Source organism: Pseudophryne corroboree, chromosome 8 (assembly GCF_028390025.1).
Source record: "Pseudophryne corroboree isolate aPseCor3 chromosome 8, aPseCor3.hap2, whole genome shotgun sequence".
NCBI lineage: Eukaryota > Metazoa > Chordata > Amphibia > Anura > Myobatrachidae > Pseudophryne > Pseudophryne corroboree.
This window is the reverse complement of record NC_086451.1, coordinates 405,465,538-405,597,042: the sequence shown is the minus strand read 5'-3', so window position 1 is coordinate 405,597,042 and position 131,505 is coordinate 405,465,538. Positions and strand designations below refer to the sequence as shown.

The 131,505-nt window shown below is 45.4% G+C and overlaps 1 protein-coding gene and 1 pseudogene across 1 annotated transcript; one reads left to right on the top strand and one right to left on the bottom strand.

The window, feature by feature from the left end:
- The first annotated feature begins 9,838 nt into the window (after positions 1–9,838).
- LOC134949888 (cytochrome P450 2A11-like) lies at positions 9,839–99,994 on the top strand. The gene is made up of 9 exons (XM_063938585.1): positions 9,839–9,868; positions 10,896–11,058; positions 23,088–23,240; positions 36,648–36,808; positions 38,774–38,950; positions 41,285–41,426; positions 41,788–41,975; positions 98,101–98,242; positions 99,363–99,994. Exons 1-9 carry the CDS (start codon positions 9,839–9,841, stop codon positions 99,542–99,544), a joined length of 1,338 nt encoding a protein of 445 aa, XP_063794655.1. The 3' UTR covers positions 99,545–99,994.
- Positions 14,021–14,139, bottom strand: LOC134950132 (5S ribosomal RNA; annotated as a pseudogene).
- Positions 99,995–131,505: the final 31,511 nt, after the last annotated feature.

Here is a 131,505-nt window from a genome sequence, read left to right as displayed (position 1 = left end):
ACTGCCGTATATGTTCAGCGTTACTGCCATATAAATCCAGTGATCCTGCTGTATAATTCCAGTGGTACTGGCGTATCAGTCCAGTGATACTGTTGTATATATCCAGTTATCCTGACGTATATGTCTATTGATACTGCCGTATATGTCCAGCGGTACTGCCGTATAAATCCAGTGATCTTGCCATATAATTCCAGTGATCTTGCCGTATATTTCCAGTGGTACTGGCATATAAATCCAGTGATCCTGCTGTATAATTCCAGTGGTACTGGCATATAATCCAGTCCAGTGATACTGCCGTATATGTCCAGTGATACTGTCGTATAATTCCAGTGATCCTGCCGTATAATTCCAGTGGTACTGGCGTATAAGTCCAGTCCAGTGATACTGCCGTATATGTCCAGTGATACTGCCACATATGTCCATTGATACTGCCGTATATGTTAAGTGGTATTGCCGTATATGTCCAGCGGTACTGCCGTATAAATCCAGTGATCCTGCCGTATAATTCCAGTGGTACTGGCATATAAATCCAGTCCAGTGATCCTGCCGTATATGTCCAGTGGTACTGCCATATAATTCCAGTGATACTGCCGTATATATATATACCCTGTTGCAAAGCGGATTACTGAGGCCATAACAACTATGCTGGTGTTAGACATGCATGTGGTATCCGCCATTAGTGTAGTGGTAATGTAGTGCCAACCCTAGGTGGGCCAGGTGTTTGTGCCGCACACTTGTGTCGCTTAGCTTAGTCATACAGCTACCTCATTGCCCTCTTTTACTTCTTGGCATGATGTGCTGTTTGGGTACTATTTTTTTTTAAGTGCCATCCGTCTGACACTGCAATGCCACTCCTAGATGGGTCAATTGTTTGTGTCGCTCAACTTAGTCATACAGCTACCTCATTGCACCTCTTTTTCATCTTTGCATGATGTGCTGTTTGGGGCCTTTTTTATATCTGCCCTCCTGTCTGACACTGCAGTGCCACTCCTAGTTGGGCCAATTGCTTGTGTCGCTTAGCTTAGTCATACAGCTACCTCATTGCACCTCTTTTTCTTCTTTGCATGATGTGCTGTTTGGGGCCTAGTTTTTTTAAGTGCCATCCTGTCTGAACCTGCAGTGCCACTCCTAGATGGGCCAGGTATTTGTGCCGCACACTTGTGTCGCTCAGCTTAGTCATACAGCAACCTTGGTGCACCTCTTTTTCATCTTTGCATCATGTGCTGTTTGGGGCATGGTTTTTTAAAGTGCCATCCTGTCTGACACTGCCGTATAAGTCCAGGGGTACTGCTGTATTAGTCCAGGGGTACTGCCGTATAAGTCCACCAATTGCAGAATTTTTTAAAAATGACAGGGGTGTGCAGGAGATGCTGTCAGTGGACTGAAAAATTGCGGGCCACGTTCGACATTCAGCCACTGCATGCCACTACTAGATGGGCCAGGTGGTTGTGTCACTTAGCTTAGTCATACAGCAACCTCGGTCTTCTTTGCATCATGTGCTATTTGGGGACTAGTTTTGTAAAGTGCCATCCTGTCTAACACTGCAATTCCACTCCTAGATGGGCAAATTGTTTGTGTCGCTTAGCTTAGTCATACAGCTACCTCATTGCACCTCTTTTATATCTTTGCATGATGTGCTGTTTGGGGCCTTTTTTATATCTGCCATCCTGTCTGCCATTGCAGTGCCACTCCTAGATGGGCCAGGTGTTTGTGCCACACACTTGTGTCGCTTAGCTTAGTCATACAGCAACCTCTTTGCAATTCTTTTTCTTCTCTGCATGATGTGCTGTTTGGGGCCTATTTTTTAAATCTGCCATCCTGTCTGCCACTGCAGTGCCACTCCTAGATGGGCCAGGTGTTTGTGCCGCACACTTGTGTCGCTTAGCTTAGTCACACAGCTACCTCATTGCACCTCTTTTTTTCTTTGCATCATGTGCTGTTTGGGGACAATTTTTTTGAAGTGCCATCCTGCCTGACACTGCAGTGCATCTCCTAGATGAGCCAGGTGTTTGTGCCGCACACTTGTGTCGTTTAGCTTAGTCATACAGCCAACTCGGTGCAACCTTTTGGCCTAAAAACAATATTGTGAGGTGTGAGGTGTTCAGAATAGACTGGAAATGAGTGGAAATGAATGTTATTGAGGTTAATAATACTGTAGGATCAAAATTACCCCCAAATTCTGTGATTTTAGCCGTTTTTATTTTTATTTTTAAAAATCATCCAAAACCAAAACACGAAAGGGTGGTTTTGGCAAAACCAAACCAAAACACGAGCGGGGAATTAGAACCAAAACCAAAACACGAAAAGTGCCCGCCGCACATCTCTAACATACATACATACATACATACATACATACATACATACATACATATATACGTACACAGTATATATAGCTGTGGTTCTTTCACAGTGTAACCATGTAAAATCCAATGTCCCCTTACATGATGTGTAAATGGAAAGGGCACTCACCAATATTCAATATGAATAATAAGAAAAGAAAAGTAGAAAAGATTATCTCTTTGTCAGTGCACTAAATTAGAAGTAAAATGTAACTTTTATTATATATCATTAAAATCACCTTGCCAGTGACATTATCTGATAGTGAAATAAAATTAGTAATGGGATTAAATTACACACCTTGTTGCCTGTATTCTATACACTGTTATTGAAATATTGTTTCGCTATTTTCAATGTGATTGAACATATATTTATTCCAATTAAATATGGAGGAGAAAATCAAGACTCATGGGTGAATGTGAATATATAGTCAAGAGAAATATTGATATTAATTTATGTTCCTTCATTGTCACACAATCCAGATTCTTAATGATGAAACTTGATATCTTAATTGAATCCAGTAAATAAATAATTTCCCGGTTCATCCTCCAGGATATGTAGTATATAAATCCCTGTATACATCTCTATATTATAATGTACCAGCCATCAGGTTATACATTTATCTAGTCTATAATTTAGGAATTAATGGTGCGATCACCGGCTGCGAATAATCGCAGCCTGGCATGTCATGCAGCAAGCCGTGTTGCAGCATGCTGCATCGCAGTAAGGTGAGCATGGCTACATCTGTATAAACATGCAGCAGACAATAGAGATTACATTGACTAGTCAGATTCAGTGGCGTCACTTGGGGGGTGCGGGGGGTGCAACCCCCCCTATTGTCTCCTTCAATGGGGTGACACCAAATAGAGTCGCTCTCACGTCCGCAAACCCTCCTCCTGTAGCGGGCCGCAGTCACGCACGTCGCCCCGCTATGTTTAAACACTAAACATACGCCCCTGCGGTGTGGACTGCGTGCTTCGGGTGCGCCGCCACCGCCGGGGTTATTGTCACTGGTGTCCGTCCAGTCCGGCACTGCGTCTCGTCTCACTCATAGCCGCCGCTGCGGAGCTACGGACGGAGAACAGACTCGCGAGATGAAGACATCATCATCTCGCGAGTCTCTCTCTCTGCGCTGCAGCGGCTGTGGTTTCAGGCAGGGAGGCTGGGCGGAGCGGGCGGGGACTCTGTGGGACGAGCTGAGAGACTGTCCTGTGGCGCAGCTTGCACCTTCAGAAAGCAGCAGGAGCTGAGTAAGTTAATGTTGATGTAGCTGTAAGCTCCTTTGCAGTCAATGTGACTGCTGTACTGTGTACATTAATAGTGATATACTAAATGCAGTGCAATAAATCTTTATCTGATTATTCAAAGGTAAATTAGATCAGATTTAATAAGTGTGTATGGCATGGCATGACAAATACCGGGGGTCAAGACGCCATGGCGACTAGGTAGTGGTGCCTGGCGACCAGGGCCAGGAACACTATGGGGATGGGGCGGGGCATGCGGTCAGGCAGGGTACTGTCTAGTTACCCTTCGTGGAGAGGACCTTTCCCATAACCCCCTGGGTCCATGTCACAAACGATTTGTAATAGTAACCTGTGGCGAGCGAAGCGGCGCGTGACACCGAGCCCGAAGCGTGGCGAGCGTAGTGAGGCCGCGAGGGTCCGATCATGCATATATAAAACAAAATAACCTCAAATGAACGGAGAATGGATAAAACATTTAGGTGCTGTAAGGGCGGAAATGATCTCCTGCCCTCTCGTGCTGTCACTTCCTGGTCCTGATCACGAAGGTAACATAGACACAACCGGTCAGGCAGGGGCTGGGCAGCTATGGATGATAGCTATGACAACACTTCAAATGAGGCGTCGACCTCCAGCCATTCTTAGCTCGCGGACTGGCAGCCAAGCAGGAGCTTTGCCGGACTGCGAGCTCCTATTGGTTCGTAGATAGGCGCCACATTAAAAATGGCTCCTGGCCGCCCACCGCTCTGCCTGGTTATCCCCATAGCCTGATGCATTGCAGTTTCGCATTGCTGTTGCTTGGTCATCCGCAGCCTGCCCGTCTGTGAGCTCCATGGTGAGGGACCCGCAAAACAATAATTCTTCAGCCAATGGTGAGTACAGTACTGTAACTGTTCATTTTTTTTTAAGTGTATCTGGCTTTTACAGGGTTTTTTTTTGTTCACGTGGATCTGGCTTTTTAAGTATTTTTTTGTTAATGTGGATCTACCTTTTGCAATGTATTTTATGTGGATTTGTCTTTTTCAGTGTTTTTTATTTTTAATGTGGATCTGGCTTTTGCAATGTATTTTATGTGGATTTGGCTTTTTCAGTGTTTTTTTTTTTATGTGGATCTGGCTTTTTCAATGTAGCTGATGTGGATCTTTGCTTTTTTTAGAGTTTTATGTAGATATGCGGGTTACCTGCTCTGTAATGTGTGTGCGTGTGGAGGGGTTGTTGTGCCCACAGCGTGGTTAGATGAGGTTTATTGCAAATAAAGGAAATGAAACGTTGACATCTTCTTAAGGCGTCCATCGACGTTTTTACTTAACTAAAAAGGCCTCAGAGTGCCACATCCATATTGCTGCTATACATTAACCCCGCTGTGGGTTAGATAACGGCGCAACAACCCCTCCACACGCACACACATTGTCTGCTATCAGTGTATATCTATCTATCTCTCTCTCTCTCGCTATACACACATATATATATATCAATACATATATATTTATACATCTAGATCTCTATATAGTGACATGCAGGAATTATGATTTACAAGTAAAACTAGTACTAGTACATTACTAAGGGTTCCGTGTGGTGTGATACAGGAGGAGGACCAAGGGGGGGGGGGGGGTGACACCATGAGTTACCACACCGGGTGACACCAACCCTAGTGACGCCTCTGGTCAGATTCATAAGTATATTCATTCATTAACTCCTTCATATACATTGGGATTGAAATTCAATTAAATTGATCTTCCAGCGTGTATATACATGTTTATACATGACAGCGGGTGCTATGCTGTACACGTGTTTCACAAACTGCTTTTTGCAAAGGCAAACCCAATTGTGCCATTCTGAGAGGCTTTATTTTTACTGTAGAGCCAATCACATATTTGTTTCTTTATCATGTGATTGTTGCAGCCAATCATATGTGCCCTACATTATGTCCTAAACATGGAAGTTCAGTGTATGCTAGTCTTGGTGTAGATGCTAGATCCAAGTGGGCTAAATGACCTCTGATGTCACAATCATGTGACCTGCTATGGCAGGGGGAGGGGCAAGCTCGGTGGGCTAGCACTTTTACTATCCATGTGGACATCTATTTGGAATAGCAACCTGTGGCAAGCAGGGCGGAGAAAGCCACCATAAGCATGGCAAGCGAAGCGAGCCTACGAGAGTACAACTTTAAGCCGACCTTGCTCCCCCGCTGACATCGCGGGTCACATGTTTGTGATGTCAGAGGTCCTTTAGATCACTTGTATTTAGCCACAACCTTGTGTCCAGATCTCTCCATCTGTGTGAGAAAAGCGCTGTTACCTTATCGTTATTTGTGGTCAGTATGACATCACTTAGACAAGAAGTAATATGTACAAAAGGACATGAAACTCTTATCGAGTGCACTAAGTAAATGCATTAATTGAATGATGTTACAACTTAATAAACTTTAGATATGGTGTAATGGCTCTCGTTGTTAATAAGAGTAAGTACAGTGTATTGATATTCCAACTTGATATTCCAACTGTTACATACATATAAATATATTTATATATTATAAAGGTGGCAATAGTAATCCTTAAAGATAGAATTAATTTCACATGGGTTGTAATAAAGAGAATCGGTAGGGTCCTTAAGTGTGGTTATAGCCGAGACAGCATTGCAAGCTTTCAAATGGGTGGCAAGCAGGGTTTTGGCTTTGTTACTTTTCTCATAGAAACACTGATTCAACCATTGCAGTAATTTTTCAACTTTTTCAAAGAGAATTGCATTATGGGCAGATTTCACGGAGATGAGCTGCTTGCAGATGGTATCAGTGAGAGTACATTTATGGAGAGACTCCAGATGGTGGATCTGGTCCATGAGAGAGTGCAAGAGCTGTTTCTGTCCCTTGTTCCCATGTGAGGCATAGCTCATAATATGGCCACAGAGGACAGATTTATGGGCTTCCCACACAAGGGGAAAGCAACCCGATTCTGGAACATTAAAGGAAAAGTATCTTCAAGAGAGTTTTGTTAAGACGTCAAGAGAGCCGGGGGGTCAGGGTATCCAAGAACTCAAAATTGGAGGTGACAGTAGAGTGGTAAAACCAGGGATAAGAGGTAATCGCTGAATTGGTGAGATGGTGAGAGGCTGAAAGACCTCAGCAAAGGAGGTCAATCCTGGAGTATGAACGGAGAGAGGCAGAGCAGAAGGTAAACTCCCAGGAGGATGGATAGAGGATGCACCACATGTCGAAAAAGCTAGCTTCCTTAACATGTCTGTTAAGGAATCTGGAATGAGGGCAGGCACTGGATTGGGTCTCCAAGGGAATTTTGTCCAAAGCCGGATACAAAATACAGTTGAAATCCCCACCAAGGAACACATGCTGCTTATGTAGTGTGGCAAAAAAAGTATGTAAAAAAAGTTGGCCTACATTAAGGGTATATACATTAGCAATAGTAACATCCAGGCATCCCAGCCTGCCAGTCAAGATAATATAATGACCATCCAAGTCAATGTGAGTAAAGGGAAATCTCTTGCTAAACAGCATGGTGACTCCATTGTGTTTTGCTTTGCTAGAGGAGTACAGCACAATGAAGAAGTGGTTGGATTACAGAGTGGGATGGCCAGGATCACAAAAATGAGTTTCTTGCAGAACAATGATATCTGGCTTCAAGCTATGAATAGAATGAAATAGGTGCGACTGCTTGTGGGTGTGGGGGAAGGGTGTTGAGGCCCTAAACATTCATTCCTGGAGGCAATAGTTAGATGCACTGTGTTGAGGAGCCCAGAGAGGGTGGGGAGCATTGGGAAAGAAGGTAAGAGATCCTAACTCACCAAAAGGGGGAGAGGGGAGCAAAAGGAAATTGGGAGGAAAAGTCAATAGGAAGAGGAACTCAGGGAAAGAGGTAAAGAGGACTGGGTACATAACCCCTAACATTAGCGAGAAAAAGAAAAAAAAAACAGGCTGCGGGGCCAAGAACACCTCAAGAAAAAATAGTAGGTTAAGAAAAGAATTACATTTACCATCAACAATCAATAGCAAGAAGAGGACTATTCAAAGTAAACAAAAGGGGGAAAAAGGAGTCAGGAGAGAGCAGGTATATCCCCTGGGTGAGAGGGGAAAAAAGGAAGTATAGTAAAAGAAGGGAGGAAGGAGCCTAAAAGAGAGAAAGCAGCATTGGGGAGAGGAAAAAAAAAAAGAGAACAGTTGAAGAGAAAACAACATAAAATAGTACCACAGTTATATAGAATAAGAAATCAATGGAGAAATTTTGCCAGGGGGGTGCCTGGTGCAAGCATCAAGGGGTGGGGGCCACCAATACAGTGTACAATGCCAAAGAAAAGGCAAATCGTAGTGAGCTAGTCACACCAGGATACCCCGTGATGACCCAATAGGATCTAAATGTAGCAATAACTATATGTAGTATGGAAAACTGCTGTAAAAGTGAGCAAGTACAAAACCCTCCTGACACTTGGATAACTTTGTGGGGTATCATCATACAACCCATTAAGAACCTAGCAATCTGGTGGACCATTATGCAATAGGTAGCATCTATCCTTGTGTATCTATCTATGCCTATTTCCCTATAGATTGTAAGCTTGCGAGCAGGGCCTTCCTACCTCTATTACTGTTGTTCTAATTGTAAAGCGCAACGGAATATGCTGCGCTATATAAGAAACTGTTAATAAATAATAAATAAATAATAAATAAAACATGTGAAACAGAGATTGATACCATATAAAATTACCAACAAATGAAGGATGAATCACGACAGAGCAATTATACATATAACAAGAAACAGTACTAAGACCTGAAATGGAGAATATTGTACTCATCAACAAGATTATGAGTCAGAGTCCAGTGGCACTGGGCATTGCCCAAACAAAAAACATTAAACAGAATACAAGACCATGAGAATGCAATAAGGAAGATGATCACTCATGGCATGGTAGCATCCCCTCCAGGGGATGGATCAGATTCTTCTACAAAGTGAGTAACCAAGTCCTTGCACTCTCAAAGATCATGAATGAGGACGGTATTACCATTAAGATCAACAATTAGTTTAAATGGGAAGCACCAGCAACACCAGATTCTTCTATCACGTAGGGCCTTGGTCAAATCCCAAAAGTCCCTCCATTTAGCAATTATCTGGGGAGCGAGGTCTTAATAGAATTGAAGCTTGATGGAGTCAAAGAGAATGTGGAGTTTTCACCCTCAGTGGGGGGCAAAGACAAGTACTTTGTCCTAGTTTTGGGTCGAAGGGCTTGGATAACTTGTTCCAACAGAAGCGTTCAGTGACCTAAGACGGGGATCAGGAAGTAAAAGAGCGAGTGAAGATAAGGATCCAAGGCCTCTGAGGTGACAGATTTCAGAACGATACCGGGCCTAATTCAGACCTGTTCGCTGTCGTGTGAAATCGCACAGGGCCAATTATCGAATGACTGCACATGCGTACAGATTCTGATGCGCAGGCGCGAGGCCAAACTGTGTAAAATCCTGCGTCTTTTTTTATCGCTAGGCGAACACAGGCTGATTGACAGGAAGTAGACGTTTGGGGGTGGTAACTATCCGTTTTCTGGGAGTGTCAGGAACAATGCAGGCATTCCCAAGTGTTTTCAGGGAGGGTTTGTGATGTCAGCTCCGGCCCGATCAGCCTGTTTGTATCACACTGTAGGAGTAAGCTCTAGGCTATGCACAGACTGCACAGACTGGAAAAAATATTTCATGGTGAGTGAGTTGCAAATGGATTTGCAGCTGACCGGCGTTTGCAAAGCTTTTTGCACGGTGTACGCAGACTTGCATGGGGCGGGTATTCACTTCTTCTTGGCGGCGACTATACGATAGCAAACCTCTGCAAATTTGCAGAGGAGTGATCAGTCCTGAATTAGGCCCCCAATGCGGATGTTGCTCCTGTGATCCAGATTTTCATATCCTTGTTCTTCATGTGAAGGTCCGAAAGTTGAGAAATTATATGATCCAAGTCTCTGCCATCATTAAAAGCTTTCTGGAGACAGTCTTGGCTAGACTCTAGTTTGGAGGTTCTTGCGGCTGGAGTCAAGATATTAGATTTAACGGAGGCAATTTGTTTATCCAGAGAGTCCTTAAACGCCATCATAAGGGAATGGAGAGTCAGAATATCCTCATTGATAGACGGAGCAGGAATGGGGAGCCATCTTTATTCAAGATGTCCAGGGAAAGTGAGGTAGGATCCCTGAGTTGAGCAGACTTGGCATCCCTGGTAAAATGTTGGGAACTATCACCACTCCCTTCTTTAGGAGTTTTAGCAGTGGACTCCTGCATGGAGAGAAGACCAGAACAAGATCCACAGGTAAGAACAATACCTGTAGGGGTATGATGTGGTCAAAATGGCATCTGGTAGTGGATCTGCCAGAGGCAACGGGCGCAGATCTGCCAATGGCCACAGCATCCAGGGGCTGGCCAAGACATACTGACCTAGAAGGAGATGGTTCATGAGGCTTGCTGGAAGAGGTAAGGGAAGCTGGAGGGTATCCTGATACTGGCCAAGAAGTTCTGTGAGAGAGCTGGACGGAGATTCAAGAGCCGTGGCACTCAGGGCATCTGGGTGCAGGGTGTTTTGGTCAATGGTAGGCAGCACAGATGGCTGGCAGGCAGATGGCAGCAGGTAGGGTAAGAGTGCCTAACCACAGTCACAGGCTAGAGACAAAGCAAACTGAACTGGTGGGCCACATCCAAAATCAAGCCCTTGTCTTCAGTAGATCAGGGAGGCCACAACCTGCAGGGACACAGGAGGTTACCCCCTGGCTCTGAGTAACAGTTCGCTGGGTAGCTCCAGGTGTCAGCAAGTAAGCTAACAGTGATCAAGAGTCTAGGTGAACCCCAGAGAATGAGATAGCTCGGATTTAAGCAGACACCAGCCAGGAGCACAAGGAACCCATGTCTTTCTCGGACACCCCCTAAGCTGCACCTCCCTATGGAGGAACTTTTTGAACTCACTGTAGTTCTACTGTATACAGTACAGTATATGTAAGATTTAGAATTTTCTGCTATATAGTTATACTGTAGATTACATTTTATGTTTATATAGTAATATAATGCTATGAATAATTCTACTGTATATGTTTCTAATAGTTATACTGTGCATACTGTATGTTAAATATAAAATTGTTTTGACAATTTTTAATTACTGTAAACCCAGATACAAAACATGTGGCTTTTTTTGCAAAACCCAACCCAATACCAAAACATGAAGATGGTTTTAGAACCAAAAGTAAATGACAGCTGTCCATGCAAATGTCTACTCTAAATCAAACAAGTATTTTGGGTGGGATAATCAGTGCAAAATTGACCTAACAAAATTCACAACTTAATTTCAGTTAAGAGAGAAATACGGTGAGGTGTTCACCATTTACCTGGGGACCCGTCCGGTCATTGTGGTCAGTGGATACAGATCTGTGAGAGAAATCCTTGTAGACAGAGGTGATGATTTTTTAGGTCGAGGAGACATGCCTTGCTTCAATTATTACAACAAGGAGTATGGTGAGTAATCTGTCCAAATAATGCTAATTAATACATTGAATACTCTGTATCCAGGAGGTTCCCAAAACCATAGCGAAAAAGTAAAAACTAACTAGTTTTCCTTTTTTAAGATGGACAAATCACAATGACAGTACATATCTAGTAAAATAAATATTTCTGCATAGTTTTGTGTAGTTTAATTTTCATAAATATCCCGTAGGAGACTAGTGGGTACTGTTGGGTTGTGGCCAAATCCTTGGAAGCATGGCCGGGTCAAAAAAAATGATCTAAAAACTTATTCAAAACCAAGATGGTTTAACATTTAAATGATTTCTACTTTAAAACATCGGTCAGACTCACCGGGAAATCACCAATGAAAGAGAATATAGTGCCGATGCAGATGCCACAAAACCAAGTACTGCTAGTCAGAATAATTATAATAAACTCTGCAATCCAACATAGAGCAAATTCACAGGTCTTGGTATACTTTTTGGCCCCCAAAAAAACCTAGCCCACCAACCTGCGTTTAGGTGACCTCATTTCTGGTGAGTGCCTAACACTAAGTTTTAGGCTATGGCGCTGGACCCCAACAAGAAAGTGAGTGCCAGTCAACCCAAGGCATAACACCAGTGAAAAGCTACAGTGTTAGTGAGTGTTAATAAGAAAGAAGCAAAAATCTATGTATTAAAGTTGAACAGGTGAAAGGTGTTAATAAAATAAAAGTGTAGTATTAGTAGAAAAAAATTGAGTGTTAAAAAAATGCTAAATTAAATGTCACCAATGCCTGCACTTCATAGGCTTTTACATTTACTGCATTAACTTTCATTGAAATGGTGAAGAGTATTGACTCCAGTTGGGAACATATGTATGGGTGTAGGAGTAAACTACTCTAAATGAAAAATAGCATAAGAAAAACAGTCACTGACATATTATTAGAGTCCACTCCAATTGGGATCAATATAATCCTATGAAATATGAGTGTATACAAGGGGCAGGATGCATCAAGGATTATTGTGCCATCATCCGAAATGCCTTTTTCAGAGTTTTGCCTGCTTTTCTTATATGTCCTAAACTCTGGCATGCAATACATTCTGGAGCATGGATGAGGAATTAATCTATAGAAGCCTATGGGCTTTTTTCCACGTTTTCCCCTGTGAGGGATCCAATCAGATCCCTCTCAGCACCCGACGTGGCACATGCATCACTCAACGCATGCGCAGAAGGGCTCCAGGGTCCTAATCCCTGACGTCCTACCATTGCAAAGGACAGCTATTACCTGGAGAGCTGTCCTTTGCTAAAATCTTCATCCAATCCAATCCAATTTAATTGTCATCAACATCTCACTTACATGAATAGTCAATGAAAAAAATTACATGTGCAATCATCAGAGCCATATAAAACTTAGAAAAAAAAAGTCACCTTAGGCTTATTTAAGAACAAACATACAATTTAACATATTTACCGCTTTTGGAAAAAACTACATGTAAATCTGCTAGTACGACATAAAAAAGATCTGTATCTTTTATGTGATGGCAACATAACAAAGATTTCATGATTTCGATGAGCCACATCTCCTAGTATGGAATGTGCCTTGTAAAGAATCTTTTTTAATATACCTCTTGAATACTCGGTAAGCATAAGCCAATCACTTTACCCATCATTTTAAACACCCTTTCAAGAGATTTGCGCTTGCCAAAATAATCTACTACCTCCACATTCTGTCCATTCAGGACCAGTAGGCAATATTCCTCTATACTTGATTTCTTGAAATCCACTATAATTTCCTTGTTTTTTTCACATTCAAAATCAAGTTACTTTCATGGCTCCATTTTTCCAACTTAGCGACCTCAGATCTATATTCAGTTTCATTGTTATTTTTAATATTGTGAATAATAGCAATGTCGTCTTCGAGTTTAACTATGCAGACTAAATCAACGCCAGATACACAATTACGAGTAAACAATGGTACAACAATGGGCTCAACACACACCCTTATGGTACCTATCAAGATTTCACTCGATAAAGATGGGTCTATTCTAGCAGTCTGTGGCCTATTTGTTAAAAAATCTAATATCCATCTACATACAAAATTGTCAAGGCCTAATTCTGACAATTTAATCACTAAGGATATCGGTATGACAGTGCTAAATGCCGAGCTGTAATCCACAAATAGGATTCTTGCGAAGGAATCTTTTGTTTCCAAGTGGCTTAGTACATGATGTAACAATGGGGGTAATTCAGAGCTGATCGCTAGCAGACGATTTTTGCACTGCTGCGATCAGATAGTCACCGCCTACAGGGGGAGGGTAATTTAGCTGTGCAAGTGTGCGAACACATGTGTAGCAGAGCTATACAAACAGATCTTGTGAAGTCTCTGCCCTGCCCAGGACTTACTCAGCCGCTGCGATCACTTCAGCCTGTCCGGGACGGTATTTGACATCAGGAACCCTCCCTGCAAACGCTTGGACACATGCTAGAAAAAAGGGGAGAAAAAGAAGGCTCTTGTGTGGGCGCACTCTTAGAAAGAAAGGAAAATTCCTATACCATATAAAGAGAAAAACTTAAAACATAACTTTTAATGTTGACATTTATAATGTAAGTACCCATATAGCTGATCCATATAAGAGAAAAGAAGTGTGTAGATAACAATTTTAAAAATGTTCTGGTCTGTTTAATCACAAATGTGAATGGAATGGTTGTAGACATTGGTTCGTCTTACCCCCATTTCCCCTGACCAGTACAGAATATCTGTATTGATGGAACCAAGGAGTGGTCATAAGAATTATTTGATAAGTACGTCCCACTAGGGCTACTTAATTCAAAGATGGATGGTCTCCTGCATTAAACAGGACCTGTCTTCCTAACGTAAGCCACAAAGAATTACACAAATTGGTCGTAAGTCTCAAATGAAGAGAGGGAAATAAGAGTTAGTGGTGATACTGCTGTTGGCGTCGCAACTCACATGGGGAGGGAAATAATCCCTGCTTTACAACACCGGGTATTCGCAGGAAGTCTCCTATCCCGGTACTAACCCGGCCCAACGCTGTTTGGCTTCCAAGATCGGACGAGATCGGGCATTGGCAGCGTGGTATGATAGTAGAGAATTTACATGCCAGTGCACCAATGAGAGTGCACCTAATAAGAAAATAGAAGAAAGAGAAAAGAGAGAGAGAGGAATGAAAGAAACTGAAAACAGTATACACAAGGAAAGAGATGAATTAGTACAGTACAAATGGGTGGGTCTGCTTTCTGCGTTAGACACAGCTCATCAAATCCCACATCTGTGGTATTGTGCTCCGCGAATCGCAGATGAGAGTCCACGAAAAAAATAGTAAAGTGTGAACAAGGGGTATGAAATATATGATTCAATTATCAGTGAAATCCTCATGATATTTTGAACATAAATTTGAAAAGTCACATCAATAATCATCATACATCCTAGGATAAATGTAGTAATTCAAAAACACGTGCTGAGGATCACAGTAAATGAAATAATTTTGTGACAATATACTGGCCTCTGCTGGTAAAAGCTCAGCATACCAATATAAACTAATTACCAGATATTTGTTTTAGAAAATCAAGAAAGAAGAAAAGGGATGAGAGGAAGATTGTATACAGTATAAGTTTAGCTTATAGGTAGTAGCACTATAACAAATGAACTGTAAGTGTGCTACACAGGTCTGATCACATATAGTAGAAAAAAGCAAATTAATAAATGCACATCAAGTGTTGCTGTCTGTGCACAATGTCCACAGAACCGCAGTGAGCTTGCGGTCACCAGCGCTATGACAGAGATCTGTATGTGTGCTATACAGGTCTAATACAATGGTCTAACAAAGCATGTTAATAAATGCAAATAAGGTGTTGCTGTCTGTGCAGCAAACGCGTTAGGACTCCTCCTCATTGTTCCCACCTGGGACACCTGATACATGCAAAACCTCTTGTCTGACATCCAGAGGTCTGAACCGATACGTAAGCTCAGATCGGTGCTTATGAGACACAGCAAGCCGATCTCCGCTGCAGCACATCGGCCTCATCGTTTCCATCTGACCCGGTGGGTCGACGTGAGGTGTCTAATTCCAGCTTGACTCCTCCTCGCCTCAGGACGGGTCCGCCGGTGAGAGCGGTGTGAGGCGATCCTTCGGGCCAGCGCGGTCTGGCGGCCATCATCAGCACTATCTATGGGACGGAATCTCCGGTGAGAACGTCATAAGGTGATCTCTCAGGCCAGCGCAGTCTGGCGTTCAGTATTCGCACCTTTCCCTTTGTTAATTAACCAGGGATCAGCGGTCTCGATATTTTCTATCTATTCAGCAGCCACACGAGGTGTGGTTAATCTGACCATCGGTTCCATTTTTATTACTCACCAGGTAACAATACGGTGGGACGCCACACGTATATGTTTCAGAGAACAAGTATTCATATTTATTTTTCCTCTGCATGAACATCATTTAACAAGAACATTACTCATTATTATTATTTATATATATGGACTTGATGAACTGAGATATCTGTCCGAACTTACTTATTACTATACATTGTTGAGGACTATACACTGTTCTCATAGTCATTGTTTCAAGTTAAATTGCGCAACAGTGTTTCTTAATGATCACATTTTCTAACTGAGACAGGTCTGTGATATTATACATGCTATACTACTGTGTTCAATAGTGGACACATTTTTATGTTTATGTTTTATATGCTCTCTCTTTTGGCTTTTTCAAAGCATCTTTCCAATTTAATACTGTGCACAGTATATTTTAAATACAATTCTATTGTGTTATATTAAAACATTTTATGTGCATTATTGATTGGGTTGGATTGATTTGACACTCGGTGACTTATATTTGCATGTGTAATTAATTGACTAATTGTGCTATATTGTATGCTCTGTTGATCCCAGGCGCTGCTGTATCTTTTTCCTATGTCTGTGCACGTTGTACACAGAACAGCAGTGGGCTTACGGTCACCAAAATTGGAAATAGAGAGGCAGGTCAGGGCATCGTCAGGTGCCCGTGCAGGAGCTGAAGGTTCACTCCGTGTGTGGTCCCCCCCGTGGAAAACGCGTTTCGCCCTGAACGGGCTTGTTCACTTCCGGGTCACCCCTCTAACCCGGAAGTGAACAAGCCCGTTCAGGGCACAAAATTATTTAATTGGTTGCCGCGGGTGGGAGGGGGGGCGATTTGTGCCGAAAACGGGAGTCGGGACGCGAAGCCACGCCCCTTCTGTGAAGCCACGCCCCCTTTTCACCCGCGACCGCGGGTAAGTGACGGGTGGATGCCGCGGGTGGGGGGCAGATGCGGGTGGTTGCCGCGGGTGGGAGGGGGGCGAGTTGTGCCGAAAACGGGGGTCAGGACGCGAAACCACGCCCCTTCCACGAAGCCACGCCCCCTTCCGCGAAGCCACGCCCCCTTTCACTCGCGACCGCGGGTAAGTGACGGGTGGATGCCGCGGGTGGGAGGGGGGGCGAGAGCAGCTGCCAGTGCTCAGCATGTCCCCCTGAACTCTGCAGCAGACGCTAGTCTGTGAGGCGGGTAGTGTGAGTTCCGCTCACAGTCAGCGGCTGCTGTGTCACCAGAGAGAGTGTACGGGGAGAAGTGAGACAGGGGACTGGGCGGAGATGGGGAGGGGACTGGGCGGAGAGAGGGAGGGGACTGTTCCTGGCCAGATCTGTGCCTGTGACTTCGCCCAGCGTTACGGGCACAGAGTCACAGACTTGGGCAAATATTATTACATCAAATTGTCACATCACTTTCTTCCCATTTTCCTTCATCCCTTCTTTCTCCATCCTTTACCATCTTCACCCTTTCTCTCACATTCCTTCTCTCCCACAAGTGCGCTGACCTCACCATTGCTTAACATTAGTACGGAGGTAGGACACCTCTAGGCCTAGCAGCACTAACCCCCCATCCCAGTGAGCGCAGTCTCTCTCCAATTATCTGCTTTGTAGTGTGCCTGTACAAAATGAATTTATTATTTATTATTACCAGTTATTTATATAGCGCACACATATTCCGCAGCGCTTTACAGAGAATATTTGTCCATTCACATCAGTCCCTGCCCCAGTGGAGCTTACAATCTATATTCCCTACCACATGTACACACCCTAGGGTTAATTTTTGTTGGGAGACAATTAACCTACTAGTATATATATTTTTGGATTGTGGAAGGAAACCAGAGTACCCGGAGGAAACCCACGCAAGTACGGGGAGAATATACAAACTCCACACAGTTAGGGCCATGGAGGGAATCGAACCCATGACCTCAGTGCTGTGAGGCAGTAATGCTAACCATTATACCATCAGTACTGCCCCAAAAAAGAGTTTAGCCACGGCTTAAAGAGCTCTCTCTTAGCTCTACTGTCAGTGGTATTCCCTGCGTATGTACAGGTCTGGCAATTGTCATACTTTACTGGATCAATTATTAATGACCAGACGGGGGACACAATAATCACTGTTATCATAGCAGAACACATTATACATCCCCAAAGATCCTTGTCAGATCTTGAGCCTATTAAACTGCATCTATGCATGGTACAGTACAACGATTGGATAATATTTCCTTTGAAACCTTCTTGTATCCCAGTGTCCTTATTTGCCACTTTGCTGAGAGATGCAATCAATAGAACTTGCCACAGACTTGTGAATCAGGGTTCAAGAACTTTTTCTGAAGTATTTCCTGTATAACTACTTAGTCTCCAAATTGCAGCTTGTTCTCATATCTGCATTGGGATCTGGAATGGAGGGGTAAAACTTGATAATAGATTTCAATCAATCAGTTGTTGCAGTTGGATTACACATTCAGTTAAGTATCATGTATCATTACTGCAAATCAAAATTGCATTTTTGGCTGTAAGGTAATTTAACTTTTACCTTATAATTTTTCAACTAGTATTTCACTTATTAAATGTGTTTCTATTACTCTTAGTTAACGGTTGTAACAATGAAATCCAGGGCCGGCGCTACCACTAGGCAGCTTTAGGCAGCTGCCTATGGGCGGCGACCACTGGAGGGCGGCACCGCACACTGAATAAATTACCAGCTGGCAGCTCCCCCCGCGATTGGCTCCCACGTCATGTTGCCCGCTCCCCCCCTGCGATTGGGCTCCACTGAATGTTACCCGCTCCCCCCCGTGATTGTATTGCCGAATGTTACCCACCGCGCCCCCCCCCTCCTGCATCTTGTTACCCACTCCCACCCCCTGCGATCGGCTCCTGCATATTGTTATCCGCTTCCCCCCTCCTTCCTTCGCACGATCCCACAAATGGCTCCTGGCCTCCTGCATGTTGTCACCAGCTCCCCCCTCCTCCCCCCGCAATTGGATTCCCGCTCCCATTTGTTACCCGCTGCCTCCCCCTCCCTCGTGCATCTTGTTACCACTACCAGCTCCTTCCTGTTCCCACTCCGCTGCAATATAAGTGGGTGTCCCAGAGAACCCAGCCCCCGCCTGCCAGAAGGACCAACACCTGGGCATGGAAGAGGAGGCTGCCCTGAGAAGATGACAGCCGGGTCCGTGGATGGCAAAGAGGGCTGACATCACCTTGAGTCAGCAATTGGTGTCTGTTTAGTATGTTTGTGTCAGTAAGTGGTGTCTGTGTGCATTTGTGTTAGTAAGTGGTGTCTGTTTGTGTCAGTAAGTGGTGTCTGTGTGCATTTGTGTCAGTAAGTGGTGTTTGTGTAAGTAATGGTGTCTGTGTGTCAGTAAGTGGTGTCTGCATTCTTGTCAGTAGGTGGTGTCTATGTAGGGTGTGTGTGTCAGTAAGTGGTGTCTATGTAGGGTGTGTGTGTGTGCGTGTGTGCGTGCGTGCGTGTGTGTGTGTGTGTGTGTGTGTCAGTAAGTGGTGTCTATGTGCATTTGTGTCAGTAAGTGGTGTGTGTGTGTTTGCATCAGTAAGTGGTGTCTGTGTAGTTAGTGTGTGTGCCAGTAAGTGGTGTCTGTGTGCATTTATGTCAGTGAGTGGTGTGTGTGTGTGTGTGTGTGTGTCAGTAAGTGGTGTCTGTGTAGTATGTGCATTTGTGTCAGTAAGTGCTGTCTGTGTGTGTTTGTGTCAGTAAGTGGTGTGTGTGTGTGTGTGTGTGTGTGTGTGTGTGTGTGTTAGTAATTAGTGTGGTGTGTGTGTGTGTGTGTGTGTGTGTGTGTGTGTGTGTCAATAAGTAGTGTGTGAGTAAGTAGTGTGTGTGTGTGTGTGTGTGTGTGTGTGTGTGTGTGTGTGTGTGTGTCAGTAAGCGTTTGTGTTGGTAAGTGGTGTCTGTGTAGTGTGTGTCAGTAAGTTGTATCTTTGTCAGCAAGGTGTGTCTATGTACATGCCAGTAAGTGGTGTCAGTACTGGGTGTACTGTATATCTTTAAGTAGTGTGTGTGTGTCAGTAAAGCGTATATATGTCAGTAAGTATCGGTGTCAGTAAATTTGTGTCAGTAAGGTATGTCTGGGTATGTATGTGCCAATAACTGTTGTCTATGTCAGGGGTATTTGTCAGTAAGGGGCATCTGTGTCAGTAAGAGGTATCTGCCAGTAACTAGTGTATATGTCAGTTAGGGGGTGTTTGTCAGTAAGTATGTATGTGCCAACAAGTGATCTCTGTGTCAGTAAGTAGTGGTAGAGTATCTGTGTCAGTGTGTTTGTGTCAGCGGAATCTGTGTCAGTAAGTGTGCTTTTTTTTTTACATATTTTTTCTTTAGGGGACGGTCTCTTTTTGACAGCTGTGGAACTTCTAAGAAGCCACTGCCACACTTTTACCTGAGGGGCGGGTGGGTGTGGGTAGTGTGAGGGGTGGGGGGGGAGGCCAGCAGGCAGAAGTTTTGCCTAGGGTGCCGAGAAGCCTTGCACCGGCCCTGATCAAATCACATATTCAGTTAAATTATCAAATGAATATCACAATGACAGATAAACATGATATCCTAACCTGTAATGAGAATCAAATTATGTCTCATATGGTATCAGCTAATATTTTACCCGTGAACTGTGTGCCTCCATGACTCTTAATTTCTCATGGCACACCATGGCCCTCATTCCGAGTTGTTCGCTCGCTAGCCGCTTTTCGCAGCATTACACACGCTAAGCCGCCGCCCTCTGGGAGTGTATCTTAGCTTAGCAGAATTGCGAACGAAGTATTCGCAATATTGCAAAAAGATTTTTCTGTGCAGTTTCTGAGTAGCTCGACACTTACTCTGCCACTGCGATCAGTTCAGTGCTTGTCGTTCCTGGTTTGACGTCACAAACACACCCAGCGTTCGCCCAGACACTCCCCCGTTTCTTCAGCCACTCCCGCGTTTTTCCCAGAAACGGCAGCGTTTTTTCACACACTCCCATAAAACGGCCAGTTTCCGCCCAGAAACACCCACTTCCTGTCAATCACACTCCGATCACCAGAACGAAGAAAAAACCTTGTAATGCCGTGAGTAAAATACCAAACTTCTTAGCAAATTTACTTGGCGCAATCGCAGTGTGAACATTGCGCATGCGCAGTTTGCTGAAAATCGCTGCAATGCGATGAAAAAGAACGAGCGAACAACTCGGAATGAGGGCCAATATTTGCAAATAACCTTTGTGTAAGTTCTTTACACTGCAACTTCAGTGTTTGCTGACTTGTAATGCCACTTCTCCACCCAGTGGGATAATTGGTCTGTATTCACACAAGGGCAAATTCATATCTCAATGCTTTGGGCAACTGGGTGAAGTTTACTTGTTTCCATCAGAAAGGGTGGGTACATTGTATAAGGTGTACCCTCAGGTGGCATTTTTCACCACTCTTCCCAGATTCTATTATGCACATCTAATGTAGCCTAATGCAGAGGCTTATGCAACTTATGCAAAACCCTGGGATTGTCTTTTATGCTTTTTCATCAATCTATTATGATGCTTACTGACACACACACACAATTCCTGGGGAACCATAAAGATAGTTACTTCTCTTAACTGTCAATTTCATTTATCACACCAGCTCAAGAATCATTCTAAAGGTTCAGAATCTAGATCAATATCAATTTCTAATCACACAAATGAATAACTTGTTCAATGTAATTAATGGAGTCTGGAACAGTAACACTTTGTTACCCTTCTTTTGCAAGAAAAATAAACATAGTACATTTACACTCTGGATAATCATAAGAGATGTAATTGCAGGTTTCAAACAAAAGTTCAGCCTAGCAATTCCAGCATATCTGCAATGACATTTAACTGGAGATCAGATATCACAACTCTTGTATGTATAGCAGGGTCTTCCAAAAAATATACAAAGCACAGATTTGTCTGGTAATTTACTGGGTTTGATCGTAATAACAAGATGTCTAAGATCTGACGCATTTTAGAAAATAAGTAAAATAAAACCCTTATCTGACAAATGCAATAGTCACAACAGAAACATTTAAGCAATGACAGCAAACATTTCTATGATACCTGAAATCTTCTAGTCAGTAGCTCTCCGTGTAAGGACACCGGACAGAAATGACAATCTGACCCCCAAAATCAGAATCTCAACCTTGCAGAAAAAATTCTGCGTGCTCGGGTGTCGTTTGAGAACTGAGTTGTGCGGTAGATGTGTCCTGTTTCCGTCCAGAAAGCCCTTCTGGAATCTCGGTGGGACCTCCACTTGTGGGATCTGTTTTACCCGAGTTGAATGATTTCAGGTGGAGATCTCCGTTTCATGATCAATCAGAGTGAATAAACACAAGTCAACTGTTTGTGTATCAGGTATTCACTAAGTTTAATGGCTGTTCGGACACTCCTTTTATAGGAAATTCAAACAGTGCAATACATATGAAATCATGCGTGCCATCCTGTGCGTTTACACCAATTAATTTAATAAGCAATTACTCAAATATTTCCTTATTTATTGTCTATAACTTTACTTAGGTCATATGATTTCTATCCAAATGTCAGGCGCATCCCTTGTTTCTTCACCAAGCCTAGGTAGTAGCCTTATCTTTGTTTTTCTAAATTCCTTTCCTTGGAGTCTAACATAAACATTTACTTACTTTGCAAGAGAAATACTTTTTAGTTGAGAAATACATTTTACCTAAAACTAAAGGTTATGAATAAATACTCCATGTTGTATTAAGATGGAGTCTTGCTCACTGGATATTCTGACATCAGATCTAACATCAGTAAAATCTAGAGTGTCTTGTAGATTCAGCATTGCACCTTTGGGGCAGGTAGTAATAAATGTACTTGTAGGTTTAAAATGCTTAGCCAGAGATTTATATACTAGGACCAAGAACAAAGAAAAGTGATCAGAATCCCCAATATTAGAGCATCTGAAGGTCATTTGATGTTATATAATATACATGGTCCAATAAATTCTCTCCCCTAGTGGGAGTATTCACATTTTGATAGAAATTGGGTAAGACCAGACCACCTTTATTCTAGCACGATTGAAATCTCCAGCAACTAAAAATACTCCGTCCACATACTAAGTTTGCAGCTTTGTTATACTAGAATGCAAGACATCCAATACATTTTCTACATGTGCTTGTGGCAGAATATATACAGCGACCACCGCCACAATTGATATTTCTCTTAGTAAATAAAACGGTCTACATTTGACAACCACATATTCAAAATCAGCTGAACAGAAAGTCTCAATAAGATCAGCATACGTGCACCAATTCGTGCATCATTAACATATATGTACCTCTAGATTTTCCTGAATCCTGAGTTCTGTCCACTCTAAACAGGCTCCTATTTGCTCATTGTGCCACAGAATCCAAAATATAATTACTCAGACAGAACTCCGTTAGTATAATAAGAGAGCATGTCCTAATACATGTTTGGCTGGCCATTCTAGCTTGTAGGTCATCTATTTTATTCAAATATTATATATTATCTATATTATTATTAATAGCAGAGAATATTATAGATCTTCATGATAACAACTGCAGTTATACAGTAGCTTAATTACACCACCCAACAGCTTTAGTTTGAAAATTGCATAGAAATGTGCCCATAAACTAATAATAAATAATTAAAATGTATAAGTTTGAAAGAGACATGTAATTTAGCTTTAATGTTTCAGTCAATATGAATTCATGGTGGTTTTGTATTTAACAAATCAGGACTTAGTTTCGAGAGCAACATGGAGAGGTGGAGGGCACTTCGTAATTTTTCAGTATCTGCAATGCGGGACTTTGGCATGGGAAAGAAGACCATGGAGGAACATGTTCAGGAGGAGGCTCAGTGGCTGGTGACAGAATTTAGGAATACAAAAGGTTGGTGCAGAATATAATGGGGGTAATTCCAAGTTGATCGCAGCAGGAAATTTTTTAGCAGTTGGGCAAAACCATGTGCACTGCAGGGGGGGGCAGATATAACATTTGCAGAGAGAGTTAGATTTGGGTGGGTTATTTTGTTTCTGTGCAGGGTAAATACTGGCTGCTTTATTTTTACACTGCAATTTAGAGTGCAGATTGAACTCACCACACCCAAATCTATCTCTCTCTGCACATGTTATATCTGCCTCCCCTGCAGTGCACATGGTTTTGCCCAACTGCTAACAAAAATCCTGCTGCGATCAACTTGGAATTACCCCCAATGTGCGATTAAGCAAACGTACCAAATCCACATCATAACATTATTTTTAACTAAATATGAAACATTTCTGAATTAAGTTATATTACAAAATTGTACAAAACAAAAAGGAAGATTTAACAACTCTAAGTTTAAATTCATTGTCTGTTCTGTATGCTGCAAATTAACAGTGTGTGACGTTACATAGCAACAGTGAAAACCAATGCCCGCAGCTTGCCTGCTCATCAAACAGGCAGCTAATAAGTTGTACATTTTTATAAAATAAAAAATAGGATTTTAATACCTACCGGTAAATCCTTTTCTCCTAGTCCGTAGAGGATGCTGGGGACTCCAAAAGGACCATGGGGTATAGACGGGATCCGCTGGAGACATGGGCACTCTAAGACTTGAAATGGGTGTGAACTGGCACCTCCCTCTATGCCCCTCCTCCAGACCTCAGTTATTGGAACTGTGCCCAGCGAGAGGGACATTTCGAGGAAAAGGATTTTTGTTAACCAAGGGTGAGATACATACCAGCTCACACCACAACACACTGTACAACATGGCTTTTAAGCAATACCAGTTAACAGCATGAACCAAAAACAGCAACAGGCTGAACATAACCGATACACAACCTCTGTGTAACAGAAGCAATCAACACTGCTGAAAAAATAGTCCGCACAGGGACGGGCGCCCAGCCTCCTCTACGGACTAGGAGAAAAGGATTTACCGGTAGGTATTAAAATCCTATTTTCTCTTTTACGTCCTAGAGGATGCTGGGGACTCCAAAAGGACCATGGGGTTTATACAAAAGCTCCAGACCGGGCGGGAGAGTGCGGACGACTCTGCAGCACTGATTGAGCAAACATGAGGTCCTCATCAGCTAGGGTATCAAACTTGTAGAATTTAGCAAAAGTGTTTGAACCCGACCAAGTAGCTGCTCAGCAAAGTTGAAGCGCCGAGACTCCTCAGGCAGCCGCCCAAGATGAGCCCACCTTCCTGGTAGAATGGGCTTTCACTGACTTCGGTAACAGCAATCCAGCCGTAGAATGAGCATGCCGAAACGTATTACAGATCCAGCGGGCAATAGTCTGCTTGGAAGCAGGAGCCCCAATTTTGTTGGGAGCATATAGGACAAACAGAGCCTCTGATTTCCTAAATTGAGCCGTTCTGGTGACGTAAATTTTCAAAGCTCTGACTACATCGAGAGACTTCGAATCAGCCAAGGCTTCCGTAGCCACAGGCACCACAATCGGTTGGTTTATGTGAAACGAAGAAACCACCTTTGGCAGAAATTGTTGATGAGTTCTCAATTCCGCTCTATCCACATGGAAAATCAAATAGGGGCTCTTGTGAGACAAAGGGGTATATGCAATTGTGGTCAAATTCCGGCTGGAATTCGACCGTTTTTCAATTCGACTCAATTCAACAGTCAGACACCCTCCCGCCGGGACCCGAATTCGACATATTCAATAAAAAATGGATTTGACAGTCCCGCTGTCGAAAAACGGACCAATTGATGGATAGTGTACGTCCTGGATTCGACTTCCTGGACGGCACAAAAGTGTTTAAAAAACCCTGAAAAAAAATGCGTGGGGTCCCCCCTCCTAAGCATTGCCAGCCTCTGGCTCTTTAAACCGGTCCTGGTTGTAAAAATACGGGAAAAAAATTGACAGGGGATCCCCCGTAATTTAACAACCAGCACCAGGCTCTGCGTCCGGTCCTGGTGCAAAAAATACGGGGGACAAAAGACGTAGAGGTCCCCCGTATTTTTCACACCAGCACCGGGCTCCACTAGCTGGAGAGAAAATGCCACAGCCGGGAGACACTTTTATACCGGTCCCTGCGGCCGCGGCATTAAATCTCCAACTAGTCACCCCTGGCTGGGGTACCCTGGAGGAGTGGGGACCCCTTAAATCAAGGGGTCCCCCCCTCCAGCCACCAAAGGGCCAGGGGTGAAGCCTGAGGCTGTACCCCCATCCAAGGGCGGCGGATGGGGGACTGATAGCCAAGTGTCAAAATAAAGAATATTGTTTTTTGTAGCAGAACTACAAGTCCCAGCAAGCCTTCCCCGCAAGCTGGTACTTGGAGAGCCACAAGTACCAGCATACGGGGGGGGGGGGGACGGGCCCGCTGGTACCTGTAGTTCTACTGCAAAAAAAATACCCAAATAAAAACAGTACACACACACCGTGATAGTAAAACTTTATTACATACATGCACACCGACACACACATACTTACCTATGTTGACACGAGGCTCGGTCCTCTTCACCAGTAGAATCCACGATTAACCTGTAAATAAAATTATACTCACAAAAATCCTGTGTAGATCTGTCCTCTTCTACTTGTAATCCACGTACTTGGCAAAATAATAAAACGCAAAACTAGGGGTGACTAGTTGGGGATTTAATGTCACGGCCGCAGGGACCGGTATAAAAGTGTCCCCCGGCTGTGGCATTATCTCTCCAGCTAATGGAGCCCGGTGCTGGTGTGAAAAATATGGGGGACCCCTACGTCTTTTGTTCCCCATATTTTTTGCACCAGGAACGGACGCAGAGCCTGGTGCTGGTTGTTAAAATACGGGGGAACCCATGTCATTTCCCCCCCCCCCCCCATATTTTTACAACCAGGACCGGCTCAAAGAGCCCGAGGCAGGTTATGCTTATGGAGGGGGGACACCACGCATTTTTTTTCAGGATTTTTAAACCATTCCCACCCCTTCCCACTGAAAAACATGCTCTGATCTCTCCATAATATTTTAGTCAGTAAAAAAATATATATTTTTTTGTAAAATATATTAAATAATACTTGTGGCTCCTAAATAGACAAACCAAGTCGATAATCCCTTCTAATATAAATAGATATGCTATTAGCATTAAAAAAAAACACAAAAAAACATGTTTTTACATTTTTTTTATTTGATCTCGCCAGCAAAATGAGGCGGACTGAAATTGACGAAATAACTGTCAAAAAGCAGTGTTGTCGAATTGATATTCTTCAAGCGAATATACTTTTGTCGAAAAGCCGCATTTTTACCATGGCAGACATGTCGAATTTGACAACTGTTGAATTGCAAAAAGTCGAATCTGAAACTGCCGTTTTTTGGCGAAAAGTACTGTATTGCATTGTCGAATCATTTTTTTGTGTCGAAAATGCCCCGTTTTTCGACATTTGCTGCAATTCGACCGCAATTGCATATGGCCCAAGGCCGCCAATTCCGACACCCGTATTGCGGACGCCAAGGCCAAAAGCATGACCACTTTCCAAGAGAGAAATTTCAATTCAACCTTCCGCAAAGGTTCAAACCAGTGTGACATAAGAAATTGCAACACCACGTCAAGGTCCCATGGTGCTACTGGGGGCACAAAGGGAGGTTGGATGTGCAGTACTCCCTTCACGAAAGTCTGAACCTCTGGAAGAGCGGACAATTCTCTTTGAAAGAAAATAGATAAGGCCGAAATCTGCACTTTAATGGAACCTAATTTTAGGCCTGCATCCACACCTGCCTGCAAAAAATGGAGGAAACGACCCAGCTGAAACTCTTCCGTAGGAGCCTTCTTGGATTCACATCAAGACACATACTTTCTCCAAATACGGTGATAATGCTTCGCCGTAACCTCCTTTCTAGCCTTAAGCAGAGTGGGGATGACTTCCCCGGGAATACCCTTTCGAGCTAGGATTTGGCGTTCAACCTCCACGCCGTCAAACACAACCGCGGTAAGTCCTGGAAGACGCACGGCCCCTGCAGTAACAGATTCTCTCTGAGAGGAAGAGGCCAGGGATCTTCTATGAGTAATTCCTTAAGATCCGGATACCAGGCCCTCCGTGGCCAATCTGGAACAATGAGTATCGCCTGAACCCTTGTTCTTCTTATGATCCTTATCACTATTGGAATGAGTGGAAGTGGAGGAAACACATATACCGACTGAAACACCCACGGAATTACCAGGGCGTCCACTGCACTGGCTTGAGGGTACCTCAACCTGGAACATATCTCTGAAGCTTCTTGTTGAGGCGAGACGCCATCATGTCTATTTGAGGAATTCCCCAACGACTTGTCACTTCTGCAAAAACCTCTTGATGAAGATCCTACTCTCCTGGATGGAGATTGTGTCTGCTGAGGAAATCTGCTTCCCAGTTGTCCACGCCCGGAAGGAAGACCGCTGACAGAGCGCTTACATGTTTTACCGCCCAGCAGAGAACTTTTGTGGCCTCCGCCATTGCCGCTCTGCTCTTTGTTCCGCCCTGGCGGTTTATGTACGCCACTGCTGTTACGTTGTCCGACTGAATCAGGACAGGTAGACCTCGAAGAAAATGTTCCGCTTGTAGAGGGCCGTTGTATATGGCTCTTAATTCCAGAACGTTTATGTGAAGAGAAGCTTCCTGGCTTGACCATTTTCCCTGGAAATTTTTTCCCTGTGTGACTGCTCCCCAGCCTCGGAGACATGCATCCGTTGTCACCAGGACCCAATCCTGGATCCCGAACCTGCGTCTCTCTAGGAGCCACCACAGGAGAGATATTCTGGTCCTGGAAGATAGGCTTATTTTCCGGTGCATGTGCAGGTGAGACCTGGACCACTTGTCCAACAGGTCCCACTGAAACACCCGGGCATGAATCCTGCCAAATGGAAATGCTTCGTAGGCTGCAACCATCTTCCCCAACACCCGAGTGCATTGATGAATCGACACTCTTGCCGGTTTCAGTATCTCCCTGACCATGTTCTGGATTTCCAGAGCTTTTTCCGCTGGGAGAAACACTCTCTGTAGTTCCATGTCCAGGATCATGCCCAAGAAAGACAGCCGTGACGTCGGCATCAACTGTGACTTTGGCAAATTTAGGATCCAACCATTTTGTTGCAGAACTGTCGGGGAGAGCGACACGTTTCTTAGCAACTGCTCCTTTGATCTCGCCTTTATCAGGAGATCGTCCAAGTACGGGATAATTGTGACACCCTGCTTGCGTAGGAGCACCATCATTTCCGCCATTACTTTGGTGAAGACCCTCGGAGCCGTGGAAAGACCAAACGGCAACGTCTGAAATTGGTAAAGACAATCCTGAACAGCAAACCTCAGGAAAGCTTGATGTGGAGGATATATTGGGACATGTAAGTAGGCATCTTTGATGTCGACTGACGCCATAAAATCCCCCCTTCCAGACTGGAGATCACTGCTCGAAGAGATTCCATCTTGAACTTGAAACTTTTCAAATATAGATTGAGGGATTTTAGGTTCAGGATCGGTCTGACCGAGCCATCCGGCTTTGGTATGACAAACAGGCTTGAATAAAACCCTTCTCCCCGTTGAGACGGGGGTACCGTGACAATGACACGCTGTTGACACAGCTTTTGTATCGCAGCGCACACTAATTCCCTTTCTGGGAGAGAAACTGGCAAGGCTGATTTGAACAATCGGTGGGGGTGCACGGCTTGAAACTCCAGTTTGTACCCTTGGGACACTATTTCTAACACCCAAGGATCCAGGCCCGAGTGAATCCAGACCTGACTGAAGAGTCGGAGACGCGCCCCCACCGGTACGGACTCCCGTAGAGGACTTGGCAGAAGGCGGGGAGGACCTCTGCTCCTGGGAAACTGGCACAGCAGGCAACCTTTTTCCCCTTCCTCTACTTTTTGAGGCAAGGAAGGACGACCCTCTTCCTGTTTTGTATTTATTAGGCTGAAAGGACAGCATCTGATAATGCGGCGTCTTTTTCTGTTGTGCAGGAACATAAGGAAGAAATGATGACTTACCCGCTGTAGCTGTAGAAACCAGATCAGCGAGGCCAACACCAAACAAGACACCACCTTTATACGAGAGAGCTTCCATAGCTTTCTTAGAGTCGGCATCAGCATTCCATTGATGAATCCACAGCGCTCTCCTGACCGAAACTGCCATGGCATTGGCCCTTGATCCCAAGAGGCCAATATCCCTCGCCGCATCCTTTAGGTAAGCTGCAGCGTCCCTGATAAACCGAGAGTGAAAAGAATGCTATCCCTATCCAGGGTATCCATGTCAGATGCCAAATTATCTGCCCACTTACCAATAGCACTACTCACCCATGCCGACGCCACGGCAGGTCTGAGCAGCGCACCCGTAGTGACATAAATGGATTTTAAGGTAGTTTCCTGCTTACGATCCGCAGGGTCCTTTAGGGCAGCTGTGTCGGGAGACGGAAGCGCCACCTTTTTGGACAGTCGTGATAGAGCCTTGTCCACATTGGGAGATGACTCCCACTTTTCCCTGTCGTCAGAGGGGAAAGGATATGCCATTAGAATTGTCTTGGGAATCTGCCACCTTTTGTCAGGAGATTCCCGAGCTTTTTCACAAAGAGTGTTCAGCTCATGAGAGGGAAGAAACGTCACCTCAGGCTTTTTACCCTTATACAAACAAACCCTTGTATCAGGAACAGTAGGTACTTCTGAAATATGTAAAACGTCTTTAATTGCCACAATCATGTACTGAATACTCTTAACCAGTTTCGGATTTAAACTGGCCTCACTATAGTCGACACTGGAATCAGAGTCCGTGTCGGTACCAGTATCTGCCATCTGGGTAAATGAACACTTTTGTGACCCTGAGGGGGTCTGGACCTGAGACAAGGCATCCTACATGGATTTCCTTCATGTTTGTGTCTGAGAATCAGATTTATCCAGCCTTTTAGTCAATAACGCCACATTTGCATTCAATGTACTCAACATATCCACCCAATCAGCAATCGGCAGTGCCGACAGAGTCACTCCCAGCGCCCTATCCGCCCCCACAGTAACCTCCTCCGGGGAGGAGCACTCAGCCTCAGACATGTCGACATACATGTACCGACATGCACCAACACACTGGCTATAGGGGACAGACCCACAGAAAGCCTGTTAGAGACACACAGATGGAGTTTACTAGCTCACACCCCAGCGCCTATCCCGGTACTGAGAGCAAATACACACTGCCTCAGACCTGTTTGCGCGGTTTTTATCAATGGATAATCGCACCAATTTACTGTGCCCCCCCGTTTTGCACCCTGTTACTTGTGCAGGAGTGTGGAGGTCCAGGCCAGCGTCTCTGCATCCTGTGAAGAGAAAATGGTGCTGGTAAGCTGGGAGGGCTAAGCCACGGCCCCTCACCGGCGCGCTATAGTCCCGCTCAAATTTAAAATATTTATACTGGCGGGGGCTATATCTGGTGCCTAGGCACTTCCAACATATATATTTTAGCCAGATTTTTTGTAAAAAACTTCAGTAATCATGCTGCTCAGGGCGCCCCCCCTGCGCCCGCCACCCTGCAAGTGCCGCCGTATGTGTGTGTGGGAGCATGGCGCGCAGCGTGACTGCTGCACGGTACCTCAGTACTGAAGTCTTCTGCCGTCACTGAAGTCTTCTTGTCTTCTTAATACTCACCCGGCTTCTATCTTCTGGCTCTGTGAAGGGGTTGACGGCGCGGCTCCGGGAACAAGCAGCTAGGCGCACCAAGTGATCGAACCCTCTGGAGCTAATGGTGTCCAGTAGCCTAAGAAGCAGAGCCCTTGAACTCAGAAGAAGTAGGTCTGACTTCTCTCCCCTCACTCCCACGAAGCAGGGAGCCTGTAGCCAGCAGGTCTCCCTGAAAATAATAAACCTAACATAAAGTCTTTTCAGAGAAACTCAGGAGAGCTCCCCTAGTGTGTGTCCATTCTCTCTGGGCACAGAATCTAACTGAGGTCTGGAGGAGGGGCATAGAGGGAGGAGCCAGTTCACACCCGTTTAAAGTCTTAGAGTGCCCATGTCTAATGCGGATCCCCTTCTATACCCCATGGTCCTTTTGGAGTCCCCAGCATCCTCTAGGACGTAAGAGAAAACAAATATTAGTGTTTGGGACTGGGGAGGGAGTGGGAGTGAATGCAATGTTGTCCATTTCTGCAGTAATCCCACTGCCATAAAGCCCTTCTCACCCGCCAGACAGACCTAGCAAGAGAAGTTTGCAGCTGCCTTACAAGGTCCCTGTCAGCCGGGCAGACTCTGAGGTCAGCGTGGCTGCAGACATGCCCCCAGTGCCAGATAAAGGACCACATGGGCCTGGAGCTGAAATTTATGAAAGGCCTATTGTGTGCCGCCGCAGAGGGTGTGACCAGTGTTGTTGGGGTGTGGTCTGCACAGGGGTATACCCTGCCCAGAGGTTATAATAATGTATTGTGAGAGCCTATAAAGGAAAAAAAACTTTGTTAATGTGACCATAATCTGATAAAATAAATAAAAATGGCACTTAGTGATGATGTAAATCTGCTAAAGTCTGTCCTGGTTCTGACTCTGACATGCATGCACAGAAGGAGACAAGACAGATCTAGCCTAGGAGGAGGACCTGGCTGCCCGATGGAAATGGGGTAAGTATGAGAGAGGGCTGGAATAGGAAAGAGGCAATACCAGACCGGACGGAGCAGGGTATGTTGGAAGCAGCAGATAGAGGGGTTGGGATGGAGCTGGGGGCATACTGAGATGACCTGAGACATGCTAATGTATTTATTGTGTGTGTGTATAGATAGGTAGTATATTTCTATATACATCACACACATGCATACATACTGTACATACATATATAAATATATATATATATATATATATATATATATATAGTGTGTGTGTGTGTGTGTGTGTGTGTGTGTGTGTGTGTGTGTATCTCTCTATATCTACATCTATATCTATATAATATGGCAAAAGAGGGGTGACCTCACCGGGTTTTTTAAAGGTTCCCAAAGCTTTATTCAGCAAATAGTCACAGTGGTGCGTGAGGCAGGTACAGCTAATTCTAACCCTCCCTCCCAGCAGCCTAACCCTAACCCTCCACCCACAGTCTAACCCTACCCCTCCTCCCGCAGCCTAACCCTAACCCCCCCTCCCTGCAGTCTAACCCTAACCCTCTGCCCACAGTCTAACCCTGCCCCTCCTCCTGCAGCCTAACCCTATCCCTCCCCGGCATACTTACAATTGGGAATTCGGCAATTGGGATGCCGTGGTTGGCATTCTGACAGGTGTCGGGACTCCAGCACCGGCATTCTGTCTGCCAGGATCCCGAATGCCGGGATCCCAACTATATCCCATTTTAGGACCTTTAGCACCATGACATTTTGCTGAATAAAACTTTTAAAACCTTTTAAAAATCTGGTGAGGGCACCCCTCTTTTGCTTTATGTTGGATACTGGACTGATATCCATATGTGATGCACCCCCGTGTTTTAAACTTTTTAACATGCGAGGCTGAGGACACCATGATAAGCAGCCAGCAGGACACAGACACCTAAAGATCAGTTACTTGACCCAGAGATGAGCTTGGGCTTGACTGCTTAATTAATGCTGTGTTAAAATGACAATAATATGAAAGTTATGTACTCACATTTACATAAAAAACAGTATCTGGAAACTCCTTCCCATGCTGAGGCTATATGTCATGACGCTTGGCCTGATCTTCCATTTTTCTGCTGGACCAGTGTGAGTGAGGACTAGGAGGAGGAGGAGTGTGTGTGTGACTGTGTGTATGTGTGTATGTTGAAGGGGGGGGGGGGGTGCCACGAGGGGGATGGGGCATTTGGACCTTTGAGGGGAGGGAGAAGATGAAAGGGAAGCTGAGGAAAAAGGAGGAAGCTGATGGGAGAAGGGAGGGACATACTGTAATAAGCAGGATAGCTGACAGAATGAGATTGGTCAGCAGGGAGGGAAGGAGGACCCACAGAAACTAAACACTGCAGCCTCTGCTTGTGTTAATTTGATGCTGGACGAGCTGTGTGTGCAGGGGTAACAAACCCTGGAACAGCTTCATGCCCCTGCGTCTTTCACGGTGTTCCACAGTGAGTGGAACAGTATGCCTGATGTTTGCCCAATCAAGGAGGAAGTGGAGGGTATCAGAAGGACAGCTGCTGGAAGGCTACTGTAACAGAAAAATAATTTCCTGTGTACAGCAGTACAGTAGATCCTCCTGTTGGCCTATTTTGATGGGGAGGGGGGGGGGGCTGGAGCTGCAGCTCCATCCACCCCATTGTTAATCCATTCCTGCATGCCCCCCGAACCCCCCTCAACCCTCTCTCCCCGCAGGGCTCCCAACACCTGTAGTGATCCCACTGCCAAAGAGTCCTCTCAAGGATCCCTTATTCTCCCCTCCATGGCACTCTCTGCTCATCTGGAACCCCGACCAGTGCTCACCTGGACACACGCACACACTGATGACTTATTGTATGGAGAAGATTCGGTAGTGTGCGGGGACATTGGGGACACATAGAAATATAGGAAACGTTTGGAAACAACGCTGACAGTGCCGGCCACAACCTGACCCAGACGGCTGCAGGGACATCGGGAGAGACACGGGAGAAGCAGGGATGGGGGAACACAGGGATCTGTGCACATCAGAGACCGGTCCAGAGTGGGTTGCGGTAATGGTAGGACCGGCCCTGCTTACTGCCCAATCACATCTGTTTCAGTAACAGGGGCGTGCTTTCATGTGAGCTAAAAGCACATCCCTGTCAAAGAGGCAGTGCTATTAGGTGCCGCTTACAGGGTATTTGTTAATGGGTTTTTGATGCCCGATGCTTGGCCCTGCCCCCCGCTTCTGGCCCATTCACTGTGAGATCGGGAGGCACCAAGAGGGGTGCCTCCAACACACATTGAAAACTGTTTTGTACATTGTAAAAATAAAAAAAATGTTAAAATAATATAAAGGCTAAAGGATTGATTATTAAAATAATACTAAGAAGATAATATGTGTCATAACTCTCTTTTTAGTATTATTTTAATCATTAATGCCTCCCCTGACTGCACGTCCCTGGTGTACAGTGCATTTTATATGGCCTCCTATTGATGTCAGTAGCATCTGAGAGGATGGAGAACTAGAACCTCCCCACTTCTGGTGGGCTTACATCATATACCTTGACATACTGTACTGCTAAATCAGTGCTGTTTGGAATCCAGGAATGCCCATGTTCTTTAGTCCTGCTGGATCACATTACCAATCTGTAGACTGGACTTCTTGTTTTGCATAAACCACACCCACTCATAGTCTAGCACTACCATATGCAGTGGAGGCAGTTGTCTCCACAGAGTATGGCATTAAAAAAATATCAGATAAAAAAAAAAGAAAAGAAAAATACCACTGGAATTACTAATGTGGCCATGTATCTCAGAATGAGATCAAACTGAACATAGAGTCAAAATGGTGAAGTTTATCATCTAGCTAGTGGCGGGAGCTTAGGTTAAATAAATGCAGCTGCTCCAAAATGCCACATCTTCTGTACTTTTAGAAATTGTGCTTACTATTTAAAAACTAGAAGGGTGTTTTGAAGCTCCCAGCCAGTGTAACTGAAAATGTAATTGATGATGATGATGTCTGTGTTTTATGACAACAGCTATATACAGTAATTACATTTTACTCTTTCCGGATTTTTGAACTTTTGACATAGTGTACACCAGAAGCTACAAAGAAGGTAACACAACAAAGTTTTGTAGTTTCATAATAGGTCATGTGATGCATCTCATTTATATATTCTAAAAGAAAAGATAACCTAAAGTGATTAGAAAGGACATGTGCCAGTTGAAAAGATAAAAATGAATCTGGATGCTTTGACACAATGACATTCTTTAATTAAAAAAATAAATGATAATTCAGTTTTATATTAGAACTCAATTATAGTTAAGAGAAAATCCAGCTAAAAGGTGCAATTACAGTATACACCTGTTCAAATCATGTAAAACAAAGGGTTGCGCATACAATTTGTTTATGCAGTATCATTTATGGTAAATACAGGCACTTTTTGCATGTAGCATACTAGTACTCTATTTTACACTATCTTTTGGTGCTGCCTTAGTATGCAAAGAAATTCTAACTCCCTATCAAATTGCACATTTTTAATCCATGCCCCTGCAACTTTCAATGCAACATTGTTTTGCCAAGGTGACATGGTAGTACATGCCTAGCACTTCAAAAGTGCAAAGCTACCTTTAAAACCCTTTAACTGTGGGAGTGTGGTACAAAATTCAGCGTGTCATCATGGACATTTTTTTTGACAACTGATATGTCACCATGCACATTGTTGATGTGGTCATAATGTTGCAATTGTGCATGTCAAAAGTTGGTATGTCGACATTTTTCTACATTTTTTTCTACTGTTATAACACTAACCTTATCCTAAACCTAACCCTAACCACAGCCTAACCCTGACCCTAACAACATCCTAAGCCTGACCCTAAACCTAACAACAGCCTAACCCTGACCCTAAACCTAACCCTAAGTGCAGCTTAACCCTAACTGTACATCTGTAATGTTGATATTTTGATTAACCACATTCACAATATCAACACAATAACCATGTCATTATGTCTATTTCGATAATGTGAATTTCATCATGTTCACTGTAGGCATAACATCCATGTAGACATTTTGAATCTTAACATAATGGAGCAATTCAATTGTCCCCCCACCCCCTGTTGGGCGTGCATGCCAATTAGTACCGGGTTTAGCCACGCAAAGAGACTAAACCTGTCTAAAGTCCAGGTTAGGGTTCTCAAACTCCCATATGAATGCCCAAACCACAATGTTTTCATACATTTCAGCTCTAACCTCAGGAGGCTGTGAGCTGAAATGGGTCCCGCCGGCTGCATGTGTGCCCGAACGGAGCATGAATTGAATTGCTCTCTTGAGTGTCATCTAGTGGCAGCATGGGGAACCAACAATTGAATTGGCCCCAATGACTGCATATCGCCACTGGTTCATAAGGCAACCGTTTACCATGGTGAATGGTGATGTACTACCCAAGTTGGGACAACCGATGGGTTGGTGCAATACAGTAACCCCCTCATAATGGGATTGTCTTCACAAAACATGAACAATTGGGAGGTATGTAAGTCTAAAAGAGGCCTCTGTGTTGTAGGGTCATATTTATTCAACTGATCCCTCTCCATTGGCCACCAGTGGTGCATTTGTAGTACCAATGCCGAACAGAGTGATAGCCCGAGTCTCATGAATTTTTAATGAAAATTTTAACGTTCACATTGCAAATTTAGGCAATAAATATTTATTGCATCGACATTTTTAATGTGGATTGTGATAAATGGGGTCCTTAGAATTAAAACCATGTGAATTTTCTCTTTTAATTTGCACATTCTAGAGTCATTTTTTGATCCTCGCCAGTGCCTCAATAAAGCCCAATGCAACATTATTTTCACAATCATGTTTGGAAACCGCCATGGTTATGAGGATGAAGAGCTCCATGATGTGTTGTTCTGGATTTATGAAACCTTTGTAATTGCCAGCTCTTTCTGGGGGAAGGTAAGCATCAAAGTAGAACTAATCAAGATTCAGTTTTTAATTGACAATTTTATCAGTTACAGATGTACAAACTTTCTGTGTTTCGTTTGGGAAAGTAGAGACACATAGCAAAGATTCCTTTTTATTATTTCAAGGTTCTTGACTTTGGTATGATGGATTTAAACAAAAAATATAGTTTATTAAAAAATGCAGTCTAGCACTGCTTGTTTTTTGTGTGCAACTGTACCTAATTTTGGGCTTTATTTATGAAGCTCTGGGTTGTTAATAGAACGATGTGACTCAGTTCTTTAGATATCCCAACCCACCCGAATTTTGAGGAACCAAACTGAAATGAGTCCCGGTTCTAATCTTCTGGGGAGAGCCGAACTGGGGGCCTAATTTCGCTTCTGTCGCTTCTGCAACTCACTGAGCAGTTTCCTGATAATCTGGAAATTGCGCTGGACCCGTTCTGTGCATGTGCGGAGCAGGTGCTGCAGTCGCATCGCTAAAATGCAAACACTTCTGCCTGATTGACAGGCAGAGATATTTGTGGGTAGGACTGGGGCAGCTGGCATTGGGGAAAATGGGGGCATGTCGCCCCCATTTTCTGGGAGTTGCGAGGCCAAGGACTTGGTTCCAGATGCAGTTTCCTTGGCCTCGCAAGCTGCACTTACTCAGCCAGCAGTCGCAGATGAACATTGTGACTGATGATTTGAATATTCATCCAGAATTGTGATCGCATCATATAGAGAACTGCAATCGCACCTAAGCACCGCCTCCTGCATTTGCATTGCTAAAGATTGCAGTTGCAAAGCTGCTGCGAGCAGCTTTGAAAATGCAATCCTTACTGAATTAGGTCCTGAAGCCATGGCCAGATTAACAATGAGGCAGATGGAGCTCCAGCTCCTGGCCTACACATAAAAATAGGCCCATCTTCATTACAGCATGATGATTACCAGCCACCAGCTGGCCACATGGTTGGCCATAAATCATAAACATTAAATTGTATTTCTATTTTCCACACAAAATGATGCAATTTTTATATTTTTAGATATTTAGGGAGACATTGGGTCTGATAGTGTATGGGGTTTACATAGCACTGGCCACACCCACACAGCACTGGTCACACCCACCCTGCTTCTCATAGGCCCTTAATCCAGCCCTGCCTGAAACAAGTCCCCTTTCGGATCATCCCACGGTTCGGAATTTGGAGTTTGGACTGCAAAAATGACATCATTTTAGCTTTTTTTAGAATCTATTTTCAAGGAATAAAAAACACAGGATTTGGATTTTAAATCCAAATTCTGAATCAAAACACTTGATGGTGGTTTTGCAAAACCAAAACACGACGATTAAATTAGAACCAAAACAAAAGACTCGCACATCTCTATTTGTTAAAAACAGTGCTTCTGATTGTGTTTATGTCCAATATTAAAAGGGCAAAACCATGTCTTGTAAATGATTGCCACTTTAAAAAAGTCAGAGATCGGCCAGCAACCCGCACTTCCGGCATATTTGGACCCTATTACATATGCCCAATTCTGTTCTTAATTGTGTGATGTGAGAGTAGTAGGTCTGTAACTCTTTTTTTTATTAGATTGTCATTCTTGGCACAAGCTGTAAACTACATCGGCAAGATACTTTTTAGCAAATTTTCTTTTCATTATACAGTAAGCTCATTTTTTTTGCAAGGGCAATGTTTCAAGTGACTTGATACTACTTAGAATTTTGACTATTCTAACGAGTGTTTTCTCAGTTTTATGGTGGTCTTTGCCTTAATAAATCAGTGGGTTGCTAAACTGATGGAAAAATCAAAACCAATGCTTTGTAAATTTAGGCCATAATCTATTTATTGTTCCTTATATAGCTATTGTTACAGTATCTTGTGTTTGGACTACTGTTATTATTCTAAAATTTTATTTCTGGGGTGCCACAAGTGGTCTGCAGAGCCGACTACCAATTTAACGTCTAATTCTTTCACTTTAGCTGTTTGACATGTTCCCACAAATCATGCGTTTCATCCCCGGGCGCCACCAGAAGACTTTCATTTACATGAGAAACATTTTGCGCTATGTGATAAAGAGGGTTAAGATAAACAAGAAGACTTTGGACCCCAATAATCCGAGGGATTTTGTTGATGCTTTCCTCATTAAAATCGAGAAGGTAACCACTGACCATTTACTGCATATATATTTTGGTACAAGGACAAAAAGGGGGCATTCCACACAGGATAGTTTACTCAAAAATACATAGGAAGTAAATTGCACAAGATATATTTAACCAACAATTATGCACATTAGAAAATAGATTTTGGGCCTAATTCAGGTTGATCACGGGGGCATGATCATGGCAGCTGCGTGACATCACACACAGCCACCGTGATCGTGAACATGGCAGCGTGCCTCCTGCGGGCGCAGCTAGGCTGCGCCGGCAGGAGGCTTCACTATTTTCTACGATGAAGCAGAAATTGCGAGGCGATCACAATTTCTGCTTCATCAAGGGGGGGAGGAAGCGGTCAGCATGCTGGGAAAAGGATTGCAAATTCTGCTAATTAGCTGAATTTGCAATCCTTACTGAATTAGGCCCTAAGCAGGGCCGGTTCTTGCCCTTGTGGCGCCCCGGGCAAAACTTGGGTGTGTGGTTTAATATGGGGGTGTTGTCAGCCACGCCCCCATTTGTAGCGCCGCAGCGGGAGGGGGGGCACAGCGGGGGGACACTGCTGGGGCGCACACTGCACATTGGCTGATCTTGCCATGGCGCGGCGCCCTCCGGATGGCGCCGGCGCCCTCCGGAAGGCGGCGCCCCAGGCAAAAGTCCTGCTTGCCCGTGGCAAGATCCGCCACTGGCCCTAAGCCACTTATATTTTATCATGTTGGTGGTGCTCCCCCGAGTTTTGTATACTATGGGGGTGATTCAGGTTTATTAGCAAACCAAAAAAGCAAGTAACTGGACAAAACCATGGTGCACTGCAGGTGGGGCAGATGTAACATGTGCAGAGAGATTTATATTTAGGTGGGATATATTGTTTCTGTGCATGGTAAATACTGGCTCCTTTATTTTTACACTGCAATTTAGATTTCAGATTGAACACACCCCACCCAAATCTAACTCTCTCTGCACATGTTACACCTGCCCACACCTGCAGTTCAGCATGGTTTTGCCCTTTTGCTTGCTTTTTTGGTTTGCTAACAAATCTGAATAAGGCCATGTATATATAACATAAAGGGGTTTTCTTGCAAGGAGCATAGAAAGAGTAAATCTGTTATTAGGGTACACTTGAAATTGTAATTATGAATTGTAATGTCGAATTTGATTATTTAAAATTAACGTTTTTCCAAAAATTATTAAAATATTGATGGCAGAATTCCCTGGTTTGTGTTAACATGAAGTGTTACCAAATAGACACACAGTTTAGACAGAATAAATAATTTATAAAAGTTATATAGATATATGAATATCAGGTTTAGCAAATTCCACACTACATTATATGAATACGTTAATTGACCTAATATTGTAATGTTAAGAATTCTATTAAAAATAAAGCTATTTAAATGTAGCTCTGTTCATTAAAAACCAAACAATGCTCTTTTTTTGTAATAATAATATATATATATATATATATATATATATATATACACACACACACAGTATATGTGTATATATATATACATACATAATATGGTTAGTTAATAGTTATTCTACTCTTTATCACCTTATCCTACAGTATATAATAAAAGGCTAACGCTGCTTCTAAAAAAAAAAAATAGTTTTAAGAAAAAAAAAAAGAAAAGAAAAAAAAGAAGAAAAAAAGAAAACAGTGTAAAAAAAAAATAGAAACACTAAATTATGAACATTTTAATAATAAAGCATCTATTCCTGTAGGTAACACTCAATAATGCTGTCATCAGATGGAATTTTCTTTTGTAAAACTGATGTACTTGCTTCCAGTCCAGACTTTCAGTTCCAGTATGCAATAGATAGGAAGCTGGCTCACACATCTGCTATGGACTTGACTGGCTAGTGGTAGGACTACTCTTACCAATGTCAGTAATTGGGATAGGGAGCATCACTAACTGCCCCAGTGTCTTGTTTGCTTGATAACTCAGTACAAAAACAAAATTAGTTGAGTGGACATTTGCAGGCCATTTTGACCAATAGGCTCCTTGGTTCCTTTTCTCAATGCTTTAGTACTGTGCAGCCTGTTTAGTATAGAGCCTTTGGCAGTGACATCAAGAATTATATCAGTATATGTATCTGCCTGCAAACTTATAATTTGTAAATAGTGTAAAAGTGGGATTTGATAGATCGAAGGTGACATACAGTCACATGTAGATAGGTAAGCAATAATTGAAATTATGCTTATTTTGGCAAAATGAGTCTGCAGAAATATTAAGAATTTTAAAGTGCACTTAAGTGCACTTAAATACTCTAAAACTTATTTAGAGCATTGCAGATACTACATCAATAAATATTAATTCATGTCTCCTTTGTCTCCAGGAAAAGATAAATCCCAAAAGTGATTACACCTTCTCCAACTTAGTGAACAGCACTTCACAGATCTTCGTTGGCGGGGTGGAGACTATGAGCACAACTCTGACTTACGCTCTCCTTATTCTCTTGAAATACCCCGATATCCTTGGTATGTAATAAGCCTCTCCGTAGATGTATGCTGTATGTGGATTGCATCATTGCTATCCACTTGTCTTACAGGAAGTACTATACTTGTCATACAGGAAATTTTGGTTATGCAGGAAGTGATGCTGCAGTCATTGTTCTGTGTGACTTTCTGGTAGTAAAGACACACTTCTGCAGCTCTACAGAGTCCTGTGGTGATTTGCACACAGACCACTTTTTACACTCTCATCTGTTATTTCCTTCACTACCTATTTTTATTTCACTACCTCATAATAGTAATGTGTGATATGTTAATGAATATAATCAGCATTCCTAAATGACTTGCTATGGTAAATCAGCAGAAAATTATAATTTCTATTTACTAGCCAAAGTCCATGAGGAGATTGACCAGGTCATTGGTCAAGAACGGAGCCCAAAGATAGAAGACAGAAACCATATGCCCTTCACAGAAGCTGTGATCCATGAAATACAGCGATTTATAGACCTGCTCCCAATGTCTTTGCCACGGAAAACCACAAGAGACATCAAGTATAGAGGGTACTCTATACCTAAGGTAGATTTTTACTCTAAAATGATGGTATTTCTAAGTTGAACTCTGCAGTATATAAATATGTAGGTAGGTGGATGCAGAATTATTGATATACGTTACCTTGAACTTTTGTTTAAACATTTTTTATTACTTACACTACCTACAGTAATCGTCCTCTCTCTCTAAAGCTATAAAGCTAAATTCTTTGATTGTTTCTCATTAGAGGTGTTACTAGGATTTTCTGTACTCTGGGAATAGTGAAGTTGAAATTGATCCCTTTTCCCACATATTAAATTCAATTCTGCATTTCACCTTACCTTATCACTATACAACAGGGACGTGCAGTCAGGGGAGGCAGGGAAGGCAGAGCCTCCGCTGCCATATCCCAGTGAAAATAGCTGTTTTTTACACTGATCTGTGTTATAACACAGATCAGTATAAAATTACGCTATTGTTATTAGAGATGTGCACCGGAAGTTTTTCGGGTTTTGTGTTTAGGTTTTGGATTCGGTTCCGCTGCCGTGTTTTGGATTCGGACGCGTTTTGGCAAAACCTCCCTGAAATTTTTTTGTCGAATTCGGGTGTGTTTTGGATTCGGGTGTTTTTTTACAAAAAATCCTCAAAAACAGCTTAAATCATAGAATTTGGGGGTCATTTTGATCCCATAGTATTATTAACCTCAATAACCATAATTTCCACCCATTTTCAGTCTATTCTGAACACCTCACACCTCACAATAATATTTTTAGTCCTAAAATTTGCACCAAGGTCACTGGATGGCTAAGCTAAGCGACACAAGTGGCCGACACAAACACCTGGCCCATCTAGGAGTGGCACTGCAGTGTCAGGCAGGATGGCACTTCAAAAAAATAGTCCCCAAACAGCACATGATGCAAAGAAAAAAAGAGGCGCACCAAGGTCGCTGTGTGACTAAGCTAAGCGACCCAAGTGGCCGACACAAACACCTGGCCCATCTAGGAGTGGCACTGCAGTGTCAGACAGGATGGCACTTAAAAAAATAGTCCCCAAACAGCACATGATGCAAAGAAAAATGAAAGAAAAAAGAGGTCCAAGATGGAATTGTCCTAGGGCCCTCCCACCCACCCTTATGTTGTATAAACAGGACATGCACACTTTAACGAACCCATAATTTCAGCGACAGGGTCTGCCACACGACTGTGACTGAAATGACTGGTTGGTTTGGGCCCTCACCAAAAAAGAAGCAATCAATCTCTCCTTGCACAAACTGGCTCTAGAGAGGCAAGATGTCCACCTCATCATCATCCTCCGATTCCTCACCCCTTTCACTGTGTACATCCCCCTCCTCACAGATTATTAATTTGTCCCCACTGGAATCCACCATCTCAGATCCCTGTGTACTTTCTGGAGGCAATTGCTGCTGGTGAATGTCTCCACGGAGGAATTGATTATAATTCATTTTGATGAACATCATCTTCTCCACATTTTCTGGAAGTAACCTCGTACGCCGATTGCTGACAAGGTGAGTGGCTGCACTAAACACTCTTTCGGAGTACACACTGGAGGGAGGGCAACTTAGGTAGAATAAAGCCAGTTTGTGCAAGGGCCTCCAAATTGCCTCTTTTTCCTGCCAGTATACGTACGGACTGTCTGACGTGCCTACTTGGATGCAGTCACTCATATAATCCTCCACCATTCTTTCAATGGTGAGAGAATCATATGCAGTAACAGTAGACGACATGTCAGTAATCGTTGGCAGGTCCTTCAGTCCGGACCAGATGTCAGCACTCGCTCCAGACTGCCCTGAACCTCTGCAGACTTGTGTCTGCTGGAAAGAGAGATACAACGTAGGTTTTAAATGTAGGATCGAGCACGGTGGCCAAAATGTAGTGCTCTGATTTTAACAGATTGACCACCCGTGAATCCTGGTTAAGCGAATTAAGGGCTCCATCCACAAGTCCCACATGCCTAGCGAAATCGCTCTATTTTGGCTCCTCCTTCAATGTCTCCAGCTTCTTCTGCAAAAGCCTGATGAGGGGAATGACCTGACTCAGGCTGGCAGTGTCTGAACTGTCTTCACGTGTGGCAAGTTTAAAGGGTTGCAGAACCTTGCACAACGTTGAAATCATTCTCCACTGCGCTTGAGTCAGGTGCATTACCCCTCCTTTGCCTATATCGTGGGCAGATGTATAGGCTTGAATGGCCTTTTGCTGCTCCTCCATCCTCTGAAGCATATAGAGGGTTGAATTCCACCTCGTTACCACCTCTTGCTTCAGATGATGGCAGGGCAGGTTCAGGAGTGTTTGCTGGTGCTCCAGTCTTCGGCACGCGGTGGCTGAATGCCGAAAGTGGCCCGCAATTCTTCGGGCCACCGACAGCATCTCTTGCACGTCCCTGTCGTTTTTTAAATAATTCTGCACCACCAAATTCAATGTATGTGCAAAACATGGGACGTGCTGGAATTTGCCCAGATGTAATGCACGCACAATATTGGTGGCATTGTCCGATGTCACAAATCCCCAGGAGAGTCCAATTGGGGTAAGCCATTCTGCGATGATGTTCCTCAGTTTCCGTAAGAGGTTGTCAGCTGTGTGCCTCTTATGGAAAGCGGTGATACAAAGCGTAGCCTGCCTAGGAACGAGTTGGCATTTGCGAGATGCTGCTACTGGTGCCGCCGGTGCTGTTCTTGCTGCGGGAGGCAATACATCTACCCAGTGGGCTGTCACAGTCATATAGTCCTGAGTCTGCCCTGCTCCACTTGTCCACATGTCCGTGGTTAAGTGGACATTGGGTACAACTGCATTTTTTAGGACACTGGGGACTCTTTTTCTGACGTCTGTCTACATTTTTGGTATCGCCTGCCTAGAGAAATGGAACCTAGATGGTATTTGGTACCAGGGACACAGTACCTCAATCAAGTCTCTAGTTGCCTGTGAATTAACGGTGGATACCGGACACATGTTTCTCACCACCCAGGCTGACAAGACCTGAGTTATCCGCTTTGCAGCAGGATGACTGCTGTGATATTTCATCTTCCTCGCAAAGGACTGTTGGACAGTCAATTGCTTACTGGAAGTAGTACAAGTGGTCTTCCAATTTCCCCTCTGGAATGACGATCGACTCCCAGCAGCAACAACAGCAGCGCCAGCAGCAGTAGGCGTTACACTCAAGGATGCATTGGAGGAATCCCAGGCAGGAGAAGACTCGTCATACTTGCCAGTGACATGGCCTGCAGGACTATTGGCTTTCCTGTATAAGGTGGAAATTGACACTGAGGGAGTTGGTGGTGTGGTTTGCAGGAGCTTGGTTACAAGAGGAAGGGATTTAGTGGTCAGTGGACTGCTTCCGCTGTCATCCAAAGTTTTTGAACTTGTCACTGACTTCTGAAGAATACGGTCCAGGTGACGTATAAGGGAGGATGTTCCTAGGTGGTTAACGTCCTTACCCCCACTTATTACAGCTTGACAAAGGCAACACACGGCTTGACACCTGTTGTCCGCATTTGTGTTGAAATAATTCCACACCGAAGAGGTGATTTTTTTTGTATTTTGACCAGGCATGTCAATGGCCATATTCGTCCCACGGACAACAGGTGTCTTCCCGGGTGCCTGACTTACACAAACCACCTCACCATCAGAAACCTCCTTGTCAATTTCTTCCCCAGCGCCAGCAACACCCATATCCTCATCCTGGTGTACTTCAACAGTGACATCTTCAATTTGACTATCAGGAACTGGACTGTGGGTGCTCCTTCCAGCACTTGCAGGGGGCGTGCAAATGGTGGAAGGCGCAAGCTCTTCCCGTCCAGTGTTGGGAAGGTCAGGCATCGCAACCGACACAATTGGACTCTCCTTGGGGATTTGTGATTTAGAAGAACGCACAGTTCTTTGCTGTGCTTTTGCCAGCTTAAGTCTTTTAATTTTTCTAGCGAGAGGATGAGTGCTTCCATCCTCATGTGAAGCTGAACCACTAGCCATGAACATAGGCCAGGGCCTCAGCCGTTCCTTGCCACTCCGTGTCAAAAATGGCATATTGGCAAGTTTACGCTTCTCATCAGACGCTTTCAATTTTGATTTTTGGGTCATTTTACTGAACTTTTGTTTTTTGGATTTTACATGCTCTCTACTATGACATTGGGCATCGGCCTTGGCAGACGACGTTGATGGCATTTCATCATCTCGGCCATGACTAGTGGCAGCAGCTTCAGCACGAGGTGGAAGTGGATCTTTATCTTTCCCTATTTTAACCTCCACATTTTTGTTCTCCATTTTTTAATGTGTGGAATTATTTGCCAGTATTAATAGCAATGGCCTACTACTATATATACTGTGCACAACTGAAATGCACCACAGGTATGGATGGATAGTATACTAACCGACACAGAGGTAGGTAGAGCAGTGTCCTTCCGTACCGTACTGCTATATATACTGGTGGTCACTGTCAGCAAACTGCAAAACTTAAATGCACCACAGGTATAGAATCTAGATGGATAGTATACTTGATGACACAGAGGTAGGTAGAGCAGTGGCCTTCCGTACCGTACTGCTATATATACTGGTGGTTACTGTCAGCAAATTGCAAAACTAAAATGCACCACAGGTATAGAATCTAGATGGATAGTATACTTGACGACACAGAGGTAGGTAGAGCAGTGGCCTTCCATACCGTACTGCTATATATACTGGTGGACACTGTCAGCAAACTGCAAAACTAAAATGCACCAGAGGTATAGAATCTAAATGGATAATATACTTGAAGACACAGAGGTATGTAGAGCAGTGGCCTTCCGTACCATACTGCTATATATACTGGTGGTCACTGTCAGCAAACTGCAAAACTAAAATGCACCACAGGTATAGAATCTAGATGGATAGTATACTTGACGACACAGAGGTAGGTAGAGCAGTGGCCTTCCGTACCGTACTGCTATATATACTGGTGGTCACTGTCAGCAAACTGCAAAACTAAAATGCACCACAGGTATAGAATCTAGATGGATAGTATACTTGACGACACAGAGGTAGGTAGAGCAGTGGCCTTCCGTACCGTACTGCTATATATACTGGTGGTCACTGTCAGCAAACTGCAAAACTAAAATGCACCACAGGTATAGAATCTAGATGGATAGTATACTTGACGACACAGAGGTAGGTAGAGCAGTGGCCTTCCGTACCGTACTGCTATATATACTGGTGGTCACTGTCAGCAAACTGCAAAACTAAAATGCACCACAGGTATAGAATCTAGATGGATAGTATACTTGACGACACAGAGGTAGGTAGAGCAATGGCCTTCCGTACTGTACCGCTATATATACTGGTGGTCACTGTCAGCAAACTGCAAAACTAAAATGCACCACAGGTTTAGAATCTAGATGGATAGTATACTTGACGACACAGAGGTAGGTAGAGCAGTGGCCTTCCGTACCGTACTGCTATATATACTGGTGGTCACTGTCAGCAAACTGCAAAACTAAAATGCACCACAGGTATAGAATCTAGATGGATACTATACTTGATGACACAGAGGTAGGTAGAGCAGTGGCCTTCCGTACCGTACTGCTATATATACTGGTGGTCACTGTCAGCAAACTGCAAAACTAAAATCCACCACAGGTATAGAATCTAGATAGATAGTATACTTGACGACACAGAGGTAGGTAGAGCAGTGGCCTTCCGTACCGTACTGCTATATATACTGGTGGTCACTGTCAGCAAACTGCAAAACTAAAATGAACCACAGGTATAGAATCTAGATGGATAGTATACTTGACGACACAGAGGTAGGTAGAGCAGTGGCCTTCCGTACCGTACCGCTATATATACTGGTGGTCACTGTCAGCAAACTGCAAAACTAAAATGCACCACAGGTATAGAATCTAGATGGATAGTATACTTGACGACACAGAGGTAGGTAGAGCAGTGGCCTTCCGTACCGTACTGCTATATATACTGGTGGTCACTGTCAGCAAACTGCAAAACAAAAATGCACCACAGGTATAGAATCTAGATGGATAGTATACTTGACGACACAGAGGTAGGTAAAGCAGTGGCCTTTCGTACCGTACTGCTATATATACTGGTGGTCACTGTCAGCAACCTGCAAAACTAAAATGCACCACAGGTATGGAATCTAGATGGATAGTATACTTGACGACACAGAGGTAGGTAGAGCAGTGGCCTTCCGTACCGTACTGCTATATATACTGGTGGTCACTGTCAGCAAACTGCAAAACTAAAATGCACCACAGGTATAGAATCTAGATTAGGGGTGGGCAACATGCGGCCCGCGGGCCGGATGCGGCCCGCGAACCGATTCTGCCTGGCCCGCTGTCCCATACCACTGTGCAATGACAAGCGGCCCGGCTGAGCCGCTTGTCACTGCGCTACGAAGCTCCGAGATGCGGCGCCGCTGAGGAAATACCCGGTCTGCTGACCGGGATTTCCTCTGTGACATCAGGCGCTGGGCGGCATAGGGGGCGGAGCCACGGCAAGAGTGCAGAGGGCAGCGGGTAGCAGCAGCGGCTCTGCGCAGCGCAGCGGATCTGGCAGAGAAGGCGGTGGATAATCTGGGCAGCAGATCTGCCACAGTGAAATAAAAACATCAAAGGTAAAGCTGCTATACGGGTCCGGGGAGGGGAGGGGAGGAGGGGGAGAGAAAGAGGAGGGAGAGAGGAGAGGAGGGGGGTAGAGACTGCTGTATAGGTTCAGGGAAAGGGAAGTAGAGACTGCTGTATAGGTTCAGGGGAGGGGGTGAAGGGGGGTAGTGACTGCTATATGGGTTCAGGGGTGGGGGAAGGGGGGTAGAGACTACTATATGGGTTTAAGGGAGAGGGGAGGTTTGAGACTGCTATGTGGGTTCAGGGAAGCGGGTGGGGGGAGCTAGTAACCAGCTGTGAATACGATTGATAACAGCATTACACAGGATGCTGTTTGTTTGTTTGTTTTCAGCAGTTTTTTATTTTTATTTTTTTATTACTGGATGTGTTTTTTAAGCCCAGTACCCACAGGCCGATTTGGGAGAGATGTGTGCTGAGCGAACCGCTCAGCACACATCTCTCCTGCCGCTCAGCACAGCGCGATCTGTGCTGAGCGTGCGGGGGGAGACGGGGGGGGCGCTCACTTCACCCAGCGGGTGAAGTGAGCGACCCGCTAGATTGGCCTGCATGCAGGCCAATCTAGCAGCAGCGATAGCGATGTGCGGGGCCGCGCATCGCTATCGCTGAGGGGGCTACACACGGAGCGACCATGCCGATATTCTTAGCAATCTAGTCAGATTGCTTAGAATATCGCTCCGTGAGTACCCCCCTTTAGACATTTGTATTTTGCCTGTAAAAAACTACGTATGCGGTGTAATGTATATTGTGGTGTGTGTGTTTTTATAGATATATATATAGGCCCTCATTCCGAGTTGATCGGTCGCAAGGCGAATTTAGCAGAGTTACACACGCTAAGCCGCCGCCTACTGGGAGTGTATCTTAGCATGTTAAAATTGCGACCGATGTATTCGCAATATTGCGATCACAAACTACTTAGCAGTTTTAGAGTAGCTCCACACTTACTCTGCCTGTGCGATCAGTTCAGTGCTTGTCGTTCCTGGTTTGACGTCACAAACACACCCAGCGTTCGCCCAACCACTCCCCCGTTTCTCCGGCCACTCCTGCGTTTTTTCCGGAAACGGTAGCGTTTTCATCCACACGCCCATAAAACGCCGTGTTTCCGCCCAGTAACACCCATTTCCTGTCAATCACATTACGATCGCCGGAGCGATGAAAAAGCCGTGAGTAAAAATACTATCTTCATAGCAAAGATACTTGGCGCAGTCGCAGTGCGAATATTGCGCATGCGCACTAAGCGGAATTTCACTGCGATGCGATGAAAAATACAGAGCGAACGACTCGGAATGAGGGCCCTAATACTATGTTTTTATAGTTATAGTTTATATATATATATATATATATATATATATATATATATATATATAAAACTATGGGCCTAATTCAGATCTGATCGCTAGGGTGTGATTTTTGCACTGCTACGATCAGGTAGTCGCCGCCTACAGGGGGAGGGGGTAATCGCTGTGCAGGGGAGCGATCGCATGTGCAGGAGAGCTGCAGAAACAGAACTTTGTGCAGTCTCTGCACAGCCCAGGACCTACTCTTCCAATGCGATGATCGGGGCCGGAGCTGACATCAGAAACCCTCCGTCCAAACGCCTGATCCGTCCTGCATTTTTCCGTGCACTCCTCTAAACCGGTCAGTTGCCACCCACAAACGGCCTCTTCCTGTCAATCACCTTGCGATCACCTGTGCGATCGCTTTGTTCGCACCATCCCATCACTGCCTGACGCTCCCCAGCGCGGCGGACCGATGTGCCTGCGCACTGCAATGCATGCGCAGTTCAGACCCGATCACCCGCTGTGCGAAAATACACAGCAGCGACCGGGTCTGAATTGGGCCCTATAACGGGTCTTATTTTGCAGCAACTGCTGACTAAGGGGCTGATTCAGACCTGATCACTGTGCTGCAAATTTTGCTGTCCTGCGTTCGGGTAGTCGCCGCCCCCAGGAGGAGTGTAAATTCACCCGTGCAAGTGTACGATCGTATGTGTACGCAGAGCTGCAAAAATCTACTTTGTGCTGTCTCTGCGCAGCCCAGGACTTACTCCTACAAATATTTGTTATTCATATTAGTCCCCACCCTTGTGTGTGGCCCTCGAACATTCACTGGAAGTGTTAAGCGGCCCCCCAGCTGAAATAATTGCCCACCCCTGATCTAGATGGATAGTATACTTGACGACACAGAGGTAGGTAGAGCAGTGGCCTTCCGTACCGTACTGCTATATATACTGGTGGTCACTGTCAGCAAACTGCAAAACTAAAATGCACCACAGGTATAGAATCTAGATGGATAGTATACTTGACGACACAGAGGTAGGTAGAGCAGTGGCCTTCCGTACTGTACTGCTATATATACTGGTGGTCACTGTCAGCAAACTGCAAAACTAAAATGCACCACAGGTATAGAATCTAGATGGATAGTATACTTGATGACACAGAGGTAGGTAGAGCAGTGGCCTTCCGAACCGTACTGCTATATATACTGGTGGTCACTGTCAGCAAACTGCAAAACTAAAATGCACCACAGGTATAGAATCTAGATGGATAGTATACTTGATGACACAGAGGTAGGTAGAGCAGTGGCCTTCCGAACCGTACTGCTATATATACTGGTGGTCACTGTCAGCAAACTGCAAAACTAAAATGCACCACAGGTATAGAATCTAGATGGATAGTATACTTGATGACACAGAGGTAGGTAGAGCAGTGGCCTTCCGTACTGTACTGCTATATATACTGGTGGTCACTGTCAGCAAACTGCAAAACTAAAATGCACCACAGGTATAGAATCTAGATGGATAGTATACTTGATGACACAGAGGTAGGTAGAGCAGTGGCCTTCCGAACCGTACTGCTATATATACTGGTGGTCACTGTCAGCAAACTGCAAAACTAAAATGCACCACAGGTATAGAATCTAGATGGATAGTATACTTGATGACACAGAGGTAGGTAGAGCAGTGGCCTTCCGTACCGTACTGCTATATATACTGGTGGTCACTGTCAGCAAACTGCAAAACTAAAATGCACCACAGGTATAGAATCTAGATGGATAGTATACTTGACGACACAGAGGTAGGTAGAGCAGTGGCCTTCCATGCCGTACTGCTATATATACTGGTGGTCACTGTCAGCAAACTGCAAAACTAAAATCCACCACAGGTATAGAATCTAGATAGATAGTATACTTGACGACACAGAGGTAGGTAGAGCAGTGGCCTTCCGTACCGTACTACTATATATACTGGTGGTCACTGTCAGCAAACTGCAAAACTAAAATGAACCACAGGTATAGAATCTAGATGGATAGTATACTTGACGACACAGAGGTAGGTAGAGCAGTGGCCTTCCGTACCGTACCGCTATATATACTGGTGGTCACTGTCAGCAAACTGCAAAACTAAAATGCACCACAGGTATAGAATCTAGATGGATAGTATACTTGACGACACAGAGGTAGGTAGAGCAGTGGCCTTCCGTACCGTACTGCTATATATACTGGTGGTCACTGTCAGCAAACTGCAAAACAAAAATGCACCACAGGTATAGAATCTAGATGGATAGTATACTTGACGACACAGAGGTAGGTAGAGCAGTGGCCTTCCGTACCGTACTGCTATATATACTGGTGGTCACTGTCAGCAACCTGCAAAACTAAAATGCACCACAGGTATAGAATCTAGATGGATAGTATACTTGACGACACAGAGGTAGGTAGAGCAGTGGCCTTCCGTACCGTACTGCTATATATACTGGTGGTCACTGTCAGCAAACTGCAAAACTAAAATGCACCACAGGTATAGAATCTAGATTAGGGGTGGGCAACATGCGGCCCGCGGGCCGGATGCGGCCCGCAAACCGATTCTGCCTGGCCCGCTGTCCCATACCACTGTGCAATGACAAGCGGCCCGGCTGAGCCGCTTGTCACTGCGCTACGAAGCTCCGAGATGCGGCGCCGCTGAGGAAATACCAGGTCTGCTGACCGGGATTTCCTCTGTGACATCAGGCGCTGGGCGGCATAGGGGGCGGAGCCACGGCAAGAGTGCAGAGGGCAGCGGGTAGCAGCAGCGGCTCTGCGCAGCGCAGCGGATCTGGCAGAGAAGGCGGTGGATAATCTGGGCAGCAGATCTGCCACAGTGAAATAAAAACATCAAAGGTAAAGCTGCTATATGGGTCCGGGGAGGGGAGGGGAGGAGGGGGAGAGAAGGAGGAGGGAGAGAGGAGAGGAGGGGGGTAGAGACTGCTGTATAGGTTCAGGGAAAGGGAAGTAGAGACTGCTGTATAGGTTCAGGGGAGGGGGTGAAGGGGGGTAGTGACTGCTATATGGGTTCAGGGGTGGGGGAAGGGGGGTAGAGACTACTATATGGGTTTAAGGGAGAGGGGAGGTTTGAGATTGCTATGTGGGTTCAGGGAAGCGGGTGGGGGGAGCTAGTAACCAGCTGTGAATACGATTGATAACAGCATTACACAGGATGCTGTTTGTTTGTTTGTTTTCAGCAGTTTTTTATTTTTATTTTTTTATTACTGGATGTGTTTTTTAAGCCCAGTACCCACGGGCCGATTTGGGAGAGATGTGTGCTGAGCGAACCGCTCAGCACACATCTCTCCTGCCGCTCAGCACAGAGCGATCTGTGCTGAGCGTGCGGGGGGAGACGGGGGGGGGGCGCTCACTTCACCCAGCGGGTGAAGTGAGCGACCCGCTAGATTGGCCTGCATGCAGGCCAATCTAGCAGCAGCGATAGCGATGTGCGGGGCCGCGCATCGCTATCGCTGAGGGGGCTACACACGGAGCGATCATGCCGATATTCTAAGCAATCTAGTCAGATTGCTTAGAATATCGCTCCGTGAGTACCCCCCTTTAGACATTTGTATTTTGCCTGTAAAAAACTACGTATGCGGTGTAATGTATATTGTGGTGTGTGTGTTTTTATAGATATATATATAATACTATGTTTTTATAGTTATAGTTTATATGTATATATATATATATATATATATATATAAAACTATGGGCCTAATTCAGATCTGATCGCTAGGGTGTGATTTTTGCACTGCTACGATCAGGTAGTCGCCGCCTACAGGGGGAGGGGGTAATCGCTGTGCAGGGGAGCGATCGCATGTGCAGGAGAGCTGCAGAAACAGAACTTTGTGCAGTCTCTGCACAGCTCAGGACCTACTCTTCCAATGCGATGATCGGGGCCGGAGCTGACGTCAGAAACCCTCCCTCCAAACGCCTGGTCCCTCCTGCATTTTTCCGTGCACTCCTCTAAACCGGTCAGTTGCCACCCACAAACGGCCTCTTCCTGTCAATCACCTTGCGATCACCTGTGCGATCGCTTTGTTCGCACCATCCCATCACTGCCTGACGCTCCCCAGCGCGGCGGACCGATGTGCCTGCGCACTGCAATGCACGCGTAGTTCAGACCCGATCACCCGCTGTGCGAAAATACACAGCAGCGACCGGGTCTGAATTGGGCCCTATAACGGGTCTTATTTTGCAGCAACTGCTGACTAAGGGGCTGATTCAGACCTGATCACTGTGCTGCAAATTTTGCTGTCCTGCGTTCGGGTAGTCGCCACCCCCAGGAGGAGTGTAAATTCACCCGTGCAAGTGTACGATCGTATGTGTACGCAGAGCTGCAAAAATCTACTTTGTGCAGTCTCTGCGCAGCCCAGGACTTACTCCTACAAATATTTGTTATTCATATTAGTCCCCACCCTTGTGTGTGGCCCTCGAACATTCACTGGAAGTGTTAAGCGGCCCCCCAGCTGAAATAATTGCCCACCCCTGATCTAGATGGATAGTATACTTGACGACACAGAGGTAGGTAGAGCAGTGGCCTTCCGTACCGTACTGCTATATATACTGGTGGTCACTGTCAGCAAACTGCAAAACTAAAATGCACCACAGGTATAGAATCTAGATGGATAGTATACTTGACGACACAGAGGTAGGTAGAGCAGTGGCCTTCCGTACTGTACTGCTATATATACTGGTGGTCACTGTCAGCAAACTGCAAAACTAAAATGCACCACAGGTATAGAATCTAGATGGATAGTATACTTGATGACACAGAGGTAGGTAGAGCAGTGGCCTTCCGAACCGTACTGCTATATATACTGGTGGTCACTGTCAGCAAACTGCAAAACTAAAATGCACCACAGGTATAGAATCTAGATGGATAGTATACTTGACGACACAGAGGTAGGTAGAGCAGTGGCCTTCCGTACCGTACTGCTATATATACTGGTGGTCACTGTCAGCAAACTGCAAAACTAAACTGCACCACAGGTATAGAATCTAGATGGATAGTATACTTGACGACACAGAGGTAGGTAGAGCAGTGGCCTTCCGTACTGTACTGCTATATATACTGGTGGTCACTGTCAGCAAACTGCAAACTAAAATGCACCACAGGTATAGAATCTAGATGGATAGTATACTTGACGACAAAGAGGTAGGTAGAGCAGTGGCCTTCCGTACCGTACTGCTATATATACTGGTGGTCACTGTCAGCAAACTGCAAAACTAAAATGTACCACAGGTATGGAATCTAGATGGATAGTATACTTGATGACACAGAGGTAGGTAGAGCAGTGGCCTTCCGTACCGTACTGCTATATATACTGGTGGTCACTGTCAGCAAACTGCAAAACTAAAATGCACCACAGGTATAGAATCTAGATGGATAGTATACTTGACGACACAGAGGTAGGTAGAGCAGTGGCCTTCCGTACCGTACTGCTATATATACTGGTGGTCACTGTCAGCAAACTGCAAAACTAAACTGCACCACAGGTATAGAATCTAGATGGATAGTATACTTGACGACACAGAGGTAGGTAGAGCAGTGGCCTTCCGTACTGTACTGCTAAATATACTGGTGGTCACTGTCAGCAAACTGCAAACTAAAATGCACCACAGGTATAGAATCTAGATGGATAGTATACTTGACGACAAAGAGGTAGGTAGAGCAGTGGCCTTCCGTACCGTACTGCTATATATACTGGTGGTCACTGTCAGCAAACTGCAAAACTAAAATGTACCACAGATATGGAATCTAGATGGATAGTATACTTGATGACACAGAGGTAGGTAGAGCAGTGGCCTCCGTACCGTACTGCTATATATACTGGTGGCCACTGTCAGCAAACTGCAAAACTAAAATGCACCACAGGTATAGAATCTAGATGGATAGTATGCTTGACGACACAGAGGTAGGTAGAGCAGTGGCCTTCCGTACCGTACTGCTATATATACTGGTGGTCACTGGTCAGCAAAACTCTGCACTGTACTCCTCCTATATAATATACTGGTGGTCCCCAGTACCCACAATAAAGCAGTGTGAGCACAGATATATGCAGCACACTGAGCACAGATATGGAGCGTTTTTCAGGCAGACAACGTATACTGGTGGTCACTGGTCAGCAAAACTCTGCACTGTACTCCTCCTATATAATATACTGGTGGTCCCCAGTACCCACAATAAAACAGTGTGAGCACAGATATATGCAGCACACTGAGCACAGATATGGAGCATTTTTCAGGCAGACAACGTATACTGGTGGTCACTGGTCAGCAAAACTCTGCACTGTACTCCTCCTATAATACTGCTGGTCCCCAGTCCCCACAATAGAGCAGTGTGAGCACAGATATATGCAGCACACTGAGCACAGATATGGAGCGTTTTTCAGGCAGAGAACGGATAAAACTGGTGGTCACTGATCAGCAAAACTCTGCACTGTACTCCTCCTATATAATACAGCTGCTCCCCAGTCCCCACAATTAAGCAATAAGCACAAACGGAGAGGACGCCAGCCACGTCCTCTCCCTAACATTTCCAATGCACGAGTGAAAATGGCGGCGACGCGCGGCTCCTTATATAGAATCCGAATCTCGCGATAATCCGACAGTGGGATGATGACGTTCGGGCGCGCTCGGATTAACCGAGCCATACGGGAGAATACGAGTATGCCTCGGACCCGTGTAAAATGGGTGAAGTTCGGGGGGGTTCGGTTTCCGAGGAACCGAACCCGCTCATCACTAATTGTTATTGGAATATGAAGTTGCAGCACTCTGCTGCAAATGCAGAAAGCAAAGGAGAGGCACTCAGAGATCTGCCTCTCTCTAGCAGTCAAATGCTGTACGGAGCTGGGGGCGGAGCCAATAGTCAGGCTTTAACCCTGCATTGAAAACAGCACCAGCTTGAGGCAGCTCTGACATGCGTGCCTTGACACAGGCTCAAGGCACGCCTCCTCAGTTATGCATATGCATTAGCTACCTCACTCGTCCTCCTTCCCCTGTGCTGCACTGAACGTGGGATACAGACATAAGGAGACAGCTTCCTCATAAAGATCACCAGGCAGGTAAACAACAGTGAAATGTCTGATCCCCAGCTCTTTTATCACCATATCATCCAGCAGATACCAGGTTTAATGTTGAGGGCACCATATTGTGGGAAAGCTATCATTAACTGGCCCCAGCAAACATATAGCTGACCACTGCACTGCTGCTGAGGGGGAATATGTTTCCAGGTCTCTGCCAGGAAGAAAGTACAGCCACCTTCCCCCTGTACTGACATGCTGCTGCTGCAAGACTCACACCACTTTCACATAGCTAAAGCAGGTCACATGACCCCTTTCAGACTGACGGCACCAACCCGGGTTGGTGACGTGCGCAGTGATGTGTGTGGAGGCGGTGCTTGGGGATCAGGTCATCTCCAAGTTCCGCCTGTCCCTATAGTGTGAAAGGGTCCCTGATCACATCAACGCGGCAACCTGTTCACACTGTGCACCTGACCCGGTAATAGTCCCGGAATAACCCTGCTTTATTTCCGGGTTGAAATACCAGGACAAGCGACCCGGAAAATCGGAACATACCCTTTTCACACCGCACCTAAACCTATGTCAACCCGGCAATACACTGGGTTATTTGTTCTGCGTAAAAGGAGTATTACAGAGGCAGAGCTTCTCTTTCCCTTTTTGCTGGGTTTTATTGATAACTAATATGGCATCTATTAGCAAAAAGGACAGAACCAAAATAAAAACAAGAAGTGTTCCATAAGAAACTGGACAAAAAGCCTACTTACAGTGTATGGTACAATGACAATGGGCCTAATTCAGACATGATCGCAATAGCAACATTTTTCTCTAATGGGCAAAACCATGTGCACTGCAGGTGGGGCAGATGTAACATGTGCAGAGAGTGTTAGATTTGGGTGGGTTATATCATACCTCCCAACTGTCCCGATTTCAGCGGGACAGTCCCGCTATTCGGACACTGTCCCGCTGTCCCTCCCGCGGTTCACAATTTCTCGCGGGCGGGGGGGCAGTTGGCGTAGGCTTTGATCACCGCTGCTCTGCTCTGCAAAGCAGCGAGTGATCTCTAAATAGATGCTCATCTATTCAGTGAAGGGAGTGAGCTTGGGGCTGCCCAGTTGCTCAGGGAGCGCTGGGCACGCCCCAAAATGACTAAAACGGACCCTCGGCGCGTGGCCATGCCCACTTGGTCGAGGGCACGCCCCTCTCATACGAGGCCACACCCCCTTTTCGGGACGCGCGCGGCTACGTCGCGCCGAGTGTCCCAATTTAGAAACATTACAAGTTGGGAGGTATGGTTATATTGTTTCTGTGCAGGGTAAATACTGGCTGCTTTATTTTTACACTGCAATTTAGATTTCAGTTTGAACACACCCCACCCAAATCTACATCTCTCTGCACATGTTACTTCTGCCCCACCTGCACTGCACATGGTTTTGCCCATTAGAGAAAAATTTTGCTGCTGCGATCAGGTCTGAATTAGGCCCAATGTCACTGGCTGCCTGACTGTGTGCCAGAGTTGCTGGCCACTATATAATGCATGCCCTCCAACATTTTACACATAAAAATCGGTACAAATCAGAAGAGGGGGCGTGGTCATTGGAAAAGGCCACGCCCCTTTATCTATACTTTCAATGGAAGTTTGGAGAGTCAAAAATCGGTACAGACCATTAAAAAAGGTACAGTTGGAGGGTATGATAATGTACTGTACTGTAAGTGACTCTGGCCAGTGTGTACTGTGCCTAACAATGGCAGTGCAGTCACTTGTGCTAAGGGATGTGTCCTTTATGGCATATGCCAGTAGTCTGCACAGTCTACAACATAGTGCAGCCATCCCGACATGCTCTGCTATCGGGTTCATATATATGTAAATCTGTCTTTGATACTAGCCAGTGCCTCCCCAGCCATTTACCTCACCGCACGTCACTGCTAAACAATGCCCCTCTCCTACTTTAATATACCACCAGAGTACAGGACACTTTAAAGTCTGTAAAGATATCACAACAGTAGCAAAATACCATGCAGTATGTGTGTCTGTACCTACTACTTATGTGTTATAAATATTTTTATACAATTCTTTTCTTGTCCACTACCAGATATTTTTCCCAATTATATAGTATATTACCCCTCCAAGTTGTCTCGTCTACGCCTTGTGCTCTTTCCCATGTCCCATCTCAGTTACACTTCTGTTTCACATTAGCCTACCTGAAATTGAAATATTACTTTCGCTAACTATTTCAAAAGTTTTTTTTATTGAATCATGACATAGGGTTACATCAAATGTGTATCTTCATGTGTATAAAATATCTTAAATCGGGGGCATGGCCTGGTCATTGTGGAGGGAGGCTGTGCATCTTCTCGGCTCCTGCAGGCATAGCCCTATTACTGCTTTTAACCCTTCCTAACTGCTCCCTGGCCACTTCAGATACCCCTCTACAGCCTCTCCTGGGTTGCTGCTGGTGATTTGGGGGACCCGCGGAGTCGGGGAGCGCTTTTAAGCACTCCTGTGGATTGCGGCCTTTCCCCCGAAGTGAAGCCGGGGCCTGGAGTTTGGAGACGGCCCAGACCGGCCGTCCTGAAGTGGGTCCCTATCGTGGATTGGCTCCTGGTGGACCCCGTCACCGATTTGCCACCCTACTCGGACCCCCTGTGCATCCTCCGGGGAACGGAGAGCCGGGCCTGCAAGTGTTGGTGAGTTCGCTCCGTACCCGGGGCTCCGTCAGCAGCCGCCGCGCCCGCTGTCCCCCGGAGCCGCCGGTCCGCTTGCTGCGCCTTCCTCCCCTGCCTCCTCCTCTCTCCCAGCTGCCGGAGTCCCGTGGCGCTGTGCGGCCGGCCGCCCGGGCTTCATGGTCGCCGCCGCAGACACCCGCTCTCCTCCCGCTCCCCTGTGGTGCAGATTCCGGAGCTCCTTCGGCGGGGGACGCGGCTGGGCCTCGGACCCCAGGAGCACTGCTGTGGGATCCCCGGACGCTGCTTGCGGGGGGAGCCTGGGCCTGTGTGTCCTACCGCCAGCTTGCGTAGCACTGACCCTTCTGGTCCCGGGGGAGCTCGAGCAATCACAATTGCTGTGCCCGGCTGGGCTCTCTTCTCTGTCAGCCGCTCAGTCGTGCGGTGCATCCTATGCTGTTTTCCCTGCTAGGTCGGCAGAACCTTTGTGCCCTCGGTGGAGGCCCCTCAGGGTTGGCACTGCTCCCCTTCTCCCCCCCGCTGTCTGGCTGATCCCATCTCTCCGCCTGGCATCTGCCTCTGGGAGACTGGTTGGTGTCCAGTGGTGCCCAGCTGCTCCGCTGTTTGTTTGTACCCTCCAACACCTAGACACCCACGCAGGGAACTACGCTGGGGCTCCCGCCTCATTCCGCCGCTCCTTTGACAGCGTTTCACCATAGCTAGACTGCTTCTCATTTACATCCTCATGGGCACCTGCCCCGAGCTTACTGATGGGATGTGAGTGCGGCCGCTCTCCACTGGCTATGTTGTCCAACTAGTGGGGGACAGTGCCCCCCGCCATCCACCCTGCTACGAACATGGTGTTGTCCTTTTGAAATGGTCCTCTCTCCTCCCCTCTTCTGATGGCCAGAGGCAAGAAAAATCAACAGGGAAAATCCGCTCGGTCTACACGTAGTACCCCATCTTAGTCGAATCTCCGATCCTATTTATCTGTACCGCCGGTTGCCAATCCCTCTCCACCTGTGCCTGCTGTGGGTATTGAATCGGCTACGATGGCTTCCTCCCCCACGACCGGGGATCTCTGGGCTCAAATGACCCAATTGAGGGGTGAGATAGGTAAAATTCTGACTCATATCCGCTCCCTTCTTTCCAAACAAGACATGCAAGCCCTTGAATGCCGACTTCAGGACTCTATTCAAACCCAGATCTTGTCAGTACAATCTGATATTAAACACCTGGGAACTAGAGTTGTCTCTTTGGAGGAGGAAAGGGACACAGTCGAAGACCAACTTCTCCAGCTTCGGGATACAGTCGCCCAGCAGGGGTCGGACATGGCAATGATGCAGAACAAACTAGACGACCTGGACAACAGAGGCCGTCGGAATAATATTAGGGTTCGGGGCCTTCCTGAAGCTACGTCTGGCCTTGTTGACGCTTTAACCAAAATATTCAGAGAAATCCTGGGCCTGGACCCCTCTGATTCGATTGAATTCGACCGTGCGCACAGAGCCCTCAGGCCGAAAGGTCCGGCTTCTGACCCACCGAGGGATGTCATCTGCAGACTCCATTATTTCTCACAGAAGGAGAAGATTCTTCGTAAGGTCCGGGATTTAGAAGGAGTCGATTTTAATGGTACCCGAATTAAAAATTTTCAAGATCTCTCCTGGCGTACGCTCCAACAGAGGAGGTTGCTGAAGCCCCTGACCGAAGCACTACGCAAGCACGGCCTAAAGTACAGGTGGGGATTCCCGTTCTCCCTGCAAGTCCCCCATGCTGGTAGGGTCCTCCATCTCCAATCCCCAGCGGATTTATCTGGATTTTGCTCTGCTTTGGGCCTGGGGGATGTCTCCCTTCTGGATTGGCGAGCTCTTACTCTCCCCACTTTGGCCTCTGCCAACCCATTCAGAAGAGAACGATGGCACAAAGTCCAGAATTCGAAGAGGAAATCCAAAGGCGAAGATCCCCCCAAGTGTTCGATGCTACCTGATGAGAGTCCAGCTGAAGGGCCGTGCTGGCCTTTTTCGAGTTATGGTCTTGACGGTCTCTTATGCCGGGTCTGAAGTTAGACCCTCCTTGTGAGACTCAATTGTTCAGTTTCTCCGTTGATTTTGCCTCATGACCCCTGATTTATTGTGTATCTCTTCCCTCCCTTAACCCCCCCTCCCCCCTCCCCCCCCCTACCTTGCGAGGACCCTCTTAGTTTCTTAGTTTCTTTTTTTTGCCGTTACTACTATTAGTACTGCTATAATTGTTTTTCTCCATGATAATGTTCTTGCATTGTTCACCCAACACCGGTTAACTTGACTGCTTATGTTGTATTTCAAATGTGTGATGTCAGGATGGCGGGGCCGCGACCCCCTACTGTGCCCCCTACCGCTATGGTTTTTCCGAGACAGGGGCACCCTTATGGTCCTATCCCTGTCCGGCTGCGGTTTCTTACTGTCCGACCTACTCTGGTTCGTCGCTTTTCCTTTCTGGTTCTTGAACACTTCTCTTTCTTCGTTCTTTTCTTCACTTTATCCTGTTTTCTTTTTCTTCCTTTCTTCACCTGGTCCACTGCCTGAGAGCTCAGAGGCCCCCAATCTCTTCGACGTATGGCTTCCACACTTAGGATTCTCTCTATAAACGCCAGGGGTCTAAACATCCCTGAGAAGAGGGCCAGTGCTCTCCGCTCATTTCATGCGGAGAGGGCCAATATTGTCCTAGTACAGGAGACCCATTTCCGGCACTCCCCCTCTGCCCCCCATATGAGAAATAGGTTCCTCCCCACCACGTACTACTTTAATTATTCCCATTCTAAGTCCAAGGGAGTAGCCATCCTTTTTGCTAAACACCTACCCGTCACCAATGTAGTGGTCCACAGGTTAGAGGAGGGGAGGTGCCTCTTGCTTGTATGCTCAATTTTCAATACAACTTTCACCATTGTTAACTTCTACGCCCCTAACCAAGGTCAATTTGCCTTCCTCGAGGCTGTTCTGGACAGGGTCGACGTGCAGAAACAGGGGATCCTGATTGTGGGGGGCGACTTCAACTTGACCCTTGACTACACCCTCGATGCCTCCTCCAGACCCACGTCACGGCAGCGCCGCTCTTCCGTGAGGGTGGGATGCCTGCTCCACCTCCACCAGCTGTCGGACGTCTGGCATATCCTCCACCCATCTGACCGGGACTACACGCACTATTCAGTTCCCCATCGCTCATACTCCAGACTGGACTTTATTCTCCTTGGTCATAGGCACCTGTCCCTCGCCCGCGATGCCTCCATAGGCCAGATAACGTGGTCCGATCATGCTTCAGTGAGACTTGACATTGCCTTCGGTCCCTCTCTTGCCCAGCGACGCTTGTGGCGCTTTAACGAGTCTCTACTACATGACCCGTATTGCAAAGCCCAACTTGACGATGCCATTGATATGTATATAAAATGTAATGTTTCTCCCGATGTCTCTGACTTGACGTTCTGGGAGGCTCATAAATGCGTAATCCAGGGTAAGTGCATCCAATTGGGCTCCTACCTAAAGAAACAATGTCTGGGCCAAATTGAGGGACTCCTGCGGCAAATAGAATCACTTGAAACCGCCCATAAGGCTAACCTCTCCCCGGACACCTACGTAGACCTGACCACTGCCCGTTCGTCTCTGAATAAGCTACTGTTGGACTAAGTGAAATTCTCCTTTCGGAAGTGTCGTAATCGGTTTTACTAATGGGGCAACAAACCGGGCAAAATGCTTGCCCGGGCTCTCCGTGCTTGGAGGGCGCTCTCGCTCATACCTTCCATTAAAGACGCACATGAGCGTTCTTTTCACGATACGGATAAAATCGCGGAGACTTTCTGTTCATACTATACCTCTCTCTACAATCTCCCCTCTTCCGATTCGACTGGCGTAAGGTCACGCGATGTGGACACCTACCTCACAAAGATCAGCTTCCCTAAAAAACTCTCTGAGGAGGTAGGGGAGGAGTTGGAAAGGCCCTTCACTCTCCAAGAACTCGAAGAGGCTATTAAATCTACCCCTTCAGGGAAAAGTCCGGGCCCTGACGGTTTCCCCATCACTTACTACAAAGCCTTCAGGGACAAATTGCTTCCTCTCCTTCTAGACACGTGCGACACAGTCTCCGACACAAATCCTATCTCTAAGCAGTCTCTTGAGACCCCTCCCTGTGCCCCAGCTACCGGCCTATATCCCTTCTCAATGTGGACGTCAAACTCTTCGCCAAACTCCTAGCTAATAGACTTAGGTCCCTCCTACCTTCCCATAGTGACCAAGTGGGGTTTGTCCCCGGTCTGGAAGCAAAGGACAATACGGCCAAGATCATTGCTCTTATGCACCATGTCTCCCTACAGGGGTCCCCGGCAATCCTCTTATCCACTGACGCTGAAAAAGCGTTTGACAGAATTGATTGGGGCTTTCTGGCAGGGGTGCTGCGGCACATGGGACTGGGTCCGACTTGTTTGAATCGCATCTTGGCTCTTTATACCTCCCCTTCGGCTAGAATTGTGATTAACGGTTCCTTATCCGGATCGTTTCATATTAATAATGGGACTCGGCAGGGCTGTCCTCTGTCCCCTATGATTTTTATTCTCTGCATGGAGGCAAATTAGGTTGAATCCAAATATTTCTGGGATCAGGCTTCAGGACACAGACTATAAGCTTGCCCTCTTTGCTGACGATCTACTGGCCACAATCACGAACCCTATAGTTTCCTTACCTAATCTAATGGCCGAGTTCAAGCTCTTTGGCGAGCTCTCTAACTTTAAAATGAATTACTCAAAATCCGTGGCCCTGAATCTTACTGCCCCGCCTGCCATGGTAACGGGTCTTCAAGCGGCACTTCCCTTCACCTGGCACACCTCTCAATTGAAGTACTTGGGGACCATTATTACTAGGGATCTTTCCCGTCTCTTTGACTCCAACTTTACTCCTCTCCTCACCAAGCTTCATGCTGACCTCCAGTCCTGGACTTCTAAGTCTTTCTCTTGGTTAGGTAGATTGGGTGTTCTCAAGATGAACTCCCTCCCTAAAATTTTATATTTACTGCAGACCCTACCGATTTCGATCCCTCCCACTTGGTTTAAGGCGATCCAGCGGTTATTTCGAGAATTCATCTGGGGAGGCAAGAGACCCCGCTTGAAATTCTCCACGATGGTCCGGCAGAGGGACAAAGGTGGCCTTCGTCTCCCAGATATCCATGGTTATTACCAGGCCTGTCATCTCCAATGGATTCTTTGGTGGTCTAGAGCCACTTCACCGAAACAGTGGGTGCAGATTGAGAGTCAGGTGCTCCCCTTGCCTATCGCCGTTGCTCCATGGTTGCACACCCTCTCAGCCATTTCTCACCCCACGGTTGGCCCCACTTTGGCATGCTGAAGGGCGGTAAGAAAGTCCCCTTCTATTTCCTCGCTGACCTCTTCCTACATGTCTTTCTTATTTAATGAACAATTTCCCCCGGGAATGGACGCGCGGGCCTTCCAGCACTGGTTTGGCCTAGGACTCTGCAGGGTCAGGCAGCTGGTGGATGGGGGTGGGGTTGTCTCCTTCTCGGATTTACAGATGAAATGGCAATTACCACCTAGGGACTTCTGGCGCTACTTGCAAGTCCGCCACTTTTTGGTTTCCCAAGGTTATCTTGGAAGGAGGCCTTCGGTCCTCACACCGTTCGAGCGTCTATGTGATGGCCCGTCGCCCCCGGCTCACTCTATCTCCTTGTTATATAACCTGCTCTTGGCGGCCTCTAGCTCAGCTCTCCCATCCTTTACTGAGACATGGGACAAAGACCTCGGACGGGGGCTCGGAGCAGATGTCTGGGAGAAAATATTAAAACTGGCCCATGCTTGCTCCCCTAGCACACTGGTGGTAGAGACCCAGTACAAATTGATTTCTCGATGGTATAGATGCCCTGACATCCTCTCTAAAATGGGTCTGGGTCTCCCCGAAACCTGTTGGCGTTGCTCTTCTGGCCCAGGGAACCCACTCCACATATGGTGGTCGTGCCCCTTGCTCCAGCCATATTGGCAGGCAGTACTTTCACTTACTGCTGACATTACGGGGGAAACGGTACCGACAGACCCCTTGTTTTGGCTGCTCCACTACTCGTCCAGGCCTGTCTCGAGCTACAAACACTCCCTGTTATGCCATCTTAACAACGCCGCCAAAGCGGTGATCCCTGTCCGTTGGCGATCCTCCTCCCCTCCAACTACTAGGGACTGGGTGACCAGCGTAGACCTATATATTGACTTAGATGATATAATGACGTCCGCTGATGGGGACTATTCGTCCTTCAGGGACACGTGGGCTCGTTGGCTACTTTTCAAAGATTCCCCAACCTTTAGGTCCATCCTCGCTTCCAGCTTGCCCACGCCCTCTTAGAAGCTTTCTTACCTTGACATATTGCTTTCCATTCCATGGCAAGCAGGAGGTCTGCGCATGGACCAGGTGACTCTGACTCTGAATCTGAATCTGAATCCGAATCTGAATCTGAATCTGAACCTGATTTGAGTATGCTTCTGTCGCTCTTTCTTCTCCTTTCCCTCTTCTTCTTCTTCTTTGTTTCTTTCTGTATCTTCTCTTTTCTTTTCTTCTTCACTTAGTTCTTTGTTTTGGATCAATACGACCAATATGATGTGTTTGTTATCAAACTGTATTTCTCCGAGTGTTGTGTTGTTATATAACTTTGACATAGGCTTTTCTGCTAATGGCTACGGGAGCTAAACAAACCTCCAGTTGTGCTACGACAATACTCTTTATTACGATTGTCTGTATGTTACTGTTTGTTACTGCAATTGTTTTTCAATAAACACATTTTGCACTAAAATATCTTAAATCACAAGTAATTGTTTCTTTGTAACTCAATCTTAGCAGCAGATGATAGATATCTACATCCTGAAGAGCTGTTCTGTTAAAAATGTTAGAGGCAAAATACATCCTCATAGTATAAATAGTCATCTGTGACTGTTTCTTCTTGCATCTATCACTTTCCCTGAAGAGTTTGTTAGGATTAATAAAGATGCAGACGTACCATAGAAATACTGGACTTAGTTTTTATTTTAAAAAGCAAGGTAAGAGAAAAGAAGTGAAGAAACATTTGGAAGATAGGATACAAACAATCTCAGAAAGATCTACAGCGATCAGTTTAAATTAGAGATGTGCGGCTTGCACTTTTCGTGTTTTGTGTTTTGATTTTGGTTCTAATTCCACTTTCGGGTTTTGGTTTTGGCTTGGTTTTGCCAAAAGCACCCTTCGTGTTTTGGTTTTGGTTTTGGATCTGGATGATTTTTGGAAAAAAACATAAAAATGGATAAAATCACAGAATTGGGAGGTAATTTTGATCCTATGGTATTATTAACCTCAATAACATTCATTTCCACTCATTTCCAGTTTATTCTGAACACCTCACAATATTGCTTTTAGGCCATAAGGTTGCACCGAGGTGGCTGTATGACTAAGCTAAATGACACAAGTGTGCGGCACAAACACCTGTCCCATCTAGGAGTCGCATTGCAGTGTCAGACAGGATGGCACTTTTCAAAAACTAGGCCCCAAACAGCACATGATGCAAAGAAGAAAAAGAAGTACACCGAGGCTGCTGTATGACTAAGCCAAGCAACACAAGTGTGCAGCACAAACACCTGGCCCATCTAGGAGTGGCACTTCAGTGTCAGACAGGATGGCACTTTTCAAAAACTAGGCCCCAAACAGCACCTCATGCAAAGATGTAGAAGAGGTGCAATGAGGTAGCTGTATGACTAAGCCAAGCAACACAAACAATTGGCCCATCTAGGAGTGGCACTGCAGTGGCAGACAGGAGGGCAAATATCCCCAAAAAAAAGGCCCCAAACAGCACATCATGCAAAGATGTAGAAGAGGTGCAATGAGGTAGCTGTATGACCAAGCCAAACGACACAAACAATTGGCCCATCTAGGAGTGGCACTGCAGTGACAGTCAGGAGGGCAGATATAAAAAAGGCCCCAAACAGCACATGATGCAAAGAAGAAACAAAGGTGCACGAGGTTGCTGTATGACTAAGCTAAGCGACACAACCACCTGGCCCATCTAGTAGTGTCACGCAGTGGTTGAATGTTGAGAGTGGGCCGCATTTGTTCGGTCCACTGACAGCATCTCCAGTACGCCCCTGTCATTTTTAAAAAAATCTGCAATTGGTGGACTTATATGGCAGTACACCAGGACTAATAAAGCAGTACCCGTGGACTCATACGGCAGTGTCAGACAGGATGGCACTTTTCAAAAATTAGGCCCCAAACAGCACCTGATGTAAAGATGTTGAAGAGCTGCAATGAGGTAGCTGTATGGCTAAACCAAGTGACACAAACAATTACCACTGTAATTATACGTCCAAATCACTGGAATTATACATCCAAATCACTGGAATTAAATGGCAAAATCACTGGAATTATACTGCAAAATCACTGGAATTATACTGCAAAATCACTGGAATTATACGTCCAAATCACTGGAATTATACGTCCAAATCACTGGAAATTAATGGTAAAATCACTGGATTTATACGTCGAAATCACTGGAATTATACTGCAAAATCACTAGAATTATACTGCAAAATCACTGGAATTATACGTCCACATCACTGGAATTATACTGCAAAATCACTGGAATTATACTGCAAAATCACTGGAATTAAACTGCAAAATCACTGGAATTATACTTCCAAATCAGTGGAATTATACGTCCAAATCACTGGAATAAAATGGGAAAATCACTGGATTTTTATGTCCAAATCACTGGAATTAAACTGCAAAATCACTGGAATTATACGTCCAAATCAGTGGAATTATACGTCCACATCACTGGAATTATACGTCCAAATCACTGGAAATTAATGGCAAAATCACTGGATTTATACGTCGAAATCACTGGAATTATACTGCAAAATCACTGGAATTATACTGCAAAATCACTGGAATTATACGTCCACATCACTGGAATTATACTGCAAAATCACTGGAATTATACTGCAAAATCACTGGAATTATACTGCAAAATCACTGGAATTATACGTCCACATCACTGGAATTATACGTCCAAATCACTGGAATTAAATGGCAAAATGGAGGTTGAGGGCTTCCATCGTTATGTGAATCTGAACCACTGGTCATGAACATAGGCCAGTGCCTTAGCCGTTCCTTGCCACTCCGTGTCGTAAATGGCATATTGACAAGTTTACATTTCTCCTCAGACCATTTAAATTTCTTTTTTTGGGTCTTTTTATTGAACTTTGGCTTTTTGGATTTTACATGCCCTCTACTATCACATTGGGCATCGGCCTTGGCAGACGACGATGGCCTTTCATCGTCTATGTCATGGCTAGTGGCAGCAGCTTCAGCACTAGTAGGAAGTGGTTGTTGATTTTTCCCTATTTTATCCTCCAAATGTTTGTTCTCCATTATTTTTCTGGAGTTATATAACACAATATTCGGCACAGGAATGACTGATGGCTGATGCACAGGACACTACCACTGGTCTGATGCAGGACAACACAGCAACACTGTAAGGGACTTGTTGTTATTATAATTTATTATTATACGGCAGCAGTGGACATATGACTGCAGAGTACACCACTGTGACTGCCTGGTCACTGGAATGACTGATGGCTGATGCACAGGACACTACCACTGGTCTGATGCAGGACAACACAGCAACACTGTAAGGGACTTGTTGTTATTATTATTATTATTATACGGCAGCAGTGGACATATGGCTGCAGAATATACCACTGTGACTGCCTGGTCACTGGAAAGACTGATGGCTGATGCACAGGACACTACCACTGGTCTGATGAAGGACAACACAGCAACACTGTAAGGGACTTGTTGTTATTATTATTATTATACGGCAGCAGTGGACATATGGCTGCAGAGTATACCACTGTACTGCCTGGTCACTGGAATGACTGATGGCTGATGCACAGGACACTACCACTGGTCTGATGCAGGACAACACAGCCACACTGTAAGGGTCTTGTTTTTATAATTTATTATTATACAGCAGCAGTCCACATATGGCTTCAGAGTATACCACTGTGACTGCCTGGTCACTGGAATGACTGATGGCTGATGCACAGGACACTACCACTGGTCTGATGCAGGACAACACAGCAACACCGTAAGGGACTTGTTGTTATTATTATTATACGGCAGCAGTGTACATATGGCTGCAGAATATACCGCTGTGTTTTTTTGCAAGCGCAATTTGAGAATAATTTTATCTATTGAGCAATGGACATATGGCAGCAAGAGGACACATCCACTGTGACTGCCTGGTCACTGGATTAACTGATGGCTGATGCACAGGGCACTACCACTGGTCTGATGCAGCACAATACACCACCACTGAACTGATGCAGCACAACACAGCAGCAATGGACATATGGCAGCAAGACGACACAACCGCTGTGACTGCCTGGTCACTGGAATGACTGATAGCTGATGCACAGGACACTACCACTGGACTGATGCGGCACAATACACCACCACTGAACTGATGCAGCACAACACAGCAGCAATGGACATATGGCAGCAAGAGGACACAACCACTGTGACTGGACAAATACAGCACAAGACACGGACACTTAGAGAACAGAGACACATCCTCTCTGTACACTCTCCAATGCTGGAGTGAAAATGGCGGCAACGCGAGGCTCCTTATATGGAATACAAACCCCGCGAGAATCCGACAGCGGGATGATGACGTTTTTCCTCGTTCTGGGTTCGGAGTCAGGTGGGAAAACCCGAGCCTGGCTCGGAACCGGACTCGAATGGTGAAGTTCGGTAGGGTTTGGTTCTCTGAGAACCGAACCCGCTCATCTCTAGTTTAAATGGGAGAACACTCATAGCACCTGGACTGGACTTAGTGCCTTTGTTTTCAGGGGACTCACTACTCATTATACCATCACAATGTGCAGAAAAATGTTGCTAAAGTGCATAACATCAGTGGAAGAGGATGGAGTCTCCAGGTGAATCCTTGCACAGACTCCCAGCTCAATGGGCATGAAGTTGAGAGGACTTCTGGCCTTACCACTCCCTTGGAGGTGTCCTCTGGAACCTTATGGTCTTTAGTGAGTCTGGTTGAATTGGTGGCTCCTTCGTACAAGTCCAGAAGCATATGTTTTTTTTTCAATGTTTCCCAGTAATTTTCTTCTGGACCTCCACCTTTACACTCCCTGAGATTCTAAATGCATTCTCTACTACCCATATTCAGGATATTTTCAAATTCAACTTTCTAAGCAACATGTGCAAGAATAGAATCTGCTAAAGGAAGATGGTGTCCCATGAATGGGATGGGGCTGTAAGTCTTAAGAACACTGGATCAGAAGGAGGACAACTTCAATATGAAAGAGTAAAAAAGAAACTTGCACTTTTTCTATTAAATTTGAAAGTCATGTGGGGCAGTACATTAAGTTTATTGATTTCTTACATGGGGTTTATATACAATGAAGAAGTTAGAAAAGTAGAAGAAAATGGAAAGGATCCTTAGGGAATTAAGGGATACATAAAGATAGAAAAATACACATTGGGTGAGTACAGTATTTCAACTAATGTATTTTAATTAGATATGTGCGGCGTGTTTTGTGTGTTGGTTTTGGTTCTAATTCCACTTTCATGTTTTGGTTTTGGCTTGGTTTTGCCAAAACCACCCTTTCGTGTTTTGGTTTTGGTTTTGGATATGGGTGATTTTTGAAAAAAAACATAAAAACAGCTAAAATCACAGAATTTGGGGGTAATTTTTGCTCCTACGTTATTATTAACCTCAATAACAATCATTTCCACTCATTTCCAGTCTATTCTGAACACCTCACATCTCACAATATTGCTTTTAGGCCTAAAAGTTGCACCGAGGTGGCTGTATGACTAAGCTAAGCGACACAAGTGTGCGGCACAAACACCTGGCCCATCTAGGAGTGGCACTGCAGTTACAAACAGGATGGCACTTAAAAAAACTAGTTCCCAAACAGCACATGATGCAAAGAAGTAAAAGAGGTGCAAGATGGAATTGTCCTTGGGCCCTCCCACCCACCCTTATGTTGTATAAACAGGACATGCACACTTTAACAAACCAATCATTTCAGCGACAGGGTCTGCCACACGACTGTGGCTGAAATGACTGGTTGGTTTGGGCCCCCACCAAAAAAGAAGCAATCAATCTCTCATTGCACAAACTGGCTCTACAGAGGCAAAATATCGACCTCATCCTCATCCTCCGATTCCTCACCCCTATCACTGTGTACATCCTCCTCACAGAGTATTAATTTGTCCCCACTGGAATCCACCATCACAGGTCCCTGTGTACTTTCTGGAGGCAATTGCTGGTAAAGGTCTTCCCGGAGGAATTTATAATTCATTTTGATGAACATCATCTTCTCCACATTTTGTGGAAGTAACCTCCTACGCCGATCGCTGACAAGGTTACCGGCTGCACTAAACACTTTTTTGGAGTACACACTGGAGGGGGGGGCAACTTAGGTAAAATAAAGCCAGTTTGTGCAAGGGCATCCAAATTGCCTCTTTTTCCTGCCAGTATACATACGGACTCTCTGACATGCCTACTTGGATGCTGTCACTCATATAATCCTCTACCATTCTTTCTATGGTGACAGAATCATATGCCGTGACAGTAGACATGTCATTAATCGTTGGCAGGTCCTTCAGTCCGGACCAGATGTCAGCTTTCGCTCCTGACTGCCCTGCATCACCACCAGCGGGTGGGCTAGGAAATCTTATCCTTTTCCTTGCAGCCCCAGTCGCGGGAGAAATTGAAGGATGAGCTGTTGAAGGGTCACGTTCCGCTTGAGTAGACAATTTACTAACCAGCAGGTCTTTGCACCTCTGCACACTTGTGTCTGCTGGAAAGAGAGATACAACGTAGGCTTTAAACCTAGGATCGAGCATGGTGGCCAAAATGTAGTGCTCTGATTTCAACAGATTGACCACCCTTGAATCCTTGCAAACCGAAAGAAGGGCTCCATCCACAAGTCCCACATACTTTGCGGAATCGCTCTGTCTTAGCTCCTCCTTCAATTTCTCCAGCTGCTTTTGCAAAAGCCTGATGAGGGGAATGACCTGACTCAAGCTGGCAGTATCTGAACTGACTTCACGTGTGGCAAGTTCGAAGGGTTGCAGAACCTTGCACAAGACAGAAATCATTCTCCACTGCGCTTGAGTCAGGTGCATTATAGTGATGAGCGGGTTCAGTTTCTCGGAAACCGAACCCCCCCGAACTTCACGCTTTTTACACGGGTCCGAGGCAGACTCGGATCTTCCCGCCTTGCTCGGTTAACCCGAGCGCGCCCGAACGTCATCATCCCGCTGTCGGATTCTCGCGAGGCTCGGATTCTATCGCGAGACTCGGATTCTATATAAGGAGCCGCGCGTCGCCGCCATTTTCACACGTGCATTGAGATTGATAGGGAGAGGACGTGGCTGGCGTCCTCTCCGTTTAGAGTAGACTAGAGAGTAGTAGAGACACTTGATTTACTAATTTTGGGGAGCATATTAGGAGTACTACTTGCTGATAGTGTGACCAGTGACCACCAGTTTAATTAATCCGTTCTCTGCCTGAAAAAAAACGATACACAGTGTGACACAGTCACATACCATATCTGTGCTCAGCCTCAGTGTGCCCTCAGTGTGCTGCATCATCTATGTAATACTGTATATCTGACTGTGCTGAGTGCTCACTGCTCACACAGCTTAATTGTGGGGGAGACTGGGGAGCAGTTATAGCTGGAGTACATATTTTAACAGTGCACACTTTTGCTGCCAGAGTGCCACTGCCAGTGTGACTGACCAGTGACCACTGACCACCAGTATATTGTGATTGTCTGCCTGAAAAAGTTAAACACTCGTCGTGTGGTGGTTTTATTCTATAAACGCATTCTGCTGACAGTGTCCAGCAGGTCCGTCATTATATAATATATAACTGTCCGGCTGCAGTAGTGATATATATATATTTTATATCTCATTATCATCTTGAGTCCTGTTGGAGAAAGAGCGCTATATAAATAAAATTATTATTATTATATTATTATCATCCAGTCTATATTAGCAGCAGACGCAGTACGGTAGTCCACGGCTGTAGCTACCTCTGTGTCGGCAGTCGCTCGTCCATCCATAATTGTATACCACCTACCTGTGGTGTTTTGTTTTTTTTTCTATCTTCTTGATACTAGTAGCTTACTTTAGGAGTCTGCAGTGCTGAGCTGACAGTGTCCAGCAGGTCCGTCATTATATAATATATACCTGTCCGGCTGCAGTAGTGATATATATATATATTTTTTATATCATTATCATCCAGTCTATATTAGCAGCAGACGCAGTACGGTAGTCCACGGCTGTAGCTACCTCTGTGTCGGCAGTCGCTCGTCCATCCATAAGTATACTAGTATCCATCCATCTCCATTGTTTACCTGAGGTGCCTTTTAGTTGTGCCTATTAAAATATGGAGAACAAAAATGTTGAGGTTCCAAAAATAGGGAAAGATCAAGATCGACTTCCACCTCGTGCTGAAGCTGCTGCCACTAGTCATGGCCGAGACGATGAAATGCAAGCAACGTCGTCTGCCAAGGCCGATGCCCAATGTCATAGTACAGAGCATGTAAAATCCAAAACACCAAATATCAGTAAAAAAAGGACTCAAAAATCTAAAATAAAATTGTCGGAGGAGAAGCGTAAACTTGCCAATATGCCATTTACCACACGGAGTGGCAAGGAACGGCTGAGGCCCTGGCCTATGTTCATGGCTAGTGGTTCAGCTTCACATGAGGATGGAAGCACTCAGCCTCTCGCTAGAAAAATGAAAAGACTCAAGCTGGCAAAAGCACAGCAAAGAACTGTGCGTTCTTCGAAATCACAAATCCACAAGGAGAGTCCAATTGTGTCGTTTGCGATGCCTGACCTTCCCAACACTGGACGTGAAGAGCATGCGCCTTCCACCATTTGCACGCCCCCTGCAAGTGCTGGAAGGAGCACCCGCAGTCCAGTTCCTGATAGTCAGATTGAAGATGTCAGTGTTGAAGTACACCAGGATGAGGAGGATATGGGTGTTGCTGGCGCTGGGGAGGAAATTGACCAGGAGGATTCTGATGGTGAGGTGGTTTGTTTAAGTCAGGCACCCGGGGAGACACCTGTTGTCCGTGGGAGGAATAGGGCCATTGACATGCCTGGTGAAAATACCAAAAAAATCAGCTCTTCGGTGTGGAAGTATTTCAACAGAAATGCGGACAACATTTGTCAAGCCGTGTGTTGCCTTTGTCAAGCTGTAATAAGTAGGGGTAAGGACGTTAACCACCTCGGAACATCCTCCCTTATACGTCACCTGCAGCGCATTCATCATAAGTCAGTGACAAGTTTAAAAACTTTGGGCGACAGCGGAAGCAGTCCACTGACCAGTAAATCCCTTCCTCTTGTAACCAAGCTCACGCAAACCACCCCACCAACTCCCTCAGTGTCAATTTCCTCCTTCCCCAGGAATGCCAATAGTCCTGCAGGCCATGTCACTGGCAATTATGACGAGTCCTCTCCTGCCTGGGATTCCTCCGATGCATCCTTGCGTGTAACGCCTACTGCTGCTGGCGCTGCTGTTGTTGCTGCTGGGAGTCGATGGTCATCCCAGAGGGGAAGTCGTACTCGTAAGACCACTTTTACTACTTCCACCAAGCAATTGACTGTCCAACAGTCCTTTGCGAGGAAGATGAAATATCACAGCAGTCATCCTGCTGCAAAGCGGATAACTGAGGCCTTGGCATCCTGGGCGGTGAGAAACGTGGTTCCGGTATCCATCATTACTGCAGAGGCAACTAGAGACTTGTTGGAGGTACTGTGTCCCCGGTACCAAATACCATCTAGGTTCCATTTCTCTAGGCAGGCGATACCGAAAATGTACACAGACCTCAGAAAAAGACTCACCAGTGTCCTAAAAAATGCAGTTGTACCCAATGTCCACTTAACCACGGACATGTGGACAAGTGGAGCAGGGCAGGCTCAGGACTATATGACTGTGACAGCCCACTGGGTAGATGTATGGACTCCCGCCGCAAGAACAGCAGCGGCGGCACCAGTAGCAGCATCTCGCAAACGCCAACTCTTTCCTAGGCAGGCTACGCTTTGTATCACCGCTTTCCAGAATACGCACACAGCTAAAAACCTCTTACGGCAACTGAGGAAGATCATCGCAGAATGGCTTACCCCAATTGGACTCTCCTGTGGATATGTGGCATCGGACAACGCCAGCAATATTGTGTGTGCATTAAATCTGGGCAAATTCCAGCACGTCCCATGTTTTGCACATACCTTGAATTTGGTGGTGCAGAATTATTTAAAAAACGAGAGGGGCGTGCAAGAGATGCTGTCGGTGGCCAGAAGAATTGCGGGCCACTTTCGGCGTACAGGCACCACGTACAGAAGACTGGAGCACCACCAAAAACGCCTGAACCTGCCCTGCCATCATCTGAAGCAAGAAGTGGTAACGAGGTGGAATACAACCCTCTATATGCTTCAGAGGTTGGAGGAGCAGCAAAAGGCCATTCAAGCCTATACAACTGAGCACGATATAGGAGGTGGAATGCACCTGTCTCAAGCGCAGTGGAGAATGATTTCAACGTTGTGCAAGGTTCTGCAACCTTTTGAACTTGCCACACGTGAAGTCAGTTCAGACACTGCCAGCCTGAGTCAGGTCATTCCCCTCATCAGGCTTTTGCAGAAGAAGCTGAAGACATTGAAGGAGGAGCTAACACAGAGCGAATCCGCTAGGCATGTGGGACTTGTGGATGGAGCCCTTAATTCGCTTAACCAGGATTCACGGGTGGTCAATCTGTTGAAATCAGAGCACTACATTTTGGCCACCGTGCTCGATCCTAGATTTAAAACCTACCTTGGATCTCTCTTTCCGGCAGACACAAGTCTGCTGGGGTTCAAAGAACTGCTGGTGACAAAATTGTCAAGTCAAGCGGAACGCGACCTGTCAACATCTCCTCCTTCACATTCTCCCGCAACTGGGGGTGCGAGGAAAAGGCTCAGAATTCCGAGCCCACCCGCTGGCGGTGATGCAGGGCAGTCTGGAGAGACTGCTGATGCTGACATCTGGTCCGGACTGAAGGACCTGACAACGATTACGGTCATGTCGTCTACTGTCACTGCATATGATTCTCTCCCCATTGAAAGAATGGTGGAGGATTATATGAGTGACCGCATCCAAGTAGGCACGTCAGACAGTCCGTACTTATACTGGCAGGAAAAAGAGGCAATTTGGAGGCCCTTGCACAAACTGGCTTTATTCTACCTAAGTTGCCCTCCCACAAGTGTGTACTCCGAAAGAGTGTTTAGTGCCGCCGCTCACCTTGTCAGCAATCGGCGTACGAGGTTACATCCAGAAAATGTGGAGAAGATGATGTTCATTAAAATGAATTATAATCAATTCCTCCGTGGAGACATTCACCAGCAGCAATTGCCTCCACAAAGTACACAGGGAGCTGAGATGGTGGATTCCAGTGGGGACGAATTGATAATCTGTGAGGAGGGGGATGTACACGGTGATATATCGGAGGATGATGATGAGGTGGACATCTTGCCTCTGTAGAGCCAGTTTGTGCAAGGAGAGATTAATTGCTTCTTTTTTGGTGGGGGTCCAAACCAACCCGTCATTTCAGTCACAGTCGTGTGGCAGACCCTGTCACTGAAATGATGGGTTGGTTAAAGTGTGCATGTCCTGTTTATACAACATAAGGGTGGGTGGGAGGGCCCAAGGACAATTCCATCTTGCACCTCTTTTTTCTTTCATTTTTCTTTGCGTCATGTGCTGTTTGGGGGGTGTTTTTTGGAAGGGCCATCCTGCGTGACACTGCAGTGCCACTCCTAGATGGGCCAGGTGTTTGTGACGGCCACTAGGGTCGCTTAGCTTACTCACACAGCTACCTCATTGCGCCTCTTTTTTTCTTTGCGTCATGTGCTGTTTGGGGAGTGTTTTTTGGAAGGGCCATCCTGCGTGACACTGCAGTGCCACTCCTAGATGGGCCAGGTGTTTGTGTCGGCCACTAGGGTCGCTTAGCTTACTCACACAGCTACCTCATTGCGCCTCTTTTTTTATTTGCGTCATGTGCTGTTTGGGGAGTGTTTTTTGGAAGGGCCATCCTGCGTGACACTGCAGTGCCACTCCTAGATGGGCCAGGTGTTTGTGTCGGCCACTAGGGTTGCTTAGCTTACTCACACAGCTACCTCATTGCGCCTCTTTTTTTCTTTGCGTCATGTGCTGTTTGGGGAGTGTTTTTTTGGAAGGGCCATCCTGCGTGACACTGCAGTGCCACTCCTAGATGGGCCAGGTGTTTGTGTCGGCCACTAGGGTCGCTTAGCTTACTCACACAGCTACCTCATTGCGCCTCTTTTTTTCTTTGCGTCATGTGCTGTTTGGGGAGTGTTTTTTGGAAGGGCCATCCTGCGTGACACTGCAGTGCCACTCCTAGATGGGCCAGGTGTTTGTGTCGGCCACTTAGGTCGCTTAGCTTAGCCATCCAGCGACCTCGGTGCAAATTTTAGGACTAAAAATAATATTGTGAGGTGTGAGGTGTTCAGAATAGACTGAAAATGAGTGGAAATTATGGTTATTGAGGTTAATAATACTTTGGGATCAAAATGACCCCCAAATTCTATGATTTTTTTTTGCAAATAGTTTTTTATTGAAGTTTCAAAATGAGCAAAAACAAGAAGTTGCAGAAACATTACAATAGCTTCTAGTACCATCAGAAAAACATCATCTGGAGATACTCAATACCACGTAAAACAGAAAGATCCGTGAAGGGGGATATCTCTCCTCCACATATGCATCACATCTCCAGAGAAAGAAATATAAACAAGGCATAAAGGAGTATGGTCTTATACATTTCGTGGATTACAACTTCTTGAAGCGAAAGAGAGAGAGTAGAAGTAGGAGAGGAAAGAAGGGTAGCGAGAAGTAGGGAGAAAGAGAAAGGGATTAGGAGTAGTGTTACTCTCAATGTAGAGAAGTAAAAGGAAAGATAGCGTAGAGAGACAAGGTTTGGGGAGGGGGGGGGGGTTCTCATCCTAACCTAAGGAGCTTTAACCGTGATTTATATCATATAACTACTGGAGGCATGGCGGATGGGTTTCTCTTAAAGAGAGGATTTGTGATGGGTTGTGGCTTTGTATTCCAGCTATGGGCTCCAAGTAGCTATGAAGGAAGTGTTTCTCATTTCCAAAGATAGAATAAGGTCTTCCATTGCCATATAGTGATCTAAGCGGGCCGTCCATTCTCTCATAGTGGGGGACACTGTTGATTTCCAGTGAACTGGGATCACTGCCTTAGAGGCACTCAAAATATGGCGAAGTAGTGATTTCTTGAGATGATATCTAGGTGTACGCGTGTGATTTAATAACCAAAAACCCGGGCAAAAGGGTAAGTCTTCCCCAAGGATAATGCTAGCTGTCTCCTCCACCTTGCGCCAAAATGGTTGCAAAAGAGAGCATTCCCACCATATATGTAGTGGGGTACCTAATGCAGTCCCGCATATCCAGCACGTGTTGGGTACTCCAGGATAAATTTTCGCAAGGATATTTGGGCATCTATACCACCTTGTAAGTACCTTGTAGTGAGTTTCCAAGACTAGCACATTTGTAGTTAGTGAGAAGGTATTTTTATAAATACCCTCCCAATCATCTGTGGTCACCAAACCCCCTAGGTCTAACTCCCAATCCCTGACAAATTTCGGTTGGGAAGAAAATCTATGGTTCAAGATCCATTTGTAGAACGTGGAGAGAGTGTGTCTAGGGTATGTGTGGGAGAGGCACATCTGTTCAAATAGGGTCAGTGCTCGTATACCCTTTCCAGAAGAGCAAAAAGTCTGTAGATAATGTTTAATTTGGAGATATCTCCAGATTTCCTTATTGGGTAGATTCCATTTATTTTGCAGTTCGGGAAAAGGTATTATACCAGATGAGTCCAGCAGTTGATTAGTTCTCAGGATGCCCCTTTCCTGCCACAAATAAAACGACAGGGAGTGGCACCCTGGGGGGAACTCTGGATTCCCAAACAACGGTGAGAGTGGGGAGGGGTGTGCTGAAAGATGCGGGAGGGAGCGTAAAAGACACCAGCACGAAAAGATGGGGCCAGCTAATGGGTGCAATATCTGAGGGACCTTAGAAAGCCAGGGGGAGTTCTGGCTAAGAGAGGGAAGAGAGGCCAGTTCAATGTCTACCCATTGTTTCCTGTGGAGTTCGCTACTCCACTCCATGACCCTCGTAAGGAGTACTGCATGGTAGTAGGATAGAAAGTGGGGAAGCTGAAGGCCTCATTGATGTTTTCGTCTAAAGAGGATCTCATGCTTAAATCGGGGTTTACGCCCCGCCCAAATGTAGTCTCTGATCTTTCGTTGTAGTAAGAGGAACCATGATCGAGGGATAGTGACCGGCAGAGTTTGTAGTAGGTAAAGAATTCTGGGTAAAATATTCATTTTGATTACCGCTATTCTCCCTATCCATGAGATTTTTTTCCCACCCCATTTGGAGAGGTCAGATTGAAGTTTTGATAGTAATGGGGGGAAATTCAATTGGTAAATCTGGGAAAGATCCCTGTGTAGGATTACTCCTAAATATTTTAATTGTGTTGGGTGCCATGCAAAGGGCGAGATCGATTGTAGTACTTGGAGGCTGGTCTGGTCTAGTGTTAAATTCATTGCTGTAGATTTTGACAAATTAATTTTAAAATTGGAGAGAGTTCCAAAACGCTTGAACTCTTTAAGAAGGTTGGGTATAGAGGTCAAAGGATTAGAAATCACTGCAAGGAGGTCATCTGCAAACAGGGCAAGCTTGTACTCCTTCGTCCCCACCTGCAGCCCTGTGATGTCAACATTCTGGCGGATGGCCCTCGCCAGGGCCTCCATGCAAAGCACAAAAATAAGTGGTGACAGAGGACACCCCTGGCGAGTGCCATTCCGTATCTGGAACGGGTCCGATAGTTCACCATTGATACGAACGCGAGCAGCGGGGCCGGAGTACAGGGCCCTAATTCTCTGGAGGCCTACCATGCCCATGCCCATGTGCTCCAACACCCCCAACAGGAAATCCCAGTCCACTCTGTCAAACGCTTTTTCTGCGTCTGTTGAGAGGAGGATGGAGGGGGATTTACAAGTTGATGCGTAATAAATTAAATCCAGCACCTTCGTGGTGTTGTCCCTGGCATCGCGGCCCGGAACAAAACCCACCTGGTCCGAGTGTATTAGTTTTGGGAGGAAGAGTTTTAAGCAATTCGCCATTAATTTGGCGAAGAGCTTCAAGTCCACATTTAGCAGGGAAATGGGTCTATAGCTGGAACAGTGTGACGGGTCTTTGCCCTCCTTATGGATCACTGTGATATGTGCTAACATAGACTGGGGAGAGAAGAAGGACTGGTCTGAAACCTGATTAAAGGCTCTAAGCATCAGAGGTAGCAAAACATCCCCAAATGTCTTATAATATGCTAAAGAGAAGCCGTCAGGGCCCGGACTCCTGCCATTCGGGGTGGCTTTGACAGCCTCTTCAAGCTCTGCCAGAGTGTAGGGGTTCTCAAGTGACTCGACTTCTTCAGGTGTAAGAGTGGGGAAATTAATTTCACGTAAAAACTCAGCAATAGAGGCCTTTCGGGAGAGGTCAGATTCTGCCTCCGTGGGGCCTCTTAGATTGTATAACTGGGTGTAATAGTGTCGGAAGGCTGCTGCTATCTCAATCGTGGTGTGTTGTGTTGTTCCCGTATGCGATTTTACTTTAGATATAAACGATGCCGCGCGCTGGGCCTGGAGAGCCCGCGCCAGCAGCTTCCCAGGCTTGTTCCCCCACAGAAAATAACGACTACGGCATTTCCTAGCTTCTAACTTCAATCTGTGGGACATAAGCGAGTCCAATTCCTTCCGAGCCATTAGTAATGATTGGAGGTTATCCTCAGACATGGTAGATTTATGGAGAAGTTCTAAGGCTTGAATTTTTTGTAACAAGGCCTCCCGTGCCGCCATATGTTGTCTTTTCCTATGGGCGCCCAGTTGAATAAGTTTTCCCCTTATTACACATTTATGGGCCTCCCAGACTACCACTTTAGAGATTCCCTCTGTGTCGTTAACTTCGATATAGTTGGCTATAGCCTCTCTGATCTGCTGCTGGCAACCGGGATCCTGGATGATCATCTCGTTTAGTCTCCACGTGTAGGAATTCGGGCGAGCAGGGGACAGGCGAATCCCCAAAGAGACAGGAGCATGATCTGTCCAGGACATGTTGCCCACAGCAGATGCCTCAGCCAGGTGCAAAAATCTATGCGGGATAAATAAGTAGTCAATCCTAGTGTAAGTGTTGTGAGGGTGTGAATAAAAGGTAAAATCTCGAGTGGAGGGGTGTTGTATCCTCCAGACATCAGTGAGTTGAAAGTTATGTAGAGTCCTCCTGACCCTACGGTGCAATTTGTCCGAATACCTAGGGGAGGGGTTGGAGGAGTCTAGTCGGGGTTCCAAGGACCAGTTTAAATCCCCGCCAAAGAGCAAAACCCCATTAATGTGGGGTTGGGCTTGTGTGAGAACTCTTTCCAAAAAGCCTGGCTGTATCTTGTTGGGGGCATAAACATTAAGAAAAGTAAAAGCTCTATTGGCGATAGTGCAGTTTATAAGCAGAGCCCTGCCAGGGACAAGTTTATGGCAAACAACATCTGCAAGGGCGACATGTTTGGCAAATAGAATCGCTACCCCCAGAGTCTTACCCTCCACATTATTGGAGAAATACCCTGTAGGGAAGTCTCGATTCCTGAGAGAGGGGGCCACCCCCTCTTTAAAGTGGGTTTCTTGCACAAAGGCAACGTCTGCTTTTTCGGCTTTCAATTCTCGTAAGGCCCTTGACCTCTTCTCAGGAATGTTGAGTCCCCGGGCATTAATAGAAACCACTTTTAGTAACGCCATTTACCTGTTCCAAAAAGAAATAGTGAGTCTGGTCTGACAAAGGTCCCATCGGCATAGGGTAGGGTTTGGGCGTTGGTGTGCCTAGGTAGTTTTGGAAGGGAGGAGAGAACCTGAAGAAGAGAAGGGGAGAAAGAAGCGGACAGAGGAAGAACAACAGAACAGAAAAGCAGAACAATATAGAACATTTGAACAAATGAAGACATAACACCGCTCCTGGTGATACGAACAACGGGGACAGTGTTCCCGCTGATCGTTCCAGGACCAAACATTGCGGTGTAAGTGGGGTAACAAGGGAAGGACGGATCCGCCCTCCAACACGAACTATATCAGTGTAACATAATTAGCGACCACAATAATATGAACATTGCATGTCACAACAATAAGGGCAGTACTGTAACCGAACTATGGTAATGCAGTAGAGACCGTGACAAAGTTGCTTCAATCTCACTCTATTCGGGAAACTGAAATGACTAGGTCCCTCGGGCATGATGTGACTATCAAACATAGAGACGGTGATCCGAGAGGCATCGTGTCCCTCAACCTCAAGGTGTCTCAAGGGAGGGAGTCTTCCTGTAGGAGCCGTGGTCCCTCCTGCAGTGACTCAACATATTGAAGCAGTCCTCTTTATTCCAATCAATCGTGGGTAGTGAGAAAAAGATGCCACTCCCAAGGTGGGGTGATTAGGTCTTCGTAGCCGAGTAGGATGATGAAGATAACGGGGACGGAAGGGAGCGATTCCGTTTCTGTGCTGCTGAGGGAGATCCCACAGTTTGGAAAGGTATATCAGCCCGGGGAGGTTGGGGGGGGGCGAATCCTCAAGCCTACGGATTGCCATTCGGGGACCTGTACTGGGTCAATAGATAGGGTGGAGCAGAAGGGGGCAACATCCTCAGGGGTCCTAATCGTTGCAGACCGGCCATCATTGGTTGCTGTAATGCTGAAAGGAAATCCCCATCTGTATTTGATGTTGTTTTTGCGGAGGGCATCTGTTAGTGGTTTTAATTGACGTCTAGACTGTAGGGTGTGGCGAGAAAGATCCTGGAAGACCTGGATACGTGAGCCGTTGAAGTCTAGGTCTCCGGCGTTACGAAGTTTCCTGATTATCTCTTCTTTTTGGCTGTAGTAGTGAAGACGGCAAATAATGTCTCTTGGACGGACGGACTGCAAGCCTCTGGGGCGCAGTGCTCTGTGTGCCCTGTCAAAGACAATGGGGTCGTTCGGGTCGGTTTCCAGGACTGCACCAAAGATCTTATTAAGGGCATCTGGGATGCTTTGCTGTGGTATGTCTTCAGGGATGCCCCTCACCCGCAGATTGTTCCTACGTCCCCTGTTGTCTATATCATCAAGATGGTCGTGCAACTTCTGAATCTCCTCTGCTTGAAGTCTGATAGTATCCACCAATGCGTGTTGGAAAGCGTTGGAGTCATCTCCCCTGGTCTCCAATATTTCAATACGAGAGCCCAGCTGAGTCAGTTCCGACCGAAGTGAGGACACCTCAGAGTGGACCACATCCCAAAGTTTACTCTCCAAAGATGTGAAGTCCGCTTTAGTGGGCAGGGTCTGTAGGAGGGCGAGGACCTTCTGCATGTCCTGCTGTCCAGCGGAGCTCCTATCTGGTGTAATCACCCTGGGTTCGCCTTGCGTCTCCGACCTCTCAGCATGTGCCGGAGAGGAAGGCGTCGATGGAGTCGCCATATCTGTATCTTTCCGGAGATTGAGAAACCTCCTTAAATCTGAGCGGGGGGTGGCGTCAGAATGGCAAGTAGAGGTTTTCACTCCCCTACGTTTCCTGCGACTCATGGGTGGTAGGAAGGGGATTTGAGCGTCGGAACCTGCACGGCCAGCACTGAAGCAGGGGTGTCGGGCGACCCAGTACCTCAGGTCACACCTTGATTACTCCCCCGGTCCCGTGTCCCAGAGTTTGGGGCTGATATTCACAAATCCCTATGTCGCCACCTTGTAGAAGAGAGTGTCATATGCAGTGGTGAGTGCGTTCGGTAAGTCGCTTAATTACAGACATGCCTGGGTGGATGCGTTATCATGTCGGACCTAGCGAGAGACTGCAGAGTCCGCAAGACAGATCTGTGGTCGTTTGGGTGATAGAACGTGTCAGAAGGCGTCAGCCATCATCCCTCGAGACGGCCCTACATGGCTGCAGGAGGAGGCATCTATTTTCTTTTGGGTGGAGACATGCTGGTCGCACTGCGGTGAATATTCGTAGGCAAGGTAATTTGTTATAATACAGACAAGTATAACAGTAGGAGAGGTGAGATGTGATAGGGATCCACAAGGGGGAGCCTCACTTCTCTATGTCGGGCTAAGAATGTGCAGTCAGGGTTAGGCTGGGGTTCTGTATCAACGGCCCCCTTCCCCGACACCTTAGTTGGCCGCAGGGCTAGAAATCCCCCCCGTTCAGCTACTCTTATTGTGGGTGCTTTTCCAGGCTTCTATTCCTGGTTGTTAGAGGTGTCTGCCAGGATCCAAAATGGCGCCGCCAGGCCACCAGCTTCAGGTGCCTGTTATATGCCCCATGTAGACCCCTCCTGCGGGGTATATTCAGTGGTGGCAGTGGCTGGGATCTCCGGAGCCCAGGAGGGGTCTCAGGGGACACGCTGAGTGTAGCGGCGGCCGCGTTCGGCCCCGGGAGCGGCACCACGTGACCGGCGTCTCGATCTCTCACACTACGGAGCTAACCGCCGGGTACACGGGGGACCGCCGCACAGAGCGGGTCGGCCAGGGAGAGACTCACCCAGACTGGAAGCGGAGTGGTGAGTGGTGTGGGGGCTCCAGGGGTAATGGGGACAGCTCCGTCTCGGCCCTCCGCCGCAGGGCACCGAACTTCCGGTCCGGGGCTGCTCCGAGCGCGAGGTCCCGGCTCCAGCTGGCAGGGTAGGCCGCAACCCGCACGGGTCCAGGGGGCACCCGCCGGCTCCGCAACCGCCCTGTTCAATGCTTGGGGGGCCCGGGTAGATAGATGGGGGGTTATAATTCCCTGATTAAAAGTGCAATTGAGCAGTTAAAACTGCTACTGTCTCAGGAGCTCGTGTGCTGCACAACCTCCTGCATCCACAGCCAGGCCACGCCCCCCCCAAATTCTATGATTTAAGCTGTTTTTTAGGGTTTTTTGAAAAAAACACCCGAATCCAAAACACACCCGAATCCGACAAAAAAAAATTGGTGAGGTTTTGCCAAAACGCGTTCGAACCCAAAACACGGCCGCAGAACCGAACCCAAAACCAAAACACAAAACCCGAAAAATTTCCGGTGCTCATCACTAGTGCATTACCCCTCCTTTGCCTATATCGTAAGTGGATGTATAGGCTTGAATGACCTTTTGCTGCTCCTCCATCCTCTGAAGCATATAGAGTGTTGAATTCCACCTCGTTACCACCTCTTGCTTCAGTTGATGGTGGGGCAGGTCCAGGAGTGTTTGCTGGCACTCCAGTCTTCGGCACGCAGTGGCAGAATGCCGAAAGTGGCCCGCAATTTTTCGGGCCACTGACAGCATCTCCTGCACACCACTGTCATTTTTCAAGAAATTCTGCACCACCAAATTATTTGTATGTGCAAAACATTGGACATGCTGGAATTTGCCCAGATGTAATGCACGCACAATATTGGTGGCGTTGTCTGATATCACATATCCCCAGGAGAGTCCAATTCGGGTAAGCCATTTTGCGATGATGTTCCTCAGTTTCCGTAAGTGGTTGTCAGCTGTGTGCTTCTTAAGGAAAGCGGTGATACATAGCATAGCCTGCCTAGGATTGAGTTAGTGTTTGCGAGATGCTGCTACTGGTGCCGCCGCTGTTGTTGCTGCGGCAGCCCATACATCTACCCAGTGGGCTGTTACAGTCATATAGTCCTTAGTCTGCCCTGTTCCTCTTGTCCATATGTCCGTGGTTAAGTGGACACTGGATACAACCGCATTTTGTAGGACACTGGTGACTCTTTTTCTGACGTCTGTGTACATTCTCGGTATCGCCTGCCTAGAGAAGTGGAACCTAGATGGGATTTGATACCGGGGACACAGTATCTCAAACAATTCTCTAAGTCCCACTGAACTCCGGTGGATACCGGACGCACCTCTAACATCAACATAGCTGTCAAGGCATCAGTTATCTGCTTTGCAAAAGGATGACTGCTGTCATATTTCATCTACCTCACACAGGACTGTTGGACAGTCAATTGCTTACTGGAAGTAGTACAAGTGGTCTTCCGACTTCCCCTCTGGGATGACGATCGACTCCCAGCAGCAACAACAGCAGCAGCAGCAACAGCAGGCGTACTACTCAAGGATCCTACGGAGGAATCCCGGTTAGGAGAGGACTCCTCAGTCTTGACAGTGACATGGCCTGCAGGACTATGGACGTTCCTGACTGAGGAGGAAGTTGACGTTGAGGGAGTTGGTGGTGTGGCTTGCAGGAGCTTGGGTACAGGAGGAAGAAGGGATTTAGGTGTCAGTGGACTGCTTACGCTCTTACCCAAAGTTTCACAACTTGACACTGACTTCTGATGAATGCGCAGTAGGTGACATGTAAGGGAGGATGTTCCTAGGTGGTTAAAATCCTTACCCCTACTTATTACAGATTGACAAAGGCAACAGATGGCTTGACACCTGTTGTCCAGATTTGTGGAGAAATAATTCCACACCGAAGAGGTGGCTTTTTTGGTAGTTTGCCCAGGCATCACAATGGGCTTCTTCGTCCCAAGGATATCAGGTGTCTCCCCTGGTGCCTGACTTAAACAAACCACATCACCATCAGAATCCTCATCATCAACTTCCTCCTCAGCGCCAGCAACACCCATCACCTCATCCTGGTGTACTTCAACAGTGACATCTTCAATTTCATTATCAGGAACTGGACTGTGGGTGCTCCTTCCAGCACTTGCAGGGGGTGTGCAAATGGTGGAAGGAGCCACCTCTTCCCGTCCAGTGTTGGGAAAGTCAGGCATCACAACTGCCGACACACTTGGACTCTCCTTGGGGATTTGTGATACCATCTCAGAACGCAAAGTTCTTTTCTGTGCTCTTTCCAGCTTAACTCTTTTAATTTTTCTAGCGAGAGGATGAGTGCTTCCATCCTCATGTGAAGCTGAACCACTAGCCATGAACATAGGCCAGGGCCTCAGCCGTTCCTTGCCACTCCGTGTCGTAAATGGCATATTGGCAAGTTTACATTTCTCCTCAGACAATTAAAATTTATTTTTTTGGTTCTTTTTATTGAACTTTGGCTTTTTGGATTTTACATGCCCTCTACTATCACATAGGGCATCAGCCTTGGCAGACGACGTTGATGGCATTTCATCGTCTATGTCATGGCTAGTGGCAGCAGCTTCAGCACTAGGAGGAAGAGGTTCTATTTGATCTTTCCCTATTTTATCCTCAAAATTTTTGTTCTCCATTATTTTTTGGGAGTTATATGAGACAATATGAGGCACAGGAATGACTGGAATGACTGATGGACAGGACACTACCACTGGTCTGATGCAGCACAACAACACTGTTAGGGACTTGTGGTTGTTGTTATAATTATTATACTGCAGCAGTGGACATATAGCAGCAGCGTATATTGTCACTGGAATGACTGATGAGACAGGACACTACCACTGGTCTGCACAACACAGCACCACTTTATACAGCTACACTGGATATATGGCAGCACAGAACACCAACACTGTGACTGGCTGGACTGATGCAGCACAATACACTGACTACACTGGACAGCACAACACAGCACCACTTTATACAGCTACACTGGATATATAGCAACAGAGAACACCAACACTGTGACTGGCTGGACTGATGCAGCACAATACACTGACTATGGAGTTGGAGTTGTACCTGCACACGCACAATTTCTTAATACAAGATTTGGAACTAAAGCTCCAAAAGTGACCCCTATTAATTGCTGGTATTTACCATTACTTATGGAGGTGCTATCAACTACAGCTATGGTAAGTAAATAGAGAAGAAAGAGAAGAAAAAGCTGTATTGTCGATGCACAAGAGGAGGGGTGACCTAATTATCACATCCACCTATATATTCCCAAATTAAAATAGTGTGACAATGACTAACACACAAACTATGAGTATAAGCGAAACATAGTGGTAAAAATTCTGACACATACAACACATACAACGAGTGCAATGAGAATAATAAATGTGATTAAAGATTTAAATGTGTGTCCGCGTGTTTGTTCTTGTGTCCAAATAAATGTAATATTGCTCTCAATTCAAACCAGTATAATAATAGCTGTCAGCAGCTAGTCTCCAATATATCATCTTGGCCACTTATTAATATATCAAGTGCCATGACTGTCCCACTCTTATATTTGTACTCATGGCTGACAATATAATTCTAATAGCACTAATAATATGATCTGCAATTATCCACACCGTGTATTTCATATATTATAAATAAAATAGGTCTGTCACCTTCCCCAATCTTAGTAGGGTTCTTTAGTGAATGCTAGGTGAATACCACTCAATTTAGGCTGATGTCGTTTACTGTATGTATATAATTTATTCAATATTTTATACATCCTTCCTAAGCATCCTAAGAAGCGTTCTCATAAACCTGTTCTTCCCTTGTGTATCACAGTTGTGGATAGTGCAGATAGAGAGTGCAGGTTAAATTCTTCTGCCTAAAAGATAGCACGTTCACTATACTGGTTAATACCAATGTACTGCTTATAGCTATAGACAGTGCTAATAGATCATATTAGTGTATCTCAGAGATGGTACTCATTGTACGTATGGCTTTTGTGAGACTACCTGCAGACATGTGGAACATCTATGTCAAATATCATGCCATTTCGGATAGTAATACTCGCCAACTTAATTTGGCTGATAGTAAATACAGCAGAAGCAGTTAATTATATTGAATATACATAACCCTCAAGGTCCAGTTTGTAGTATATGATAAAAGAGCGGAGAGTAAATGACTCCCTCACTCCTCAGTATCGATGTTTTAAATATATAGCAACTTGCTATACTCATCAATTATGCACAGTGTTAATATCCTTGATGGAAAGGGCACCTTCAATAATAGAGATTAAATATTTCTAGGCTGGAAAAAAGATAGATATGTCACCCTTTAATTTTAGGTGACCAAACAATTGTGGATTATAAATTATTATTATACGTCACTGGTTTTATTGCTACCACTAGAAATATAGAAATGCTGATTTGTCTGTGCTGAGTATTCTCAATGATGACAATTAAGGTACAGATTCTCAGGTATTTCCCTATAGTATCAGTGTATATGCTGTGTAACATGTGACCAGTCAGACCACACGGATTGGACAACGGGGAAAGCTTAAGTATTATGCCAGGAGAGGCATTCTGGTTCAGCCCTGACGAAGCTGTCAGAGTAACGGCGGAACACGCGTGTGGGCAGCGTGTGTCCTCGTGATTTCTATGCCCTTGCTCTATTATTAATTGAATGTATAACCAGTTTTGATCTATGTGAATAGTTAATCCTAACAGCACCCAAAGTACTGAATAGCAGGCAGATGGATATATTAAGTTATAGAGACCTGCATTCCTTCTCACAGACAGCAGTTCAGTGATAATATAACTGATGCCATACTAATTACCAGACACTCTGATACCATTTAACAGAAGGATAGCAGTTGTCTGAATCCAGCAGACGTGTGTTGTGCATCTATGCTAGTGATTAAGCAGTGATATGAGGCTTCTGTGGTTTAAACAAATAGATAGAAATGTAACAATGTTTCATAGCTAACCCTCAGATCCACTTGACAGTTATGTAGAGACATTTATGATACAATTTAACTAATATAAACAGATTACGTGTTTCAGTATCAACTTGTGCAGTTACACAGCATATACACTGATACTATAGGGAATACCTGAGAATCTGTACCTTCATTGTCATCATTGAGAATACTCAGCACAGACAAATCAGCATATCTATATTTCTAGTGGTAGCAATAAAACCAGTGACGTATAATAATAATTTATAATCCACAATTGTTTGGTCACCTTAAATTAAAGGGTGACGCATCTATCTTTTTTCTCTATCTGCTCTATCCACAACTGTGATACACAAGGGAAGCACAGGTCTATGAGAACGCTCCTTAGGATGCTTAGGAAGGATGTATAAAATATTGAATAAAGTATATACATACAGTAAACGACATAATCTCCCTGAATAATGCAACATATTTGGCTATAAATAGCCTAAATTGAGTGGTATTCACCTAGCATTCACTAAAGAACCCTACTAAGATTGGGGAAGGTGACAGACCTATTTTATTTATAATATATGAAATACACGGTGTGGATAATTGCAGATCATATTATTAGTGCTATTAGAATTATATTGTCAGCCATGAGTACAAATATAAGAGTGGGACAGTCATGGCACTTGATATATTAATAAGTGGCCAAGAAGATATATTGGAGACTAGCTGCTGACAGCTATTATTATACTGGTTTGAATTGAGAGCAATATTACATTTATTTGGACACAAGAACAAACACGCGGACACACATTTTAATCTTTAATCACATTTATTATTCTCATTGCACTTGTTGTATGTGTTGTATGTGTCAGAATTTTAACCTTTATGTTTCACTTATACTCGCAGTTTGTGTTAGTCATTGTCACACTATTTTAATTAGATATCATTAAAAGTTACATTTTAGGAATATATAGGTGGATGTGACAATTAGGTCACCCCTCCTCTTGTGCATCGACAATACAGCCTTTTTCTTCTCTTTCTTCTCTATTCAATACACTGACTACACTGGACTGGACAGCAGGGGTGTATCTAGGGGTCTGAGCGCCCCTGGCAAAGTAAGGAACAGGCGCCCCCCCCCCCCCCCCACCATATATTTGTAATAATTACACTCTGTAAAACAATACAGTACAGGCTACTGGATTTAAAACAGACTTATTGTAGGCCTGCAGGCAGATATATTAGTAATTCAATATAACAGAAACCTCACACAGACCCCTGCCACCACACACACAGCTCTCCCCTCTGACGTAGATCCCCCAAACAGCTCTCTCCCCTTCTCACATAGACCCACTCACACACACACAGCTCTGCTTCTCCCCACTCTCTGAGATCCCCCAGCTTCCCCCCCTCACTCAGACCTGCAATACTCACATAGCTCTTCCCTTCTCACAAAGGGGCGTATTTATTAGAATAATTTGTACTAAACAAATGTGAAAATGGGAGTTTTCACACCCTTTTCACATTATTTTAGTATCACCTAAATGTAAAACAGCGCCAAACCCTTAATTTACTTTTTTTTTAGTAACCCAGATCGCATTCCCCATACTTATATTGGGAAATGCAATCTGGCCAAATTTACACACACAAAAATGGTGAACCCCCCCCCCCCCTCCCCCGCAATGAGCCCTGTGATAGGTCTCAATTGCGATATGCAGCCTCCTGCACTTATTTCTCTGCCCCCTGGCAGAGAACACTGTGCAGAGACCGAGAACCGGGGCAGCGTGATTAGCCCTGTGTGTCTACATAGACAACAGGCTGATCACTCAAGTGCAGGCTGCCTCATGTCCCGAGCTCCTGCTCACCGCTTCCCAGCTAATGCTCCCCACTGCGGGCTCCTGTCAATCACCCCTCACGCCACTTCTGCCCTGCCTCCCGCTGCTGCTCTAGCCCCCCTGCACCCAGTTTTTTAAAAGAGTAAATAAAACAAAGATAACAATCACCGGAGGGGGCTGAGTGGTGGTCTCCTCTCCAGCCTTTGGATTATCTGATGTGTGTGAGTGGTCAGCTGGGATGCAGTGGCCATTTCACTGCATTTCGGCTTACTACATACAGCTGATCGGCTGGCCAGAAAGGAGACCACCGCTCACCCCCCTCTGGCGATAGTTAGCGTTGTTTTATTTATTTCTTACACATACGGGTGCGGGGGAGTTAGGGCAGCAATGGGGCTTAAGGCAGGACCAGCAGGAACAGGAGAGGGGGTAGTGGAGACAGGAGCAAGGCAGCCGACAGCAGCAGCGGGGGCGGCGCATGCACTGACACATATTCCTGTATTTTTTTGACAAACAATAAAGAGACATGTGTGTGAAGCTGATTCGCAGGGACAGAGCTTCCTCGCAAGCTCCGTCCCTGCATGCAATAATTGATACATCCATGCGATGTACTCAATTATCGCATTGAGAGTTTGGGGTGAATTTATCATACCCCATCCACCTCCTAAGATGCGGATTGTGATAAATCTGCCCCGAAGACTCCCCCTTCAAACACACACACACAAGGCTTAGCCTTTCCCAGCAGCGTTTCACTTCCCTCACTCACATCCCCCCATCTATCTCCCCCTTACTCAGACCTCCATATTCTCATAGGTCTTCCCTTCTCACAAAGACACCCCTACAAATCACTCAACCCCCCCTGACTCAGAGAGAGACACACACACACACACACACACACACACACACACACACACACCTCAGCCTCTCCCCACTCTCTCACAAGTTACACACAGCTCTCTACACTGACTCACCCCCAAAGACACCCAGCTCTCCCTGCAGTTCTTTTACCCCTGAGACAGCTTCCCTCCCCTCATGACTACACTCTCTCTCTCTCAACTGGCTGCGGGGACGATCACCTGCTTTGCACATGCAGAAACCAGTGCCTCCATGCCAGCAGCTGGGAGCGTGTTGAGGCAGTGAGCAGAGCAGGAGCCACCAGTGTAGCTCCGCCCACATCACGCCCCCTGCCTGGATGCACTGAACTCTTTGGGTCTGGTTTAGCAGGGTGGTCCCTTCATCCCCTCCCCAATCCCTGCTCCTCTGCTGCTGCTCTCCCATACCAACAGCGGTCTCTGCCATTCTGCCGGCTTTAATGGATTCTAATTTTCAGGTGGGCCGCTGTGGAGGCTGGTAGGCGAGCTGCTGCTTGATGATACAGTACATCTGATCAAGCTGAACTTCTACCCACTTCCCGGGTGGCGCCCCCCTTTGACCAGCGCCCCTGGCGAGTGCCATCCTGGCCAAAGGGGAGATACGCCCCTGCTGGACAGCACAACATAGCACACGACTCGCCACCCCAATTTCCCGCCCCCACACAGACACTGAACACTGAGGACATGTCCTCTCAATACACTCTCCGAGACTGGAGTGAAAATAGCCGCGACGCACGGCTCCTTATATGGAATCCAAAACCCGCGAGAATCTGACAGCGGGATGATGACGTTTTGCCTCGTACGGGTTTCCGAGTCAGGCGGAAAAACCCAAGCCTGGCTCGGATCCGGACTCGGAAGGCAAAGTCCGGTAGGGTTCGGTTCTCTGAGAACCGAACCCGCTCATCTCTAATTTTAATTATAGTTAGTGAGTGTTCTTATTTCTTATTCCTTGACACTGGAAGCTATGGCATATGGGTGTTTATAAGAGCAAGTACAAATGTGTTCTTATACACTGGTTTAAGTCATGAAAATAGCCCCTATAGGCACTTGAGGTCCAAGTGTCTTTTTCTCTCAAAAATCTTATTCACATAAATAAAACAATCGGATATTACAAAACTACATTGCTGGCTTGCAATTGATCAATTTACTATGCTATATTTGTGTGAAATTGAATCTGAATACAACATGCTATGATGCAGCAGCTGCGGCTTTTTCTCACACCGAGTTCTACTGTTCTTCATCTGTGACTTAGTACATGTTTAAAATTAATTTCTGTGTAGTTATTGTCACAGCCCAGGATCTCTAGTACACTTTGAGTGGTGTTTCAATACATCTGTATGCGAAAAAGACACATAAATGTAAAGGAAGGATGGTATTTTACACCTATAGGAGTGGCTCAGTTGTGGAGGGCATCTTGTGCCACATGTTGTATGAGAACGCTTCTTTATGTATTTGCATCCGTTAGTTGCTGGCACTTCTTGTGTGCTAGGGCTAAGTTCCACATGGTAATAAAATACCCAAAAGTAAAATCAGTGCTATCAGAACAGGGTGTTCAAAGTAATGAGTTCCCTAGGAAACCCATGCTGAACAACTTGTTGCTAGGTCCCACTTCTACAGGGTTCACCATGCTGCTAATTTCCCTGTCATAGTAATAGTGTGTTGGGTTTGGGATGCCGGCAGTCGGGATCCCGATGATCAGCATACCGATGCCGGGATATCAGCCGCCAGAATGCTGGCAGGAGGGCGAGCTCAACAAAGCTCCTTGTGGGCTTGGTGGCTCGCTGTGCTCACCATAGGCTCTTTTCCGACCCTATGGGTGTCGTGGACATCCACGAGTGGGAATAGCCATTGCGCCACCGCCGGCATTCTGGTGATCAGGATCCTAGCATCGGAATTCTGTCCGCCGGGATCACGACCTTAGGGACAGTTTATAGAGAAAAGCATTTCACCCAGGGGTGTGATTGTCTATAAAAACTGAACAGAATAGAAAGGACTTAGAAAATTGTTGACATTAGTGAGGAAAAGAAGAGGGGGTGGGTAGTAAGGGGTGGAGCCTGGAATCACACAAAACTTATTTGGAGAGAGTCAATGAGACATGGCAAAGTGATTTGTCCAGGGAGACCAAACACTTGAGAATTTATGAAGTATCTCATGGGTTATGCTAATAATTGATTTCAGACTGTAAATTTATACCTCCTTGTCAAGAAGGATATACTGCAGATGGAGTTTGTGGACCTCTTGCCAAATACTAAGAATATTGGTATAGTTCCACCACACATGGGACATTGTGCCTGATTTATCCTTTCCAACATCACTCAGAAATTCTTGGAAAGATCTTATTGAGATTCTCCTGAATGAGATACCATTGATAGTATAGTGTGTAAGTTGCTCTTTGAACCCAGTGCAAATTGATGATTTGGACAAGAGTTTGTGCATATGTTCCCATTCCTCCAAGTCGAGAGTCTCCTCAATGTCCTCTTCCCACTTTAGTACATGTGAGTCCTTGAGCGGTTGGTTGTGAAGCAGGAGGACATGGCAAAGTGACAAGATGAAACCTCTCAAGCCGATTTTGAAAAAGCACAGGGATTTAAGTGTCATGGGGTGGGACACTAAATCAATGGAGTGTCTAATTTGTGGGTATTGAGAGAAACAGGAGGAATGGAAGCTGAATCACTCCAGGAGTCTGTTGAAATCTCAAACTACAGAGTGGACCAACATCAGAGAGAAATTTTATGTTGGATAAAGTCCAAAACTCAAATGCTTTATGATGCTTTATGATCAAGTCCTGGAGATAGTGGTCTCAACAAGGTAAATTGCCCATTTGCAGTAATCCCAGATTGCAAAGGAAAATTTCAGGGCGGTGGAAGAAGGGTAGGTGATGGCCTATAGGTGGGTTTGAGTCAGAATAAATTATATGGAGAGATTACCAATCATATAAGCTTTGAGGTCTGCCCATAACCATGTATGATTAGCATGACTGCTTGGGCCAAGTGGGCAGCTGGGTATTACTCTTGTGTGTTCGGCAATCCAAGGCTGCCCTTTCTCTCTGGTGCTTACATAGTATTTGAAGGCAAACTCGTGGACTCCTTTTATGACCAATAAAATGCAATATGCTGTGCGGCAAGTCTCTCAGAACATGGGATAGCAGTCTGAGCAGAGCATTTGAAAGAGAGAGAGGAGTTTAGGTAAAGGTTCATCTTTACTGCAGCTATTCTGCGAACCCATGATTTGTAGAGCCTGTCCCAGGATCAAATATCTTTCTTAATGCTCTCAATGAGTTTCAAAAAAAATAGCAGTAAATAGGTGGTCATAGAAGGAAGTCCCAAGGTATTTCAGATAGCCCACCTCCCCACTTGCACCTGTAGGTCTCTATCAAGTGGGGAAGTAGAGTTTCATATGTATGTTTTTTAAAATGTGTTTATTTTTACAAATACTATAATATAGATGCCATATAACTTATTTCACCATCCCATTGCAGAAGTTGATAATAATGACGGCCACATCTTTGCTTGGTAACCATTAGTGTTCAAGTTATATTAATAATAATAACTGCTGTATCTGCTCTAGACAGCCTATGGGCTCTTTTATCTTTATCATGGGCAATTCATAATTCACATATAAAAATGCATGGGTGAGTTAAGGCATGTTGATGAGCAAGAGGGGGGAAACAACATTGTTCAGCAATTGCTCCAAATGTTTAGATCAAAGGTTTAAAGAAGATCACTCGGAATAGTGCAGCTGGAGATAGAATCTTCCTACTCAATCAGAAAAATTAAATTCCGGAAAGATTAGATTGTTTTTTAATTGAAATTAATTATAGGAAAGATACTTTAGATATGTCAAACAATACTTTCATGTATCCGTTACAATTTTTTGTGCTCACTTGCACACAATAATAAAAAAAAACCTTTTACCTGCTATTGGATAAACCTTGTAATATTATCTGCAGCTCCATTGTATGTCTTGTAAGAATCAAACATGGACAAATCATTAGCAACTGGTAGAACTATGGGCCTAATTCAGACCTGATCGTAGCCGTGCAAAATTTTGCACGGCTACAATCCGCCACTATGACATGCGGGGGGACGCCCAGCACAGGGCTAGTCTGCCCCGCATGTCTGGCCCTCCCCCCGCTGCACAGATACAAAAGCATCGCACCGCCGCAATGCTTTTGTACCTGAGGAGTAGCTCCCTACCAGTGCAGCTCCTGCGCACTGGCAGGGGGCTACCCATCGCTCTCCGGGTCGCAGCAGCTGCGTGTGACATCACGCAGTCACCATGGCCCGCCCCCTGCACAGTTCGGGTACGCCTGTATTGCTCGGACGGCGCCCCCCAAACGGCGGCCCAACGCCACCGGTCCGCCCCCTCCCGCCCAGCGAACACCTCTGCCTGTCAATCAGGCAGAGGCGATTGCTGGGCTGAGATGCTGATAGCATCTCTGGCATGCGCCGGCGCACAGCAGCGATGAGGTCTGAATTAGCCCCTATATTTTGAACTGTGTTTTAGCACATTAGTCATATTATATTTGTATACTAAAAACAAGTGATGAAACCAGTTCTTGGATTAAAATAGGAACAATCAGAATCTGTTTTTTTGCTCTTCTGAAATAGACTTCATATATTTTACATACGGACCACAGGATCCCATTCTAAGGACAAACTGAGTGTTACACCTCCACCATTACCCATGCTTAGATACCTTGTTAGAGCAGATCGCTATCTACATCAGTATATACAGTCAGGGTTGGACTGGCCCACAGGGGTACCAGGGAAACCACCGGTAGGCCCCACTGCCTGAGGGCCCACTCCTTCCTCTAAGGATCAGGTTCCAGACTGTGCACTTGTATTATACATGGTAGATATGTTGCATTACACTGCACTAAACTATTGTGTATTTCAAGCCTCGGTGGAGGCTGGCCACACCCCCTTTGTAGGCTGCCCACACCTCTAAGTATGGGCCCCTATCACTGCATTCCCCCGGTAGGCCCTTCTTGCCCCATTCCGACACTGTATGCAGTTCAAGTTTAGTATTATTGCTTTACTGTTAAACACCTGATATTGGACACTTCTGAGCTGCTCCCAAGATCAGTTGAAACCTCAACTAACCAATAATCTTACATCAGTCACATTATGGTGCATTTGGTAAAATAGGAGAATAGATGTAGGTTACTGAGATGTAAAGATCTAACCTTCAGTCTTGTATGCTTTTCAGCACACTAATGTGTTTCCGATGTTGACCTCGGTACTGAAAGACCCCACCTGTTTCCCATACCCAAATGAGTTCAATCCAAAGAATTTCCTTGATGAAAATGGTGAATTTAAAAAGAATGATGCCTTTATTCCTCTGGCATTAGGTACAGACTTGTAAATAGAAATAATTATTTCTTATAGTACTTTAAGTAATTCCTAGTGATTGTGTGTGTCAAATACTATTATGTGTATGTGTGTGTTTTTGTGCATGTGTGTGTGCATGCACAAAACCATGGTAAGATATCCCAACCACATGTAATAAAGTAATAAAGTAGATCAAATGGATTTCTGGGTTTTTGTGCGTGGTAAAACCACCTACTGTAGAATATGAAAAATGGAAGAAGTTTTAATTACTGAAGACATAAGGTCATAATCATAGATCAAAAGTCATAGATCAAACTAGCTATTTACAGTACAAAAAAGCAGTATACAAACTGAAAGGATATCTTAGCTCTACTTTTTCATGAAATATATGCCCTTATTTATCAATGAATCATTAATTTCACTGTGAGTGATAAATTGCACCATCCAATCACCTCCTAACTGTCATTTTTCAAACACAGCCTCTGACATGGAAGTTAGGAGCTGATTGGCTGGTGCAATTTATCACTCACAGTGAAATGTATCACTCATTGATAAAAAAGGGCAATAGAGAGCTGATTTTATACTCTGGGGGGTAGATTTACGGAAGTTTCTAAAAATGAAGTGAAGGTGATGCCTATAACAATAAATCAGATTCTAGATTTTATTTCTCTATTGCATTCTACAAAATGATAGACAGAATCTGATTGGTTGCTTTGGACAACATAACCTGGTCTATTTTAGAATCATTGGTATATCTACCGCTATATATGTTAAAATTACCAACTCTCACTATACTGTATATCTTATCATTATTGCATGTCTTAAACACAGCTGATAATCTTGTGGGGACAACATATTATTTCATATCTTGATACTATAAGTAAGGATGGGGATTGAGGAAATTGAGGAAATACCTAACAGAGCTTAAATTCAGAATTAAGTAGAGTATATGGATACATTTTAACAATTCTAATAATTTAATTGGTTAATACTGAACTCAAGCTTTTCAAATAGTTTTGAAGCACCTAGTTGAACAATACTTCCCTTTTAAACAGCTGATGAGATACTGTAGTCTTTAGATGTCCTTAACGATGTGACAGATGTCTTTTTGTAATGTTGTATATTTTTATTTTGCTCCAGGGAAAAGGATGTGCTTGGGAAAGGCTCTGGTTCATGTGGAGCTTTTTATTTTCTTAATCACTATTCTGCAAAATTTTAACCTGAAGTCTCCCATTGCACTGGAAGAATTGGACATCATGCCTAATGTATCTGGATTGGCGAAATTTCCTAAACCTTACAGGATCTCTTTCATCCCTCGTTAACTGTTATTATACTGTATATTCAAATGTTCTTTACATTGAAATGTACCATGTTGACTTTCAAATCCAAACCCTATTCAGGATACCATATTTTAAACTTGATCTAAGTTACACGGTAAAAAATTATATTTTATTGTTATAATGCTCCAACAATTGTTCTAAAAGTGGGTTTGTTTTTAAGTTTAGTAATTAGGGAAGGAGAGAGGATTTTAGCATGGCGAAGTAAAGCTAAAATCCCAAAATGGAAAATTGTTAAATAATGCAACTTTGGAATCCACCAAAAATATTAGTAGGCACTGTCTATAATAAATATACAATAAGTGTATACAGCACTATTAACCATAGCTGTTTAAGGACAGGAAAGAGAATACAGTTTGCTGTCCAATAGAAACTATCAAAATATTTTCACATTTCAAAATAGTAAAAAAAGTTCCAATTTGAATTTATTTAAACAAGCACATACATATTTAAAAAATCATTAATATATCCTTTAATAAGTGAAATTTAATTAAAAAAACCCATTTAATTACCAAAATTTCTAATATGTCTGTAATATTTGTTCAATTTAGTTGTGACGAGATATGATTATGAAAAGAAAAATTTAAAAAATGTAAGCAATTACATTATTATTGAAAATTTCAGTGACGATTCTGAGCTTAAGAAAGATTTATTCTGTTTCTTAGATAATATTTTTCTGTTTGAATTATTAAAATCCTTAGGACGTGTAAACTTCAAAATAAGAATATGTTGCTTTTAAACCACAACAATATTTGGTTACTTAACACTGTTCAAACCTGTAAATCTGAAAATAAACATTTCTTTTTTTTTTTTTTTTTTGCTTTCACCATGTTTCACCGAGTTTTGGTTCCAAGTGGGATTAATTGTTTTCAAATTTTAAGGCACCATTTAGAGTTACAGTTGAATTTAAATAAAATGTCTGTTGCAAAATGGATGTACTGTAAATTACTCAAAATATAAATTTCCACAAATATAGCGTCAATCTGCACATATGCAGAGCTTTATCACATTGAGATGCATCCTTATCTGCATGTGCGGCATATCCACTTAGTTTGTAGCAAGTTATCATAAACTCCCCATTGTCTGACACATGCCCCCTCATCAGTAACAGGTAAAACCTCTTAAACATACTATAACAATAATGAAATAAACACACAGAGACATGTAAAAGGGGAAAAGGAAGGTCTACTTTAAATTTGAATCTATTTAAATTGTATACTATTTGCTAACCAGTAACTAACTAAATGAGAAAGAATGAAAGAATACTGTAGGTCAGGGCTGGCCAAACCAGTCCTCGAGATCTACCAACAGTTCACATTTTCCAGACCACCTAGCTGGTGCACAGGTGTCGTCATTACTAATTAATATGTGCTAAATTCATTCCTAACTGACAATTCCACAGATCCCCAGGAGGCCTAGAAGACATGAACTGTTGGTAGATCTCGAGGACCAGTTTGGCCAACACTGCTGTAGATGAAGTATGGTGTGGCAGAACGAATGGCTCTGCAAAGCAATATCTCCACCTGCATACTCACACCAATCTATTACCTGTGGAAAAACCAGATGCCCACTCATTACCACACTCGAGGTATCCACCTCCCACCCCGATGACACAAGTTGAGGCCCACCTGGACTTATGGTGCAACTAACCCCAGTAGGATAGAATCCAGTGATGTGAAGTGGGGTGAGGCAGAGCCTTTTTCTGTCATGCTAATGTTTGCACCAGAGTTTTGGCTTAATAAAGTATATGAAAAATACACAGAATATGTTAGAAATATCTTCTTTGTTTTATTCTAATCATTTTTATAGTCAAAACTCCGGAGCAAAAAGTCTATGGCAGGTGAGGAAGTGCCTCCCATGCCTACCTTTTTCGCACATTTCTGGTCAAAACTCAACAAATTGTCAGGAGTTTATACTGCTGCACCTGTGTGTAATGCCCATTTGGCTCATATATTGTGTGTAAATATGGCTCTGGTACTAGCCAGTGCCTCCTGAGCCATTTATCTGACCGCACGTCCCTGGTAGAATCAGCTTAAGCTATGTATTGGAGGGGAGAGCACCTCAAGTTTCCAAGGCAGATGGCGACTGCAGCCTTTCTTTCCTACCACAAAGTAAACAGACACCAACTAACCCAAAACCAAACGGGAAGGACGGTGGGAAACTGCACACACTGAAGGCTTCTTCTTCCAAGATGGATAACAGCAAAGACCGTCACAAAATGGCCCTGAAACTCCACCCCTGCTAAAACACTATATAACACAACTATCTATGTAACCCTTTCCTGTCCAGCAGCAGAGACACATAGACTTGGAGGTTTAATTCCCTACATGCATATGAAATGCATTTCGTACCTCTCTTCATCAGTCTGCACTTGTGTTTGTCCTATAGCAGGTGCAAAAGATATTTATCCTAAGAGGTGCATTTGCCTGAACATAACCAATATGGGAATGGTATCCGTTTGGCAGGTCAACCCTACTTAGGTCGACAGTCACTAGGTCGACCACTATTGGTTGACATTGACATGGTCGACATGTACAAATGGTCGACACATGAAAATTGTTGACACAGTACATGTTGACACAAAAAGGTCGACATGGCTTATTTTTAATTCGATTTTTAACTTTTTCATACTTTACCATCCACGTAGACTATGATTGGGAATAGTAACCTGTGCCAAGTGCAGCGGTAGCGGAGTGAGGCACCTTGCCCGCAGCATGGCGAGCGAAGCGAGCCATGCAAGGGGACGTGGTACACTAATAAGGGTTCCTGGTCATGTTACTGAAAAACTGACACCAAAAACAGTTCAAAAATCCATGTTGACCTTTCCATGCGTCGACCTGCCCCGGGTCGACCATTTTCATGTGTCGACAATTTGTCCATGTCAACCATGTCAATGTCGACCAATAGTGGCCGATCTAATGACTGTCAGCCTTAACATGGTCGACCATTCATACCAGAACCTATGGGAATGCCCCTTCACACCTGTTCTGCCTCTCTGGTCATTAGGTTTGATACATGTAAAATGGGTTTCGTTCTGAGTCAGATGTGTTTTAAGAATTGCATGCAGCTCCCAATCTCAAGCCGATTGCACATGCACCATAATCTGACATGTTGTGCAATGCATCCAAAGTAGCAAGTAGCTACATCTGTGTCAGATCTCCAGTGAACAGAGACTAACATGAAGTGGGCATTTCTGGGTGGTAACTGGGCAATGAGAGTGTACAGTATGTAGCCTTACTTCTGTGCTTGACTTAGTTGATTGGGCACAGTTGGGAATGACTGCACTTAGTGTGTGTTCTTGTACAACTCCAGACACTAATGATGTCAGTTCGGATGCAAAAAAACAGTAGACAGTGCATCCGGGATGCCAAAAATCAACCTACTGTATACACACAGGGCCAGACTGGCCATCTGCACTTCTGGCAAATGCCAGAATGGCCAATGGCCTGTCGGGTCAATGTGGTCACTCAGGGCTGGGTGAGAAGCGCAGTCTTCTGGCTCACTGTTGGACAGTCTACCCACCCATTGGTAACTGGAATAAAGATAGATTGGGGCATGCTGCGAGGCCAGGCCCCTTACTCATGACATGCCCCCCTCCGCCATGGCTGCCCCTCTCTTGGTGTGCTTGCATGCTGTGGCATGCACACACAAGGACGTGCTAGGGCTACTTCACGTCCCCAGTCCATTCCTAGATACACATATAAACACACACATAGCTTAAATAGTATATGACAGTCCTTAAGCTGACATGGACAGGCGCTAATTCCGATGCGAAATATACCAATACCCTAACAGCACGAGTGGCTATGTACGTATATAGGCCCTCATTTCGAGTTGTTCGCTCGTTGCTGATTTTCGCAACGCAGCGAATAGGTGGAAAATGCGCATGCGCATAGTGCGCATGCGCTTAGTAATTTTACTAAGAACTTAGTAGATTTACTCACGAGCGAATTACGTTTTTTCCACGCTGAAGTGTTCGTAGTGTGATTGACAGGAAGTGAGTGTTTCTGGGCAGCAACTCAGCGTTTTCACGGCGTTTGCGGAAAAATGCAGGCGTGCCAAGAAAAATGTGGGAGTGGCTGAAGAAACGGAGGAGTGGCTGGCCGAACGCTGGGCGTGTTTGTGACGTCAAACCAGGAACGAAACTAACTGAACTGATCGCTATCTGTGAGTAGGTCCGGAGCTACTCAGAAACTGCTAAGAATTATGTAGTAGCAAATCTGCTAATCTTTCGTTCGCTATTCTGCTAAGCTAAGATACACTCCCAGAGGGTGGCGGCCTAGCGTGTGCAATGCTGCTAAAATCAGCTAGCGAGCGAACAACTCGGAATGAGGGCCATAGACCATATCCTCAATATCCAGAGTGTATTATAATTGGTTCACCTGCAGCACACCCTAGAAACCGGTCTGCCCCGGCTTCAATTGGTATATAATAAACAGAATATAAATAGGGTTGCGCATATGAACCAACCAATTATAGATCACAATATGCACTAGTGGTTTGATAATAATAATATTCAATTTATTAAAAGCACATATTCAACAAGACAGTATTTAAAACAATTCAGTAATTAATATACTAGAATCAATTAAGTAATTATACAATGTTGTTCAAGTATATTAATTACTGAATTGTTTTAAATACTGTCTTGTTGAATACGTGCTTTTAATAAATTGAATATTATTATTATCGAACCACTAGTGCATATTGGCCCTCATTCCGAGTTGTTCACTCGCTTACTAGTTTTAGCAGCCGTGCAAATGCATAGTCGCCGCCCACGGGGGAGTGTATTTTAGCATAGCGGGAGTGCAAACGCCTGTGCAGCAGAGCGCCTGCAAACACATTTTGTGCAAAACAAGACCAGCCCTGTAGTTACTTACTCTGTGCGATGATTGTTGCGACGAGTGACGTGGTATTGACGTCAGATACCTGCCCAGCAAACGCCCGGCCACGCCTGTGTTTTTCCAAACACTTCCAGAAAACGGTCAGTTGCCACCCAGAAACTCCCACTTCCTGTCAATCTCCATGCGACCGCCAGTGCGACTGAAAGCGTCGCTAGAACCTGTGCAAAACCACGTCGCACGTTGTACCCGTACGACGCGTATGCGCATTGCGGTGCATACGCATAGGCAGATTTTGCCTCGTTTTGCAGTGATCGCTGCACTGCGAAAATCCGTAGCAAGCAATCAACTTGGAATGAGGGCCATTGTGATCTATAATTGGTTGGTTCATATGCGCAACCCTATTTATATTCTGTTTGCTAATTCAGATGCAGCTGCGTCCAATTTAGAATAACACTCCAATGTGTGCAGGCCTGTACAGGAGCATTTTCCTGCATTCACATTCTGCACATGCACAACATACAAAATCATGCAAGATACTTTATGCAATATGGGAGCAGATGTATTAACCTGGAGAAGGCACAAGGAAGTAATAAACCAGTGATAAATGCAAGGCGATAAATGCACCAGCCAATCAGCTCCTAACTGTTAATTTACATATTGGAGCTGATTGGCTGGTGTGTTTATCACCTTGCATTTATCACTGGTTTATAATTTCCTTATGCCTTCTCCAGGTTAATACATCTGCCCCATGGTGTAGTAGTTACAAGGAGTGCAATAAGAGAGGAGGGTGCCTGTGTCTCCTTCTGGGACTCCTCCTCTCTAGCTGGCTCTGACCACTAGTGTCACTAGGAGACCCTAACGCTGTACCACAGTCTAGTGCACATGTGCAGGTATCCAAGCAAATGTTGTGGTGGCCATTTTCTGGTGATTTTTCTACTGCACATGCATGAAACACGGGGCGAATGGCCACTGCACCATTTTCCTGCTGCAGCCATGTTACTCTGAAAGAGAAAGTATTTAAGAAATGGGTGCAGGGTGTGCATTGTGGAACCTCCTGGATCAGGGGCCCAGGAACCTGTGTGTACCACCTAAATACTCACCTGTAATCCAGTGAAGATCGGTCCTCTTCTTTCCATGTAGCATCCACAGGGTTACAAAAAAAACGAAATGCCCTATCCACGTGACTAAAGGGGTTCCATGTTTACACATGGAACCCCTTTCCCCCGAATGCTGGGACCCCTCGTGACTCCTGTCACTAGAGAACCCGGCAGCCAATCAGGGAACGCCATGTCATAGCGCTCTCCTGATTGGCTGTGCGCTCTTGGCCCACTGTTGTGGGTGACCTTAATTAACCTCGCAGTTAGCCGCAGACCGCAATTTTCCCACCATTGACTATAATGGAGGACCGTGATCCTCCATTATAGCCAGTGCGCTCCGCCTGATTGGAAGGCCAGGAGCGCACAGCCAATCAGGAGAGTGCTATGACATGGCGCACCCTGAGTGGCTGCCGATTTTTTTTTAACCCTGTGGATGCTACATGGAAAGAAGAGGACCGATCTTCACTGGATTATAGGTGAGTATTTAGTAATTTTTTTACAGGTACCCCAAAGGGATTCTACTTGACAAGGGGACCGATGGGCTCTGTGGGACACTAGGTAAGTATGTGTGAGTGTGTAAGGGTGCATGTATGTGTAAATATACTTTCACGGTGTGTGTGTTGTGTTTTTATTTGGGTATTTCTTTTGTTGTGGAACTATAGGTACCAGCGGGCCCGTTATTTCCCCGCATGCTGGTACTTGTGGTTCTCCAAGTACCAGCAAGCGGGGGAGGCTTGCTGGGACTTGTAGTTCCCCACAAAAATTCAACATTCTTCTTTTTTTAACACAATTCTGGCTATCAGCCCCCCATCCACCACCCAGGGTTGGGGGGGACAGCCTCGGGCTTCACCCCTGGCCCTTGGGTGCCTGGAGGAGGGGGACCCCTTGATTTAAGGGGTCCCCACTCCCACAGGGAACCCCGGCCAGGGGTGACTAGTTGGGGGGAGTGATGCTTTGGCCGCAGGGACCTATATAAAAGTGTCCCCAGGTTGCGGCATCACTTCCCTGGCTAGTGGAGCCCGGTGCTGGTTTTAAAAATACGGGGGACCCCTACTTCTTTTGTCCCCAGTATTTTTGAAACCAGGACCAGTCCAAGAACCCGGTGCTGGTTGCTTAAATACGGGGAACCCCAGTAAATTTTTTCCACCTGGACCGGCTCAAAGAGCCCGAGGCTGGTTATGCTTTTGGGGAGGGACCTGCACGTAATTTTTTTTAACACTTTCTTTACTGTTCCATACAGAAGCATGCATGGATCTCACTGATCTGTGCATGCTTCACCAAAAATCGCCAGTCTAAACCTGGTCTATTATTCTGGCGATTTTTGTGTGCAGAGTGAAAAAATCGCATCCTATTATATTTGCGATTTTCATTGTTTTCAACGGGAAAACATCTGGATGTGTTTTTTCACTTAGGATTTTTGACAAAATCGCAAGCTATTACATTTGCAATTTTTGAAAACGTGCGAATTTGCGGTAAAAATCGCATGTTTTCCAAAATCGCACCCTATTACATTTAGGCCCTTATTCCGAGTTATTCGCTCGCTAGCTGATTTTAGCAGCATTGGACACGCTAGGCCGCCGCCCTCTGGGAGTGTATCTTAGCTTAGCAGAATAGCGAATGAAAGATTAGCAGAATTGCTACTACATAATTCTTAGCAGTTTCTGAGTAGCTCCGGACCTACTCACAGATAGCGATCAGTTCAGTCAGTTTCGTTCCTAGTTTGACGTCACAAACATGCCCTGCGTTCGGCCAGCCACTCCCCCGTTTCTCCAGCCACTCCGGCGTTTTCTCCTGGCACGCCTGCGTTTTTCCGCACACTCCCTGAAAACGCTCAGTTTCCGCCCAGAAACACCCACTTCCTGTCAATCACACTATGAACACTTCAGCGTGGAAAAAACGTTGTTCGCTCGTGAGTAAATCTACTAAGTTCTTAGTAAAATTACTAAGCGCATACGCACTGCGTACCATGCGCATGCGCATTTTTCACCTATTTGCTGCGTTGTGAAAATTGGCAATGAGCGAACAACTCGGAATGACCCCCTTAGCCTCTGAAGCTGTAGCATTCAGCCAAGATAAGCCAATGAGCTTGAGTGTGAGTAGCTCAGGAGGTGGCTTACTGAGTCTCTGAGAGACAGGACTGAGACTTTTGGTGAGAGACTTTGCAGACTAGCTGCCCAAGGATAGTCAGGGGAAAATAAGTGAGTCAATGCCTTGAATGGGGGCTAGGTTGTTTTTGTTTTGTTTTATTTATGCTTAGAGTAAACCATTATTTTATTTATTCACCGGAAAAGCGGTGTGTACACTCAGGTCCTAATTCAGACCTGATCGTAGCAGCAAATTTTTTAGCAGATGGGCAAAACCATGGGCCTAATTTAGACCTGATCGTAGCCCTGCAAAATTTTGCAGGGCTACGATCAGGCACACTGACATGCGGGGGGGGCGCCCCGCACAGGGCTTTTCCGCCCCGCTTGTCAGGCCCTGCAGAAGGAGTAGCTCCCGGCCAGCGCAGCTTTTGAATGCTGGCAGGGAGCTACTCGTCGATGCCCGGGTCGGTCCGGCCACACCTGCTTTGGCCGGACCATGCCCACAAAACGGCAGCCAAACGCCGCCATGCCGCCCCCCCTCCCAGCGACCGCCTCTGCCTGTCAATCAGGCAGAGGCGATCGCTAGGCAATGACAGCCGCCGGCTGTCAGCCATGCGCCAATGCACTGCGGCGCCGATGCATGCGCACTTCAGACCCGATCACTGCGCTGCAATCAATGGCAGCGTGCAATCAGGTCAGAATGACCCCCCATGTGCACTGCAGGGCAGTGACGTGCGGTGAGGTCAGTGGCTGGTGAGGCACTGCCGCCATAATGTCCTTCGAGTACCGCCGATGACTCCTACAGCCCCCGAGCCAATGCCCGCTACTGCCGCCGCCCCCGCCAATGACCACAGCCTGTCTGCTCATCAAACTTGTGATGAGCAAGAGGTTAATATATTATCAATTTTTATACATTTATGGAATAGAAAGAGGAGGAATATGGGGAGATGGAAGAGAGAGGAGAAGTATGGAGACGTGAGGAACGGGGGAGACAGGAGAAAGAGGATGAATAGGGAGAGACAGCAGACAGAGAGAGGAATAGGGGGAGACAACGCAAAGGGAGAGAGGAGGAATGGGGGAGAGGGCAGTCAGAGAGAGAAGCAATAGAGGGTTAAGGAAGAGAGGAGGAATAGGGGGAAACGGCAGACAGAGAGTGATGAATAGGGGGAGACAACGCAAAGGGAGAGAGGAGGAATGGGGGAAAGGGCAGTCAGAGAGGAGGAATAGGGGAGAGGGCAGACAGAGAGTGAGGAATAGGGGGAGACAACGCAAAGGGAGAGAGGAGGAATGGGGGAGAGGGCAGACAGAGCCATAGAGGAATAGGGGGAGAAGAAAGAGAGAGAGGAATAGAGGGAGATGGCACAGAGAGAGGAGGAATGGGGGAGACTGGAGAGATGAGAGAGAGGGGGAGGAAAAATAGGGGGAGACCACTAAATATAGTAAGAAACCAGTATGTAAGGAAAAATCAGAAGGCATCTCACTAGTGTAATCACCTCTGCCTGATTGACAGGCAGAGGCGGTCGCAGGGCGTTGCAGGGGCATTTTCAGGGTGCAGTCCATACAACGCAGGCATGTCCGGATCGATTGAGGGCAGGCCGCGGTGGCTGTGTGATGTCACACGCAGCCGCTGCGTCTAAAAACATGGCGGGTAGTTGCCTGCCTTCGAAACTAGGCTGTGTAGTCATGGAGCTACTGGGCAGGTGCGAAAGCATTGTCGCTGTGTGATGCTTTCGCATGTGTGCATAGCGGGTGGGTAGGGACTGGCATGCGGGGCGGACTATCCCTGTGTTGGGCATCCCCCTGCATGTCAGATTTTGATCGTGGATGTGCATTTTGTCGCACATCTACGATAAGCTCTGAATTAGGCCCATAGTTACAGGGAAAGTAGACAGGAGAAGGATGAGTGGTAAAGGGGAGGGGGAGTGGGGGAGACACAAAAGGTTGGGGGTGGTATTAGCAAGGGGTCAAAACAAATACCGAGTTACTGGAGATGAAATGATCCATCTGCAGGAGCCTGAGAACGATGAAAGTATGCAGCAGCAGCAACAGGAACCAGGAAAGGACATCCGCAGGGAACAGTTCAGACAGGATACACAGGGACACACACAGCTACCTGAAGAGCAGCATTAAGAGAAGGTAACAAACCAGCATATAACCCCACAGTCTGCTGAGCCCAGTTGAGGAGGGACAAGGCAGCCGCACTAGAGATGGGACAGCTGTAACGCCGGCAGCACTTCCTTGGCTCCTCGCGCCAGAGACAGTGTGTTCCCCTGAGTCAGTGGTTCCCAAACTTTCTTGGTTCATGGCACCCTTAGAGGCTAAACTATTTTTCACGGCATCCCTAGGTGCCAGCAGGACTACGCTCTGGAAAGCTATGCTTTTAGGAGCTCGGTACATAAGGGTCAAACCGTAGTCCCCATTAATAATGGGGACTGCGATCTGTAGCGCCAATTTACCTTCTACAGGAGATTTCTGTGACAACTTCTGCATTAGGCTCAGCACATGGCAACAATTCATAAAATGATGCTTACTTGTACTTACATACCATCCTACGGTTTCTCCATGTCGCTTCTGACCCCTTGCCAGCAGGACTCCATCGCCTTCAGCAGAAGATGGGGAGGGAGCACTGGTGTATCTATAATGGGTGCAGTCTGTGTGGTGCACATGGGCCCCTGGGTCCAGGGGGGGTCCACACCGCACACCCTGCACCCATTTTTTTCTATACTTACCTTTCCGGCGTCCATCGGTGACCGTGTGGGCCCCCTCTTCTCCCGTAGCCAGCAGCGCCGCTGCTAGCGCACTGAGCACTAGAGACTCTGGCACAGTGCCAGAGTTTACAGTGCATGTGCTGGACTCCGAAAAAATGGTGCGGCGGCCATTTTTTCGGCGTCCTGCCCATGCGCTGTAGACTCTGGCACTGGGGGGGTAACATAAGAATGCATGGTGACACACATACATGGGAATGGGGGGGCACATGGTAGCACAGACAGACACACACTGGGTCTTGGAGAGGGAGACATGGTGACACACTGGAGGGAGGGGGAGTTGACAAACATACAGGAGCTTGTGGGGGGGAGGGGGACACAGTGACACACACAATTTTTTGGGGGAGGACATGGTGACACACTGTACCTGTAACACTGACTGCAGAGTAGTTCATGACAGGGAGGGCAGCATGTGTAGAGGAGGAGCTGCGCCCCCTATGGAAATGAGCACGAGGGTCACCATATTTGTGGGTCCTGAGTGGGTGCGCTTCCATTGCCCATTCCCCTGCTCATTCTGCAGCTGCATTTGCGTAAGATTGGGGTGCGGGCGGCAGGGCAATCCATCATTGTCGGAGCCGGCATCCGTTCTCCATTTTCACTTGTAGCTTCTGCTCCGCCCGCACTGCTCCCCCACATGCAGGCACCGATCACCAAGTTATGCATGCAAATTCCTTGGGTGATCGGGCCACATCACAGATTGGTGTTCCTGGCTGCGGCGCACACTTTTGAGAAACGCTGCCCTGAGCAGTGAGCACTGCTGGTGCCTCTGCGGCAGCCCTGCTCGCTCCATGCATATGATGTGGCCACCACAGCTGTAATCTCCAGGGGTGAGGAGAGGGGGCATTATCGGCTGGTATAAACTGGGGCTGGAGGGTGGGGGGAGGGCGTCTAATGCTTGCGGCGTCTGCCAGCCCCGGGATGGGGGTGGTTTGGTGACGGATAGCCAGTTCAAACCTGCCCACTGCCCAATCAGATCAGCCTTACTGACAGGGGCGTGAAGAGGCACTTCTATAGGTGCGGTTTAACAAGGCTTTTTTTAATGGGCTTTTACTGCCTGATGCTTGGCCCCGCCCCCCGCTTCTGGCCCTTCCATATTGACAGCGAGAGCGGTGCCTCCGACAACATTTAAAACTACATTTAAAACTTTTTTTTTAACACGATAACAATGATTTAAATTAGAGATGAGCGGGTTCGGTTCCTCGGAATCCGAACCCCCCCGAACTTCAGCCTTTTTACACGGGTCCGAGGCAGACTCGGATCTTCCCGCCTTGCTCGGTTAACCCGAGCGCGCCTGAACGTCATCATCCCGCTGTCGGATTCTCGCGAGGCTCGTATTCTATCGCGAGACTCGGATTCTATATAAGGAGCCGCGCGTCGCCGCCATTTTCACACGTGCATTGAGATTGATAGGGAGAGGACGTGGCTGGCGTCCTCTCCGTTAGAATAGATAGAGACACTTGAGTTGATTTACTACTAACTTAGTAATTTTGGGGAGCATTAGGAGTACTCAGAGTGCAGAGTTTTGCTGATAGTTACTAGTGACCACCACCAGTTTTATTTATTATTTAATATAATCCGTTCTCTGCCTGAAAAAAAACGATACACAGTCACATACCATATCTGTGCTCAGCCTCAGTGTGCTGCAGGATAATATCATCTATGTATATCTGACTGTGCTGAGTGCTCACTGCTCACACAGCTGAATTGTGGGGGAGACTGGGGTGCAGTTATAGCAGGAGTACAGTGCACACTTTTGCTGCCAGTGTGACTGACCAGTGACCACCAGTATATTGTCTGTCTGAAAAAGTTAAACACTCCTGTGGTCTTTTTTTTTAAATTCTATAAACGCATTCTGCTGACAGTGTCCAGCAGGTCCGTCATTCATTATATTATATAAATATTTACCTGCAGTAGTGTTATATTTTTTTTGTTCATCTCTATCATCTTTATCATCTCTATATTAGCAGACGCAGTACGGTAGTCCACGGCTGTGGCTACCTCTGTGTCGTCAGTGCTCGTCCATAACTGTATACCTACCTGTGGTGGGGTTTATTTTTCTATCTTCTTCATACTAGTAGTTTAGGAGTCTGCTGACAGTGTCCAGCAGGTCCGTCATTATATTATATATACCTGCAGTAGTGATATATATATATTTTTTATATCATTATCATCTCTATACTAGCAGACACAGTACGGTAGTCCACGGCTGTAGCTACCTCTGTGTCGTCAGTGCTCGTCCATAATTGTATACCTACCTGTGGTGGGTTTTTTTTTCTATCTTCTTCATACTAGTAGTTTAGGAGTCTGCTGACAGTGTCCAGCAGGTCCGTCATTATATTATATATACCTGCAGTAGTGATATATATATTTTTTTTATATCATTATCATCTCTATACTAGTAGACGCAGTACGGTAGACCACGGCTGTAGCTACCTCTGTGTCGTCAGTGCTCGTCCATAATTGTATACCTACCTGTGGTGGTTTTTTTTTTCTCTATCTTCTTCATACTAGTAGTTTAGGAGTCTGCTGACAGTGTCCAGCAGGTCCGTCATTATATTATATATACCTGCAGTAGTGATATATATATATTTTTTATATCATTATCACCTCTATACTAGCAGACGCAGTACGGTAGTCCACGGCTGTAGCTACCTCTGTGTCGTCAGTGCTCGTCCATAATTGTATACCTACCTGTGGTGGTTTTTTTTTTCTATCTTCTTCATACTAGTAGTTTAGGAGTCTGCTGACAGTGTCCAGCAGGTCCGTCATTATATTATATATACCTGCAGTAGTGATATATATATATTTTTTATATCATTATCATCTCTATACTAGCAGACGCAGTACGGTAGTCCACGGCTGTAGCTACCTCTGTGTCGTCAGTCACTCGTCATCCATAAGTATACTAGTATCCATCCATCTCCATTGTTTACCTGAGGTGCCTTTTAGTTGTGCCTTTTAAAATATGGAGAACAAAAATGTTGAGGTTCCAAAAATAGGGAAAGATCAAGATCCACTTCCACCTCGTGCTGAAGCTGCTGCCACTAGTCATGGCCGAGACGATGAAATTCCATCAACGTCGTCTGCCAAGGCCGATGCCCAATGTCATAGTAGAGAGCATGTAAAATCAAAAAAACAAAAGTTCAGTAAAATGACCCAAAAATCAAAATTGAAAGCGTCTGATGAGAAGCGTAAACTTGCCAATATGCCATTTACGACACAGAGTGGCAAGAAATGGCTGAGGCCCTGGCCTATGTTCATGGCTAGTGGTTCAGCTTCACATGAGGATGGAAGCACTCGTCCTCCCACTAGAAAAATGAAAAGACTTAAGCTGGCAAAAGCACAGCAAAGAACTGTGCGTTCTTCTAAATCACAAATCCCCAAGGAGAGTCCAATTGTGTCGGTTGCGATGCCTGACCTTCCCAACACTGGACGGGAAGAGATGGCTCCTTCCACCATTTGCACGCCCCCTGTAAGTGCTGGAAGGAGCACCCACAGTCCAGTTCCTGATAGTCAAATTGAAGATGTCACTGTTGAAGTACACCAGGATGAGGATATGGGTGTTGCTGGCGCTGAGGAGGAAATTAACAAGGAGGATTCTGATGGTGAGGTGGTTTGTTTAAGTCAGGCACCCGGGGAGACACCTGTTGACCATGTGACGAATATGGCCATTGACGTGCCTGGTCAAATTTAAAAAAAAATCACCTCTTCTGTGTGGAATTATTTTAACCGAAATGCGGACATCAGGTGTCAAGCCGTGTGTTGCCTTTGTCAAGCTGTAATAAGAAGGGGTAAGGACATTAACCACCTAGGAACATCCTCCCTTATACGTCACCTGGACCGCATTTATCAGAAGTCATTGACAAGTTCAAAAACTTTGGGTGACAGCGGAGGCAGTCCACTGACAACTAAATCCCTTCCTCTAGTAACCAAGCTCCTGCAAACCACACCACCAACTCCCTCAGTGTCAATTTCCTCATTAGACAGGAAAACCAATAGTCCTGCAGGCCATGTCACTGGCAAGTCTAACTAGTCCTCTCCTGCCTGGGATTCCTCCGATGGATCCTTGAGTGTAACGCCTACTGCTGATGGCACTGCTGTTGTTGCTGCTGGGAGTCGATCGGCATCCCAGAGGGGAAGTCGGAAGACCACTTGTACTACTTCCAGTAAGCAATTGACTGTCCAACAGTCCTTTGCGAGGAAGATGAAATATCACAGCAGTCATCCTGCTGCAAAGCGGATAACTCAGGTCTTGGCAGCTGTGGTGGTGTTAAACGTGTGTCCAGTATCCACCGTTAATTCACAGGGAATTAGAGAATTGCTTGAGGTACTGTGTCCCCGATACCAAATACCATCTAGGTTCCATTTCTCTATGCAGGCGATACCGAGAATGTACACAGACGTCAGTGTCCTAAAAAATGCAGTTGTACCAATGTCCACTTAACCACGGACATGTGGACAAGTGAAGCAGGGCAGACTCAGGACTATATGACTGTGACAGCCCACTGGGTAGATGTATTGCCTCCCGCAGCAAGAACAGCAGCGGCGGCACCAGTAGCAGCATCTCGCAAATGCCAACTCGTTTCTAGGCAGGCTATGCTTTGTATCACAGCTTTTCATAAGAGGCACACAGCTAACAACCTCTTACGGAAAAACTGAGGAACATCATCGCAGAATAGCTTACCCCTATTGGACTCTCCTGGGGATTTGTGACATCGGACAACGCCACCAATATTGTGCGTGCATTACATGTGGGCACATTCCAGCACGTCCCATGTTTTGCACATACATTGAATTTGGTGGTGCAGAATATTTTAAAAAACGACAGGGGCGTGCAAGAGATGCTGTCGGTGGCCCGAAGAATTGCGGGCCACTTTCGGCATTCAGCCACCGCGTGCCGAAGACTGGAGCACCAGCAAACACTCCTGATCCTGCCCCGCCATCATCTGAAGCAAGAGGTGGTAACGAGGTAGAATTCAACCCTCTATATGCTTCAGAGGATGGAGGAGCAGCAAAAGGCCATTCAAGCCTATACAGCTACCTACGATATAGGCAAAGGAGGGGGAATGCACCTGACTCAAGCGCAGTGGAGAATGATTTCAACGTTGTGCAAGGTTCTGCAACCCTTTGAACTTGCCACACGTGAAGTCAGTTCAGACACTGCCAGCCTGAGTCAGGTCATTCCCCTCATCAGGCTTTTGCAGAAGCAGCTGGAGAGATTGAAGGAGGAGCTAAAATGGAGCGATTCCGCTAGGCATGTGGGACTTGTGGATGGAGCCCTTAATTCGCTTAACCAGGATTCACGGGTGGTCAATCTATTGAAATCAGAGCACTACATTTTGACCACCGTGCTCGATCCTAGATTTAAAACCTACGTTGTATCTCTCTTTCCGGCAGACACAAGTGTGCAGAGGTTCAAAGACCTGCTGGTGAGACACTTGTCAACTCAAGCGGAACGTGACCCGTCAACAGCTCCTCCGTCACATTCTCCCGCAACTGGGGCTGCGAGGAAAAGGTTAAGAATTCCGAGCCCACCCGCTGGTGGTGATGCAGGGCAGTCTGGAGCGAGTGCTGACATCTGGTCCGGACTGAAGGACCTGCCAACGATTACTGACATGTCGTCTACTGTCACTGCATATGATTCTGTCACCATTGAAAGAATGGTGGCGGATTTTATGAGTGACCGCATCCAAGTAGGCACGTCAGACAGTCCGTACGTATACTGGCAGGAAAAAGAGGCAATTTGGAGGCCCTTGCACAAATTGGCTTTATTTTACCTAAGTTGCCCCCCCTCCAGTGTGTACTCCGAAAGAGTGTTTAGTGCAGCCGCTCACCTTGTCAGCAATCGGCGTACGAGGTTACTTCCAGAAAATGTGGAGAAGATGATGTTCATCAAAATGAATTATAATCAATTCCTCCGTGGAGACATTCACCAGCAATTGCCTCCAGAAAAGTACACAGGGACCTGTGATGGTGGATTCCAGTGGGGACGAATTAATACTCTGTGAGGAGGGGGATGTACACAGTGAAAGGGGTGAGGAATTGTAGGATGATGATGAGGTGGACATCTTGCCTCTGTAGAGCTAGTTTGTGCAAGGAGAGATTGATTGCTTCTTTTTTGGTGGGGGCCCAAACCAACTTGTCATTTCAGCCACAGTCGTGTGGCAGACCCTGTCGCTGAAATGATGGGTTTGTTAAAGTGTGCATGTCCTGTTTATACAAAATAAGGGTAGGTGGGAGGGCCCAAGGACAATTCCATCTTGCACCTCTTTTTTCTTTAATTTATTTTTACGTCATGTGATGTTTAGGGCCAGTTTGTTTAAGTGCCATCCTGTCTGACACTGCAGTGCCACTCCTAGATGGGCCAGGTGTTTGTGCCGGCCACTTGGGTCGCTTAGCTTAGTCATCCAGTGACCTCGGTGCAAATTTTAGGACTAAAAATAATATTGTGAGGTGTGAGGTGTTCAGAACAGACTGGAAATGAGTGGAAATTATTGTTATTGAGGTTAATAATACTATGGGATCAAAATTACCCCCAAATTCTATGATTTAAGCTGTTTTTGATGGGTTTTTGAAAAAAAACACCCGAATCCAAAACACACCCGAATCCGACAAAAAAATTTCAGGGAGGTTTTGCCAAAATGCGTCCGAATCCAAAACACGGCCGCGGAACCAAATCTAAAACCAAGACACAAAACCCAAAAAATTTCCGGTGCACATCTCTACTTTAAAAACATGTGCTGTGTTACCAAATATATCTCTCGCAGGCTGCCACACCTAGCCCCCAAGGGGATTATTATCATGCTAACTAGCTGAATACCCGTGCTTCGCTACGGAATTTAAAGAATAATGCCAAACTTTGTCTGTGCTTCCCCGGATTGATGCTGTCAAAATGCTGGTGCTGAGGAGAATAATTTGCCTCCTTCTTTGCCCCGTCCCGCCTCTGCTGCTGTACTGTTCAGTGCTGTACATGCTGGGACAACAGACCAAGCTCCGCCCGCTGTATGTTAAATATGTTAGGTTTGCAAGCTGACTCTATGTCAAAAGGCCCTAGGTCTACTTGCTTAGCTTTGACACTAAAGTATGCCTCTGCCCCCACCCGTGTGTGCCTCTGCCCTTACCCATAGGTGCCTCTGCTCCTACCCGTATGCCTATTCCCCTACCCATGTGTGCCTCTATCCCTACCTGTGGGTGCCTCTATCCTTACCTGTAGGTGCCTCTGCCCCTACCTGTGTTTGCCTTTGCCCCTACCCATGTGTGCCTTTGCCCCTACCCATGGGTGCCTCTGCCCCTACCCATGGGTGCCTCTATCCTTACCTGTGGGTGCCTCTGCCCCTACCCATGGGTGTCTCTGCCCCTCCCCGTGGGTGCCTCTGCCCCTACCCATGTGTGCCTCTGTATAAATTTCTCCAGGCATTCCAGAGTTATGCCGAAAACGATGGATTTTAACATGTCACACCCTTCCCACCCCCACCCCTAGGGGTGCTAGGAGTGTCTTACCCCCACATTTTTTTTGTCCAGATTGTAAGTCATATGTGTACCAAGTTTGGTGTAAATTTCTCCAGGCATTCCCGAGTTATGACCGGAAACTATGGTTTTTACATGTCACCCCCTTCCCAAACCCCACCCCTAGGGGTGATAGGGGTGTCTTACCCTCACAGTATTTTTTCCCAGATTGTAAGGCATATGTGTACCAAGTTTGGTGTAAATTGCTCAAGGCATTCCAGACTTATGCTGGAACATATTTACATACATGCATACATACATACATACATACATACATACATACATACATACTGTACACATACCTCCCAACTGTCCCGATTTTCGTGGGGCAGTCCCATTTTTTTAGGAATCTCCCGCTGTCCCACCCGCGGGCCACAGTGTTCCGCGGTGGGGTGGTAGTTGGGAGGCTCTCCAGACACTCGCTGCTCTGCTCAGTTCAGAACAGAGCAGCGATGAGTAGACACTGTGCGCATGCGCACAGCGATTATTCACTAGAGACGGAGGGACAGGGGGCATGCCAGCAGCTCCCAGAGCGCTGGCCATGCACCCATACTGACAAAAAACGGGGGTGGCACTCCCATGAAGCCACACACCCTTTTCTATAGGCCACGCCTTCTTTTCGGGCAGGTGCGGCTTTGCCGCGCCAATGTGTCCCTCCTTCTGTTCTCCCAATGTTGGATTTATATATATATATTTATATATAGTGCAATAACTGCAGGCATCAGACATGGGGTGAAATGTGCAGTCTCTCGGCGAGGATACATTAATATTAAACAGTCTCTGCAGGGTGGTGCATCATTCAAAAAGCTTTGTTTTAGCTTATAATTGATAGCTAGATCACAATAGCAGGTGACAAGAAAATCATGTAATACACACCACAGGATGCTGTAGGACCATCTCCATTTTATAACAGCATTTCTTGTCACCTGCTATTGTAAACTAGCTGTCTATCAATGGGCCTAGGGGGTCATTCCGACCCGATCGCACGCTGCACTTCTTCGCAGCCGTGCGATCGGGTCGGAACTGCACATGCGCGGTGGCCGCATTGAGCAGGTGCGTCTTTGCCCGGCGACGCCTGGTGCCGGGCAGCGACGCCGCGTATGAGGAAAGCGGTCACAGCGGCGACCGCAAGAAGATTGACAGGAGGAAGGCATTCCCGGGCGTCAACTGACTGTTTTCCGGTAGTGGTTCGGCGAACGCAGGCGTGTCCAGGCGTTTGGAGGGAGGATGTCTGACGTCAATGCCGGGACCTTCATCGCTGGATCCATCGCACAGGGTAAGTAACTGCAGGGCTAGTCTTGTTTCACACAAAACTTTTTTAGCACAGCAGGGCTGCACAAGCGATCGCAGCCTTGCTATGCTAAAATACACTCATTGTCGTTTGCGTACGTGTTTTTGTTGTATTTGCTGTTTTTTTTCCTAAGTTAAACGCGGCAGGGTTTTTTTTTCCCGCGGCCGCATTTTCACTTTTCAGTTTCGATTTTCATCCCCGTTCGTGATTGGTTGTGTTTCAGATGGTAGGAGTGTCTGTGCGCAACCATATAAATACGCCCCAAACCGTCCGCACCTCGTGGGTTTAGTTAGTGGTGAGGAGGAGGGAGGTTGTGCTGTGGAGGTAGGTGAATTTGTGGTTTGGTGTGGAGTGTTGGTAGCGATTTCTGAGTGTGGTATTGTGTTTGAAAGTCGTCTTGTCATTCTTGTTGTCTTGTATTTTGTGGTTTTGTCTCATTTTTAGTCCAAGTTATTTTTCTTTATAGTCCCTTGTCAGTGTTTGTGTGTGTGTGTGTGTGTGTGTGTGTGTGTGTGTGAGTTGTGTGTGTGTGTGTGAGTTGTGTAGTGGTAGTGGAGGAGTGTGTTGTTTGTCTTTTTTTTCCTGTGTTAACTGTTTAGACACACAATTATGTGTGACTCAGAGGTGGGTGGGGTGGAGGGTGTGAGTGAGGGGGAGGAGGTTGGTCAGGTGGAGGAGGTGAGTGTTAGTGAGGTTAGTGAGGTGGAGGAGGTGGGTGAGGTTGCTGCAGCAGCCTCAAGTGATAGTGACAGTCAAAGTGCTCCGCAGCCACGCACCACTACTAAGACTGGGCGGAATGTAAAGTTTAGTTTTGCTGAAAATGTGGCATTGGTGCGTGAGCTGATGAAGTATCAGAGGCAACTATTTGGCCCTGAGTCCGCCAAGGTGCCAACACGGAGGAAGACGGTGTTGTGGGCGAAAGTTGTTGCTGCTGTCAATAGTGAGGGGGTGGTCAAGCGGACGGAGGACACGTGCCGCAAACGGTACTATGACATAAAGCGACGTGTCAAGTCCAAAATGGCCAAGGAGGCCAAGTCGGCTCGGAAAACTGGTGGTGGGCAGCCCTATATTGCAAGATATCTGGAGTATGAGGAGCCCATGCGGAGTGTAATACCTCCAGAAGTTGTCTCTGCAACCCATGTCCGGGATTCAGATAGGCCCAGGAAGAATGGTGAGCATGTGTATTTCCACTTTCATTCTATGATTTTTTTTTTAAATGTGTGTTATGTGACGTTGCATATTACTCCCATCTTCAAGTGTGTGTCAGCAAATACATTGTTTTGGTTAATGTTTTATACAAAAGCCAATGTAACATCTTACTTTATTGTATGTCATGTGTTTTTCTGACAGATATTTTGCATGTGTAGTTTGGACTTGGTGTGTCTCTGAATTGTCCTGCAATAATGTTTTACTTTTGTCCGTTTTTTATTTAAAAATTGTGACTATGTTTTATATTTAAGTGATCCATGTGCAAAGTTTAAAAAACAGTGGTTGTCATATTAGAGGCTGGAGTACTGGAAAGTGGTTTGGAAACCACTTACATGTGTAATGTCATTATTAGATAATGTTAATTATTTATTTAAAATAACACTATTTTTTTGTTATTTTTTTTGCTTGTATTTGTACCGTGACACCACACTGCAGTGTATTTTTTTTTAAATTGCTACATTTTGTTTTGGATCATATAGTGGTAATGTGTCTTTGGAGTGCCACATCACAGAGCAATTTATATATTGCATCTGTAATATTTATCCTTTCAATACAAAATGAAGATGTGTGTTTGTATTTTGTTTGTTTTTCTTTAACTTGTGGCCTATGTCAGTGTCCTGTACATGTTTTCCTGTGTTGATGTTGCCATAGTGCATATGTGTTTTGGTCAATGTTTTTATTTTTTTGTTTTTTATTTTTGTATTTCCGGTCCTTATGTTTTTTGATAAATAAAAACCAAGCATTTCTAAAAGAATAAATATTTATAAGCATAATGGGTGGATGTATACACAATAGCATGAACATTTTTTTTTTTGAATTTTATACAGTGTTAGAAAAAAGCAGTACTACTTGTCGGCCAGTAACTCCTATCACATCTGATGATGATGACGCTGCGGAAGCAGGTAAAGTGTCCATTGTAGTATAGGGTATGCTTGTAAAGGAATGGCCATAACAAAATTGCACTTTCATTAAAAGGTCCATCAAAAGAAGTATGGAGCAGCAGAAGTGGCACTTCTGAAAGACATCACCACAAAAAACCTGTGGCCGAAAAGAAAGCAAGGTCATATGTCCCGGCCCAAACACAGCAGGCTACCCCGCCACGAAGATTATCATCCGTATGTTCTGTCCCCCCACTCCAAATTTTAGACACACCTCCAAGACGTCATCCACACTCCCCTCATCTTCATTGTGAGTATCAAACTGGAAAAAAAGTGTAAAATGTCAGGACATAATCATAATCAGTCATAACCGCATTAAGTCAAAACACATCAAAAACTTAAATACTTACCGCAGTAAGTAAAAGCTGAAATGGAATCCAAGCTAAATGGCCTTGTCCACATCCAGTAAAGATATGTATGTCCACTTGAGCCATACAGTATGACATTGTGTGTAAGATGCTGCGACAAAAAAGCATGTTGGTTTGTTTGCAAAAAGTAAGGTTGTTTTTCCAAATTTCACATGTGTGTTTGAGGTAACATTGCAAAATACATATAAAAACATTACTATGTTTGTTTGAACAAAGCTATAAGGTAACACATTATGTATTCCAATGTGTTTTTATGGTGGAGTATGTGTGAGCTACATTAAAACTAAAGTGTTTGCTTTCACAATTAAGTAACCAGACACATTTGCCACCAACAGGCATATGTATGTATTTAAGCTATGAGTGATGATGTTGCTAGGCAGAATAGTTGAAAGCAACAGTGAATGACATGTGTTCCATGTGTAGTGATTTGTTTACATTTCTCAAACATATGGATAGCTAACGAAGATTTGTTTAACATTTCAGCTTCGAGTCCTGGGAACAGCATCCCTCCGCAACAACAGCAACACAGTGACATGGAGGAGACAAACATCTTAGAAATGCAGCCATTAATGCAAGGAATGAGCCCCCCAGCACCTGTGAGTACACCACCACAGCAAAGCACACCACCACCACCACAACACAGCCCAACAACACCAGGAACACAAGGCCCTGATCAGGTGTTTTGGTCCATTTGGGCTAGACAGCCAGGCCACTAATGAAGTTTGCCTGCGTAAGCAGACACAAATGTTTGCAAGCCTACCATCTCACCTCAGAAGAATATCAAGAAATCTGAGTAGACAAAATGAACAAACAACCAGAATAGGCAATACCATGGAACTCATGCATACAGACATTACACAGGTCATGTGCAACTTTCAGCGCATAATGGAAGAACAGCACAGACAACAGCAAAGTTACATGAGCATTTTTCAAAACAATCAAAAGATTAATGAAAGTTTATTCCGAATAGTAGACAATCAAAATGCTGCTACACGTGAACTCAATGCCACCCTCACTAACCTGAATGAAACACTCAGATGCATGCACCAACAGCAAACAAGCAGCAGTTCTGGTACGACTACTCCAAATATCATGCCAGTCTCATCACCACCAAGACGCTCCACCAGAGCACGACAACATGTTAGTGCTAAAGGCAAAGGGCAGGACAAGTAGCCACCAAAAAAAACATGAAAAAAATACAAGTTAGACATTTGTGATAAGTAGAACAGAAAGAGTAGCCCAGACGCGCTGTCACAGCTGCCAGAAGGGATTGTCAGTCCCTAAAAATGTGTTGAAGCTGCCACGACTACTACAAGTGTCCCACTTTCAAGACGGATCCAGATATGGACTTTTAAAACCTGCCATTTGGAACTCTGAGGAATTTCATCTGTACAGCACTGATTGGAGAGACCCAGTTTGTTCCAATGCCACAGCTTGCTTGCTGAAAAATTTCCAAACCTCTGGAAGTCTCCATCAATACGGGTAATACCAGCTGTACTCATTCCTTCTCACCAGAGAACTTTGCACACGGCACTTAGTCCGGGATCCTTTGTGGACACTAAAAGCAGCCACTTTCAAATATTTCTTAGCTCCATTTATGCCTTAATTTTATATCTGATATATACGTTTCGGATGTTTTTAGTTTGTGATGTATAGGTAATAAATTTTATGTCATTTTTATTGAAATTGATCCACAGTCATTAATTACTATTGGAGAAACACATAAGCGCCAGTTTTCACTTTCTTATTTGTGATAAGTAACTCAAAATAGAAAGTAAGTGTATTTTTGGCAAAAAATATATAACACTTAGCTCATTGACACTTTTTTCAACATCATTAATTATAAGTGGTACAAACAAAAACATAAAATTTGTACGCACATTTATTCTTTACCATTTTTTTTGTATTGGAGGAGGGAAATGTTGATGGAGCCACACATACATGTTAGCAGGAAGTAAACTGACCACTTGATTTTTTTCTAATCATTACTCTTTGTAGATTCCAATCATTCTCTTTTCCTGCAGACACAATAATTGCCAGCCAGGCAGAATGTCTTTAGCAGGAAGTAAACTGACCACTTGATTTTTTTCTAATCGTTACTCTTTCTAGATTCCAATCATTCTCTTTTCCTGCAGACAATCCAAATTACAATGTTATTGATACATATTTTAGCTTTCTTCTCTATACAACATTACAAGAAGAACACAATTGAGTTGCATAAAAAGCTTGTAATATGTTGGCTTTGTTTTGTTTTAAAAACATTGTCAAAATGAATGTCAGTATTGTTGGGACATGTTTGTGTGTGTGTTAAAAATTAGTAAGAATGTTTTTACACATGATGCTGAAACAAACAAATATGTACTTTTACAACAAAAATCAAAGAATGTGTATAATAATGTATATGTGTGGCAAACTGTGTATTTACTTACACATCATCAAGTTTACAGCATCAAACATTAGGAAATAAATTATTCCAGATTACAGTAAGTTTGTGTGTCTTAAATATGATGGTACATCACACATAGGGACACGTATTCCTCAAGGCTAACATATTATATGTTGAGGAGTGTTTTTTGGGAGCACAGGTTCTAAAACTCGGCCCTCAGGAACCCACACAGTGCATGTTTTGTAGGTCTCAGAATCACAAGTGACATAATAAGCTCCACCTGTGAACCTTTTAACATATGTCTGTGAGTAATTCATACACCTGTGCTTCTACTGGGTTACGTGAAAAACATGCACAGTGTGTGGTCCTGAGGGCCGAGTTTGTGAACCTGTGCATTAGGATGTTACACACAATGATAAAGTGAAATACTAAATGGATTATGTGGGCTTGTAAGAAATTAGCACTGCAAGTTTACGATCACTTATCCAGACTTAATGCATGCCACTCATAATCTGTTGTTTTGAGAATAAAAATACACACAATACACATGCGACATTTGTTTTTCATAAAGCGAGGGTATGTTTGTATGTGTCAAGGAGACAGACACATTCTGAGTAATGGTTTTTGGGGAAAAAAAGGCAAAATATCTATTTATGATTACACAACAAATGAAATAAGCAAACCAAACTTACCTTAGAAATAGCGATTGATGATCTCTTGCCTAACCAGCCTCCCTACATCTGTACTCCAAGTATCACCAGATGTCTCGAATTCCTCTGCTTGGTGGCTGCTTTCTTCCTCCTCCTCCTCCTCCTCAACATGTGGCAGATGTTGTTGCAAACACATGTTATGAAGAAAGCAGCAGCAGAACACAATTTGAGTCACCTTGGAGGGACTATACAACAAAAGGCCACCAGACTTATCCAGACACCGAAACCTAGATTTCAGCACACCAAAACATCTTTCTATCACATTCCGCGTGGACTTATGTGCATGATTGTAATTGTGTTCAGCAGGGGTTTCAGGTCGGGACAATGGAGTTAGAAGCCAAGAGAAACAGCCATATCCTTCATCACCTAAAAGACAGATATAGTAACGTGATTCATATTAAGATACAGCAACACATAAGTAACACACTGTGGGGCAGATGTATTAACCTGTAGAAGGCATAAGGAAGTGAAAAACCAGTGATATGTGCAAGGTAATAAAGGCAGCAGACAATTTGTTCCTAAATGTTCATTTACATATTGGAGCTGATTGGCTGGTGCCTTTATCACCTTGCACAGATCACTGGTTTCTCACTTCCTTATGCCTTCTACAGGTTATTACATCTGCACCTGTATTTGGACAAAGTATACGCAGGCCTACACATATCAAATTACATACCCAGCAGCCATCCATCTGGCATTTGTCCGTCCTCAAACTTATCAAAGAGGGATGACTGGCTGAGGATGAAGGAGTCATGGCAGCCCCCAGGGTAACCAGCAACAACACTCATTATTTTGAGATTTGCATCACAAACCACCTGCACATTGGTGGAGTGTTCGAAATGGCGGTTTGTATATATGTGCTTCCTGCCCCTAGGTGGTCTCAGCTGAATGTGTGTGCAAGCTATGGCTCCAAACACATTGGGCATGCCAGCCAGCTCATAGAAATGTACCCTGATGGCATGCCACTGAGACTCCTGGGTAGGGAAGCAGATTGAGGCCTCGATGTGGGGCTGCAAAACAGCCAACACCTGTGTGTATATTTTAAAGAACAATAAACATGAGATTTTAGGACAGAACTGGCCACCGAGAAATTAAAACAAACACAAAACAGAAGAGGTAGTTAGGTATACATCACCTGTGTTAAGATTCTGGAAAATGAGGGCTGTGAGATTCCTATGACATCCCCAGACACAGCCTGAAAGCTGCTAGTAGCCAGAAAGTGTAACACAGCAAGAGTTTGTGCAGGCCTGAGACAGAGCGAGAGCGTGCTGTCTCATGGTCTAGGCCCAGTTTGACAAGGTCATACAGACTGAAAATTTTGTTACGATTTAGACATAACATCTGTATGACCTTATCATCGGACAATGCGTTCAAGTTTAAACGCCCCCTAAAAAAACGAGGCCTGCGCAGCCTCCACGGAACCTGTACAACCTGCTGACCATGTTCAGTTTCTTGGCCCTGGGTACTTACAGGCTGATGTCTGAGTCTGAGGAATCCCACAGCACACAAAAGATCACTGGCCCACAGTCCTGCTGCCATTTCTGAGTGTAGGTGTATTGAAATGGGCCTAACATCCTTTTATAGGCATCCTAATTCAGGTGTGAGTGATTTTTTATTTGCAACACATGTAAACACAACTGAAAAAAGCAGGTCTATTTTTTTGCCGCTTTTTTTAACGAATCCCAAATAAATAAGACCGCATTTGAGCACTCAGAGACTAACACCCAAATACGAATGAATAGTGAATTCCCGTATTCTATGTAATAACAGCCGCGTTTGACCGATGGTCTATTCATTCGTATTTGTGAACGTTGTCATTCAAACCATTACGAATAGTCCAAACACTGCCGAGATTTGTGCTTAGTGAATTCCCGGATTGGGACTTAGAAAAAAAACACAAATCGGACAAACTCGGATTCTTTGTAAATACTGGCCCATGTTTTTTTTTATTTACCTGTTTTATGCCATTGTTTTCTTTAATAATATTGAAGTTTATAAAAAAATTGTCTATTTTTAGTACATAATCTGTGCTATTTATGAAGAATGGGGAGGGGGCTGCCTAATTTGGTGAAAAACTGTGTAAACGCCGGTCAGCTGCAAATCTGTTCGCAACTCACTCACCATCAAATGATTTTTCCATTCTGCGCAGTCTGTGCGTAGCCCATGACAGTGCGATACAAACAGGCTGATCGGGGTCGGAGCTAACATCACACACCCGACCTGAAAACGCTTGGGAACGCCTGTGTTTTTCTTGACACTCCCAGAAAATGGCCAGTTACCACCCCCACACATCCGCTTCCTGTCAATCAACCTGCATTCGCCTAATGATCAAAAAAGATGCAGGATTTTTTCACAGTTTGGCCTCGTGCCTGCGCATTAGGATCCATACGCATGCGCAGTCGATAATGGACGCTGTGCGATTTTTCACAACAGCGAACAGGTCTGAATTAGGCTCCTAGTCAGCAACTGGTGGGGTAGACTTAGATGCACAGAACATAAAGGAGTGCCTAAAAATTGGTCTGTGTTATGGTCAAGTTAGGCATCTGTATAGAAAAGTTAAAAGAGAATCAGGGCTGAAGTAAACGATAACCCACCCCAGTGTCAAAAACGGTAGAGAGGGGAGGTAAGGGCCGGTAACCTGTTCTGAGGTGAAAAATCGGGGTACCATAACCTCAGGTCATTTCATGCGGAGAAGCAGCAACAGACTAAGGAAATTAGAGAGAACATTTATTCAATATTAGCTATAGGTATGACCAGTGGAACCACAATTACTAGCAAGCTGTACTGCATCTGCTAATTATCTTATATATATACCATGAATGCTTAGCTATAGGTATGACCAGTGGAACCACAATTACTAGCAAGATGTACTGCATCTGCTAATTATCTTATATGTATACCATGAATGCTTAGCTATAGGTATGTCCAGTGGAACCACAATTACTAGCAAGATGTACTGCATCTGCTAATTATATTATATGAATACCATGAATGCTTAGCTATAGGTATGACCAGTGGGACCACAATTACCAGCAAGCTGTACTGCATCTGCTAATTATCTTATATGAACACCATGAATGCTTAGCTATAGGTATGACTGTGTCTGTACTTGCCCTGAGCAGAATAACCCAACACAGCCACCATTGAGATGAAGAAGCCCAAGGGCAGTAATGATGTGTTAGAAAAACACAACTACAGTAAGGGGGTCATTCCGAGTTGATCGCTCGCTAGCTACTTTTAGCAGCAGTGCAAACGCATTGTCGCCGCCCACTGGGGAGTGTATTTTCGCTTTGCAGAAGTGCAAACGCTTGTGCAGCAGAGCGCCTGCAAAATAATTTTGTGCAAAACAAGACCAGCCCAGTAGTTACTCTTCGTGTGCATTGATTCTAACGACGGAGGGACGGCTTTTGACGTCACACACCTGCCCAGCGTCCGCCCAGCCACGCCTGCATTTTCCCCGACACACCTGCGTTTTTCTAAGCACTCCCTGAAAACGGTCGGTTGACACCCAGAAACGACCACTTCATGTCAATCTTCCTGCGTTCGGTCGTGCGACTGAAAGCTTCGCTAGAACCTGTGTAAAACCACAAAGGACTTTGCACCCGTGCGTCGCGCATGCGCATCGCACTGCATACGCAGAAATGCCGATTTTTAGCCTGATCGCTGCGCTGCGAACAACGGCAGCTAGCGATGAACTCGGAATGACCCCCTAAATGGATACCTGGTAAAAAGGGTGCTGTCTAGGTGGACCAAGTAAGAGCCCCCAACACTAGTACATTGAGCCAAATAATCAGAAGACATCAACATCTGGCAGATCCATGTGTCACAAGATGTTACTGGCCCCTCCTCTAACCTTGCCTCTCTACCGTTCCTTAGGAAAACCAAGTGACACCTCGCCCACTGATCCATATTAGAAAGCTTCAGATTACAGGAAAAGGATTTCAACATAGACCATGACATTGCAAAAAGGTGTGGCTGAAACTGCAGCTTTAGATGGCTCCACCAGTTTGCAAACAAGAAGGGCCTCATGGAAACGCAGGCCCAAATACTAGCCAAAATAACTTTTAGAGATGTGCGGTTTGGTCCTTCAGAAGTCTGGACCCACCCTAATTTGCGGTTTCAAACGGAGTTCCGCTGTAAGATCCGAACTGGGACTCCCGATTCAGATCTTCCCGCGGTTTGGATTTTAAACCCAAATGTTCCACTTTTGGATTGAAAAATGTCCATGATTTTAGCTGGTTTTATCCATTTTCAAGAAATCTAAAACCCAAGATTTGATATTTGTAATCAGTATTTCACACTTGAGGGTGGTTTTGCAAAACCAAAATCCGATGATGAAATTAGAACCAAAACACGAAACTCCGTGCACATCTCTAATAACCATACAGCCAGGATTAACAACACTCAAAAGGGAAAGAAGTAACAGAATGCCCTATACCCCAAGCACTGCAGAACTTGGCAAGGTCCACCTGTGAACACAAATAAATATATTATTAGTTAGAAAAGCTGAGAAAAGTCTAGAAGCCTGGCAGGTTAAAAGGAAGACCATGTCAATGAAACAGATAATGGGACAGACGACCGTGAAAAATGGCCAGCATGAAACAGTCATCTTAACATTTCAGTAAAAGGCTAAACAGCATAATTAACATCTAATTACAGGGATAGATTGTAAACTTGCGAGCAGGGCCTTCCTATCTCTATGTCTGTCTGTTTTTACCCAGTTTTGTTCTATTACTGTTGTGCTAATTGTAAAGCGCAACGGAATATGCTGCGCTATATAAGAAACTGTTAAAAATAATAACTCTAGCAATATCAGGCATAGGGTAAATAAATAAACATACTGTAACTTAGACACTGTGGAAAACTGCACGAGTCATCCATGAAGTGTGGATAAGATGCCCAAGGGGGAATGTGTACCATACAGATGGAGCCTCACTCATCTAGCCTTCTCTGCTGCGCGTAGGTGCACCAAGGCTTATTAGCATAAGCAGGGCCGTAACTACGTATGTGCCAAGTGGGCTTGGCACACAGCGCAGTTGCCCTGAGGGCGCACGGCCAGCGGCATATAATGAGTCAAATTGACTCATTACATGCCGCCTCTGAAGTCTCTGCGCCGTGCGCCGCAGCCGCGCTGGAGGAGAGAGCAGCGCCGGACAGGTGAGAAGGAGGAGGAGGGAGGGGGAGCAGCGAGCGCAGCAGCGCTATTTCATTGGTAGTAAGCGCCGCTGCAGCATCCCCCTCTCCTTCCGTATAGGCTGCCCGGCGCTGCTGTGGATGCTGGGATGCGGTTCCTCCATCCCAGCATCCACAGCAGCGCCGGGCAGCCTATACGGAAGGAGAGGGGGATGCTGCAGCGGCGCTTACTACCAATGACATAGCGCTGCTGCGGCTCCCTGCTCCCCCTCCCTCCTCCTCCTTCTCAACTGCCTGCACAGAGAGGGAGATGCCAGCACGAGGAGCCTGTCAGCGGGGAGAAGGTAAGTATATCCCTCTCTCACTTTCTCTCTCTCTTTCTCTCTCTCTCTCTCTCTCTGGGGGACACCGTCTGCCATAATGTGTAAAAAGGGGGCCTGGCTGCCGCAATGTGTAAAAAGGGGGACTGGCTGCCGTAATGTGTAAAAAGGGGTCCTGGCTGCCGCAATGTGTAAAAAGGGGGACTGGCTGCCGCAATGTGTAAAAAGGGGTCCTGGCTGCCGCAATGTGTAAAAAGGGGGACTGGCTGCCGCAATGTGTAAAAAGGGGTCCTGGCTGCCGCCATGTGTAAAAAGGGGTCCTGGCTGCCGCAATGTGTAAAAAGGGGGCCTGGCTGCCGCAATGTGTAAAAAGGGGTCCTGGCTGCCGTAATGTGTAAAAAGGGGTCCTGGCTGCCGCAATGTGTAAAAAGGGGGACTGGCTGCCGCAATGTGTAAAAAGGGGGACTGGCTGCCGCAATGTGTAAAAAGGGGGCCTGGCTGCCGCAATGTGTAAAAAGGGGGACGCTGTCTGCTGTAATGTATAAAATGGGCTCTACCTGGTGTAGTGGCGCTACTGTGCAGCGTAATTTGAATAATGGAGACTACTGTGCACCGTAGTATGAATTGCTATTATTTTGTGGCCACGCCCCTTCCCGTGAAGCCACGCCCCTATATATTTTTTGCGCGCCTACGCCGCGCACTGCCCCTATCTTGCATGGGGGGGGGGCGCCAATGTCGTTTCTTGCACACAGCGCTAAAATACCTAGTTACGGCACTGAGCATAAGCCTTTCATCTATTGTTCTCAGCTGCAATACACAACAATACAACAGGGGATTAAGTCATTACAGCAGGGGATTAAGTCCGACTGTCCCGGCTCAATTAATCCTATAAAAGGGATAGATGAGCAGGGTTCCATCTGTACATCCGCGTTATTTCTGTAGGTCTTAAAACCCTCCCCAGGAGGTTGGGGGGGAGGGAAAGAAACCTAACTACTGTACTCTCAGAAAACGGTCAGTTGCCACCCACAAACGCCTTCTTCCTGTCAATCACCTTGCGATCGGCTGTGTGAATGGATTCTACATAACACATTGCAGTGCATACGCATGCGCAGTTCTGACGTGATCGCAGCGCTGCAAAAAACGCTAGCGAGCGATCAGGTCTGAATTACCCCCATAGTAAGGTTGAAATATAGCCCACATTCAAGACCCGAAATGTGTGAAGTAAAAAATCCATGTATAATACAGTACATGACTGCAGCCTGAGAATACACGGCTGAAAGAAAATGAGAATTGGG

Excerpts from the sequence above, each read along its gene's own strand:
- LOC134949888 (XM_063938585.1), top strand. The coding sequence starts at position 9,839 with ATGGAGAGAAGACCAGAACAAGATCCACAG. Across the intron at positions 9,869-10,895 it reads GACCAGAACAAGATCCACAG|TTAAGAGAGAAATACGGTGA; the intron begins GTAAGAACAATA and ends ACTTAATTTCAG. Across the intron at positions 41,976-98,100 it reads GAGGGTACTCTATACCTAAG|CACACTAATGTGTTTCCGAT; the intron begins GTAGATTTTTAC and ends TATGCTTTTCAG.